The sequence below is a fragment of the Odontesthes bonariensis genome, chromosome 11, assembly GCF_027942865.1.
Source record: "Odontesthes bonariensis isolate fOdoBon6 chromosome 11, fOdoBon6.hap1, whole genome shotgun sequence".
Lineage (NCBI taxonomy): Eukaryota > Metazoa > Chordata > Actinopteri > Atheriniformes > Atherinopsidae > Odontesthes > Odontesthes bonariensis.
Window position 1 is genome coordinate 9941020 of NC_134516.1, and position 142995 is coordinate 10084014.

The following is a 142995-nucleotide window of genomic DNA, read 5'->3' on the forward strand; positions in this document are numbered from 1 at the left end:
TTACCGGTCAATCTACGTTCCTATCCTCACCTATGGTCACGAGCTGTGGGTAGTGACCGAAAGAATGAGATCACGATTACAAGCGGCCGAAATGAGTTTCCTCCGCAGGGTGTCTGGGCTCTCCCTTAGAGATAGGGTGAGAAGCTCGGTCATCCGGGAGGGGCTCGGAGTAGAACCGCTGCTCCTCCGCATCGAGAGGAGTCAGATGAGGTGGCTCGGGCATCTGGTTAGGATGCCTCCTGGACGCCTCCCCGGTGAGGTGTTCCGGGCCCGTCCCACTGGGAGGAGGCCCCAGGGAAGACCCAGGACACGTTGGAGAGACTATGTTTCTCGGCTGGCCTGGGAACGCCTCGGGGTCCCCTCAGAAGAGCTGGAGGAAGTGGCCGGGGACAGGGACGTCTGGGTTTCTTTGCTCAAGCTGCTGCCCCCGGACCAGCGGAAGATGATGGATGGATGGATGGATGGATGGATGGATGGAACTTTTGAATACTTGGTCCAAATTACACAAATGAGGCATTGTTGGAATCCTTGGATCATAACGAGTCCAACGCACACGATGACGTCAATTTGCGTATACTTAGATTTTCCGCCATTTTTAATTTTATCAAAAAGCTTAAAAAAGCATTTCAGGTCACACAGATTTTCCAATCGTCACAAAACTTGTCACATAGACTCTTAACTCATTGGCTGCCAGCCATTTTCAGTTCAGAGACACCCATACTGCCAAGTGTTTTACAGTATTTTGACTGATTTTCCAAGACCCACAGAAAAGTGTGTCTTATGACTATGTGCACACCGAAATTACCAAACGAAAGAGTAGACTCTCTTCTTTCATCAGGAAAAAAAAGTTTGTTTCTACCATTTTCAGTCCTTTAGTAATAGACAGTAGAACATAGGTTGGTTTCACCAAAAACAGCCGTTTGACCAAAAAAACGGAGAAAACACGCTTTTTCTTTTTTGTGCAAAGTGGCACTGCTGCCACCTTTGGCAGTCAGCGTTTTTTTTTTTAAATTGACGTCTATAGACGTCAATGGCACCGAAAGAGTTAAGACCAAGCCGCACAAAAGTTATCGTTTTGAATTTTTAATTAGGCTTCCGATTTTCCATGAAAGCCAATCAAACTCGAGGTTGACGCCATCAAACCGGAAGTGAGGTCATATCTTGGCAACCATTTGATGTTATGACGTCAAACTCATAACACAGACTCAAGACCACTAAGGTAAGAGGCCCAAGAAGTTTGGTGACGTTTGGCCTATAGGTGGCGCTATATGTAGCAAAAATGCATTTTTGCTACATATCTTTGGATCACTTGGTCCAAATGTCACAAATGAGGTACCGTTGGAATCCCTGGATATAGCCGATGTCACCGTTTCTCATGACGTCATCTGCGCCATCTTGGATGTTCAGCCATTTTGAATTTAATAGAAAACCTTCAAAAAGCATTTCAGGCCACCGGGATTGTCAAATCTCCACGAGACTTGGCAAATAGAATCTTCAGACCAAGCCGCACAAAAGTTATCAGGTGGATTTTTTTTATTATACTTCCGTTTAACCGCGGCAGCCAATCAAACTCTATTCCGACGCGCAAATGGGACATTTGGCCGTATCTCTGCGATGCATTGATGTATCGATGCCAAACTTGGTGCATGGACTCACGGCCCCTTCCTGAGCAGCCCAAGCTTTCCCTATTGTGCCATTCTGCTAGGACCCCCACATCGCTGCTTGCAGCTATATTACTGTGTTGATCTTTTCCTTTGTATACACAACAGAAAGATGAATTAGAGTGAAACTGGTGAAAAACTGTGGATGGCCACATCCATCCATCTTTTTCTGCCTATCTGATGCCAGGTTGCAGTGCCAACAGGCTCTTTGAGTTGACATCTTTTTCCTTAAGGATGCTTTTCTGTTCCTCCAGGTGGATCCCAAGGCGTCCCTGTACCAATTTAAATCCAGTCCCTCTGTGCACAAAAATCTGAGAGGAAAGATGCACAGAGAGGCACTTTTTAGACGTGAACACAATCTAAACTAGATCCTTCTATGTACAGAGCAGCGGCTCCACTTTAATTTCCCCCTGGATGTCTTAAGCTGCTTACCCTATTTCTAAAGCTGAAGCCAGCTACCCTTTAAAGGAACTGTCTTTTTGCTGCTTGTATTTCCAATCTCAGCCTTTAGGTCGTCACCTAAATATCATGACCATAGGTATGGGTTGGGACTGCATGTGGTGCGGTGGGTTCCAGGTTCAACTCCCGACTGTGGCCTTTCTGTGTGGAGTTTGCATGTTCTCCCTGTGTATGCGTGGGTTCTCTCCAGGTGCTCCGGCTTCCTCCCACTGTCCAAAAACATGCATGTTAGGTTAACTGGTGTCTCTCAAATTGTCCTTAGGAGTGAGTGTGTGTGTGGTTGTTTGTCTCTATGTGGCCCTGTGATGGACTGGCGACCTGTCCAGGGTGTACCCTGCCTCTTGCCCGCTGGGATAGGCTCCACCCCCCCACCATGACCCGACAGTTGGATTAAGCGGGTATAAAAAATGTTTTGTGTTCAAAAAATTATTCTGCACACAAGTCTAATCTGTCACAATTTTAGATCAATTATCAAGTCATTGATTTTTAGAAAGGACAGTCTTTCATCTACGATACAAAAAGCCTATTTAATTAAACGTGTGGAGGCTTAAAGTCCTCAATGCGGCTGGTCCAGGTTTGAGTCCCAGCATGAGGTAGATCAACGTGCAAAATACAGGGATGCTTAGTGAACATGAAAATATGTCAAAATAAATTTATCTTGATTGTTAGATTTCTATATAAAACTTTATTGTTTATTGATTCTTGTTCAGAAAGACCACAAACATGTCAACTTCAAGGGGTTTCAGATTTCATCGTGGATTTTTGAAGAAAAGTTTAAGCTTTTTCCTGCTGCCTTTTGACATTACTGCTTAAAACAAAATTCTAATTTTTTAATCATGGATGAGAGCCATGCCTCCATTCAAAGAGCTGGTTTTGGAGACGATGAAAAGCAAATTCTGCTCAAATGCCATTTTGGCACTGATGCAAACATTTATCTCTTTAAAAACGGCACAAAAAAAAACCAAAACATTTATTCAAATACGTCAAAGGAGTAGAAAAACAGGATTTGCTTTTGTTCTACCAGATCTAAATGTAGACGTTAAAGCTATAATGTGTAATATTTCACGGACAATGAATGTCTCCATGTTGCTCCGCCATTTTAAAACTACGGGATTTGTAGAAGGACATGTCATCAGCTTCGCATTTTCTGTTTCATTGGAGTGTAACACTCTTATGTACATTCGTATGCTGAATATAAAGAATATAAGAACACTGCACTTTTGTGATGGAGGTAATTAATAACGATTGAGGTAATACTTGTGAATGATAAGACTCAAATTTGTTAATAGACAACGTGAAATATTACACATTATGGCTTTAAGGGAAGAACACTATTCATTTAACCATCCATACAGCTAAGCTGTTTGCTATTCTAATGTTGTTACAGTGGACAGAATTAATTAAGCCAACAAATGTCACATTATTCAAACTCACGACGTTCAGATTCTTTATCAGTGCATTCTGCGCTGTCTCAGTGGACCGGATACATACAGAAATGCAGTTATGTAAGGTGGGTCACAGCTGATAGAGGGTTGAGTGGAATGAAACTGCAGACTCATGGCTAAACAAGCTCTCAAGCATTTCTATTATTATCATCATCGAGGTAGCTGTTAGTCAGCCTGCGATGTTATTACCGCCTGGCAAAAACACTGGGACGAAGGGAGGGAAAATGATCTTAAGCGAAGAAGGTGACGCATGCTGCTGAAGATTTAAATGCCTTCTACCACACATGATCTGACACTCGCCTTGACAGTGCATTCCCTTTTGCGTTCGACTGGCTCGCAGTTGCTGTCGACTCTTGATTCAGAAAACATCAGACATGCTTGCATTGACACAAAGGAGCTGTGACAAGCCTGTTATTCATTTCTCACCCAGACCATCAGCAGGTAACTCTGCTCATTTGCTTTCCTCCAAATACACAGCCGAGACAGTAAATGATGTAATAGGTTGTTGGGTTAGATACGAGTGGTCATCTTCTCTCCCACGGCCACCCAACCACCACACACATCAGTAGCTGACGTCGCAAAAGGAGATCATCTCAGCTAAATTTGCTCCGTACTTTGGAAACCACATTTGTTGACTGCATTTCCTATGTGTGCCTGCCCTTTAAAACACTGTTTTTTTCTCTATCAAAGATTGAAGAGTTCATTTTCTTCCTAGCCTGGTGTTGTAATTATGTGCACATGCACTTCTTCTGCTTTCCTAATGACGCTAAAGTCAAAGCTTTCACTCAACAGTTGTTTATTGGTTGCTTACATCATAATTACATATCACCATTTTCATATATGAATTAGTTCCACAGTACTGTATATCAAAAGTAAAGGATGAAAATAAGATCACCAAGAATCATAGAAACCAGCAAGGAGACCAAACATCTCTACTACAATTAAAACCAAAATCTCTCTCCGTGGATGTCGTTTACTGTCACCATGACAACAATTACAGTACAAAGTCCCATAGATTATTAGGGCTGTAATTGATCACAGAATTGGGAAAAAAAGAAAAGAAAAAGTTACAGAAATAACATTATTCAAATCACACATACTTTAGAAAGTCAACCAGTTGATTCAAGTGACGGGGAATTACAAATTAAAATTGGCCGAGTTTTTAGAAGTGAAAGTTTGAACAAAATTGAATTAATAGAACATTTAAATTCCTCACCTGTCAAAGAATTTCAGGTTTTATTTTACCATTTGAATCCCACAACATTAGGATTGATAACGTCAATGAGTGGCGCTTTAATCCTCCCCCGTAGATACAGATTCTCTATTTATAAAGTCCAATTCTCAATTCTGTGATCAGTCATTACATCTGAGCTGTGCTCAACAAACAGAGGAGTTAGGACAAGAGCTCCCCTTTGCCCTTTATGTTTTCTGCTCATGACACTTCAACCTGTTAAAAGGCTGCTTGGCACACTAACATAAAAACACCAAGGCTGTGTTGAACAGATCTCGTTATTTTGAATCTATGGGCACACTGGCACTTTGATGGCTAATCACATGATCACTTGGGGAACACAAATAAGGCACAAGCATGCACACGCACACACACACACACACAAACACACACACACACACATATTGCTGTTGTCAAATAAAACTTCCTTTTCGACTTAGTTTCCTTTTTCTTTTTTAAATAAGGTTTTGAATTTAATGAGACCAAATAATAGCAAAAAAAAACAAACAAAACCCAACCTACTGGAGTTACAATGTTTTTATCTAATAACCACACACACACAAACCTGAACCGACAGGGGTCCTCCCTGTTTCTTTTTTTTTCTTTTCTTTTAATTAACATATTTAAAGCCAAACGGTTTGACACGTCTATCTATTCGAATGTGCTGGGCCCAGCTCAGTTAGCATTTACACACACAAACGCACACCTACACACAACCATATATACAACAACAGCAAGTCAACAGTCACGGCATCGACATGACTGGAAATTACAACGAGTAAACATCTGAGAACATTTTGTTGTTTTTTGCTTTCAGCTCCAGTCAAACTAAATTTCTCATAGTTTGGTGCTTTTCAGACATTTAAAGTTAAGTACTTTAGCAACAATATTACACAAATATTTATCCATTGCCAACTGAAAATGTGTAGATGCACTGAAAATACAAAACAACAGGAGGGGAAAACAGCTGGTCAAGGTCACAAAGGCCAACTTCCAGCAATGATGATGTACAACACATCATACCTGTTAACAGCTGCAGATCGCAAGTAGTTTGACCTGCTGCACTCTCCATAATTATTTTGATACCAAGTGCATTACTTTGGATGAGCTCATTGGAGACTTGGGAAGTAGAAGGCAAACAGAAACAAAGCTAGATGCTCCACCCCAGAAAATAGTAAATGAAGACTTGATAATACTTGTCCAGGGAAACCCAATGGATAAAAACAAAAACAAATGAAAGGAACAGTTCAACACGTGGACATGTAGTGGGAAGCATCTAGCATCTATAGGTTGCTTTGTTTTACACAGCACTAGTGTTAACAAAAATTGTAACTACATTGAATTTACAAGGGATTTTAAATCGCACTGAGCTCCCCAAAGACATGAAAACCAAAAGGTTAAAGAGTCACAAGCCAGTCTGTTCTGCCTGTGTCAGTTCAGGTCTACATTGTACCCTGCTTGTGATTGATGATAACACTCAATTCCTGTACCAGAATTACAGCAACATGATTTGTAACACCATTAGAAATGCTTAGCACACAGTTCCAGCTGCACAGCATCTGCTGCTCCTTTCTGGCCACAGCTGTGGTGAATGTGATGCACCACCACAGTGGCCAAAGGATGGACAGCCCTGTGCATTGCTATTCTACAATAATAAATGAATTGATAATATTCAAATGACTGATATCAAGCATGTGTAATGCTGCAGGACAACCCACTAAAGCATAGATGTGGTTTTAGAACTCATTTGAGAATTCTGTGTAAAAGTCTCTGTTGTTGGGGGTTATCTCCCACTATAAGACCAGAGGACTAGCATCATAAAGACAGCAAAGACACCAAAAAAAACATGATAGAACTTGGAAAAACTCCATTAGTGGCACAACATGAAACAAAATATAAGGCAACTAATGACACTAACAAATGTTACATCACAATAATATCAAGGTTTCTAACTTGCGCTATGTGTGCTACATGTAGGAAAATTCAAATGAAACGCATTGCTTTCTAAACAAGCGGAATGCTCACAAAAGGTGATACCACAGAGCCAAAGATAGCAGCCGGAGTGAATGACGACAAACCAAAAACCAAAACCCAACATAAAGATAATAACTTCAACTGAAACCATCCCATCATCAGACCTCATCGTGTCTCCTCCCAGAAATCTGCCGCGAGGAAAGGGAATACTTCGAAATTTGTTCAGCTTCAATGATCAGAAATGACCGAGTGTTTAGTCGGCAACATGTAACCGAGGTGGTGAGAGATCTACCGACTCCACTCGTCTCAGAACTAAACAGAACTTCGTCACTTTGCTCTTATGAGGAGTGACCAGCAACATATAAACAGGCCAAATGTACACTGCCCTATAAAGTTCAATATAGCTCCACTTTTTGATGTACACGGATTACTGTGTAGGGAACTGAACCAACACACTGCCTTGCTACTCTCAAGAGGGTCTTGAGGGACAGACAGAATCACACGGGGAATAAAAACCTGTCCAGACTGTTCTCCACCTCTTTCCCAACGGCAGCTGGTATCCTCAAGCGCCCACGCAACCCTCAATTAGATTAAGCGGGTATCGAAAATGGATGGATGGATGGAATGAAGTTCACAATATGAAACCGACGCCTAAACCAGGGCCAGCAATCGTCTCATTCATATGCGCAACCTAGTCTGCTCCTATCCACTGCTTACTTAAATTACAGTATTTCATAGATTGTCCACACAATTTAGTACCACGCTCACAATTTTTAAGCAAACCTGAGTCTCAAACCTCCATTCTATCCATCTACCCCCCCCCACCCCCCTTTAGTTCAACATAATCATCCTTCAGGACGTTTGGTAATGTGTGAGGCAATGTGTTTTTTTTTTTTTTGGCACTATATAGAAAACGGCAAATAACAGTTACAGAAAAAGAAAAAGGTCATCTACGTTTAACTAGTTTCTCGCTGTACTGAGAAAAAAAGATGATAGCCAGCCACCGTGTTCAGGCAGGACCAGAGCCAGCCTTGCATACAGATAAAAACATAAGAAGTAAGGAATGGAAATCATGGAAGTAGAAGAGGAATGAAAGATTAAGAGCTAAATCATGCGACAGAACTACATTTTTATTTTTCCTTGTACTGCTGCCAGCGTTTGGCGTCTAACCCGTCTTCAGTCAGTCCTGAAAGATCATTTTGTTACGGCTCTTTGTGGTAGGTCGGATAATCATTCAGTCTGGCGTTCAACACAAGGTCTGCGGTGCACGATCACAACACACTGAGTGTGCCGATTCACATGTACAGAATACAGATGACGCCATTCTTCCTCCAAGCTATGTTTTGATGTACAACACAATACAATTTATGGAATTTGGCAGCAATATAAATCTAACAAAAATCAGGAAGAAAGTTATCAGTCCTACTTACTTAATAGTGCAGTCATCTAAACTTATTAAACAGCCCCTTCCCTTGGGAAAAAAAACAACAACTGACTTCTCCACTACTTCAAGCAACAGTCGTTGAAATGTTGCCTTCATATTCCAGACCCAGTGTTGAAGGACAGTAAGCCAAATGCTTATCAACTGCTGTATTGTGTACCATCAGTTTTTAAGATGGATAATTCGCTGCAATCGAACACATATTCCATGTCCCTCCACTTCAATTCACGACAAGAATGTGTAAAATGACATGCAATTGGTCCATGGTATCATTTTTTAAACTTTGTGGCGTTTTAATTAAAAAAAAAGCAGACAAATGTGGCTGCTACTGGTACAGAAGTACCTTCCTAATTGGTCGAGAGTTTAAGGTGAACTTAAGTCTAAATGCTGCAGGGGACTGAGGTTTCATTGCCATTGTGTGGACTGGAAGAAAGACCTCTTGGTGAAGTGGTGATGATTAAGTAAAGACCAGATGCTGCTGGTCCAGCAGGGTCCTGGTAAAGTTGTTAATTGGTCCAATGGCACTGAGTGACATGGCATTGTCCCGCCCCCAGAGAAGGTTTGGGCCAAACACCACTGCCAGGTTACTGTTGGTCATCTTATTCACCTCACTGTTGGCTGATACCTTCAAAAACAAAAGGAAGACACACAAAAGATGGTGTTGGAAAAGAGACAGAGTATGAGATAGAAAAGGTCGTTAGTAGGAGGTAGTCTGACATCAGTACCTGCGCCAGGAATGTGATGAGGTATCGCAGTGATGTGTAATTTTCCTCTGGGAGCGACTCCAACAGTGTTTTCATTACTTCCACCTGGGTGTCGCTAGATACAGCTGAGGGACATCGAACACAAACATTACTGGTAAGTAGAGCTCACAACATGCACAGAAAGTCATCAATCAATACACAGAGGCGCACATAAATACATTTTACTGGAAAAATAAGGGAACACAGCAATTCACAGACAAGCAAAAAATAATAATAAATAATAACAATAAATTATTTGGTCTTTAGAAACTTAGAAACTGTGTATTTGAACAAATATGAAAAGCATGTGCGTATCGAGCTGTGGAGTGACTTTGTGGAACAGTCTGGAGACAGAAATAAAACAAAGTGCAAATATAATTCTGTTTAAAAAAAAAAGGTACAAACATTTTTTTTTAAACAAGTACATGAAGAGGAAGTATGTTAACGGAGGACGATAAGGGATAAATATATGAATAGAATAGGGTTAATTGTTATATTGTAATTTAATTAGTATATGGTATATATTTATTTATGGGGATAGTTTATATATATATATATATATATTCATATTTACATTTATATTTACAAGGATATGTGTGTAGTATATATTTATTTTGTGATTATATATTTATTTAGATATTTAGGAAGTGTATATATGGCATATATTTATATAGGTGTATTGTAGTTAGGATATTTGCAAACTGAAGAGTAGTTAAAAAGGGGTGGGAAACTAAAAAAAAGTATTGTACTTTTTCCCATTCCTTTTTCAAACAATGTGTGGTGTTTTGTTATGTATTAGCACTTTATGCGATTTAATTTTTTATTATTATTTTTTCTAAATTTCTCTTTTTCTTCATCATCATCATTTCATCATCATCATATTTGTGAACAAAGTTGCCTACATTTTACACAACTAACAATTATCTTAAAAAAGGAACGAGAAACACACGTTCTATCTAAACTAAAGCATTACGTTGGGTTTACACATCACCAACTGAAAACACTAGCATCAGTGGTATGGAGCAAACTCAGTGTGAAATGAATGGACCCAGTACGAAGAGACACACCAAAATTCATGCGTTTGATTTATTGAGTCACAGACCTGCACACTAGTTCACGCAGATGGCCTGAGGCTTCACGAACCAGGAAATCATAAACACCCACTTCTCTCTTATTGTCCCTTGCAGTCAATGACGGCAGCCCCCCCCATCACAAATCTGCATTTGGCCACATTCACACCCTAGTGCCAACCAGGCAAACACATTTTTAAATGATGTCTTATCAGCTAGAATACACAAAGAGCCTTGACAAGTATCTCTTTTTTCATTCCACAAAAGGACTCTTCTCTGCAGGTTCCATTTTCACGTGTGTTATTGAAACTGTTTAATGTGCTTATTATCGTTGCATGAGTCACTTAAGGTTTTTATTGAGAGCTGAAGCTTAATATTGATACAACTTACAAGATTCTACAAGGTATAATCAAGACGTGAAGAAAAATGGGTACTTTTTTTTAATTTTTTATTTATGGGACCACATTGCCATCTAATGGTAATACTCACAGCGTATTAAAGCCTAAATGAATGATAAATCAATAAGACATCTGAAAGGAAACTTCAAGTTATTCATTCATCTATTTTTATGCTATTAGGTGTGTTTCTTTGTGTTAACACAGAATAAGACAACATGCCTTTTTCTTTACTCAAATAGGACATATAGTGCCTAAATTTACAGGCACTCATCTTTAAAAAAAATAAATCAATCAGTAACGGGTACTACTTTAGTTAATTTTTTTCTACATCTAAAATGTCAAACCTTTTCTTCACAGCCCTATATACATACATAAAAACCCATGTAATTTCATATTGTCTATCATTTGTCTTGATCACATAACAATTCTTGTGATAGTTGTAGTTAACCTCGTTCTTCGTATTACAAGTGGTTGTTTATTTCTGTTTATTTATTTTTTTTTAAGAACGCTGAATGAGAACGTGTTTCAAGACAAGAGAATGGAGGAATAAATGTATTTCAGTTTCCATTTAATATTAGAATTATACTCTGAACCTAATCATTTACACTGTCAGACAGAAGCAATAAAGTTGGGGTCATCCCTGCTGTCTGAAATTGTAGGCTTTGTCTGCCCTGCAGCCACAGAGCTCAGTTTGAGAAAGTGAGAATTGAAGATTAAAAGAATTACGAATTGTAAGGAAGAATAATCAAGATTATGTCTTTTGTCTTGTTCATTTTGGCACCTGTCTTTTGTTACTCATGTTTCACGTGCCTTGCTCTCTGTGCAACTTTAGTCTTTGTTGCTGCACCTTATATTACTTAGTAAACAAATCAGCTCACAAGTTTTCACATTTAATTTTTTACATTTTCTTTTATTACTGTTACCGATCGGTAAAGCCAACTTCAAAGCTCTCAAAATGCTCCTTTGAATACATTTATTTTTGATGGGCTGTCTCCAGACATCAGTGAAAAGCTCCATCCCGCGACGAGAGAGACAGAGAGAGGAAAGCCTACCTGACATACACTGAGAGGTCCACAAAGAGCTGACTTACAGACCAACCACAGCCAATTGACCTTTTTTCGTCGTTGTTGCATATTTTCCTTTTCTAAATCTAAGTGACTATGCCAACAGTCAAAAAGCAATGTTAGCCAATCAAAAACCAGGCTCAAGGAACAGGAAAGGCTTCAGCTGACCTAAAACCAAGGCCTGCCATTGCCTTACTCAAGCACAGGGGAGGCAATGGCCCACCCACAAACTGGCAAAGTGTCCATCCCCCACAAGAACAGGAGAGTCATCAAGTGACTCAGAAGCTGGAGGGAAGAAGGTCAGCTAAGGATCTAACCCATCCACAGTATTGAGTGGCTATGAGGCAAGAAGCTATTTAGTAGAGGCGGTAAAGTGCTATGGTGGCAAGAGCCATAGTTCATTCTTATGGATTCCAGGTGCAGGACCAGGAGATAGATGGCGCGGAAGCGAACTGTTGCCAACCAATTGAGGGACTAGACAACTTAAGAGGAGTTCAGCAACTGGTCAACTGGAGGGGAGATTTATAGTTAACAGGCCAGAGACTAGTCGGCCAGATGTTGGCAGTCCAAGCCTGTGTTCGAAACCGCATACTTCTCCTACTACTCCCACTACTCATACTAACTTTTTGAGTTAGTAAGCGAGTTTGAGTAAGCGAGAAGTTCCCGGATGCATACTAGATTCGCCGAAATGTTGGGTATGCATCATGAGGTTACTACTCATACTGAAACTACCCAAGATGCAATGTAACGTGACGTCGCCGATCGTCATTTCCTGTCAAAACGTCAGTTTCAAGCTAGCTAAAACGAGGGTAGGTTCACTTCCTGTTTTCAAAACAAAAGCACCAATTGTATCGTAATGGCTTTCCCTATGATAAAAGGCAACGGGTATTTTATTTTGTGAAAATAACCGGAAGTGCGTTGCTCACTACTGCTAGCTTTGGTAGCGCCGAATTCGTCGGAACAAAATTGTAAATAGCCGGTATTTTGTCAGATTTTCAACACGTTGGGGATCTAAACGACTACTTTCTCACCTGAAAATGTTTCAAATGTTGCTAAAGTTTACAGAGTTTAGAGCTTAAGAGAAATCAGCTTCAGGCCGGCTGATTTCGGCTCGGGCAGGAGCGAAATGCATTGTGGGTAAACGCTCTGCATACTGTCTGATCGATCAGTATGCAGAATGGAAGTATGCAGTTTGCAAGTATGTAGTATGTAGTATGTAGTATGCGGTTTCGAACACAGCCCAAGATGTTTGGCTTGCCCGCAGTTCTTTATCTTAGGTTTATCTTGGGAATACCAGATGAACTCTGGATGGCCTTCAACTTCTTTCTTTTCTTAGCAGTCTCAAATATAATCTTGCATGGCCAAACACACAAGGCAAGTAGATCAAACACACCAGGCCACATGAGAAAATTATTCTTTCCAAATAAGGTAGAAAGCCTTAAAACTATAAGCAAGACTTAAAACCTTGACATACCATGAGAGGCGTATGGAGGATAAAAAAAAAAATGAAATGCAGATATAATGGCGGATATTTACAACCAGTCAGAGACGGTAGAAAAATAGTCTGCAGTAACTACCACATTGTGGTTGACGACTTATAGTTTAAGGAAGATGTGCATGTACAACACGTCCAGCATTAGTTTCAATAACTAAAAGCTGGATTTTTACAAAAAACTTTACAAAAATCATGAAATACCATATGAGATATTGCTGTTGGACCAAAGAGTCAATCTTTTTTTTTTAAACTTACAGGTGAAGTTGACAATGTCATTGTAGAGCTGGTAGGTCAGCAGAGGCTCAGGTAGTTCCCTAAGGAACGTCTTCAGAATCACAGCAGCCAGGTGGACGTCTTCCATCTCACTGAAATTCATTGTTGCACCTGAATAGCAGACAAATGTAGGAAAGATTTTTTTCTAGTTCCATCATACTGTGTTTGATTTGCCATTTTTCTTCCAGAGAGAACAGAATTATGACAAAAAAAATTGGGCGCATTATGTTTATGCATTTAGCAGACGCTCACTTAACAGTGTTGACTCAAGAGTTCTACCACAGCAATAGTTACACTGTCTTACATATTACTATCATGAGCTCTTTGGTTGGTCATGACTTTAGCAAAGAAAAGGGACCACTGTCCCATATCGAGGTGGGGTGGGCTTGATTACTAATTTGTCAGAATGAGGTGGTGCAGCGAGTTCAACTCCACAAACTGGTCAGACTGAAGCGTTGATCATACCCGAGTTGTACTTCAGTTGGACCTCCTTCACCAGCGTCACGTTGGCAGACCGTCTGAAGATCCCCTCAATCTCCAAACCTGACACAGACAGACAGTAAAAAACGTAAACCGATGGTTCTGTCAGCATGTTTACATACTGTAGAAGCTGTGATGCACATTACCAGATGAGAATGCCCCCCCCCCCCCCCCTTGTGTCATTCTGTGGAGAGCTAAAGTGAGAGTTTCTTTAGTGCTTGATGTTTGTATTACCTTGTTCTGAAAGGAAGCTGATGGTATCTTTCATCACCACAGGCACTGGATCATCATTTGGATTCCTCTGTCTCAATCTGAGACACAAAACAAACACACACACACACACACACAGAGATAAGAACAAAAGGCTTGGGGCAAGGAGTTTCAGCATTTTCTTGCTTTTAACATGTACAGCAAATTCATCTATTAAGAATGGTTAAATAATATTCTACCACAACAAAGTCCAACTGATAGAAAATAAGGAGGTTGGTACTTACACTGTCAGTGAAACCCCAAACACTTGGTTGGGAAGGGGGGGGCTATGAAGCGGAGACACGGGAGGCTGAGCGCTTGGTTTCAAAGATGCTCTCAATTTGTTGTCATACCTAATGCAGACAATGTTAGATCATCAGCTGCTGTGAATTTTAGAAGTAAACGTGTGAATTCTAAACATGAACGAAAGTATCGACCAGTTTTGCCTGCAGGAGAATAAACATGTTTGGTCTACAATCAATTAGAAATGACAAATGTGTTAGAAGAAGAAAAAGAAGAGAAAATCCTTTTAAATGAATGCATTACAAGCAATAAGTCTGGTACCAGAACATGTTAAAATGTGTTCGCGGTGTTCAAGATGACAACAGGAGAATGCATTAGGGAATCAAATGAAAACACCAATTGTGCATCATTTCAAACTATATTTATAGAAAAAAAAAAAAAATAAATCAGAAGTGTGATATCTGCTCTTACTCTCTGACACGCGCAGGAATCAGCAGCTGGTCACACTTGACCACATCCTCCAGTTCGCTCAGATAGCTCACATAATTAATCTTCCTGCCAAACTTAAAACTAAAACAAAGAGAGACAGAGTCAGCTTCAAAGTGTTCTTCTTTGGTCATCTCCTAATTTTTTTTATGTATATGCATTTTGTGATCAACTAATAATGAGAATACTGCCAAACACTGGTATGAAACCAGCAAGAGTTACTTTTTTCTTATTTCTCTAGTATCATTGCAGCACATTTAAAATACGAACTAAGAAAGTAATAAATAACACACAACATATATTGTTATACATAGCCAGTAACAATGGCTTTCACCAGCAGAGGGCAGTGTTATCTTAAATGCTGGCCAAAAGACCTGAGCGCTTTATATTTTCTTATCTTTGTTTTCTTACCAGTGGAACTGATAACTGCCGACTATAAATTTATAAAGCAGTCATTGTTCAAAAGCAGGATTTACCTGGAATGACATGCAAAATGTATCTGACCAGAGTATTACTGTACTGAATAATATATTGTAAAACTGCACTGTATGCTTATGGCCCAGACAACATAAAGAGGTTTTCATATATATAAATACATCAGGTAGCATTCAAATATTTAGCTTAAATCTTCCAAAATCCAACCACGGTTAGGTGTGGTTGGATTTCGTATGTGTTAAAAGAAGAATGGTGGGGAGACATTTTGAATGTGGCTGCAAGGCCTAAAATGCCCGTCAACATGTGTTCGGTGTATGTTTATGAAGGGAATATCTGAACTAGACTCTGATCTTATGATCAGCAGCTTGTGTATTCTGAATGCCAAACACACAAAGTGTCAGAACTGTAGTGCCTGCTTAAAGGGATAGTATCACTACGGGCTATGTAGTGCAGACCGAGCAGTCCCCTGCTTCCGAGCAGTAAACACCGTAACAGGTGCGGCTATCGGCAGGCGGCTGCACGCAGTGATAGGAATGGAGAGAAAATAGCGCCAAGCGATTGTGAGGTCTGACTTTTTCTGGATGAACGATTTTGTGATGCAAATGTATTACTCTTTTGAACGCATATTGTTTTGAGAAGCAAAACGCTTTATTTTTGGGGCCCCAGCCAACTAGCCGGACTACCTTCGTCAACGCTAAAACGAGGCTGGAACTCGGCTCACAGGACGCAGCGGGGGGTAAGTCAAATTTATTAAATGATATTGCTAATATGGGATGTCATACAGCTTCATGTCAAAAGAGGCGAACTATCCCTTTAAGATTAGAAATTTGTTGCTCACATCAATATTTTGCCTTCATTGAGCCAAAACCTATGGAGTTTGGTCTTATTTCATACAAAGTGTAACAGCAGTAGTCTATAATCTATATTCATAAAAGTTATATTCAAACTGGAGATAACAGTTTCCCAAAATTGACTTTTGCTTAATGTGAAAAAGAGGTCTTAAAATGGCTAAATTTTCTCCTGTATTTTTTTGCCAATCCATGATTACGTTAGGTTTTCTGTAAAATGCAATGTGTCATGTTAGTAAAAGACAGCTATATTTGGAACACTTCCTTCTAAAATCACTTTTCATCATTTGCATATAAAAAGAGAACCTGATAATTGGTTTGAAGAGGATCAGTAAAGTCTTAATGAACATGGTTGGATGGACGATGTAGAGGGCCTTTATGTTCTTCTTATACCTGGAAACACAAACAATGGATTTATTGATACATGGGACTATGCAAAAGATAAAAACCTATGGTACAGTTATGTCTTGGATCGTGGATTTAATTTCAACAATACATCCACATCTTTCAGGGAAGTGACAGTTCTGATATTCTTTTGTCCCCCTTCCATCTTCCACTGGCTCCTGGTCGGGCTCAGCTCGAAGAAGAATCAGGAAACCCTGTCCACGTGGGTCCACCACTTGCGGGGAGGAAATTCGAGGTCGGGTGCCTTATGAGTTGGGTGACAGGCCAAAGCAGGGCTATTCCCAGCAATGCAAACTGGCTCTTAGTACGTGGAACGTCACAGCTGGCAGGGAAAGAGTCTGAGCTGGTGTGTGAGGTAGAGCAGTACCAACTAGATATAGTCTGGCTCACCTCCACACACCACATCAGTTCTGAAACCAAACTCCTGGACAGGGACCGGACTCTCTCATACTCTGGAGTTACCCAGGCGGAGAGGCGTTAGGCAGGTGTGGGGATACTCACAAGCTCCTGGCTGAGTGCCTCCATGATGGAGTTCACCCCGGTGAGTGAGAGGGTTGCTTCACTGTGGCTGCAGCATTGGGGATTGCTGAAGCTAAAATGGGTGTTGGAGGAATGTGATGTGGTCATGGAGAAGGATTTTCGGTTGTCCCTAAAGCATGTTCTGGCAAATGATTTGACAACTCAGAAAGGAAAAGCAGGGTCCACACCAGGTTGTGCTTGACCTGGGAGGAGAACTGCTGACCCGAACGGAGGATATTGTTGGGCGGTGGAAGGAGCACTTTGAGGATTTCCTCAATCCGGCTAGCATTCTCCTCCATTGAAGAGGAAGAGTGAGGACTTGGGAGAAGACTCGTCCATCACTATGGCAGAAGTAACTGAGAGGCTAAAGGCTCTGGACGTGGTGAGGCTGTCTTTGCTGACAGGACTCCTCAATGTCGCATGGAGGTCTGGGACAACACCAGTTGAGTGGCAGACCGGGGTGGTGGTTCCCATTATTAAGACGTGACCAGAAAGTGTCTTCCAACTACAGGGGGATCGCACTACTCAGCCTCCCCAGGAAGGTTTACTTCAGGTTGTGGAACAGTGGACAAGAACTTTACCCTTGTAGAGTTACGGAGGGGATCATGGGAGTTTGACCATCCAGTCAGTTTGTGGACTTGGAAAAGGCTTACGAAAAGGAGTGCTGAGAGAGTATGGGCTGCCCCTTGTCACTGATGCCATTTGTGATTTTCATGGACAGGATCTTGAGGCGTAGGCGTGGAGAGGAGGGCGTCTGGTTTAGGAACCTCAGGGTCGCATCTCTGCTTTTTGCAGATGATGTGGTTCTATTGGCTTCTTCGAGCCATGACCTTAAGCACTCACTGGAGTGGTTTGCAGCCGTGTGTGAAACAGCCAGGATGAAAGTCAGCTGTTCCAAATCCGAGCCTATGGTTCTCAACCAGAAAAAGGTGAAATCATTTCTCCGGGTTGGGGATGAGTCCCTACCTTAGGCAGAGGAGTTTAAATATCTGGGGACCTAGTTCACGAGTTATAAAGGGTTGGAGCAAGTGATGGACAGACGGATTGGGGCTTCGTCAGCTCTAACGAGGGCACTGCTCCGGTTTGTTGTGGTAAAGAGGGAGCTGAGCTGGAAGATAAAGCCTTCAATTTGCAGGTCCATCTTTGTTCCTACCCTCACCTATGGTCATGAGATCTGGGTAATGACCAAAAGAATGAGATTGCAGATACAAGCAGCGGAAATAGGTTTCCTTATGAGCGTGGCTGGGCTCAGCCTTACGGATAGGGGGAGGAGCTCAGCCACCCGGAAGGAGCTGGGAGTAGAACTGCTCCTCCACATTGAAAGGAGGTTGCCTCCCTTTGGAGATTTTCCGGGCACATCCAACTGGGAGGGGGACCCGGGGCAGAACCAGAACTCACTGTACTTCCCTTCTGGCCTGGGAACGTGTCGACATCCCCCAGGAGGATCTGGGAAGTGTTGCTGAGGATGTCTGGGTTTCTCTCCTAAACCTGTTGCCTCTGTAACCCGACTTTGAACAAGCAGAAGACGGTGAATGGAAGGATGGAACTTACTTTCTGTCAAATTCCCTGTATGCATCTCGAAGCCAGCTGAGAGATGGTTTATTTTCACTGGTCAGCCCATGATGGAAATAGATCAGAGTATAGTCACTTTCTACATACTGATCCAGCGTTCCTTTAAGATACCTGCAAAATATAAAGGAATTTAGTCATCATTAAAGGTATAATTATGTATTTCCACAGTACTGTGACATGGCCTAGGGTTGCAAAGAAACACGCACTCAAACTTCTGCAATATTACAGAAACTTTCAATGTGGCCTAAAAGAAAGAAAGAGTAAAAAAAGAAAAAAAAAAGAGGAATAAGTACTTCCCCTCAGGACTTCTGAAAAACATTCTCATGATTTGTGTCAATTCATGCTGATGAGCTCTGGTTTAAAAAAAAAGCATGAATGAAGCAACTACCCCTTCTTCAAATCCACTCTCTACAGACAGACATCTAGTAACTTTATAAATACTAAAAAAAGGAAAATTGTCAGATTTGATCCAGTAGATGTGAATAAAGTTGGGAGAAAAAAGTTACAAGACGATGATGATTAAAAGAAACCATCTATTTCTAATGCAAAGATGTGATATCATGAACAGTTTCCCCTTTTAATTTGGTAAAGGTGTTTTACTACTTACATCAACAACTTGTGATGGTCAAGTTCATGGTGTGGGGGCATTCTGCAGGCATTAAACACGATCACCTTCCTGCCAAAGTTATCATCACCTACAGAGAGGAATTCAACATCAAAAATATTAAGACACTTTTGCTTTCAAAGCAGAAACAATACAATTTTTTTCTGAAGATAAAAATAAGTAAAACTGTAACCTGAGGGAACAGAAGAAAAAAAAAGAAACAAGCAGGCGTTTGTTACAGCCGAACTGACCTGCCACTTCAATGATCTGATGCCTTGCAATGTCATAGAAAGGATGGTCCCAGGGCAGGTGGGGGGATCCAGCATCAAAGCATTGGGAAACATCTGTCTCTGAAACGTGCAAGTACATGCACACAACAACCAATACATATATACAAATGATAAACAAACAAACTGCCAATATATAAATAAATATCTTACAAATACATTTTCATTGTCTTTATTCCAAACAGGACCATTTGAATGTTATAAACTGCATTTGGTATGATTAGCAAAGTTTGTACAAAGACTGTGTGACAGGGTGTGCTTCCTTTCTTTTTTTCATAATGTATGTTTATCAAAACAAAAAGTCAGCAGGTTTGTTTTGGCCTCTGTATATGTGTGCTGTGTATCTTATGAAGTTACAGTGCTTGGGCAAGAAAAGCATTTTTTTGGGGGGGGGGGGGGGGGGGGTGTCACCAATCTACATGTAAACATGTGCTACAATAAGTAAAACCCTCTCACCTGACTTGCTGAGTGTGGTGTCATCAGTGGGCCACTGCTGGTCCTCTATGGTGGACAGCTTCAGCTGTCCGAGCTGTGCGGTCGGAGGGTCTTCCCCCAAATCTACCAGCAGCTCAGAAGACATCACTCACACACACACACACACACAGCAGAGTGGTGTTAAACGCACCCTCTCTCACACAAACAGCACAGCGACGTTTAAGACACACACCCACACGTACACACAAAGCTGGAGCCTGCAGGAGACAGAGACACCGCGGGTCAACCAGATTTATGCACGTGGAAAATAGACTACTGGGGCAGAGCTCGTCTAAAAATGCTACAGATTTGAATATTTCTTCATGTTTCTTGTTGTTGTTGCCATTCAGAGACATTTTTTTTTTTAGCCATTTGTAACGCTTTGCTGGGAAACATGTCTCTCCTCTACTCCACTCCTCTTCCCTCCTTTTCTTATGGCTACAGACATACTGGCCCTCATTTATCAAACTTGCGTAAGACGAAAAACGTGCGTAGGTCGTGTGTACGTTCTTTTCTGCGCAAAGGTTGGCATTTATCAAATCCATCGTGAGCGCAGGAAAGATGAAATCGCCACGACAGGTCTGAGGCCGTGTACGCACTTTTCCATTTTGACTTGCGGTGACTGCTATAGCATACATAAACAGCAGCATCACTAGTGCGTGCCTCATGAGTCGCAACAAATCCCTAGGTTAAAATTACAGACTTATCACTTCAAAGAAGGCCCATGTTTTATTTGACTTCAACATAAATATAAACATAAACGCAAATTAAATAAATAAAAAAAATTAAACAAGTACAACTCCGTAATTGGAAGAGTGATGGCTCATTATTCAACCGCCTATTTAAGAGGTGATTCTAGCGGCGCGGTAATGGCGAAACGATGGCAGATCTGGCTTTGTTAGAGGACCTGAACGCGCGCATCAGGCGCGAGAGAGTGTTCCGGGACCGGCAGGATTTCTTTCGGGAAAATGATGAGTGGCTTATGAGCCGTACAGGAGAGGCGCTTTAACACTGCGCATACGCATACGCGTGCCACTGTGGAGAGGTGTATAGGGCTCCTAAAGGGCAGGTGGATCTGTCTCTCGGCTGCGGGGGGAACCCTTCTATATACGCCCGAAAAGGTATGCAATATTATTATTGCATGCGGAGTGCCATTTCCAGATGTACATCCAGAGGACCCCATGCCCAGAGATCCCTTCCACCAGCCTGCACAGCCAAAGAGCGCTCAGGAGGAGAGAGGAACTTATTCAGCGATTCTGACTTTTGGTAAGCATTCTGTTATTCAAGGAAAAAAGACGTAGCTCCAATCAGGCCAGCCACCCTCTCCTCCTAGGCACTCAAATCCAAACCTGGATCGGAGCATCCCCCCCCCCCGGGTTTGTGACATGCTGCGTCGGAGAGCTGTGCGACCTTCTTTGGTGGCCAATTTCATATCGGACCACTTCTTCCTGATCTTATTGGAGAAAAAGTAAAACATCGTTCAATTTTAGATTTAATTTAATCTGGAGTTTATCACATTTTATTGACCATCACAGTAGGGGAAAATACATACCTCGTCCGGTCTGCGATTTACATCGCCAACGCTGTTGACAGCCGTCCCAGCTGTCAACAGCGTTGACAGCGTTTCTTTGCCGCCTTTCGTCTATCCATGTCGCAAATTCTAGAGGTGCGGCCTCTCAACCCCCTTTTGTAGAAGGCGTGGTTAGGATCAGTACGATGGATTTCAGCCGCCGGATTTATCAACAGCCGCTCGATTTTACGATGGGATTGGTGTGGTACGCATGTTTTGTAAATCTCACTTGAGCCTCTGCGTACGACGAGTTCTCCGCTCATATCTACGATGCTTTCTACGACGGCTTGATAAATGAGGGCCACTGTGATCTGCTGTAATGGGCTCTGTGATGAAGACGCACACTCACAGCTAGAACAAGGACAAAAACGTGAACCATGGAAAGCAAGTAGAGATTTGCATGCAAGGACCTTTGATTACCAATTTTGCGATCATAGAATTTTCACTCGCATTCAATGCTAACAATCAAGTGGAAAGCAGCGACTCTGACCAGCATCCACTCTAACACACTCGCAACAGCTGCATTTAGACATAATTTCACTCGGATATCTACTAATATTTTTACAAGAAAACTGGCTTGATAAGTCTCAATTCTGGAACAAATGTGTCACATTTGTGTCCCTCCGGAACATCTCTGGAAAACATCAGGACTGCAGTGAATGCGTGAAAATGACTCAAGTCACGCACTGCAAATCTGATCCGACACACACAAGGTGGACTTGTTCCTTTGACTGTTATTCAGAAGGCATGCTAAACGTTTTGCTTCTTTTTCAAGTTGAACGTTCCTTCTGCTCGCACCACAATGGGGCCATCTTCAAAATCAAAGCCACGTCGCCCTGTGTTGTAATCCGTGAAATTGGCATTCGGTTTTCAGATTTCTCCATCATTTGTAAATAACAATAATTGATGGAAAATAATCGGATAACAAGAACTCTGATATCGTGCCCAAGCTTTTTAATTTACAGGGTCAGCCCATCCAAAACTCTAGTGTACGGTATCGTATTGCTCGGTTAAAGGGAAAAATATGTTCCACGTCAGTTTGACAGAATGAAGCTTCATCCGCGATAACTCTGGGTTTAACTCTGGGTTTAAGGAAAACTGACAGCTGTATGGGGGGTGATTTATATAAATAACACATTAACGCCCATATTGACAGACATTAGGAACTCTCAGAGTGACAGCTTTCACTACTTGTGTGTCAGCTGAAAATGATATGGACAGGACAAATGAATCCCTTTGTTACAGATTGAGTAGGCAAAACAAGACTGAATTAACTTTATTTTGAGTATTTATACCATTAAGAGCAAATGTGACCGTTCTGTGAAATAACTGTCCAATAACATGCCCAATGGTGTGATGGTATTGGCTAGAATTAAAAACGGGACATCATTTGTACAGTTATATTCAAAGATGCAACACCATTGTTTTGCAAGTTTTTCAAGTGTTGTTGATACGCTGTTGTTCATTCAACATTGCGTACAGTAGGTTACTGAACTCAAGCCAATACACTGCCCTCAAAAAAAGAAAAAGTTGGAGGTCAAAGCTGGAAGTCTCCAAACTACATCTGCTGCATTCCAAGTGTTAGTACTTCAATTTTTGCTTTGGATTTTTCCTAAGCAGTTACACTATTGCTTACTGTAAGCCGTTCTTGGTTGTGAAACAGGGTTTCTTGAAAACAGGAGTTTGCTTATTCTGGGGAGGAATTAGAAATGCTTATTTTGGGGGGAAACATTATGATGGAATTCTGTGAGACACTTGACTGCGTCTCTGCGTGCTGATGTCTGCTAGTTTCATTATTACTTTTCTGATAGCTGATATAGTTTGTTTTGCTGTATTTCCAATGCAGAAACCTTTTTAAGGAACTAGGGACTTTTTGGGGGAGACATTCCAGCAACACAAAAAGGGCACTAGAAGTGAGGTGGTTGGACTGAGCCATAAAAACAATCTCAAAGTTAGATCAAAATTAAATTTGTTTTGATCTCGGTGATTTCACATTTTCTGTCGATCCATCGATAGACCAAATGGCTTGTCCCTCAGCACAAACAATTGTGACAACAGCCAATGTGTCTGGCCATCAGTCAGAATACACACCCATTTATTCCTGCTAAACATTATTTTGACTACCAGCAGAGTGGAGGACAGAATGCATGTGGGGAAGTAGCTAGTGCTGTGCGACATTACGATATATGTCGTAGTGCGATATAAAAATGTCTACCGTACAATATAGCCCTCTATTGTTTATATATATATATATATATATATATATATATATTTTTTTTAATTACACGTTGTATGAACAATGAATGAAGGCTTAATATAACTGCAGCATTGCTACTACTTTGGGGTATCATTTTTACGTCACCCGCAGAGACTCATTTACTGCAGTGCTCCGGGAACACAGAGGCTGTTTTCGAAACCGCATACTTCTCCTACTACTCCCACTACTCATACTAACTTTTTGAGTTAGTAAGCGAGAAGTTCCCGAATGCATACTAGATTCGAAATGTTGAGCATGCATCATGAGGTTACTACTCGTACTCAAACTACCCAAGATGCAACATAACTCGACGTCGCCGATCGTCATTTCCTGTCAAAACGGCAGTTTCAAGCTAGCTACAACGAGGGTAGGTTCACTTCCTGTTTTCAAAACAAAAGCACCAATTGTATTGTAATGGCTTTCCCTATGATAAAAGGCAACGGGTATTTTATTTTGTGAAAATAACCGGAAGTGCGTTGCTCACTGTGGCTAGCTTTAGTAGCGCTGAATTCGTCAGAACAAAATTGTAAATAGGCGGTATTTTGGCAGGTTTTCAACACGTTGGGGATCTAAACGACTACTTTCTCACCTGAAAATGTTTCAAATGTTGCTAAAGTTTACAGAGTTTAGAGCTTAAGTGAAATCAGCTTCAGGCCGGCTGATTTCGGCTCGGGCATGAGCGAGATGCAACGAGATTTTACGTAAACGTAAAAGCCGTATGCAAGTATGTAGTATGTAGAATGCGGTTTCGAACACAGCGACAGTATATCATAATTAGGATTGACCAACAAAGAAAATCGTCATATTGCCCTGCCGTAGGAGATAGTAGGCTATTTCCAAGATTACCCTGAACCTTTCAGGTGGAGCTTGGAGAGCTGAACTTGTCCGATTGGGGAAGTATTCTGAGCATTTTATTTCCACCTTTCAGTCTCAGTCAACTCAGGTTTATTACACAGCTCTTAAAATGTTAACTTTGAGTTGTACCACAGGAATAGTTGCAACTGTTTGTATATACAACTTAGCAGATAAAGGCATGAAATGTGAGCCGTGGTGGTACGACAACTTCCAGAAAAAGAGAAGAAAGTGAAATTAAATTGAAAAAAAAAAAAAAAAAACTTTACTAAGGAAAATTATATTGCTGCAGTTTTATTTTTATTTTTTTGTTGTTACAGGAAGGAAGGAAAATAATGCTGATTGCTGGTGTTTTTCCAAAGCAATTATGCTCAAAGACGCAAAAGAAACAAAAACCCATAAAAGTGAGTACGAAGGACAGATTGCCTTGTTTGCAGCCCTGCTTTGAAGGCCTGAGGAGAAGACAGGCAGCAGCCTTAAAGATGTGATTAAGAGCAATAAAACATTTATCTCAGATTGTTTCACATCAGTTATGCTCCAATGCGCAAATAAAAACACCCAGAAAAGTGTGCAACCGGCTTTACTGTAGGCTCAGTGTGGCGGTGTCAAGACTCTGGTGAGAACCAACAGGGTGGAGTGACGCATGCCTGTTCAACCCTAAACCTCAGAGGAAATCCGACAGACCAAAAGCTGAACTGATCTTTTAGCCCCAAGGAAAAAGAAACCTAAGACTTTTAATTAAATAGTATTTCATTTTGAAATTAGCTTATTCTTTTAATTCTTTTTTAAATAACTCGGGCTTCTCACGACCAAGGAACAATATCACTTTACTTTCAGATGATGCTGCCCAAAGTGAACAGGACTGCGCAACACATTGAAAATTTGCTGTTCTCGCAGGATCAACATGTCAAATACATCGAAGACAGCACACAAGCACAAGTAATGAACATCGCATGTATTAATGAACAGATCTAATAATGAGGGCTGCATTCCACTTAGAAGAAAATGTTATTTTGTGCAAGTTTCACAACCAGCTAGCATGTACAGGTTAGCAACGCACGTTTCAAGTGAAAATACTTGTCATTTTTCTGATGCTCACGCCCGAGGACACTTTGACATGTAGAACGGGAAAGTTGGGGATTGAACCAGTGACTCTCCAAATGAAAGACAACAGCTCTACCTCCTCCTGAGCTACAGTTGCCCCAGGACGACAGTTTTTTTTCTCTGCCATTGGCAGCAGAAAAAGGTTTGATGTTTAAATCTTTGTTTCGCTGCGTGGACAATTAACCATCCAAAAGGTTCTTAGTATTTCAGGAAAGTTCCTGCTGTGGAGACATGGCTTAGCTGTGCTTACTGAGAAAAAAAAAAAAAAGTATATCTGGATGACGGTTGATATTCAGCCCTTTTATGGCTTTCTTCTCTTCTGTGACGACTGCGAGTGTGTATCCAAATAGTGCCTCCAGCAGCTCCAACAACACATTGTAACACTCAGTGAACCTGAAACAGCTGCATACTGCAACTGCATCCAATTAATGAATGCCTCCCCCTTCCTTTTCCGACTTATCAACTATGTCGCCATTTAATATCTACGTCCTCTTATCTCCCAACCCCCACATGTTTTCTCTCTCACACACATACGGCTTTTATTCTCTCTCTGCAATGTGACGTTATGCTGGCTGACAGCATGTTGCTTTAAATAAATATTGCTTCTAACCAAGAGACGCAGTCAGCCTATTCCTGCTGACCGAACACGCGCAGAGAAAAGCAACTGGAAGCACTCATCTGGACTGTTCCTCAGCATCTAAGAATCAGTCAGGAGCACGTTGGGGAGGGTTGTTAACGATATATAGACATTAGCAAGTTCCTCTTTTCCTTCTTTGTGTGTTCCTGAAAGCGATCCCACGGTGTGTACACAGCAGGTCAATGTAGGCCACAGCAGAGGAGCACCTGACTCGGAGCGAATTTCTACACATGATTGAGAGTGGTGATGCATAAAAAAAACAAAACAACATTTAAGCTACATTTCATATTAGCACTGACCTTTACAAAATGTGAAATTTGAAAAAGGTCACATATCAGTTAACCACCACAAATCACCATTTCAAATTAACTTTGATACATTGACTCTGGGTCCAAAAAATGAACAACTGGTATCCACATGCGTCCTGATCTGGGTCATAAGATCACAAATGGACAGCTCTCAGTACATGTGTTCATACTTGATGTTAAAATATTTCCCACCTGAGTGATGGTTTGTGATTGGATCTCAGTTATCAGCTCTGTTTGGAAATAAATATGCAGCTTACGTCACACAGCTGTCAGCTGAGCAACAAACGAGGCATTGGCACATCCATCCATCCATCCATCCATATATCATCATTCAGACATTTGACACGTTTTAGATTAGCATTTATTAGTGAATTATTTATTTTAAAAAAATTCAGTAAGCTCAGTCATTGTCTGTGAAAAAAATGCAACATGAGAAGATTACATTAGCATAAAAATCAATGATTTGGGATCATACAGAGTTCAGTGTCAGTGCACTCTGCACAGAAGCATCTCTTGAGGGTTTAATTTACCTACATTAGCAGTGTGGTTGTTAGGCTACTTCACCTGTGGAGGCTCTCTCTGCACCATCACAGTGGGTTGTGAGAAGATAAGCTGCATCATCACACAAAACTCTTAAGTTCTTCTACAGTGTAGGTTTCTCCTAACAACCACATTATTCATATAAAGCTAACAAACATGGAGTAGGGATGTCCAAAGTCGGCCCTGGAGGGTCGCTGTCCTGCAGGTTTTAGATGTTTTCCTGCTTCAACGCACCTGATTCAGATCTTAATGGATCTCTTCAAAAGATTGTTCAGTTCTGCACAAGCCTGCTAATGATGCATTGATCTGAATCAGGTGTGCTTGAAGCAGGGAAACATCTCAAACCTCCTGGACAGCGGCCCCCCGAGGACCGGATGTGGACATGCCTGTGTTAAACAACCTGGCAGGAAAGGGAGCAGCGAGCAGGAGCTTCAGTTGAAAGCTTTCCATCGTCAATTTATCTCAGATGCTGACAAAAAAAACAAAAGCAAACTATATGCTGCAGCTAAATATTGTAGGACAAACTATGGCAGGGAGAGTTTGAACATCCCTGATATTTATTATGGCGATGTACTGCAGTCCTCTCAACAACAGATCAAATGTCAAACTATGTTACAGATATGTTACTAGGTCCAACCTAATCAGGGTTCTCTCTAAAAAAAAAAAAAATATTACAGAAACACACCAGGGGGTGATGCACAACACAGAAATACGCATGTGAAAGAGGCTAAAAACACTGAAACCTTAAATTCCAAAAGCTCACCAGTAGCAAATTAGCTGTTTTCTACACAAATTTGCAATCTATACAAGTGGGTGCACATGCAACATACCGTTGGAAAGCCACAATTCTTGTGATTTAATGCAAAGCACTTAATGAATCAGTGAACCCATCAGGTACAATTATTGCCATCAACAATCCATTCATTTTCTTTACCCACTGAAACTAATTCAGGGTCACAGGTGGGCCTGGGAGCCAATCCCAGCTGCCATTGAGTGAGTGGCCGGGTACACCTGGTCAGGTCCATTACAGAGCAGCACAGAGACAAGCAACTGTGCACACTCACACTCACTCCTAGGGTCAATTCGGAGTCACCAATTAACCTGACATGCATGCTTTTGGACGGTGGGTCGAAGTACCCGGAGAGAACCCTCGTTTACACGGGGAGAACATCCAAACGCCACACGCAAGAGCCCAGGAACCCTCTTGCTGTGAGGTCATAGGGCTAACCACCACATCATCGTGCAGCCCGCCAACATCACTCAAAACACAAATTATACTACTGTAGTAATTCACAGATACAGCCTCCTGGCAATCCACTGATCAATATTTTCCTGACTAATTTTTTTTTTTCATATTGACAAACAATCTAGTTAAGTAGTAGCCTGGCTGACGCGTCCACAATCTCGATGAGATGGCGGTCTGGGAACTAGGTGTGCATTTTCTCGTATTTGAGGCGTGGTTTACGAACGCCTAGAGCCGTTTATTGGGCGCTACGAATGTCTATCAAATGACGTCAGGTATTTCCCATGCTGCTTTGCGCGCGATTCATAGCCAATTGTATCACTTATACCAGATGACGACAGAAATTCGACGAGGAAGAAGAAAAAAATGGAAAATAAAAGTAAACTTGCGCTCTAAGCTACTTAAATTGACAACAAAGTAGGCCTATATGCTATATTCTACATGAATTTTTATGTTGTAGAGTTGTGAATTTATTTTAATAATGGAGAAATTGAGCAGCCTTGCTTTGTTGTCTACAGTAGTAGCTCAACCCTCATCTTACTTTGAAGCTCCCAGCTCCCAGAAGTGACGCCGACGTAGCTTTAGCAGCAGAAAAGCTATCAGGCTTGTGTTGATGATAATAATAAACTCCTGGACTATGTACAAACTTCCAAATGCATCGTTTTGTGAGTACAGACCATATTTGTACTACTGTAGAAGTTTGGTGTCATGGCATGTGATTTTAGTGTGGTAATTTTGGAGATACTGCGAATAGCTTAGCACTTGTACTAAGCTATTCGGGATAACTCAGTAACTCAGCTGATGTTCAGCCAATATCGGAAAAACTGCGGGTGGGCTACTTGGCTGGATGTCACGGTTCAAATGACCCTAGGGTGAATCTACTCCGAAACACTTTCTAAGGCTGCATTGAACGGTAACGTTGTGTCCGCTGTCATGTTGAATTAACACTCTACAAGCTTCGGTGTAGCACATAGACGTCGTCATCGTCTTGCTGCCCCCCCCCGTTCTGTGACTGGTTCCCAAACTCTGGCAAAAATAAGGGCGGTGGTTTCCAGGCTGACTTTGCAGTGAGAATGAAATTGAGCGCAAAGCAGCATGGGAATTCCCAGGCTAGTTAAGTAGAGCATTTAAGCCCAAAAATGTTTCTTCAGTACATTCCCACACATCGATGTTGGATCATTTCAAATTGTCAGGCCGCTAAGCCGAACCTTTCACGTATTAAGTTTACTTAACATGCTGCGATTTCAAAACATAGCCAAAGCGATTAACACCTCACTTGAGGCTACAGAGGCTTCCATGTCATGTCCATGGGCTACAATAGCCATTAAAAATTCATGTTGCAACAAAGTGCATGCCCTTCCTCTGCTGTGTAGTAAAGGGAGCTTATTTGTCTGTTAAAAAGGCGACTCCCAGGATTGGCAGAGCAGAACTAGAGCTTCTGAGCTGTGCTCACAGCTGTTTTGTTGACCGTTTCTGCAGAAATGGACATAAATCATGAGAGGAAGGTTTTCAGCGAACGATACAACCCCTGTCAGTTTTAATGCTGCTTTTCACACAATGTAATTTATCCAGAACCCAGAAGAGTGATAAAACACCATTGTGATATCTTCACTGCTTGTGTGGAGTCACATCAGGTCCTTCAGTGTGGCCCAGGACGGGTTCCATTCTGAATGCTAAACCACTGTGTCCTGGACCACTCTGAATGTGCCTGAGCAATCATATTCACAATCCATCCTGAGTGCGTTCACACCTGTACCTATTGCTGTCAACTTGTGATCGGATCACCAAAGACATGTTATCAGTGGATCTGAGGATAAGACTGCGTACTGGAACCTGGACAGATACGGTTAGATTGAGCAGTGCTGTAGGAGCTATTTGTAAAGTTAGGTTGTTTTTGTTTTTTGGTTCTAGTTGTTAATTTAATTAGCTAATTATGAGTAACTTTATTTGATTAATTTCAGTGCTTTATTTAGATTAGATTTTTTGCTAATATTCTTTGTTAGTTATTTGTTTAGAATATTTTGCTAATTGGGTCACACTGGGCACCTGGAGTACCAGCATGCACCTGGGTGGGCCAATGGTTTTTTTTAACAGGGAAAAGGAGAGAGCAGCAGGAACGGTTTTCTTTGTTCTTTTGTTTGTTTTACTGTTTTGAAATAAATCATCAGAAAACGCAAGAATTCATTTTGGACATTCATCTTCTTTTGCCTGCATTAAACCACATTCCCCATGGTGCATCAGTGGTCTTTTGATTTTGTTTGGTTTAAGCTGAATTTGTTTTTTATGGACAAATGGCCACTACAAGTGCCAATAAACACTACTTAAGAGATCTGTCTCGTTTCAAATATAGTTGAAATAAACAGTTATACTATGCATATTTTGAACCACTCAACTCAATATCGGACATGAAGAAGCAAAGATTGCAATAAACTGTTCAGCCAGCCTCTCAGCATACTGTCGCTCAAGTCAGACTGCCATCCAAGACATTCGCAGTCATCAGTAAAACCAGTCTGATGACTGGTTAGTGTTGTCACATCACCAAAACTGTGACTTTGGTGCAAAATCTATTGTGCGATATGATTTAAACCTGCTTAAGTAATTACTGAAGCTGTATTAGCAGGTTAATTGAAAATTGATTGAAGCTTTAGTTTCATTTGTCTAAGGTTTGACGCAGTAGAACAGTGCTGCAGCTGTTGTTCCACTCAACCATAAAATCTGTCTGCAAGTGTCAATGTTTGAGGACCGTGTCCAATGCAGCCATCCCTGCGAGCATTTGGTGAGCAGTTAATAAAAGGATCCAGCAGTCGCGCCACCCTGAGGGTTGGGAACGGGTTCACATGAAAACTGAAATACAGTTTGAGATCAAGAAGCTGAATATTTAATGTATTTCACGGGACAAAAACGTCAGATAAGACAGAGTCTTATCTGATAAGACAGAGGTTTTTTTTTTTAGGTCTGAAGCTCCTCCCAAGTCAGTCAAAACAGATGAAAATTTCCAGCTGCCTTTTTTCTTCTTCTTTTTTTTTTTAAATATCATGGCCTAGAACACCTAGAATCCCCCCACAAAACAAAGCCATCATCTTCCCTTTTTATTTCTAATGGATACATCGAGTGGACGTAAATTCACAGGCTGCGTTTTCTGATGACATAAGATTTCAAAACACAAGTGTCAGATCCTTCAAAGGATTTTCAACGGATGTCCAGTGATTCTACAAACTGTTACAGATTACGTTTAGAATTAGGCAGGCGACCAAAATACGTAACCGCACGTTAAACTGACAGATTGAAATAAACTTTAGCCAATTGGGTTTTCATTCAGAATGCAGTGCTGACGCTCATCACATAGCTGGTAGTTGAATTAAGAAAAAGCAACAAGTGAACAATCAAATAACTTAGTTCCTCTCCCGTCAATATCAAAGTCAGCGATTTCAGCTGTAGAAAAAGTGGCTAACTTAGCCACAACAGCTGACGGATATGGCAAAGCAACACGCATTAGCAAACTGCTCCGCGAGCTGGCTAATTTAGCGAATCAAAGCATACGGCTACATTTCATATATTACACTCCAACCCTGTCAGAGGATTCAAGGTTAAAGTGAATAGATTTCTTGTATGTACGTTTAGGTTAGCTAAACCATGTCATCGCATTCTACCACATCAACATTATCACCACATATTAGCCCCATGACGGACCGCAGGGATTGCACAACCGGGAGAGCTTCGCGCGATCATTGTTGCTTCGCACTATTTGAATTTGACAAAAAAAACAGCTTCGAAGTCACAATAAAGACAAAGGTTTTGTTTACCGGACTTGCACAGTAGCTCCGAAATCATCCGCTGCGTCTGAGACGTCCGAAGTCGTTGTTTCTCTTGACAGCAACAAACCAGCGTCAACACCTTTTCCGGTTAATTCATTTCAAAGTAAAAGGAGACGATTCTGTTTCCGCTTTACTGTACCTATCGAAATAAATGCAGGCACGATCACAGACTGGATTTGCTCATAATGATCATTGTGCTCCCTGGTGGTATATGTCACACTTTTGTCTTTTCGTGTTTTTCTATTGCTATAACACAAACACACAATTTCTTATGTCAGCAAGTTCGTATCATTAGGATAAAAAAAAAAAAAAAAAACAGTTTTATATCACAAACATGGGCCTAACATCACGAATTAGAACACCCAGTGAATAAAATGTGATTTTCCAGCTTTAATGTTTTTGGAGTAATGTTCTCCAAAAATGATAGTGGACGAATACACCTGAAGTAAGTACTATTTGATAATATATCTACAAGATAGGCATATTGTATCCCCTGCAGGGGAGTTTAATTGCATGTGAAAAATTGGTCTAGTAGCTATTTCGCAAGACCTTGCTCCTACTGTGTCTACGCCTGTAAGGCAATAATAATTCAAATTTAATTCTCTGCGGGGAAGAATCTGTGGACAGAAAAATGTGCAATCCTTTTGTATTACTTCTGTTTGGCGGGGGAAGTCACGTAGAAATACAAACAGATTAAAAATTTCCACCGAGGAGAGATTGAATTTGCTCATGAATGGAATTTTATTCAGCACATGCAACACGCTTTACACATGAAAACCTTGTAGTCGTCATACCTGGAGCTCTAATTATCAGTGCAGGTTATACAACGTTAAAGAGAACTTTCAGTAAGAAGATATACATGTTAAAATTCAAAGATCATGACCAGCTTTTATTCCGCTGAATGGCTCTGTGCCCAACTGACACTATTTTTGAGACTGACACTCACAAACATCTCCATACATATAACGGTGATTTTTTAAACTTTATCTATTCATTTGTATTGTTTGAGTGGGGGGATATGAGTTTGTCCTTGTTTTCTGGTGGACAATTCAGGTAATGGTGACACTTCTTATTCGTGAAGCCCTTGCTTAAATAAGGTGACCAGATTTGAGTTTGTGAAAAAGAGGACAGAGGGGGGGGGGGGGGGGGGGGGGGGGGGGGGGGTAGAGAGATGTAGTGTATCGCATGTGGCACCATGAACATGTGAATACACACAAATGTGTCCACAATCAAGGGTGGTATGGTATGTTCATAAACTTTATCGGCCTTTAAAAACGCTGTGGCCAATAGGACTACTTTACACAGAACTTTTGAACTTTGCTACTGAATCTATATTTGCTACTTGCCACGATATAAAATAACAACTCGTCTTATTTCTTTTTTTGGCCAAACGTTAAATAAAGTGTAATTGTGTGAAAAAAAAACCTCTTGCTGTGGCATTCAGACCACTTTCAGAATGGTGCTTTCGTGCACTCTGATAAGATAACTTTTGGCCAAGTGTTAATTTTGTCAATGTTCAATGTTTGTCCCTTCATAAAGCAATCACAATTTTATATATATATATATCTATATATATATAGATATATATATATATATTCATCATGACGCCGGATTCCCCCAAACATTGTTTTGCAGTTGTCTCCTGTAAAAGCAATACATTTTGAGAATATCCCTTTCTTTTCCAGTGTTTCTTTGATGTATTGTGCAATAGTGCCAGCTGATTTATTTGGAGGGCTTTTCATTTCAAGTAATTTGCTTTGCACACCTCCGTTCTTCCAGTCGAAATATTGAATAAGCAATGGGAATATTATAACAGCCCCACGACTGCTACCACCAGTAGACACGCCACAGAAAGGAATTTCCCAGCAGGACCAAGCTCAAAAAGTGGCAGTGGCAACTAGCGATGGCACTTCTACACATGAAACATTTCAATATTATACACCAGGGGATAAAAGAGGTCACAATAAAATATTCAAGTGTTCACAGATATCAACGGTCTTAATCGCTTTCTGGTTGTTTGAGAATTTAATGGAGGTCATGTACTGCCTGAGCTCACCAAGAAAGGCAAGAAAATATGTTTTTTTTTTCATGAATTTACATTTATGGATATGAAATTTTGCCATTAAAATGATGAGGTTCACAATAAAAGTTATGTTGGCTTTTTCTTTGGTTTTGTTAAAGTCAGGGAGCCCAAACGATACACTCCTCCAAGATAAATCAAACTCATTATCAATATTGTTAGCGATAAAGTTACAGATATCACTCCACAGTCTTTGGACAATAGGGCAGTGCCAAGATAAATGGGTAACAGTTTCAGTATGTATAGAACAGAAAGTACATTTCACATCAATGTCTTTTTTGAATATTTTAACAATACGATCACTGGATGGATATACAATCTATGAATTAACTTAAATGAAACTTCTCTGACTTTATTAGTTAACAGGTATCGGTTGGGTAAGAGCCAGATCTTCTTCCAGTCAGTGTGTTCCAAGTATTTGTTCCAGTATGAGACCACGTATGGAACTGTGGTGTAATCCCTTTTAAACAGGAGTCTGTAATAGCCTCGATGTTCGTATTTCATTTCGGCCTGTGTTTTTTCATTGTTCAAAAACGTCGAGTGAATTTGATGGCGATTGGATGAGAAGTATAAACAATATACCATCCCGACACACTATTGGCGTTTACACCTAACTGATCCTGCTGATATAGTCAACTTCATCAGTGACCAGCTGAGGGGACCAGGCCGTCTCCATGGTTACCGAATGATGCACAAGAGATGCCGTTATCGTTTTCTCGAGATAACGAGATAAATAACTCGTTATCTCGAGAAAACGAAATGCTTGTCACACCAGCGGGATTTGCTTTGAGCATTTTCACAAGCAGAATTGTTACACAAACGCTCCACATTCCATGTTTGATTCATAGGCTACTTTATTCAGTTTTCAATGAAAGGGGGGTAAAAATGGGTACACCTTTGCCAGAAATACATATAAACACATATAAACAGGGGCGGACTGGGGAGAAAAAGTGGCCTCGAAAACCATCGGTAAATGAACTCGTTATCTCGAGAAAAGATCATTGTTTTCTCGAGATAACGACATAATTATCTCGTTATCTAGAGAAAACCATAAAAAAAAAAAAAAGTTTATACGTACCACGTCCGCTCTGGGCTTCCGTAACATATCACTCAAGCTGTTTTACAAATTGTTCAGAAAATGTCTAATTTTGCATTTATCTTTCAAATGAAAAGCACGACAGTTCCTTCCATAATTCGTGTAGTAAGTTGTTTTAATCTATTTTTATTTATTTATTCATTTTAAATTCTTCCAAAAACTCTTTCAGTTATTAACGCTGCACAGACGGAACTGCCATAGGGGCGAATTTGTTTGCGGAAGTGCTCAAGCGACAGAGCGGGATGAGTACAACAGTTCCTGCTGCAGCTCAAATGATTCCGTTTACACGTCGTCTGACTTAAAGAATGTAAATCCACACGTTGTCCGGCGACACGAAAAGAAAACTTAGTTGAAAGTGTCACCAAACAGACCGCCAAACGGTAACATTTTTTCAGACCCAAATTCGGGGGCTCGTGCTCTTCAGAATATCCTTTTTTTTTTTTTTTTTTTTTTTTAAACCCGGGTGATGTTAACAGAGGGACCCACTGAGAGTGCGAGGCGACCGCAGAACCGCCCCAAACCATGGCTCACGGTCATCTTCTCGGTTCTGGGCTCCGCAGTAGCTGTGGCCGCTGTCGGCTCTCTTTGCGCCCTCGTTTACCCGGTACTCAAAGGTAAGCATACATCACCTTACACAACCTCTTTAGAATAATTCCATCCAGATATGAGCAGTCTAACTAATGTAGTTTCCATACAGGACCCAGTTCAGGGTGATCAGAATGCAAAAAAAGCAGTTAAATGACCATATTCTGCATTTTCACAAATCAGAAAAAGGTTTCACAAATCCCAAACAAGGATTTAATTAATCTATAGCCTCTTTAGAATAATTATATCCAGATTTGAGCTGTCTAAGTAATGAAGTTTCCATACAGGACCCAGTTTAGGGTGATCAGAATACCAAAAATGCAGTAAAGTGGCCCTGTTCTGCATTTTCACAATTCAGAAAAAGGTTTCACAAATCCCAAACAAGGTTTTAATGAATCTACAACCTCTTTAGAATAATTCCATCCAGATTTGAGCAGTGTAACTATTGTAGTTTCCATACAGGACCTTGTTTTGGTCGATCAAAAGGCAAAAAATGCAGTGAAATGGCCCTTTATGCCCACCCCTTTAAGCCCGATTTATGCCCTACGGAACCAGACGAAATTCGTCTGTCCGGTCCATTCGTTGCTCCCGGAGCTTCTATTTATGCCTCCGTCCGTATTGCGCACGTCCGTAAGAAATCCTCTAGAGGGCGGTATATATTGAGTCATTGTCGGCCGCGGGTTTGAGAAACATGGCGTCAATTGAGGAAGTTGCAGTTCTCTATCTATTATGGCAGCACACAAAGAAACCGCGTAAAAGTCGGCGCACAAGAAGAAATCTAAATTAAATCTCCTACTCTTCGTTCTTCTTCTTCCTCCATAACTTCCGGAGCCACCACGCTCCTGACTCTCTACTGCCCCCACGAATTCCTCTGGTATTGCTCCGTTTCGCCCGGAGCTCACCGGATTGCTAAGCTCTTGACCTACGGACAAACTGACGGATGAAACGACCCCCGGAACCGGGTGAAAGCGTCCGTTTCCGTATTTACCGTAGGGCATAAATGGGCCTTTAATCTGCCAATCGGAGGCCATCTTCAGCGTCGTTTACCTTACCAAGTACAACGTAATACCTTGAGCGAGGGTTATTTTTGCCTCAAAGTGTTACACGGGAGAAATTTAAAATAACAAAATCTCACCCGATCTGTTTCACGACAACCAAACTGTGGACTGCAGTACAAGTCATTAAGCTTTGGATCAGCTGTGAGTCGTGATTTTTGGTTAATGACTGTTTCAGAACTAAGAGCAGAGAGGGTGACGGGAGAGAATGGCATTGAAGAGAGGATGCTTGGTGAGTATTGATGCCCGTTCCTTTTTATCCCAGATTATTGGTTTATTTTAATTGTCTTGATATTTACATAAACAGATAATTATGGTCCACTTTGTTTGGGGGACCATAATTCAGCTCCTAAATTTGCCCTTTTCAAATATTTGTTTATGTACAATTTCATACATCAGCATACTTGCACATTATCAAGAAAGCATTCGGATCCCCTTGCTTTATGCACATTTTAGGTGATTACATTTTGAAAACGTTTTCCCATCTTATGATCACAAATGGAGTCCCACTATGTGTCAGCTATATTTGCTTGATCTTTTACAGGGAGCCAAATCACAGCTGACATATGGAGAGAGGTGCACCTCTCCAAATGGTAGACTTCCATCTCTCTATCATATATTGATATAACCAGAAGCACATTGGCAAAAAAATCCACCTTCTGCTTTGTGGATGAAAACTGAAATCTTTCTCACCGTCAGGCAGGTGTACATTATGTATCTACTGCACTAACTATTAAAGCAATCTGATGTCCATAAAGGTCAGATATCCATAAAAGAGGCCAAACTGAATGTATCAGGATATGCAGTTATGCGTTTTAGGCTTTAAGGACCTGCCTGGTGTTCCGCGCACACCACTGAATAGACTTGAGAGCATTTGGAAAAAGGTTTTTGTTTGGTGAGATAAATAGTCAACAATTTTTGTATAAGCTCCAAATCCAGGTTAGCTCATCATCAACCATTACAATCCCTCAGCTATAGATAAGTTCCTATTCAACATCCTCACAGAGGTCTGATGATTATAAAAACTCTGATCACATGTCATGACTTTACCTGTTGTAACAATACAGAGAATATAATTAGAGCATCGTAACATTCATATGCATTCACATGTTCCTCAGAATATTTAATAACAAATATATTGATATTGGGGTGGTCGGTGGCGTAGTGGGTACTGCAGGCACTCCATGTACAGAGGCTATAGTCCTCGCTGTAGCTGGCCCCGGTTCGAGTCCCGCATCGGATGGCCCTTTGCTGCATGTCTTTCCCCCTCTCTCTGCCCCCTGCTTCCTGTCTCTCTTGAACTGTCCTGTCAATTAAAGGCATAAAAGCCCCAAAAAATAATTAAAAAAAACCGCACCTGAATATAAACCGCACCAGACTATAAACTGCGGGTGTCCACATTGTAATGAGATATTTACACGGAAAGATGTTACACCTGAGGATTTTTAAACTTTTAATTAAATCTGTACGGTAACATAAACAAATATATACTGCAAATGCTTTTTTTTCCCGAACAGTGCCTGTAACACCGATGGTTTTAACTTAAATACCTATCGGTAACACACAAATACGTGGCGTAAATGTTTTTTTTTTGCCAACACTGCCTGTAACACGGCTGGTTAAAAAAAAAGAAAAAAGACCTACCAGGAAAAGTCATTGATCACCTTCTTCATCTTCCTCCTGCGCACTAAAACCATCAAAGTCATCTTCTTCAGTGTCCGAATTGAACAGCCTCAGAACTAGACCACCGTGAACTATTCGTTAATTTTATTGGTCTAATATTACGGGGCAATATTAGACCACTGTTCATGACCAGTTAGACCAACTGGTCATGAACAGTGTGTGGTGGTGTCAGCGTCATGTTATCCTGATGTTTCTCAGCAGCAGGACAAGAAGACTGGCCATAATTCAGATTCAGAAGACCTCATTCAGGGTGAAACTCCCTGACCTGTGGGTTAAGTTTCTCTCTTCAGCACACAACAAACCTGATTAAAGCAGCCAAGTCAACACACGGCAGACAGGATCTGTCAACGTGGCAGGTATGAACTTGCTAAGTCGAGCAGTAAAAATCCTTTAGAGATTTAACCAAATGATTAAAAGCTGCCTCAAGAGGTTTCCGCACCAAATTGAGGGTGTAAATGATACTGTGGACGTGACGTGTGCATTTTCAAACGTAAAAAGAACTAAAACAAAGAACCTGGCTTTCACATAGTTTTTTTTTTTTTTCATTTAAATAGAGTGAAATTGTAAATTTAATTTGAAATGAAAAGTGCAAAAAGTGAAGGGATCTGAAGACTTTCTGAATAAACTGTGCCTTAATTCCCAACCCCCGACCCTAGGCCTCGTTAAACTGTGGGTGGAAAGTGTTTGAAAAGCTTTGTGTGTGTTCAGGTTTCTGGAGTATCCTGATGCTGTCAGTGCTTGTTGGATGCATCTGCTGTGTCTTCTCATGGACTCTTAACTACCTTGACTCCTACCAGCCTGGCATGGTGTTCCCAACACCCCTGACGCTGCCTTGCTTCAGGTAAAACTCTTATGTTACACTAATGGAACTGTCGGTGGGGTTTGTACTTTAAACATAAGATCACATCAAACGACTGTCTTCCCTGCAGGGATGTTTCTGGCCATGGCTTCCACATGAGTTATGGTGTTGCTGTCCTTAACGGTATCATGGCCATGCTCGCTGTTATGTGGAGCCTTTCCTGACGCACTTATTCTGGGTAGGAATACCCACCTGCACAGCCGCCCCGTCCTTGAATCTGGCCAAACAGAGCAAAGGCACCCAAGAAGCTGTCCGGTAGTAGATTCAACTAAAATTCGTAATGGAACACAGTTGTTGTGGCTACAGTGAAGAAAACACTGAATTGTGATCTGACACTGCTGTACTGCTGCTTTGTTTTGCTGCTCCAGAGGTTTCATTTGAATTATTTCCACTAGGCTGCAGTCTATGACCAATTCTCTTTAGATGAGTCTCCTGTAAAGCCAGAGTGTCGTATGTTTCATTTTCACTATTTTCAACTCGAGCTATGATGTCGATGGTTAGATGGTATAGAAGTAGTTGCAAATTCTATGTGTGATTCCGTATATACTGATGTCTGCAATGTTTGTGGGAAGAACTTTAACAAATCCCTAATTATCTGATTTTATCTATTGTTCTTATTTCTTTCTTTTTTGTTTAAAATTGAAATCATGCCTTTTATTTCTACTGTTTTAATGTCTCTGTAAAACACTTTGAATCGCCTTGTAGTTGAATTGTGCTGTACAAATAAACTTGCCTTGCCTAAACAGCCCAGGGCTGCATATTTCTCCAATGATTGTGTAAAAAAAAAAAGTGATATTTTATGTGAAACCAGCCAAAAATGTGAAAGGTGAGTCAGAGTCGGCAACGCACCATCTCTGTGTCATTCCAGTTATTTTCCACTGTGGGCAGATGGAGGGCAGGTTGGATCTTAAAGTTGCTTTACTCGAGTATCCTTTCTGTGCAGACTGAGAACCAACTTTGAGTCGGTGTAAACAGTCTAAACTTTTGCACGAATGGCAATACCATTGCACACAATAAATAGCGTGAAACACATTTGCACATTCTCAAGTTTCGTCTGCACATCACATTCCATCATAAGTTATTGTGGTCCCTGGTGGATCAAGTGTTTAATGCTGTGGATTGGCAAAAAAAAACAAGAAGGTACTCGGCTCTGGCCCTTTCTGTCTTTATGCTTGTGTGATTTATCTGGGTTCCTTGTTTTTCCCCGAAGTACAGACAGACATTCTAAATAGGGCACATGTATGGGTTTGTATGACTGCCTGTTTCCCTGTGTAAGCCCTGTGGTGGACTGGCAACGTGTCAAGGACAGATTCTGTTGCAACACTTTATCAAAACAACCGTTGGAAGTTCCATGTCAGGCTACAGTTTGTTTCTCCGCATCATTTCTTCTGTATTGAGATCAGTAGCCTCCCCATTGTTTCTGTACTTTAGCCACTTTCAATTTCAGACTGTGGAATTCTGGTGAAAAGAAGCTTTTAAGTTTCTAATCATAAGCTTCCTATGAAAAATGTCTTAAATCTCTTTAAGTAGCTTAAATTGCACGAACAGCTTGCAGCAGTGAAGAAGTACACTGTTTAAATGGATAATTCACATTTTACACTAAAATAAATGCAGTTGTTTTCAAAATTTGCTTTCTCTGGATTTCTTTTTGACCAGTGTCCCTACATCTTTCTTGGCTCCTTTTTATTGGTCAACCCTTCACTTGGAATCACACACTGTATACTTGTTTCATCTTTGACGTACTTTTCATGATAAAAACTGAGGAAACCAAGACAGTTTGAGTCAGAAAACTTGAATAGGGCTTTTTAAATATTTGGGTTTTAACTGAAATTTTAAACTAAACTTTGGTTAACCAATCAAACAAAAAACAACTAAAACCTTTTCTTTTTAATAATAGGTGTAGGAGCGATTTTCAATATGCACTTAAAGTGGCCAGAAGGAGAAGCATTAGGGTCCTGTGTATTTGTCTGACGCTCTGTGTTTGTAAAGATGCACGCCGAGTCCCGAGTACATGTTTATTTTGTGTATATATTTCCAGAATTTCTGCAGTAGCACATGTGCATAAAGACTTGTACGTTAGAACATCGTGCTGCATACGTGCGGTCAACAAAAATCACACCTACCCAGCCTTTCCTCCCCCCTCTCCACCTATAGCTGTGCCCATGTGACCTAAAGCCAGCGTATCACCGTGGCAACACCTATACAATTGACATGAGCAAGAGCTTTTTATTCTGTTATTTAACATACTGCACTGGTAAATTTGCATATATTTCTGGAAAATAGATCTTAACATATGATAAAGCCAGGTGCAAAATTCTTTTTTCATTTTGTTTACACACAAAATGAAAAGAAAATTACTGAGGGATTTCAGGATATCTGCTTTCATTTCCTAGGAAATCAAGATATACTGTCCATAGCCTAAAAAACATCGATTTTTGCCATATTATTTGATTATGTCACATAAATCAGGCCAGGAATGATTTATCAACAAATCCTTCTGTAAATATCTTCAGAATACTGCTAAGTGTATAACTGGAAAGTTTGGTGTTAGTAGGTGCTCCATAGGCTGAGATGAAACACAAAAAACTGATTTTGAGAAGACTAAATAAATAAATAAATAGAAGAATTTAATAAATTTGTATTAGAAACAATTGCTCAAAATTGCTTGGTTGCTGATAGAAAGTAAGTGCCATTATTTGGGTGACATCATTGTGCAGGAGACTCAGAGCTTTCCAACGATACCGGTCATGACAGACTTCAGTAAATAGGCGAAGCTCGGCATGGCGCGTTGAAATGCTAACTTCTTGGTAAATTCGGGCGAAACGTACTGCCGCGAGTAAACAAAATGTAATAAAATAAACATTTTAATTTATGTTTTCTTTATAGCAGGTTGAAAGAACACATATTGAAGGAGTAGACTGGCCCAAAATCTCAAAAATGCTCATGCTTTCCTGTAAAGGAAGAGTAAAGTTTTAACTCACCCACTTCAAACCCACTCTCTGATTACATTCCTTTTCAGGACTGTGGGTGTTTTTACACCTATATGGAATAATTCAGATTCTACTGAAAGTTTAGCTGAACATAGTACATCATAAGATTAGTTTTCCTGTTGCACTTTAATTGAAAATGGATCTATCCTGTCATTGAGCTATGAGGATGTGTTGGTCGGCAGGTTTACACACAGGTCCCACAGGTTTCTTCAACTGTAGACCTTCCCATGTCATTCTGGGAACCCTCGTTTGAGCAAACCAGTTTAGCAAGGCAATGCTGCCCAAGCAATATACAACATTTGTATGTTTGAAAGGATTGCCATTGGTCAACTTCCACTTACATGGTGCCCAGAGAATCCAGTAAGGAGAACAAACAAAACCAATGGATGAAGATACTTTAAAATTATTTATTTCAAGATACATAGTGTGATTAGAAGATAAGATAAATATACTACAAAAAAAAAGACAATATTTGGCAAGTTTTTGTTTTACATTCATTGCATAGGCAGAAATTGGAGACTCTGCGCCATGCAACTTTTTGTTTAAAAACAACCGTGAAAGAAATACTACCTTCTAAGTTCTAAGGATTTAATGTATCAGGATATATTAAAAGACCAGGTTTTACAATAAGATAGATGCAACCTCAACATGTCATTTCTTATTGAACAAAAATAGATGAAAAAACAAAACCAAAATACAGGAGCAGTGTGTGCAAAAAAGAAGTGTGTCGCACCGTGTGTGGTTTCAGTAGCAACCAAGTGCTGCTAATCAAACATACTTCATTGATCATAAAAGCAAAGTGTGACCACCTCTTTAAAAAGTAGTGATGCTCCGATCAGCATTTTTTGGACCGATCACCGATCACCAAAATCATGATCTGCCGATTGCCGATCACTGCCGATCATGGAAGGAATCGGACATTTCCATGCCTTTCATCTAGCACAGAGTGCACCATTTATAGAAATTAAACTGCCAGAGGTAGCTGGGGACATGTAGAACAAGAATCTGGTGGAGTTTGCAGAAAACAATTGTTTTTTTTACTTTCTATTATTATTTTAATCTGCCCATATACATCATCCACTGGGTATGATTTCAGCATCAGATTATTAAACAATGATGCAGTGAAATAACTTGAAAATCTCCAAAGAGGTAGCTGGGGACATGTAGAACAAGAATCTGGTGGAGTCGGCAGAGAACATTTTGATTTGGTTTTAAGGAAGTTTTCAAATCTGACTATGCAGAAATGAGTTTGATTCTGAATATGCTTCAATAATTTTGTTCTATCATTTTGTTTTAATCATTAAAAAGAATGTAGTAAAAAAAAACAACCAAGTAATGACAGGTGTATGTATTCCAACAAATGAAAATCAACTTCGATATAGATTACTGAGTTTACGGGGTGCACTTGAATGCACCATAAATCCGCTCACACGCTTTACCGTATGAAGCGATGTAAACGGGCACTCGATTTTCAAGTGTAGCTAGCGCGAAGCGCAGATGGCGTGACCGCAGTAAGTTTCACATCTTTCTGACACACTTTGAAGAAATTCCAGACAGGAGAGGTCATGTTGTCGAGAAGCACTGTAGAGGTTTTACCTGTTCGGTTCTGTACACACGTCCCGTACCACATTAGAAAGTGGTTGCTAGTAATTTACGTCAAAAAAAAAAAAAAAAAAAAAAAAAAAAAAAGCTTGTAATTACGTCACGTGATCGGCTTTTTGATCGGCATATTTTTCCGATCGCCGATCAGGCTATTTTTGGGCATTATCGGCCGATCATGATCGGCAGCCGATCGATCGGAGCATCACTATTAAAAAGCAGTTTTGGTACTGTGCTTGTCTGGACCATTCAGTTGTGTGTCAACAATGCCAAGGCTGGAAGACATCAGGATTGCTCTTAGAGAAGCAACCGTTGTTCTCCATCTCGAGTTAAAAGGCCGTTTCCAAACTGCTGCGGCGGGACGTTCAGAGAGCCGTGCATAAATGAATGCCGACAAACTTATATGAACTGAATGTTGTAAAGAAGAGTGGGCCAAAATGACTCCACAATGTAAGAGATTGATAATGTCAAACAGAAAAGATTACATTAAAGTCATGTTGCTAAAACCAAAACCTAACCAAACCACAGAAGCAGTGTGTGAAAAACTGGAACACATGTTGTGAGGTCCAGGTAATTTTTTTTATACATCCCGTTGCGATAAACCTTTGAGCTTAAAGAGGGTGGACTTTCTTTTTTAACTTGACAGTATTTGAAGGACATAATTTAGACATAAGCTCTCAAAATTAAATTAAAGACTATACATCTATAAAATAGTGCAAATATTGTCGCTGAAATCTGGGATTTACACATTCAAACAAATGTTAGAGCACAAACCTCTGAAAAAGATCAGCATATTATTGCTCAAATGAATTGTCAGGTTTCCCATCTTCCCGCACCATCACTCAACAGTCATCAAAGAAAGGAATACACTTGAAAAAAATGGTAAAACACTTGAATGGAAAAGGGGAGGAGGTATTATTTCACATTGCAAGAGCCAAATGTTGGAAATACAGTCACTGTCTTTGGGCTATTAAATGGTTACAAAAAAAACCAGCATAGACAAAAAAAAACAAACCTTTGCTTGGCTCCTTATGGTGCCAGCTTCTGGGCAGAGACAAAAACTAAAAGAAAAGCGCTCAAACTCATCGTAAAGGCCGTGTCCAAGTGCCGACCAGGACATACCAACTATGCTTGTGCAAGAGGACATAACTGTCCAGTGCAGAAGTGATGATAATAAATAGACACATGCTCTACATTAGCAATAATAAAATATAAACAAACTGTGTTTATTAACTGATGAACACCTACATCGTCAGTTTTTTTGTGTGTAGGGCAACAATGTGTTTAGAGAGATGTCCGATGCAGAACTGGCGATAATAATGCTCAGCTTGTTGGTTGTGCAAAGAGAAAGGAGGACAGAGATGAATAAACAAGGAGAGATCTCACCAAAGCCTTGTCCATATTACAAGAGTTTAAGCCCAATTGTAATCTTCCAGACAAATGGTGATGATCACAGTCAGACAAACTTATCACAGATTTGAGGCCAATCGGTGGCTTGAACAGCAGCCATCGTTCACATTGTCCAAAATCTCCAAAGTCAATGATCCGCAAGGCTGATCTCTCTCACTGACTGACTCAGTGTAGACAGCTCGTTACACACCGCAAAGACAAAAAGACTGAGACCGACATCCAACCAATGCTCCAGCCGAAAACCAACCGACATCCACCAATGCTCCAGCCGAAAACCAACCGACATCCAACCAATGCTCCAGCCGAAGGCCAACCGACATCCACCAATGCTCCAGCCGAAGGCCAACCGACATCAACCAATGCTCCAGCCGAAAGCCAACCGACATCCAACCAATGCTCCAGCCAAAAGTCAACCGACATCCAACAATGCTCCAGCCGAAAGCCAACCGACATCCAACCAATGCTCCAGCCGAAAGCCAACCGACATCCAACCAATGCTCCAGCCAAAAGTCAACCGACATCCAACAATGCTCCAGCCGAAAGCCAACCGACATCCAACCAATGCTCCAGCCGAAAGCCAACCGACATCCAACCAATGCTCCAGCCAAAAGTCAACCGACATCCAACCAATGCTCCAGCCGAAAGCCAACCAACATCCAACCAATGCTCCAGCCAAAAGTCAACCGACATCCAACAATGCTCCAGCCAAAAGTCAACCGACATCCAACCAATGCTCCAGCCAAAAGTCAACCGACATCCAACCAATGCTCCAGCCGAAAGCCAACCGACATCCAACCAATGCTCCAGCCAAAAGTCAACCGACATCCAACCAATGCTCCAGCCGAAAGCCAACCGACATCCAACCAATGCTCCAGCCAAAAGTCAACCGACATCCAACCAATGCTCCAGCCAAAAGTCAACCGACATCCAACCAATGCTCCAGCCAAAAGTCAACCGACATCCGACAATGCTCCAGCCGAAAGCCAACCGACATCCACCAATGCTCCAGCCGAAAGCCAACCGACATCCACCAATGCTCCAGCCGAAAGCCAACCGACATCCAACAATGCTCCAGCCGAAAGTCAACCGACATCCAACCAATGCTCCAGCCGAAGGCCAACCGACATCCACCAATGCTCCAGCCGAAAGTCAACCGACATCCAACCAATGCTCCAGCCGAAGGCCAACCGACATCCAACCAATGCTCCAGCCGAAAGCCAACCGACATCCACCAATGCTCCAGCCGAAAGCCAACCGACATCCAACAATGCTCCAGCCGAAAGCCAACCGACATCCAACCAATGCTCCAGCCGAAAGCCAACCGACATCCAACCAATGCTCCAGCCGAAAGCCAACCGACATCCACCAATGCTCCAGCCGAAAGCCAACCGACATCCAACAATGCTCCAGCCGAAAGCCAACCGACATCCAACCAATGCTCCAGCCGAAAGCCAACCGACATCCAACCAATGCTCCAGCCGAAAGCCAACCGACATCCACCAATGCTCCAGCCGAAAGCCAACCGACATCCAACAATGCTCCAGCCGAAAGTCAACCGACATCCAACCAATGCTCCAGCCGAAGGCCAACCGACATCCAACCAATGCTCCAGCCGAAAGCCAACCGACATCCACCAATGCTCCAGCCGAAAGCCAACCGACATCCAACAATGCTCCAGCCGAAAGCCAACCGACATCCAACCAATGCTCCAGCCGAAAGCCAACCGACATCCAACCAATGCTCCAGCCGAAAGCCAACCGACATCCACCAATGCTCCAGCCGAAAGCCAACCGACATCCAACAATGCTCCAGCCGAAAGCCAACCGACATCCAACCAATGCTCCAGCCGAAAGCCAACCGACATCCAACCAATGCTCCAGCCGAAAGCCAACCGACATCCACCAATGCTCCAGCCGAAAGCCAACCGACATCCAACAATGCTCCAGCCGAAAGTCAACCGACATCCAACCAATGCTCCAGCCGAAGGCCAACCGACATCCAACCAATGCTCCAGCCGAAAGTCAACCGACATCCAACCAATGCTCCAGCCGAAAGCCAACCGACATCCACCAATGCTCCAGCCGAAAACCAACCGACATCCACCAATGCTCCAGCCAAAAGCCAACCGACATCCAACCAATGCTCCAGCCAAAAGGATCTTCTTTAAAGTCTTGGATACTAATTTGTTTTTACTTTGATCAAAGTAAATTGCTCTTTGAAAAGAATACTCTACTCTAACAATATATTATTATATATGCAGAATGCATTTCCTGTCTCTAGTACATTCACTTTGTGAAACCTAGTTTTCTTCATATAAACCTCAAATCATTAGTGTTATCTGTTAGTTTTGATTGGAAAACATAATTGAAACACTCCCATTCATCATTGTGAAGCACATGTCGGTCACTATGATGCTCTCTCAGTACAGACTTAGCTCTTTCTTGTGTCTGTGAAAACTCTGGCCCTGACCTTTATATTCTGCCTGCACAACAAGAACCCTCTCATGTCCAACCAGCATCTTCGTCTCAAGACAGGGAAAACTATTTTCACACACCAGTTTTTAGATTGTGCTGCTAGAAAAATTAAGTACCATGTTTTCAGTTACTAATCCAACCCCAAACTGTATATAACAGATGGAGACAATCATATCAACAATTATATGTAGAATAACATTTACAAGGCTCTAGTTTGGCCATTTTCTGTTAGCTTAAAGCTTTTGGGTACAGATATTAAAAGCAAGTGGTGACATGGAGAACCACAGAAACTCATCAATAACCGGGAAGCTCCACCCTAACATATACACAGATTTTTCACTCTAAATGGGACCATAATGTAGAAAATAAATGTTGTGCTGCATTGAAGAAAACTTGGAATATTCTGTTTCCAGCCACAGAACTTGCTGCCTGTTGGCCTTCAGATGGAATCCCCATAAGAGGTACAACTGCATCGACTTCATTTGACATCTATAAGCTTTCTCTATATTTAATCATACAGTACGAGTCAAACAAAGTATGGATTAAAAAAAAACAAAACAAAAAAAAACAAATGTAATTCTTCTTAACCATCATTAGTGAGCCATTAGAAGTGTGTGGCTGTACCTTTATCAGACCGTTGGGTATTCTACATTTCAAAGTATGCCTGGGGATTAATCCCAGAGCCAACCCAACACTGGAAGTACACTGAAAAGTTATTATATGGCTGTATGTGTATGTACGCCAAGGCATGGAGTATTCTATGCATTACCATTACAACCACATCAATATTCTACTAGTTAAAAAGTTCCTTCATGAAACAACTGAACGGTGATGTAATTAACTGCTGAAAATAAGTTGTGTTTTTTTTTTAAAGAAACATTCGACACAAACTACAGCTACATACATATGTACATATATTTTGTTCTTTAACAAGTACATCTATAGCGAGTCACTATATCGGAGTTTGACACTCATTCATTTTTCAATGTGCTCTACTAAACGTAGAAATTTTACTGTTGGATTCGTTAGCAAGAAGGAAGCCATCTAATGTAAGAAAAATATATTATGAGGCACTTTGCAAAAAAAAAAAAAAATCCCAAAACAAAGAGATCAGCAGCTTAAACAGATAAAAGCAGCCCACGGATATCAAATACAAAGGTGCTCATAGTGCATCATCAGTTCAAGCTTCAACAGCACAGTGCTCATTAAGGATGTATTGATAAGTCTGACATAGATATTGCTCATCAATACTAAAACTTTTCACTTAACATAAATATTCATCAGAGGTAATGTAACAGTCTATGCAATTATCTGCACATTGGGAGATGTATGACACACACACAAAAAAGACATGTTATGTTTAGTAGGTCAATGTTCACACTAAATCTAATGAATAATGTGGGAAAAGTGGAGTCTGTGACAAACAACTGCAGACATTCAAGTCTTTAGACTTTCAGTTGTTTATTTTCATTCTCCGTTTTAAATAAACTTTCATGGATTTATTTTGCTTTTACTGCACATACTGTAATATTAAGTGCAATAAACGTCCACCACTTTATGCTTCCTCGTCTTCTTTTGAGGAGATTAGGAGTGTGGGGGACTTCCGGACGAGGCTGGAGAGATGAGTGCTTTTTAAAGTTTATAGAAAAAAAAAAAAAAAAAAAAAAAAAGCTGTGTGACATAAACAGTTAAGCCAGAGTTATTCACACTATTACCAAAATTTGATTTGAAAATAAACATTATGGGTGTCTTCAGGCTGGAAATGATATATAAAAAGGAGACATTACGTTTCCGAATTGTTTCCGATACATAAACTGATGGCATGTCCACACCTATTCAGACCAGTCTACCACGTTTCTCAGCGATCATTGGCAACTCATTTATTTGCCATCATAGCAACCAGAGGGCTCTAATAATAAGCTTTTTTCACTTCTGTATTGGGAATTTGATACAATTCACTGTGACTAAGTTTCCAAAGCGTCACATTTCCACGTGATTTCATGGACCTGCAGATTAAGTTCTTGAGGTTAACATTAAAGCTGCAGTCTGCAGGATTTGTTGTTGTCATACGTAAAGTCCTACTTTTTGGCATTTTAAGAGTTTACATGATCTATCAGAACGCTTGAAGTTGAAAACGGTGACCTCCGTAGTCGCAAAATGCAAGAAATGCTTATTTTTTTAACCAAAAAATAAAAAGTTATTCAACTTCCTGTCCCGCCCCTTCAAAACACATGAGAACTCGTGCACGTAGACGTGCACGCCAGATGCGCTAACACGACTCCTCATTCATCAACTCACCTGTCATTTGCGATCATGGAAGACACAGTAAGTAGACAAGCTGTAATGAAGTTCAATAGTCCAGATAAATAAGCGTGGGGACGAGCCTACCTTGTATCGCGCGTGCACAATCGGTGATTGACAGGCAGCAGAGCCCAGCTCGTAAACCTGATTGGTTACCTTTTACCGGTCCGGTCTGCAATTTTGTAAACAAACCTGCTGGCTTTGGAGGGACCTAGCGGGACATATAGGGGACCTAGAGAACTCTTTTTTTTTGTATTGGGGTATTTAATGTACTACTTTCAGAATCCCCGGACAGTTCCAGGCATTATGCTTGAAAAAGAGTTGCAGACTGCAGCTTTAAAACATCAAGGTTCATCTTATCTAACCACGTTACTGATATTAAAAAGCCCTCTTCTTTCTTCAGCTGAGCTTTTGCAGCGGCTGGGTAAAAGCTTGTGTGTGTGTGATTTGGCAGAGCAGAGTTCTCCTTGTGACGTCAGTATTCATGAAGACCAGCCTGATGCAATGCGTTTGGATCATTTCGGACGAGGTACGTCCAGTAAAAACGGAATTATATCACCAACGTTTCCCCACATAATGTCTTACCATATTCAGCTTTTTGTTTATGACATTTCCAGCTTGAAAGACACATGATAGTTTAAAGGAATTTGACTATAAATGAAACCCTGCCATGGTTGTCATTATGGGTTTAGCTACAAATGCTGCATTTAGAAGAGCATTATGGTGCCAAGGATTCCTCCTTTGGCAGCTTTGGCCATTTCTTCATCATATCCTCTCTGGGGGGAGCTAAGAGGTGACGATGCCCTAATAAAAAGGCACCCTGTGTGTTGGGGCTGCCCTCCTGTGAGCATGCTCCAGAGGTTGTTTACCAATCTTGTGGCCAAAATGTATAAATGCAACTTGTTTTGTAAGCATAAAATGGTTGTAGCCTTCATCTTCTACTAGGTTATATTTTGTTTTGACACTATGTAACTGAAGAAATGTGTTTTCCACCTTGTGGATTCTTTGTGCTCACTCACTGCTTTTGCTATATAACATGCTAATCTGTGTCATTTCATACTATGTGCAGGAACTGGCTTCACCGTTTGGAGGACAGTTTGACTCTGCTTGGACGTTAGCAAAAACTTCCTCCTCAGTCTGCCTCTTGGAGGCCAGTCTGCAGATCCCAGCAATGAGAAATATCACGGCAATCACAGCGAAGTAGGCACCGTAGATGAGAAACTGAGGGAGAGAAATGAGAGAACGTCCATCAAATACACAATGAAGCAGAGTTACCAGTACAGCTGCCCCTCGTGTTATGCAACAAAAGGAGTGTGCAGGGCTCAATGTACTTCCTCACCTGAGTGAAAACATCAAGGCCCAGGCCAGCCGAGTCCACAACTACCAAAGTGAGCAGAGATTGCAGCAGCAAAGCCCCAAAAGTGTTCACTCCAAACACGAGCGCATACCGCTGCATGTTGAGACTGGCAGCGATCTGGTATCTGATGGTCAGAAAGCCACAGGAAAACATCAGGAGCAACGTTTAGATTTAGGCACAATCTATTTCCTTGTGCAGTTTGAACAGGCACAGTGCTAAAAAAGCCGAAATAATACAGAGTAACTTAGGGTAGTGGTTAAAAAAGCCGACATACAAATCCATAATAATAATATAAAAAGAGAAAATGAAATGTTCTCATGATCTTCCTACAGCTAACATTACTCTTTTTATTATTGGTGAAAATGACAAAAAAAAAAAAAAAAAAAAAAAAAAAAAAATCATTGTAAACCATCTTCACCAACCTTTTTAAAGACTTGGAGAAAAAAAAAAAAAAAAAAAAAAAATTCTAATTAAATTTCTAGAGTTATTTACAAACAGATCCTGAGCAGTTTCTAGGTTTTCCAGATTCAGTCTCTGGTTTCAAATTCACATTCAATTCCACAGGACTGTTTTAGGTATTCCAGATAAGCTGCATTTTGTCTTAAATTCAGCCTTTAATCGAATATGCAACAATGGACTTTGTACTCACGTGGCCACAGTGATGAGCAGCATGTAAGTAGCTCTAAAGATGACATATGAGCTGTAGCATACCCAGATGTTCCTCAGCAGGTCCATGGCAAACACACACAAAGCCATGAGGAAGGAGAGCAAACACAAAGCCAGCTCTCCCCACCGGGCCCAGGATACAGGCAGACAGCCTGTCAGCAGAGCTGCCAGAGCCCCTGCGGAACAACAGAGCGACTGTCAAATACTGATCCATTTCAAACATTTACACTCTTCCAGTAAAACAGTATTAACAGTTACAATATTTTCAACGCAACTAAGCAAAGTCAATCTGTGAACTTTGTGACGTCGCTCAACGAAAAGTTCATGTCTGAAAGCAAACAGGGGAACTCACCGAGCAGTGTGGACAGCGTCTCTACGTAGCCGTTGAAGATTTCATAGTCACTGGATGGCCGAACATTCTCCCATAAGGCTTGGGCATAGTTGACGATCTGGAAGTAGCCACAAGTAGCCAGAGCCCACCACACCGACCAAGCCAACAGGGGGCGACATCTGTAGCACTGCACAAAGTCATTGAACAGTATCCGCAACACCTCCATAAGACCACTCCCACAACTTTGGGCTTCAGAGTGCCTGGATATCTGAAAAGAGAAATAAGCCAATTAGTGTACTTCTTTGTACAAATGCAAAGAGTCATGTAAAGTACAAAGAGTTGAACACGCACGAAAGACTACAGAGTCACTATTATATGACGTCACAGGATATGTGACATGTTGCTGGGAAAAAGCTGCCAAGTAGTAAGCTGGCTGTAAGGTTAATGAAGCGCCGTTAGCACTAGTGAGAGTTAAAGGGATAGTTTGCCTCTTTTGACATGAAGCTGTATGACATCCCATATTAGCAATATCATTTATGAACATTGACTTACCCCCCGCTGCGTCCTGTGAGCCGAGTTCCAGCCTCGTTTTGGCGTTTGACAATCATGTCAAAAGAGGCGAACCATCCCTTTAACATGACAATTCCTTTTTCAAAAGCTGAATTAACGTCATAATCAAAGCTTGGCCTGGATAAAGCAGCTCGTTTCTCACCATGGGCTCTTTGGTCTCCGCATCCTCTGCCTTCTCTGTCTGGGAAGTGCTGCTGCTGCTTGGTTTGTCCTCTGCAGCCCCAGGACTCTTGTGGAAGAACAAGGTCCTTCTGGGCATGGGGAGAAACCAGGGGGCAGCAAAGGCCACGGCGGCTGACACCAGAGTAATGATGACAAGGTGGATCAGTTCAACTTTGGCCACAGAGTACAAGAGCTGGCCTATCAGCGATCCAGCAGCGGACCCAAACAGAGTGATGCTACGACAGTAGCTGGTCACTCTCTGGTACTGTGCTGCTTCCACCACGCTGTAGATGTAGGAATAATAGGCCACATCCGAAGCCGTGGCAAGCCCAAAGAAAAACTCCAGGAGCTGCATGGCCACCATGCCTTGAGCCTTCCAAAGAATGGCATAAGTAACCACTAAACTGGTGGCCTGCAGCACCAACACTGGCTTATAACGGAGGTAGTCTGTGATCAGAAAGATGGGAAACAAAAGTCCAAGGTAGGAATATGTCCATATGGGATAGATTTCGTTGACAACCTGCAAATAACAGAAAAAAAGATTTACAGTGCTGATTTCAAATTAAAAGCTGAAGAGTTGTATTTTTTCATAAACTTAATCTCAATATTTTTAATGTCCTTTTTCAATTTTCACTAAAAAAAAAAAAAAAAAAAAAAAAAGCCATTAAAAACTATGAAATTCTTTTTTTCTCGAGATAACTGTTTTACTACAACACGCAACCCATAACGCCAGCTGCTGACAGCACTGTGAAGCCAGTTTATTTGGTGGCTAGTTGGTAACCGGAAGAGATGACTTTTCTCTACGATTCAACATTTGAAAAGTTTGCTTCAAATTTATTTCAGGATGGGTTGAAAAAACAACTAATGATATAAGCCATGTTAGAAATGTTGATGGCCAACCTAATTTAATGGATATAACAAAAATGTGATCGTACTATTTACTGAAATCACTTTGAATGAAAGCTGACATTGTTGCTGAGATTGTGTAAAACCTGGTCACTAACCAGCTTCATCTCAGTATCTAAGAAGAACAAAGCTGGACATTGAAAATGAAAAGGTTGTTTTCGTGGTGGTAACACAGCCAGAGGGGAAATCTGATGCATGGCAGCTTTGCTTTGCTTTGTGAAAACTTTTCTGGAGCAAACTTAAAACTTCTTAGGGGGGGCCCGCTTGCAAAAGGTTGAGAACCCCTGATCTAAAGGATTACCTACAAGATTAACCATTTTTTCAATGTGGGAGGTTTTTTTTAGCCTGAGTCAAGTGTTTGAGTCATGCTGTTGAAAACTGGTTGAGGCAGATGGCCATCCTTCCCCGTTCTGTTGGAGGTTTCTTCCTGGTAAAAGGGAGGTTTTTTTTTGGGAGGTTGGACCTAAGTGAAGTTTTGATCAAATCTGTTGGTTTCCTTAGCTAGGGTACTTTTTAAAAATTGGCCCTGTATGTATGAATTGGAAAAATATTAAATTGAATTACTTGGATTTTGATAAGATTACTCTGGGGGTTTATTCTGACAAAATATAGTCCTAAACTATGGAAGCCCGTTTCTGCCACTTAATAAAAAATAAATTTAGAAATACTAAGTGGCGGAAACGGGCTTCCATACATAAGCACCAAAGCTTACAGCACAGAGTGCAGTGCTGGAAACACGGAGTCTTCAAAGCATTAAAAAGAAAGAAACTGCTGTTTGTTCCAGTTTGCCACAGCCACATTAGGGCTACGGCGAGTTACAACGATTTAGTCAGTTTTCAATAGCTGACGTTTTACATCTGTTAACTTTGCTAACTTTTGCAATTTACAGTTTCACAACGTGCGTTTCACGCAGCCTTTAGATGGAACTGGTGGTTGCGACATGAGGAGTTTTTAACGCGAATTAAGGCTAAACGAACCTAAATGACCTGCATTAAGTGTTATCGATACATGCACAAACTGTGCGGAACCACGACTCTGGTGGTGTTTAAAAAAAAAACTGTTTAGAAGCTAGAAAATTAAAAAGTTAAAATATAATGCAATGTATGGTGAGCTAGCCGCACAAGCTAACTCACCTGCGTCTCTGTCAGGTTCTTGTCCGGTCCCATCAGGTAGGCGGTGAGAAAAGGCTCCGACGGCCGGAGGCTGGAGAAGAAGCCATAGACACAAAGCAGAACTGTCGGGTAGAACACTGACATGTTGGACCTGATGTGGTCTCCTCCATAGACATATGAAGAATAGACTCTTTATGACCTCCACATGCAGCATTGACTTCTTCTCTTATTTTGGCGTCTTCGTAACCGCTTCAGAATGGTCAAATTTTATGTCCACTACTGCCACCAGCTGGCCAGAGTAAGTAATCAAATCAACTCAAATTTATCTGTACAGCACATTTCATGTACAAAACAGTTCAAATTGCTTCACATAAAATAAAAGCATTGCAGCGGGGAGTGGAAGAAGCATTAAAAATACATAAAATAATATAAAGAGAAACAAATAAAATGATTAAAAACAAGCAACAGTCCAGATAAACGTGCAGATTTCATGCATAGACACATGAGAAAAGAAATGTTTTTAACCTGGATTTAAAAATGTCTCCATTTGGTGAAAGTTTAATCTCCACTGGCAGTTTGTTCCACTTGTTTGCAGCATAACAGCTAAATGCTGCTTCTCCATGTTTAGTCTGGACTCTGGACTGGACCAGCTGACCTGAGTCCTTGGATCTAAGAGCTCTGCTGGGTTTATATTCTCTGAACATATCACAGTTGGTCCTAAACCGTTCTGGGATTTGTAAACCATCAGGAGGCTTTTAAAATCTGTTCTGTGACTGACTGGAAGCCAGAGTAAAGATTTTAAGGCGGACAAGCTTTGGCGAAATAGTTGATTTTCTCGATCAATTTGAATGCCAATAAAAAAACGGGTGTTGGTTTTGTCAGCCGTCCTCGTCGGCACCAGTGAATAAATACACAATTAGTATTCCGTTTGTAATATTTGGGAAAACTTTATTGATAAATGTACATCAATTTGAAATAGCTAAGTGTTAATGAGCCATTTACGCCAGGGGACTGGATGAACAGGCACAGAATAAACAATTTATGCAACCGGTAGAACATAAGGAAAGGAATTAAATGATTTTGTTTTAGCTTTGAAAGTACTGTTGAAATCTGATACAAAAAAAACCCCATAACACAATATTTTTTACAATTCATATTCATGAAAGATGTATTCACACATTTATCAAGGACACTGAGAAGTATGACAGTAAAACAATATGCTTGAAAATACAGCACATTGGAGCAGAACAGCTAACCTTCACAGAGTTCTTACACACTGTAGGCAGTGGCGTATAACACCTGCAGAAGCAAGAGTGGAAATAATCCGCGAGGCTCTGATACAGTCTGCAGGCTAGAAAAACTGTTCAAAGTTGAAGCAAGAGATAGAAAGCCTACTTGAGGCGCAAAAACTACAAGAACCATTGTTAAATGAACAGGCGTGGCTATCGACACATTCAGATGATTCAGTATTAAGACAATCTGGCATGAAGAGATTATTTAGCCATGAGTCCTGCAAAGTGCAGCTGCAGGAAAGCAAAAATAACAACATTAATAATTAAAAAGCTTCCATCACCGTGGTAGATGGTGGTTAGAAATTGGTGTCAGCAAGAAAAGCTCCATTTCCTCCTGTCCAAATCAGAATCAAATATCTTAAGACGTTTTCTTCGGGATTCCATTTGTGATCACTTTAATCACTACTGGTTGTGAAATGAAGAACAGGTAATACTTGCTTGTTCAGCTGCACTGCCCAACAATTTGACTGTTTTGGTTCACTTTTAAAAATCTTTTGCAGTTGTGCTTGAATGAATAATCTGATAAAGCTACTGTACACTATGCTACCCGCTCAGCAGCAAACAGCAGACACACACACACACACACACAGTGGCTTGTTAATATAGAGCACTTACCGGCTAAAGGGATCAATGTTTTTCCTCAGGAGTTGGAGGAAAAGTAAATCCGAGCTAAAAGGGAAGTGACTACTGGGCTTACATTCAACAGGTGGACGCAGAAAACGAACACTAATAAGATGTTTGCTGGGATTTTTAGGTGTGGACTGGACTTGCCCTCCTGACACTTTGCACGACCAGATTTTTAAAAACTGTTTTTCAGAGCTCGACTTGTACATTTGAAGCAGTGAGGAAGGGTTGAGTTTTAATGACATCAGTGTCTTCTTAACAGGAACTTTGTCAGAGCTTATTACATAATGCTAACAACATCACACCTGTAAATAAACATCAGAATGAACTGTCAAGCTTGTTGGGTACAGCTTTGTCTCACACCGAGGAAAAAATCGGCTCCTTCGCTGCGAGTGTGGAAACAAGATGTTCAGATTGTGGCTAGCGCCGTTTAGCACAAAGGGGAAATACTCAGGGGAGAACTAGTGACACGTTCTGTCAAACGTTATGAGAGAGGAAAATAAAACCAATTCATTCCAAACACAAAAACTCAAACACCTACTTGTGAAAGAAGATGAGCGTTTAATAAAAGTTGGGAGTATTTGTGCCACAGCTCAGCGAGCAACAGTTTGAGTGAAGTATTAACTCTGTCTCTGCACTGGGTGCAGAAGGATGCCACTGATGCAGATCTCCATTTCAGGATGCTCTGGGTTCCAAAAGCGACAAATAAATATATATATATATATATATATATATATATATATATATATATATATATATATATATATTCATGTGTGTGCGTGTGTTTTTGAAAAAAAGACAAACATTTAAAGGAGAAATCTTTTTTCTGACCAACATAAACCTGTTGAATTCAGAGCAGACTGAGATAAACTGACATCTCACATGTACACATGCTGTTTTGGTTGAGCAGATTCACGGAGATCGAGCTACATTGTGAAGTGTCTTGTGTAATCATATTCTATTGTTGGAATGACAGCCTGCACAAATTTGAGGAAAATCAGAAGATACCTGAAAGTCTCAGTTAAGGAAAAAAAAAAACACGTGATCAAGGAGAGACATTATAAAATGATATAAGGGCAGTAGCTGCACCAGAAGTTCTTGCAAGTAGCGGCGTATTATTACATTTAACAAACGAGCACAATGGAAATAGCGCTGGAGCTTGTTTGAAGAGCTGCAAATGTACATTCATCATGTAAACGGAGGTGTACAGGAGATGGAATATGAGTTCGACAGTGTAATACTGGTGACTTTGATTTAGCAAGCTATTAAATATCAGTGCAAAACTTTCAGTTGAAGTTTTAAAATCAATTCGACTAGATTGTTTTTGTCAACAGAAAAGGCCCCGAGGATAACTCTGCTACTGGCAAATAACAGGACAAACAAACAGAGATACACGGTTCTTTTGTCCTATTTTGTGGTGCTAACATTTGAATATCGACTAAAATAATGTAAAAGCAATAAAGGGAATTAGCATGCGAGTCGAGACACCATGTTCCTGATGGTTTTGACCCAACATATTTCAGTGGAGCCCTTCTCTTTCATTTTACTGGATTGAGACCATAGTGTGGTATCATGTTATCGCCATCAAAGGATACATATGCACTCCAAGCTCTCCTCCACCTTCTGCCACAGTCTCAATGATCTTTTTCATCACCTCAGCATGTCTGAAAACAATGTTCCCATCAGTTAAAATACATTGACAGAGTGCTGCATAATCTTTCTGTATGTAAACCATGAGCTAAATTACCTCAGCCTTGTAAAGGTACAACAACAGGCTCAATCAGTCATGTAGCATCATGTAAACGTGGTTAGCTTCTTAGCTAATCACATTTAAATGATGCTACAGGCAGCACAGATTACTGATTACAGAGGTGTCTGAATGTTTTAAAGGGACAGGAAGCAAATGTTCCATATCAATTTTGTGGCAAGACAACAAGTCCAAACATCCTCAGCAGCAAGAAAAACAAGCAGCATTCTACACATACACTGGAAAAATGCCCCTCCAAAAATAAGTAAAAAAAAAACAACAAATACGAGACGTTTTTGCTTGAAATAAGAAAAAAAAAATCTGCCAATGGAACTAGTGAAAATCGGCTTGTCAAGATTTCTTGAAATAAGATGTGATATTTGGGACTTTTGAGATAAAAGTGATCTTGAAATTAGCTTAAAAACCTCTTCAAATGTTTAAAAAAGCTTGTTTCATATGATATGTGACTCAAAACAATTTGTTTTCAAGACTTTTTCGTTTATCAAGATATTCAAGATGTATTGTCTTCAAACAAGTCCCTATATCTGGCTGAAATAGTACTTGTTAGGCAGTTGTGTCTGATATTAAGTGTAATGAGATATTTTGACTAGAAATGACACAAATACACTTGGTAAGACTTTGATTTTTTTCCAGTGTAATGATTGCTTTGTTTTTTGTAGAATGACTGGACCTTTGAAACTAAATAGAAAATTGACAGTCAAGAAGTGACTAGAACCACCATTGCTTGCCAACCTCCTAATTACCTTCGCAAATAATATTGCATTTTTTCATTATGTAACATGCGTCATCTGCCCACTTGTTTTGAGACAACACAGCCCATTGAACTGCAGCTAAACATAGAACCTATCAGCAGGCGTGCACCCAGAATGAAAGGAAAGCTTTCTCTCCATGTGTCCTTCTCACCTGCATGGATGGACAGAGCACATGGCAGGAGGAGGAAGGTTGGGGTGGTTCTCAATGGTGACCGTCTTCTTCACATGGTCCTGGCTGATATCCTCATACATCTGTTCTACAGTCAGTGGTTGCCTGTCCTGGAAAACAGATCAACATTTAGATGAACCGACTATATCTCTGGTGTGGAATCTTGCACCAACCCAAAAGGCAAAAGTTGCTTCCCGCTAGCTTTGAATAAAACACTCCGATCTGTCCTGAAAATGGAACACAACCCGACAACATGGAAATGAAAGCACATATAATTGTGAATGTACTTTCCAAATGCTTCCTGCCTCCTGAATAATAGATAAACACTTTGTGGAATTAACAGCCCGAGCTTATGAAGCTCCATTTTGTCCAAGTACATACTTCATCGTATCCAAAGAGCCACAGTCGAGGAGTCTGGTAGTATTTATCGTAAGTGATGTACAGGTCGTATGTTCTGGTCTGAAGGATGGCATCCTCACTCCCAGGTTCTGCTTTGGCTTTAGTTTCTACCATTTTACTAGTGTCCAAGGTCGCCTAAAACAGAGGAAAAAGTCACGGAAAGTGGACGGGTGCAATGATGACATCTGACCTTGCAGAAAAATACCTCCTGAAACTACGAGCATACCTCATCCGTTTCCAACAGACCACTCTCTTCATATTCTGAAAAGACAGCAGAACGCAAGGTCACATGCTGCGAGTGACATCACAGTGACATCACAAGAACCATTTCATGAGTAACACATGACTACCTTCCATATCTGCCGCTTCTCCACCTTCGTCTTCATCATCATCCTCGTCATCACAACATGCTGCAGATGTGGCATTCATATTGTTGTCCTTCAAGAATTCAAATGAAAGGGAGCCGTTTGTGATTTTGACTACAATGAGACTGAGACTTTAAAAATGATACTAAGGCATTAATTCAAGTCAAGTTTATTTGTGTAGCACATTTCACGTACAAAGCAATTCAAAGTGCTTTACATAGAATAAAAGCAATGCAGCAGGGAGTGGAAGGAGCATTAAAAATACATAAAATAATATAAAGAGAAACAAATAAAATCATTTAAATGAATTTAAAAACAAGCAACAGTCCAGATAAGTTAAAAGATAGCGTGCAGATTTCGTGCATAGACACACGAGAACAGAAATGTTTTTAACCTGGATTTAAAAATGTCTCTATTTGGTGAGAGTTTAATCTCCACTGGCAGTTTGTTCCACTTGTTTGCAGCATAACAGCTAAATGCTGCTTCTCCATGTTTAGTCTGGACTCTGGACTGGACCAGCTGACCTGAGTCCTTGGATCTAAGAGCTCTGCTGGCTTTATATTCTCTGAACATATCACAGATGTATTTTAGCAGGCTTTTAAAATCTATTCCGTGACCGACTGGAAAAAAATTAACAACAATATGACACATTTTTGAATGATCAAACACACTCAAAAAGTATAAACAACGCCTATTCAATACAACGCCTACACAACGGCAAAAATGATGGAATCACCGCTGTCGTAGAATTTGCATTGAGTTTTTCCTTTTGGGAGCGAATAAATGAACAATTTATTTTTCCATTTAAAAAAGAAAAAAAAAAAATAATAATAAAAATGCTGCAATTTTTGACCATTTTTGTTTTGATCAAGTCGATGACTAAAGTACGGCATGACAATGTCATTTCCATTTCCAAAACAAATACCCGCACAAGTCTAAATCTGCAAACTGCACACAAGTCCGCAGTTAAAAGAGAGTGCTTGCACGGCTTAAAGTGCAGCTGCACCTGTCAGGTCCAACAATGCTGAGGGTTAAACAACTGATGGTGATTTGACAGCACAGAGTCAATCAAACCAGTCAGGCTGCCGTCTCACAGCTTAACAATGCACTGACAGTCACAACAAATCTTTATTAACCTTGGACTTGCACTTCAGCTTATATTTCTCTATAGGATCATCATTATGATTGAAGCCATTGTTTTCATTTAGGATTTAAATCTATTAATAGAAATGATTCATTATAACCAGTTTGAAGAAATTCATCTTTTCATTTGGAGCTTTCAGAGTTCATGTTGAATTCATTAGGAAAAAGAAGTATGAAGCATACCTTATTGTTGTCGAGTGAAATTTCTCGTACGGCATCCGTGACTCCTAACACACCTGCTCAGACACATCAAAATCAATCTTCTGAAATCCATTAAAAATTAAAAATCTTTGACATCAAAAGCTATGTGCTATTTCACCATAAAGCTATAAAAACACTTCTTAGTAATTATTTAACATCTTCAACATGATCTGCTAAAAACTGGTATTGTTAGAAAGAGGCCTTGCTATCAGTTAGAGCTAACCAAGACTTGATTTTCAACCGCAGTATGAAACTCAAAACATTTCCGATCACTGCTTTGCTCTCTGCCAGACACAAATAAACAGTAAATGGGCTGTGTGACCTCTCAAAGTGCTTTTATGTTCACACATCTCGTGGGGGTCCGTATCTGCCCAAGGACGCTTCAACAAGTGGCAGATGATAAATCGTGCCATCTCCATTAAATCTGGTAGAATGGCACCTTTCCTGCCGCACTGTGCTGAGGTTTGAGCATATTTCTTCCTTTTCTTTTTAAACATTAGTGAAGAGAGACAATCTGCCAAAATGGTTTCATCTATCCGACATCAGTCTCCTGCTGGCTCTTGCTGGTTGAGCAGGGGGCGAGTTTGAATGCTGGGTGTAACTGAACATTTCACTTTCTTATGACATGTGCTGTGAACGGTGTCACATGACGAACTGGCATCAGTAGAAATGTGATCAAACAAGAATCCTTACCTCTGACCTATATTTTAGCTGACAAAATGATGTGAGCTAAAACATATGATGTCAGCAGCAAACAGTAATCATACACACGATTCCACACGATTCACTTATCAGTCTCCACTTTTTACGTGGAAAATCAGAGCCAAATGCAGCAGGGATCCGGAAGTGCATTTATATTGAGAGACAGTGTCCCACCTGAGTTGTGGTAAGTGTCCACCCATCCACCATCTCCATCATCTTCCTCTATGATGGCTTCAAGCTCATCAGAATACTCCATCTGTTTACAACGCTTGTAACATGGAACTACAAGATCAAAAACAAACAGGAAGGTGGAGTTTTACACAAAGGAGAGGAAGAATGAAATGTATTTATGGCATCCTTGAATTTTTTTTTTACAGCTGGCTGATTTGATATAGTTGCAACACATATCATTAGATATACACATATACACACATTATATTGTAATGGTAAATTCAATGTCTCTTAGAACCGCTTGAGAAACCCCCACAACAGGCTTTCCAATCTGCATTAACCATTTGCCTCGAACCGGGGCCAGCTGCAGTGAGGACTGTAGCCTCTGTACATGGGCTGCCTGCTTAACCCACTACGCCACCGACCACCCCAACTATTTGCCTCGTAATTACATCGAGAGGCCACATCCTGCCAAACTTCCACGACAGTATACATACATACAAAAGTTAGGGACATTCAGCTTTTGGGTGAAATTTCAGAGTGAACCTAAAATGCATTCTAACCTTTACAGGTGAACTTAATGTGACCTTCTGTGAACCTTTGAATGCACATGTTCAACTGTTCAATGTTTCAGTAGTTTTCGCACAAGTTGCTGTTCTCCAACAAGGATGTTTAACGGCAAAATTCACAACAGGTGTTTGATGAATCGACCAATCAATTTCCTGGTTCAATTAGAATCGGTATGTAAACAGTCCTCCTCATCATGCCGTTCACATTTTGGCATCATGAGACCAAGACGACACCTAACAATTGATCAACAGTACCCCGCCGTTGCGAAGCTTCAAACGGGATGTTCTCAGACGGATGTGGCCACTGAGCTCAGAGTGTCACAGAGTGTCATCAGCAGGTTGCAACAGAGATACAGAGAGACTGGAAGAGTCACAGAAAGGCATAGAAGTGGACGTCCTTTGGCCACGTCCCACACTGATGACCACTTCATTGTGAACAGCGCCCTGCGGAACCGGATGATGAATGCCACTCAACTCCAGGCACATTCAAGGGAGGTGAGAGGCACCCAAGTGTCACGTCAGACCATTCGAAACCGTTTACATCAGCGTGGTCTGCGTGTTAGGCGACCTGCAAGGGTACCTGACCACACCACCGGGCACAGGTGCCATCGTGTTGCATGAGTCAGGGAGCATCTACGCTGGAGACGAGGGACCAGTGGGACTCTCTGCTGTTCTCTGATGAAAGTCGATTCACGTTGAGCAGAAATGATGGACACCAACGATGTTGGAGACGTCGAGGAGAGCGCTATGCGTCAGCCACTGTTGTCGACAGATGAGCCTTTGGTGGTGGTGGTGTTACAATGTGGGCAGGTGTGTCTAGTCAGTACAGAACTGCCCTACACTTTGTGAATGGTACATTGACAAGACCATACTACCTGAATGACATCATTATTCCAGTCATTTTGCCCCTGCATGAGCAACACAAGCCTAATTTCATCTTCATGGTCGATAATGGAACGGCTTCTGGAGACTGGGGTAACTCTAATGGAGTGGCCTGCACTTTCTCCAGATCTGAATCCCAAAGAAGACCTATGGGATCAGCTGAGTCGCCTTGTAGAGGCTCATAAGTGGATGCCATGCCTCAGCAGACAATAAGGCAACTTGTGAACAGCATGAGACGTTGTTGTTAAGCTGTAATTGATGCTCAAGGCATATGAAAAGATATTGACATTGACATTTTTTGTTGTATACCCACCACTGTTGTTGGCTTTTGTTGCAATAAATTGTTTGAGATTAGGAAATCACCAGTGCATACTTCTACTTAAATGCCCTACTTTCATGATATAATATCACTGTAGCATAAACTTTTTTTACATTTTCCATAAATTTCACCCAAAAACCAAATATCCCTAACTTTTCGTGAGTTGTGTTTATATATACACATCCATATATACACAGTCACTTTTCCTTTACACTTTTGAATTTACTGTTTGAGAAATACAATCTTTAAAAACCTCACTGAGTAGAGAATTTTAAGATGCGACTAATGTGACAACATGGATGGCCTGAGGTTATAATTCAAGGACGATGTAAAAACTGAAACAACTGTTTTCCTTATTTACTTCTTACCATTGCGTGTCAACAGAAATTGTTTATCCTGAGGCAAATATGGCTTCACCTTGACTTCTTCCCCACTGGCCCTAGAAGACAATATTCATTCATAAATGAGCAACATCCTAATATGCAATATAAGTAACCTGGGAGCAAGTGAGCTATTAACAATACCAGCAAAGTCATTGAAGTTTTCATGCAAAAACATACCTTTGCTAAATATTTTCAACATGATATATGCAAGTTTTCAAAAAAGGAAATGAATGTCTTCTTTGATTTTTGTTCATGTGCCAAATGATACAGATGGTGTGATGCAACTTGGGTTTCTCCAAGAGCGATATTGCGCTATACTGTGAAATTCAACAAGACGAAAGAAGAACATGAGTCTTTTCGGAACAGGTCGATTGCAGCTTCTGTGAGTAGTTATATTAACAGAAGACTTAAGTGAGCACAAACATAATGTTACTGTTTTTGAAAAGAGAACAGGAAGCAAAAGTTGCTTAGAAACATAGCACTGACATTAAAAAAAAAAAAAAAGAAGAACTTACTGTCACATATACATACAGGTGGATATGTGACTATGACATCTCTACTGTTAAAGATTTATTTTTTATCTATGTTATGGACATATGGAAATATTGCAAAAATATGCAGTGAATTCAGACAACAGCATGTAGTGAAATGATAGAAATAACCAACCCATCCATGCCAGTTTCCTTAATTCATTAACGTAATGTTTTATACGCTGGACACTTAAATAGAGACATTTTTTAAATTGTTTGTGATTATTGTAATAGAGCTTTTATATTATTCATATATCATTTTAATTATTTTTTATTGGTAGTAGGATGAGGAAAAAATATATATAAATAAATAAAATAAAAATAAAAAAAAAAAAAATCACTGCACATTGTACTCTGTATAATTGTGTATGTGACAAATAAAACTATCTTGAATCTACTGAAAGTAATATTACAGGGGAAGATGACAACTCCAACAGCAGACCCCATCCTCATGACTCCAAGTCTCCTATAACTCATTTGTCCTTCAATCCATAACTTTACCCATTTACTGTACTGTGAATAGTACAAACAATCATTTTGTCATCAAAAAATGACAAAATGTTAAGCCCTGCTGAGCTTGTTCGGTTTGACAGTCTGTGAACTTCACTGGACCAAACCTTAATCAGACTTCACACACGTGAAAGGATGTCAAATATTTGAAATTCAGCTGCAAGCAGACACTCACCATTTCCATGTGGGACAATGATGAACCAAGTGATCTCCAGCTGCTACGAACTGAAATACAAAAAAGAATGACTTTTACAACAGATGAATTGGAATACTTGCTTAAGTGAAGACAACAAGTCTAAAAATAGATGGAGCATTAAAAAAGGTTCGTTCTCACCTCTTCTGGTGTAATGACCCCAGTCTCTTTGAACTTTGACTCCTGTGATTAATAATAAATCAAAATTGTCCGTCAGGTACATCTGTTCTTTCAGGACTGCATCAACCTACAGCTGGGACTAGAGGTGGGGCTGCTTATTTACCACAACTGAGCTAATACTTTCTCGTAGGATCGCTACTTCATTAACCTTATGTCTAAACAGTGTTTCAGTAAACAAGAACGAATACTGTGACACATGTTACTCTGCGCTAGTAGACAGAACTCTTCATTTCATACTAACATATTTCGTACTAGCTACCACCTAAGCTAGCTCATGTAAGTTTACCTTCAACACTGGAGTGAGAAACTCCGCCACTCCAAGAGCTGTGCCTTTCACTGTGTTTATGACGTTCTGCATATTGGAGAATTATCCCAGAGTAATATGTCAGCTCCTTCTACGCCCTTTACTCACAGAAAATGTAATTATTTTGACATAGCTTCTCAGGCAAAGTGCCAAGCAAGATTTATCACATGATACGTGTTTGAATACTTCCTGCATCACACTCTCGCGAGAACTTCTATGTGATTGTAGCGTATTTGACAACATCGGGAAACAGCAACTCATGTGAGGTAGTGACAAGGGACATAACTGTTATAGAAATATCATGCATATGTCTCTTTTTTATACACCCATAAAAGGTGGTCTGTAGCTGTTGGACGAGAAGCCAACGCAAGCTAGCAGAGCGCGCGCTGTTTTACAGCTAACGAAGTAGCACTATGTGGAGGTCTAGGATACTGACAGCAAAGGTCCTCTGCGGGGTTTTCAGAGCGAGCCACTATGTGAAAACCGTCACGTGTAGATCAAAGGGATCCAGCTGTGGTGTTTCAGGGAACACGTGGATAAGACCCAGCGGGTTCGACACAGGTTTAAAGACTTTCAACAGCCTTACCAAACAGAGAGAGCCTCTCATTCTGACTAGAGAGGGGATAGCTACCTGGTAAGGAGTATGGTTATCTATGAGATTATTGCACACGCCGTGACATTGCGTGACGTCGCTGCGTTGCTGCTTAATAACCTATACAGCACTATGCATGTGTTGTGTCACAGGTACAGTTGTGGACCTACCGTCTACGACCACGCTCACCTGGGCCATGCATGGTAATCATTTTAACACTTACATCTCTGCACACCGAAAATATGTGTCCTGACTAAATAAGTTGATTTTGCTAAACTTTTGTCTTTTCCCAGTTCATATGTCAGGTTCGACATCGTGCAGAGGATTCTGTCAAGGTTGTTTGGTGTCACTGTTATCCACGCCATGGTCATCACTGACGTTGATGACAAAATAATCAAAAGGAGTTGGGAGGTAAAGATCTTTAAAAAAAAAAAAATGTTGCAATCAGTCATCTTATGACTGCTGAAAATCATGTCAATTGAGGGTTTTCTTTCTCCTCCCTGACAGGAAAATGTTTCCCCAGCTGTTATTGCCAGAATGTATGAAGATGAATTCAAGAAGGATATGTTATCATTAAAGGTGCGGTTGGATATTGAATTTAAAACTGCGTCAGTGTAAGTTCCTGAAGTTGAAGCTGTGTAAAGAAAACGAAAACTATATAAGTACATGGGGAAAATAAATAACGTTTTAAAGTGACATTGGCATTAAAGATAATACCAGTGACAGGGTAAATTGTATTCCCAGTTTAGAATAGTGAGAGAATTACTGTCACTGTCAGTAAGTCAAATATTGTCTGAAAAGCTGGGAAAGCAAGAGACGTGACAACTATTCCAGCTGTTGTGTTTATGTTCGTCTCAGGCATGTTTTCATCTTCTCTACTTGTTTTAAAGGTGGTTCCTCCTGCAGTGTATCTAAGAGTCACTGAGAATGTGCATCATATTGTTGCCTTTATTGAAGGGATCATCAAAAATGGACACGCTTATGCCACAAAAGAAGGTGAATAATTAGAAACTTGTGATTGATACTTTGAATAACCGTTGTATTCCTACAGCGCCTGAGTCAACGCATGTGTACTCTTTTGGTTGCAGGTGATGTATATTTTGATGTCCAGTCCATTGGTGACAGTTACGGCAAGTTTGTCGGAGCTATGGCTTCTCAGAGAGAACATGGTAAGGTATTAGTTATGAGGTCTGGTAACTGTTCTACATTGGACAGCCCTTCAGGGATAAACTTAAAGGAGAAGTTGGGTTTTTTTTAAACCTGGACCTTATTTCTGGCATAAAATAAGTTCATCTACTCACCGATAACAGTTGTGAAAGTCAGTGTCCTTCGAACGCTATTTAGATCCCTCGAGATCAGCGTATATCCATATAACGGGAGTGAACGGGGCATAGACAATACAGCCTCTAAATAAGGCATTATCTGTCTTTATTTCACCAATACTTTAAGACGAATGAATGAATGAACGCGTACTATTGCACTGTTAGTTCAGAGCTGCCGTGTTGTTGTTATCTATTGGGGGGCTTATAGGGATGATACTGGGATGATGTCATCGACGTGCGCCGCTGCAGCACAGCTCATTCACTGCTCTGTGACAGTCGGCTATCTTTACAAAGCAAATTCCGTGTAAAGATGCTGCGGTGGCGGCAGCATCTGCCCTGTTCTCTCCCGGTATATTGATATACGCGGATCTCGAGTGATCTAAATATCTTCCGAAGGACGCCGACTTTCGCCAAAGTGTTATCGGTGAGTAGATTAACTTATTTTATGCCAGAAATAAGGTCCAGGATTAAAAAAATAAATAAAAAAAACGAGCTTCCCCTTTAACTTGTGATTATACCTGCCAATAATCAGGAAAACCTTCTTCAACAGGAGTACTTACTGACACTACATTTAACATCTGATGCATTTATTTTCCCAGCTAAAGGAAATTAAAGATGTTCCATGTGAAGAGGCAAACTGTAAAGGAAAACATGGACTAAGTTGTCCCTTTTCAAATGTGAAACATATCTGTTGTTAGTTGAGTTGCCGGAACTTAAGTCTGACGCAGTTAACCAATCATGAAACAGAATGAAATGTCTCCATTTGGCGCTTGTTCTTTAATTTCTCAAAAGTTATATGTTGTCAACTGGACAGCCGCTTAAGTTGTCCAATTTCACACACTTTATGACTATTGGCACCGTTGGTTGGTTTGTTAGACACACTTAAATAACAGACAACGTCTGTATGGTTCTCCAGGCAGCTCAAATAAACGAGATCCAAGGGATTTTGCTCTTTGGAAGCCGTCTAAACCTCAGGAACCACACTGGGATTCTCCATGGGGCAAAGGAAGACCTGGTTGGCATATTGAATGCTCCACTGTTGCAAGGTAGGAATTATCTCATGGTGTCTCCTGTCTTAAGTCTCCAAAGCATGCATGATTTCCACAGTTGTGAGGCCTGTGTGACGTTTGTCATCCTCACCCAGAGATTCTCAGACGATGGTGATATTTTGTCAGGCTGCCCTAGTATATTAAAGGCTGCCTAAATATATTTGACAACACACTCATGCTTTTTAAAAGAATTTTGCACCATCCAAACTAGTGAAATCTACTACTCTAAAACTTTTTGCCATGCTTTTATTCCGCCCCCTGCCTCTGTCTCACACACGGTGCATCAGCCCCTCCGTGCTAAATTCAAACATGACGGATCATGACCTCTTTTCAGAACCTTTCACCATAAGAAAAACGCTGCAATAGTTTGAGCAAACCTTATTTACTTTCTATGCAGGACTGTCTTTTTCTCGTGCTGGTCATCTGTTTCAAGCACTGAGAGGGTGCAAGGCTCAACCATACTCTTACTGTCTGTAAAGGACCTTTTTTACAGTCTATGGGTTCAACAAAAAATAAATAAATGAAAACCACGAAGGCTTTAAGTATAGAGCTGTTGATGAAGTTCATATGTGTAAAGGAAAAAAAAACAAAACAAAAAGATCAAAAGTACAGTTTTATACTCTAGATAGAGTATAAAACTGTACTTTCACATTCTTCTTGTGCTTGTAACTCAGAGGCACACTTGCACTGAATTGAAGTTAGTTTGTTTTACCAATGAAAAAAGAGAAATGCAACTCTTCTCCACACTATGATAGACAATCAGCTTGTTAATGTCGTATTGTCGCATCTATGGCCGTTTTCAGCTCTGTGTTCGGCAGTCAGCTGGATATTCACTCTGGAGGTGTCGACCTGGCCTTTCCTCACCATGAGAATGAGGTCGCCCAGAGTGAAGCCTATCATCAGTGCAGACAGTGGGGAAACTACTTTCTTCATTCAGGTGAACCTAAAAGTCTAATAGATCACATTGAGTTCATTAACCAAAACATTCTGTGAGCTAAGATTTTTTTTTTTGTAACCAATTTAGACTGTGACCATCAATGCATCTCACACACTGCGATAACATTTGGCTAAATGTTTCTTGTGTTTTATTTTACACTGTGTTGATATGTCATGTATAATGTGCAAACTGTGTGGCGGTTCTGAATGTGTATAGTTCTAACATTTTGAAATGATCCGTGTGGCCCTGTGATGGACCGGTGACCTGTACAGGGTGTACTCCACCTCTCACTCAATGACAGCTGGGATAGGCTCCAACCCCCTCGCGGCCATTAATTGGATGAAGCGAGTATAGAAAATGGATGGATGGAGTTAAATTACTTCTAATCTTCACTCCAAATATACAGAGAAAATTTCCCATTTGTACGTTTTTTTTTTTTTTTTTTTTTAATCCTACTGACAGAGCTGCCATCAATGTTTCCCTTTTAGTTTTACTACTTTCATTAATGAAGTTCTACTGCTAGTTTGTATTTGCAACCATAAGAATACTCAGGAGTTAGACATCACTTTTACACATACCTTTAAGATTTTGATGTAGAAGTGCCGCGCAAATACAAAAGAACAGAATCACTGATTTTAAACATCAAACTTTCACCTAAAATGCTTTAGTGTATGAACAGTGTCACAGTATAAGTGCTCGTATTTGAGCCCACAAATGGTTAAGCTAGAGTGCTGGATCCCACTGAAACATTTCCAACAAAAATGTCTTCAGGTCAGAGAATTGGTGGAGATGTAAGTCTCTCAGACATGTAGCCACTACACATTGCAAGCAGTCAGACACTTCGCTGATGGTGTGAGCAAGTTCGAAACACAAAAGAAGGGATGACTTTTCTCCTGAGTATGATGACTGTTAATCACAGTGGTGATGCAGCAGTGGGAGACTAAGGGAATTGTTAGCTATGTATATATTTGTCCAGTTTTCTCTTTTGAGTGTGCTTACTTGACTGGTTGTTGTTATTCATTTATTTCTCCAGGTCATTTACACCTAAAGGGCAGTGTAGAGAAAATGTCCAAATCGCTGAAGAACTATATCACCATCAAGGTAATAAAGTCATGATGGGCTATTTCATGTCAGATCTGCATTTTGTTTTAACTTTACAACCTGAAATGTTTTCATTTTCATTTCATTTCATTGGAATCATGTGTGGGATTATGAATGAAGTTACAGCTGTTTTTACTGACCTGCCAAGGCAGTTGAATTTTGGCAAAAACCTGTTCGATCGCAGTCACAACACACCTCGATCTCCTCCTGATATAGCCATCAGCTTGTCTGAAAGTTTGAAAGCTTGAAGTTCAGCATTCGGCTGCCGTCTTGGTCTTCTTTGGAACAGGAAGTGTTCATATTTGGACAAGAAAGGAGCTAAGAGTGAGACTTTGTTGGATAAAAATGCTTGCTTTTGAGACTAAATGTGTATTTATTTCTTAAATTTAAAAGAAAAATGACCACGGATGACGAGGAATTAATCTAGCTAACATCACTTTAATTGTTTATAAGAGGATATCATTGACTTAGTATTTCACAAGAGAAGTTGCCGTTTTTCAGAGATGGGGACTCGAGTCACTGTGACTTGGACTCAAGTTGACTCGAGTTGCTGTTTTGATGACTTGTGACTTGACAAAAAATTAAAGACTTGAGACTCGACTCGGACTCGGAAGTTAAAGACTCGGCACTTGACTTGACTTGAGACACGATGACTTGAGTGTTAAGCATCTAGCATAACTTGGAACTTTGTTCGTCATTTGAAGATCCATTCTGACCAGTAAGTGCTTGTCAAATTAGCTAATATTATCCTGTTAGCCTAGTCGGTAGTTAGCTAACGTTAGCTTGATATGATACGGGGTGGACAGGTTGGACACATTGGCCAATGATGTTTACTGACAGTTACTTATATCTTGTCTTTTCACTTTATTAAGATCAGATTCTGCAGGTAAAATTGCAATAATAAGGTGACTCGACTTTGACTTTGACTTGACCTGTTACAGGACTTGACTTGACTTGCCCAAGAAAAAATGACTTGGGACTTACTTGAGACTTGAAAGCTAAGACTTGGGACTTACTTGAGACTTGAAAGCTAAGACTTGAGACTTACTTGAGACTTGCACATGTGTGACTTGGTCCCATCTCTGCCGTTTTTTAAATGAGAAACAGGTGTTTTTTGGTTTGCTACTGGCAGCCATTGGAGGAGTGCACTTTAAAGGACATCTTTACTGGCTGCACGTTTCACGCTTGGTGGCTACATCCATCTTTTATATAACCTTCCCAGCTATGTATTAGTGGCCAAAGATCAGTAATTCAGATAAGTCGGCTTTGTATACTGGTGGCTACGTTTGGTTTTAGATGGAGCAGTCCTAAGGTACTAAAGACGTTAGTGTGGACGCCTTAAAGTGAAATACCCAATAGTGTTTCCTGATAGAAAGAAGAGGAAAAGTTATCATTTTAAGGGATATCATGGACGACTCTCCTGAAAACAACAATAGACATCGAATCGTGGGAAGAAAATCTCGCTTCTACCCTCAAAAATATCAATATGGAACAGTCTTAGAGAACGGCAAACAACATTCTACAAAATGTTTACATATCTCCAGAAATGTACAGTAAATATATATCTGGGACCTCTCCTAACTAACGTGTTGAATTTTATTTTATACAATTTGTGCGTGTTGATGGTACTGGACTGTTAATATGTTGAAAATGGAAGAAAAGAAAGAAGAGGAAAAAACATCAGCAAAGGTTTTCATCAGTGGAAAATGAGTTTTTAACCTTGAGCAAGTTTCATTTACCAACTGGCTCTGCTCTGTTGATCTGATTGGATGAAGGCAGCCTGTGAAAGTTGTGTTAGACGGATAGTTTTCCAGTCACATGTCGCATATATTTGTTTTAAAATGCTTTTTTTTTTTTCCATCTTAGGAGATGGTTCATTTAAACAAACAATTCGTTCCATCAGGTTAACTTTTACAGATAGGCAGAAGTTTAGAGTTTCAAAAAGGTTATTTTGAAATTTTGAATTTCTTCATATTATAAATGAAGATACAAGTTTTCCCAAGAAGCCACAGGAAAACTCCAAACGTTTTCCTTTTTGCTCAACAGTATCCTGCAATATGTGGGATTTTTGCCCCATACAGTGTATAAATAAGTAAGATCAACAGATTATTAAGGTAGGAACACCTGGCAAACTTGATGTGAAATGTCCCTCGTGAATGATTTATCACTTACTTTTTTTTTTAAGAATAAATATATGTACCGTCTACTGAGCCTGTTAAACTTTTTTTTAAAAGTTGTCCTTGTCTTCCATCAGGATTTTCTCAAGTCTTACTCTGCCAATGAGTTCCGGATGTTTTGTCTTTTATCCAAATACAGATCCGGTGGGTAAGATATACAGCATAGTGGGACACACACACACACACACACACACACACACACACACACAGAGTAAGGGAACAGCATTAAGACGACCTCTTAAAACTTTAATGCAAAGTTTCTTGTGGCGTCTCCGCAGCTATAGACTACAGTGACAGCAGCATGTTGGAGGCTCGGACCTCTCTGGAAACCATATGCACCTTCATCGATGCTGCTCAGGCTTACGCTAAGGGTCAGCTGCTGTGTTCACCTGTGCAGGAAGATTTTTTGTGGGAGAGGTAACAGTCTTATTTATTTTTCTTGTGTTTCAGTTAATTCTCTGCATGTGTTTTTTTTTACATTTTTTTTTAATTAAATCTATGGTACTTTTTCTTTTTCCTTATCATTAGCCGCATTGGGACAGAGCCGTTCTAAGAACGGTCCTCCTCGAATTTCGTTCTGATAACTGTCCTTCCCCAGCGGAACTTTTTCAGTTTGCATTCGCACATGAGTCAGTTGTGTCTGTGTCGTATGAGGAAACATTTCAGCCGTGACAACGTGACATGGGGCGTAGCTACCGACCACCAAACACCTCCGTCAGATGTGTTCCTATAGAACCCAGGACAGACCCAGCTGAGGAGAAGGAGCTGAAATGGTTATAGGAACTGAGGGCCGTGGTCCCGAGTTCCTGTATGTGCGAATGCGGGAGAAAACGGCCCCGTTCCTGAAAAGGTTCTAGGAACTGCCAAAGGTTCCTACAGTGGGAATGCGGCTAATGTTCAAAAGGGTCTTCTTAGTGCTCTGCACTTTCTGCTTTTTTTTCACATGACACCGTTGTCTCTGTTTGGAAATGCTCTGCATTGTAAAGTAAGTTTAGATGAATATCAGCTACTGTGTGCAGGTCCGTTATAGAACAGGAACTTTGTAATGTCAGCTGTCATCAGCAGAATCGGGCTTTCTACATTCCTTCATCTGTGCTTTCGAGTAGCACTTGCGAATGTCCGATTTGGAGAATAACGGTCTGTTTGCTCTTTGCTTTTTGTGTTTGTGTTTGTATGTTTTTACAGGCTGGCTGAAGCTAAATCCGCTACCATGAAAGCTCTGGCAGATGACTTTGACACACCAAGAGCCATCGGTGCACTGATGAATTTGGTTTATCATGGAAACCGCCAACTCCAGCCTGTTTCTATGGTAACTCACCAGGTCTGACACAGCTGATTGAAATGAGGAATTTGGTAGACCTGAGACATTAAGGAGTCAAATTAAAGAGGCTTACCATATGACAAGCTTTGAAATTAGAGCTTAGTGATTCGCTAATATTTGCCTGTGTGTTTCCGTTCAGTGCGATGGAGCGGTTCGGAGCCCTGCCGTGTTTGGAGCGGTGGTGACCTACGTCAGAGATATCTTAGACGTGTTTGGGATAGATCTGCTTTACACTAAGGTCAGGACTGTGTTTTCATTGAGCGCCAGTTGCCTTTGGAAAGCATGCAGCATTTTTTTTTTTTTGTGAGGTGTCACAAAGCCTGCTTAAGTGTAGACTTTAAATCAAACCGTTGCTTAGAGACAGAGGTGTACAGATTGCCCTTCGGCTGTGTGATTGATGATCTTACAACAATAGAGCTCTGAGGCGCGGCGAAGAAGGATAAATCAAGCTTTTCCTTAAGGGATGCTTTGTATTTCTACATCTGTTGTGCCTTTTCAGCACGTGCAGGAGGCTGATGTCGTGAGTGGTCGTGGAAGCCTGCAGGCCGTCGTGGAGCAGCTGACTAATTTCAGAAGTGACGTTCGAGCGTTCGCACTCACTCGTCAGGATGGTCCAACCACTGGATCCCCAAGCAAACCTGAACTTTACCCAGACAGAGTCCCTCTCCTCACAGCCTGCGACACCCTCAGAAAGCACCTGGCACCTTTGGGTGTGATCATAAAGGTGTGTTGAGTTTGTTCACATGGAAACGAAAAAAAAACGGTATTTTACAGTCTGAATACAGCGAATGTGGCTTCACGCAGGAAGGCCGAACTGACTGATTTTTTTTTTTTTTTTTTTTTTTTTTTTTTTTTTTGTGTGTGTGTTTTCAGGATAGAGGAGCAACTTCCACGTGGGAAATAAAACTCGGCCAGAGAGGAGAGAAAGTCCAGGATAAGGACCCGGAGTCCTCTGAAACGGACTCAACTCAAAGACTTTGAAACAAAAGGATAAAAGTGATCACAATTTCATAACAACAGAAACTAACCTGTCGCATTGTTTCAGTTTAATACACATTGAGTTGTAATAAACTTTAAGTTCATGTTTATTAGTTCTGCGTTTATGTTTCTTGTTTGATAGATGCTGGAACTGATTACGTTTCCCAAACTTCTGTCAGAACCACTCTCGTCAAAACAAGACGAGAAACAGAGATGAATTTCAGAAGCTTATTCTGAATGCATACAATTATGTTTGGCGGTATGGCTCTGTTCGGAGGAAGTTCCCGACTTTTCCATGAGCTCCATGGAAGCCAAGACAGGGAACAGCAGCATCCTTAGGTGGAGTGCCTTCCATTTGCTGTAAAGGCAACAAACCCCCTAGAACAGAGCAAGCAACAGTATGAAGTTGTTTGGCAATGAGAAGTCGGTGGAGCAGGGGAGGTGGTGGGTGCAAGCAGAGAGCAAAAAAAAAAAAGCAGTGACAGCAAATCAAGTTTAAATGAAGCGCCCCAAATGCCAGCATCCAATTGCGAGCAGCAGCTGATTACCCATTGAGCGCAGCTGGCCATAAGGGTTGGGTCGGCGTCAGCCAATAGGCAAAGGGCGCGTTGACTACGTGGTCTGCCAGAACTAACGCGGTGCTCCATTTCTTCCTTTCTCTACAAATCTGCTAACTTCATTATTTTTTTTACTAATACTGGCACTCAACAGCTCCTGTAGATCCACACTGCTAACACAAATTCAAGGTGACTAATCAAATTAATTTTTTTGAAAATAGCTCAGTCACATATCGCACAACAGACAGGTCGCCTGCTTGCTGAACAGCAACTGATATAGTAGCCATTTTAAGAACTGAAGAAAACTTCTTTTAAAAAAAATAAAATAAATTATAGCATTTGCCCACGGGCTCCAAACCCAGAACCGATTCGCATAAATAACCTAAAAAAAAATCTATCATCTACCGTTGCATCAAATTGTATTACAGGGCTAAGAGATGGATTGGGCTGATTTTTACTGAGTCTGAACTTCACTGAGGAAGCTGACATTTCTGTTTTTCATAGACTCCATGAGAGAACTACCTTAACTCAGGTCGCATTCAAGACAAAAAGTTGTGAAACACAAATGCAAAGCTTTTATTCAAGACCTCCCTCCCTCCAAAAATGCAGTTTATTTTACATGTTGATGGTTATACAGTACCAGTCAAAACCTGCCCCTTTAAAATGGTACTGTATAAACTTCAAATTGGATGAAAAAGTCTTCCGCTCTTCAGGTGACGTTAGCTATGTCTCCTCCCCAGCTGAATAGGAAACTTCACACAGAGCTGAGCTCAGTTTATTCTCTGGCAGGCTGTAGTCGGGTGTTCTGCGACAGTCCATCAAGCAGTGCTGCGGCTCTCAGGCGTCAGGTTGATCAGAGAGTTGCTGGCCTGAGCCAGCTCTGTGATGGAGACTCTGCCTCTCTGTTTGATGAACTGAGCCACCGAGTCCAGCTCTTCTGGGGTGATGGAGATAAACTTGCCTCTGTCGTCAATCACACCTGCAGCCAAACACAGAAGTTAGATTGAACACTGTTACTCCATAAAATGTATATCTTCACTATCAGAGTAGAAATTAGGTTAGAATTACAAGTTCAGTTTTACACTTGGTACCAACATCAAACCAGTGACAATCTTAGAATAAGAACACAACTGAAAATGTCTATTTTGTACCAACAAAACGGTGGAACCCCGACAAGTATAGTGGGCTTTTAATTTTCTCACAACATCCCACATCCTTGACGTCTTCGTCTTGTGAGGGGTCAACAGAAGTGGCAATGAATTGGATAGGTGGTTGGGGTTGGTGCATAACTACATGTGAAGGTAGACCTGAGACACAGGACCGTGGATGTTTGCACTGTGGATCTGTTTCTGGTTTCAAAGTGGCTGCACATCTGATAGGTGTCAGTGTGTGCTGGAGCACCATCAAAGTGTGTTCTCAACTACTTGTATCACCACAAGTCAAATAGGGAACGTGAGCTGGGTTTAGACCGCCGTGAGACAGGTTAGTTTTACCCTACTGATGATGTGTTGTTGCAATAGTTATATTGTTGCTTTGATTTCACATTATGCCACCTGTTGACTGTAACCATCTGGTCATTAAATTTGTAATCCACTTTTTTTTTTTCCCCACAGATATGCTTTACAGTCTTCACAGCACCACTCAGCTCAGGTCTCGTATAACAGCCTCTCTTTGAGTCTTTGGGATTTTTTTAAGACTTTTTTTTTTTTTTTTAAATCTAATTTTGCAACAACTTCTTCACTTGTAATTGTTCTTCACTCCCCCCTTTTCATATATCTGTATACTTCTTTTCACCTCTTTTTTTATTTAACCAGAGTGGCTTATAAAGGTATCCACCCCCTTGACATTTGTCCTATTTTGTTGCCTTACAACCTGGAATTTAAATGGATATTGGGGTTGTGGGGGGAGGGTTATAACTTTACTCAACACGCCAACAGCGTGAATGCAAAATATTATATAAAATATTTCTTATTCTGTCAAGCAAACAAAAAAATAACACAAAAACAGAAAACTTGAGCATGCATAAGTATTCACATCCCCAAAACCCAATACTTTGTGGAGCCACCTTCTGCAGTAATTACAGTTTCAAGTATCTTAGGGCAGGGAAGTCCACGTCCGGTCCTCGAGGGACGCTGTCCCGCAGGTTTTAGATGTTTATACTCATGTTGTCTTTCTCTCACTGCCTCCACAATGCTAAAGCTTCTGTACAGCGGCTCTGTTCCAGCTGGCTTTGAAAGCTTGTGTTTCAACCCGACGGACTGCAGCGCATTTCGAAACATCGCAGGAGCTGCTAGGCACTCCTGAGAAACAGCTCCGCCAACCATTTATTTTTTTATTAGAGCTCATGTTCCATCTTTGCTCCGAGTGCTTTCATCCATACAAGCCCACTAACCTGTGAGGGTGCCTTCAGCTAACAGGTCCTGCAGTCTGGCAATAGCATCCTGAGTCCTCATCCCAAAATGAGATCCCAAGTCCTCGAGAAGAACCACCTTACAAGTCTGCAAACAGGAGGTTCTTTTAATTCGATGTTCAGACATTAACATATTTTCACTTTCTCTGTCCGCACAGGTTGGAGTGGGTAAAGTTGGTCAGCCTTACCTCAATGTACTGTATGAAATCTTGCAGCAGGTTCCGTGACTGAGAGCAAAGAACACAAATGTTATACATTATAAATATTAGATTATCCCATTATTAATCAATAATGTTCAAGAATGCAGACAATAGGAAGCCAAAAAGGTGCTGATAGTGATCTTGCCTGGTCCTCTGAGAGCTGCTCCTCCTCTCCCTGGTCCTCTATGACAAAAGAGGCTTTGAGTTTTAAGTACTCTTCTTCTTCTCGTCGTTCTTGCACCTCTTTAGCTCGCCGCTCCTCCTCCTCCTGATTAAACAGCAGCACAGAGTCTCAGGATCTCCTTTTCTCTTTGGAGAAAAAAAAAGAAAATGCAGCGGAGTGCGTGTGACACCTGTTTCTTTTCCAGCAGTCGTTCTTTCTCGTCCTCCTGCCGTCTCTCCTGTTCTCGAAGGTCCTGCATCCTCTTCCTCTCCTCTCTCTCCTCCAACTCTGCCTGTAGACAATATAGGACACATTAAACAGTGTCTATTTGCAACGTTTTCCGTTAAAGTGACAAGTGACAGACAATGACTGTGTTATCCTAAAATGTAAGAGATTCAGTAAGACCTTGATTCATTTTTTTTCTTTGTTTTTTCAGCATAGCTGCTGTGCAGTATAACGTGTTCACCTCTCTCTGGGCTTTCCTAGCCTGTTTCTCCTCCAATTTCTTCTGCTTCTTGGCTCCAACTTTTGCAGTTGGCTGGAAGTTCTGCTGCTCCATCTCCCCCTCCTCCTCCTCCTCCTCCTCAACAAGCTCCTCCTCTGAAATCCACAGGATATTTGTAACATTATCTGGTCACATATTGCACATATTCACAAGATTCCTCTGTTGCATCTTTAAGTCGGTGAGAGTCAGGTGGCTGGATAGTGTAAATGTTTTATGTTGTGTGATTGTAGCAACTTTCTCAATTCATGCAGATGGAAATTCAAAACTAAAAAGGACGTCACAAGTTGTATGAGATCCTCAGATGTCGTATGTTAAAACAACCCGATGGCGTTTTTCTTGCACCAGTTAAATTCAATCAAACATACAGCTGAACTGTTCAACCTAGAAATTAATTCATATTGAACTCTTGTTGGGGTTTTTTTGTGAGTTGCAAAAGGGAAAACATCTGCATGTTTGCTATAAATGTTCCTTTTGTAAAAATAGAAAAAAAGCACCTCCATGTCGCCCTTCAAATACATTTAAAGAATTTAAAAATATCCCACGATGATTCAAATTCATTTAGAATCTGGTTATTACTAGTGAAAGAAACTGGGAATGAAGCCCCATCTAAACTTTGTCCCTCATAAATTGTGCATGTGGATCACATCTTTCATGGGTGAAAACACCTCTCTCCAGTGGATAAATCTATGTCTGAAAAACAACACTTATAGAAAAAGACGACCTAACCAGATGATCATGACAGAAAATCTGAATGCTCAGCAAATTTTTCAGTAATGAAGACATCTAAGCCCTCAGTATCAACAGCAAATTAACAAAATGTATAGGTGCTGCTGTTCACCATGATCTTCTCTTTGTGGTCGTCTGTTAGCCATCACAGCAGCAAGGTTCCTCCTCCTGCGTGGCATTCCAGCTCCCCGCTCTTCTGCGGCCCGCAGAGGGGGCCCCGCAGCCCGGGCAACATCCCTCAGTTGCTCCTGGTCAGCTAGGCAAACAAAATATCATACAACTGCTGAGAAACTGCATATTAAATATGTTCAAATTAAAATTATTTGAAAATAAACGGTAAACAGAAAACATTCATATCATCAGTAACACCCTTAGTAAATATTACACAATTGGGTTGTGAAAGTGGTGCACCTTTGTCCTTTTTATGTCCAGCCATGGCTATAAAACAGAACATCTGTTCTGTTACATAATACTGCCAACAATCGAATTCTAAATGGAATTTAATCACAAAAATATTTTGCGTTGAAATGGCCCACAGCAGCATCCGTAGTTTCGGACAAATTGACAGCTGAGAGCTGACGTAGTCTGACATCGAGTATTTAATAAAGTTTAGCTGGGAAGCAAAAACTATCACAATATACAATACATATATCTCAATAACAGACTAAACATTAACCAAAAGAACATCTTGTTGAAAATGTTAATGTACAACAGGAGAAATATGACGTGAAAGGTCCAGTTTGACCAACATGCTAACAGTTAACATTAGCTCACTAATGTCCGCTTTTGTGCTTCTCACCATCCTGTGTTTTCCGCTGCACCTTCACCGCGAACAAAATCAGGATAATGAGAACAGCCGCAGCTATCACATACAACACGATATCCATAGTTTCCTCCACGTGTAGTTAAATTAATCTCCCGTTGTCTCTATCGCTTTTCTGTTCATTACTACTACAGAGCAAGCTACGACTTCTTTTTCTTTTATTTGAACGGTGCTTCGCAACCAGCGCATTTGGCACAATACCGCCACCTTCTGACCTGGAGTGCCTAGCATATCTAGCCCAATGAACCGAAATAACTTCTAATTCTCAACCCACCGGACGAGTTTTACAAGAGATTTTAATAATCATTTCCTACACGCCAGACGTCCTTAATTGTTCATTCTGAGGTTTCTTCTCTCCGTTCGTCCTCAGTTAGACAAATGACACTGACATGAGTATTTGGAAGTTATGCCAATATTCTAAGTGTACTACAAGAGTTTAAGTGTGTGTGTGTGTGTGTGTGTGTGTGTGTGTGTGTGTGTGTGTGTGTGTGTGTGTGTGTGTGTGTGTGTGTGTGCGTGTGAGTGTGTTAGGGAATGGTGCTAACACCACACCACCGTGCAGCCCTTCCAAACCGTGGACAATGGCAAATAGCATCCCCTGTCTTTAATCAACTTGTGTTTTTCAATGATGTTTTGACTTTTTAACAAATGTCAGGCTACAATTGTTTCGGTGTCCCATTCTCTTTATCGGTCTTTAAAGCTTCTCCCGAGATTATTATCTTAACATCTGATTTGCTTAATTAAATGTGTAAATCCACACCGTCTCTGTGTAGTTTTGAAGTATTTTTCTATTCTATTCTAATCCCTGCTTTGATACTTTCTAATTTCCCCACAAACCTAAGTGAAATGGTTCACACACACACAGACAATTTAGAGACACCAATTAACCTAACATGCATGTATTTGGACAGTGGGAGGAAGCCAGAGTACACAGAGAGAACCCACGCACACACAGGGAGAACATGCAAACTCCACACAGAAAGGCCCCAGCTTTTCTGTGCACCATTGGTTCAACTCTAGAGCTATAGAACCAGTAGCATGTCATAGCTAGACACAAAATGCATAAACCCCATGTTCTTCAGCATTTTCTCCACATTACCTCTCCTTAAGTTCATTTCTGATGAGGCTTCAGCCAACAGTAGATGGATCAGCTTGAAGATCCAGATGCATCTCTCAGGTCAGGTCTTTGCTGGATTTCTTCCTCTTTCTTAAAGACATAACTTTCAGATACTGTTAATCTGTAGATAGTTTTTTAGGCCTGACACTTTTTGCCCTCCACTTGTCAAGTTTCCTCAAATGTTTTAAGGACACACTGCACACCATGCTGAGATATACCAAATGTTCAACTCGTAGCCTTTTAGGAAACACCTTGTCTATTCTATGTCTGTCAAACTGTGTTATATTTGGCATTTTTCATAGATGCAACTAAAGAAATGGGAACAAATTATGTGTCTTTGTGACATGTTTCATTTCATGACAGGAGAGAGCTCACAGCTGGTTATCTACACATGGTATAGGAGCAGTTTTACCTGTCTCCCTGTGGTCGTGAGAGCACCCTGGATGCCTAGATTATTATTTATCAACCTAGCAAGTAGCTCTGCCACAAGCTTGAATAACAGCGAGGAGAGGGGACACACCTACCTAACAAATCTGCACATTTAGAGAAAGATGGGAAGGTTACTGAAATCATTTCCAACTTGATGTGGATTTTGTGCTGAAGAGAAGTGGAAAAAACTTACAGCTCCTGGTATTCGGAGGCAGTCTCCCATCCCAGTACTAACCAGGGACAACTCTGCTTAGCTTCTGAGATCAGACAAGATCAGATGTGTTCGGGCCCCCCCCCCCCAAGTCCCTGTTGAAAAAAACTGATCAAAAAGAAGGACGCCCCCTGGTGTTCACTGGCCTGAACTTTTATTTACAGAAATGTCATGCATGCATGAGGGCTGGATGATTGAAATCCACTTGGCTGCTGAATGTTGTTTGCATTATTTGCATAGTTTGAGTTTATGTAGACTGATGAGATTATGTTGTTACTATGTTAATGTTATGTTTTTATGTTTTCCCATGCAAATTAGGTGTTACATCATTAATTATGTGCTAATTTGCACACATTTCAGATGTAGAAATCTGAAAATGTGATAAAGTTAGGTTTAAGATTGTTGCTATAAAAAATATTGTTTGAAAGGAACAAGCCAGGGAGGTTTCATGTAGATATTTGATACTTAGATTTTCTGTCCTATTTACCTGTAATACCTTGCCTATGTTATTAGGCCTATCGGCCTATGTTATTGTGGTAATTAGGAAGGCTAAAACCCATTTATGAGCAGATTTGAGTTCAGCAACCTTGGATACCCCTTCAAATGTTGTTTAGCCCATTTTCTGAAATCCTGCTATTGGGGAAAAGTGAAAACTTGCAGTAACATCTTCTTTCAGCAACAGAGATATGCAAACACCAGCCAATAAGTGTACAAACAATGAATTTTATTAATGGCAGTAACAGGTTGCATAGAGTCAGATAAAGCACCAGGGGCCTCATGTACAAAGACTTGCGTGGATTTCCTACTGGAACATGGCGTACGCTCAAACCCAAATGACCTCCAAGGTCGGATGTACGAATCTGTGCGCACGCATCAATCCAAGCACATTTCGTTTGTACATCCCAATCAACGTGGAATTGAGCGCACATGTCGGAGCACCCGACTCCTCCCTGTCCACGCCCCTACTTAAATACTCAAATCATATTTAAATGAGCCCTGCACCTGCGATTCCCCTCTGTGTACGGTCAGAAAATAAAGAAAAAAGACGGGAAAAAAGAAGAACATCACGGAAAGCGAGATGTCGGTGCTACTTTCTGAAGTGGAGGCCCGACAAAATGTGTTCTTTGGCACGCTGTCCTCCGGCATAAGCAGCAAACGCAAGAGGAGTGGGTGGGAGAGCCTGAGGCTGTCAATGCTGGGGGGTCTGAGAAGCCTCACAAGCAGAGGTGAAGAAGAAGTGGTCCTGGACTAAGAGCATCATGTCGTCCTTGTTGTAGGCCAGCACTGCACCTGCCAAGGCACTCATGGACGCCCCATACTTGGAATGGCTCTGTTTGATCACAGCAGGATCCCAGCGGTGCTGCCGGTGGCACACAGCACCCTTCTGCACCCAGTGTCTGAACAGAGTCTCCAGGAAGGATGAACGGCTGTCACTGAAATGATATCAAGATTTTATACAGCATGTGTTCCTTGTAAAAAGATGTGATTTAATGTTAACTGTTTCATCTATCAGTTGAATTGTTGATTTCATTATCAGTTATTTGAAATCATTCTTAAACTTACCGACAACAGTTGTTGTCTGCATATATGACCTTTGGTGCAGGAGCGTTTTTTTTTTTAAATCTTTTTTTGGGCTTTTTATGCCTTTAATGATAGGACAGTTGGAAAGAGACAGGAAGCAGGGGGCAGAGAGAGGGGGGAGACATGCAGCAAAGGGCCGCTCGATGCGGGACTCGTCCCCGTTCGTTCAGAACACTGGTGACATGCTGCATGGTGCCCTGGCCATCACCATATATCTTCTTGAGGACCTAAAAAGCAGAACATTCACATTACAGTGTTTCTTAACAATTTGTCCAGTCTTTCCTACATCATGTGTGAGAATTACAAAGTATTCTCACTCAACACTCAGAATCCAGATCAAAGTGATATCTTATACAAACCTTTTTTGTACCATGAATGCAGAGGATTTCTCCAGTCACATTTTCCCTCCAGATTTCTTGGCAGCAGCCTCTGCAGTCCAGGGTCTACTGCTCTGCTGGGGGCCTCTGTCACAGTCTTAGCTGCATCTGAATACAGCAGCTTGGCCTCTCCCTGCCTATACAAAGGAATGTGTGGATACAGGTGCTGCTTCAGGCGGGAGTTCAACTGATGGCTGAAGGTGAAGCTTCTACCACACACATCACATTCATTCTCCTTTGGTGCATGAAGCTTCTTGTGCCTATAGTCAGGTTAGATCTCTCAGTGAAAGTCCTGTTGCACACATTGCACTTGTGGCCCTTCTTCTCCATGTTTGACCTTTACAACATAAACAAATATCAATTCATTCAGTTTTCCATTTGTTTATTTTATTTTATTCATCTATTATTTTGTATATCTTTCGATTTTTTTTCTCCCATCTATTGTTTTTCACTTGTAAACCTTTGTTATTCAGGTCACAAATTAACGAAGCATTGTATAAACCAAGGATAGATGTATTGTTGATACATTGTTTGCTTCACAATAAAAATATTTGAAACACCCCTTTGGGCCATTTTGAGTACTGTGTGATGCCTTTTGGGCTCACCAATGCCCCTGCAGTCTTCCAGGCGTTAATAAATGACGTACTACGAGATTTCTTGAACGGATTTGTCTTTGTGTATCTGGATGATATCCTGATCTTTTCCTGATTCCTAGAGGAGCACCAGGAGCATGTGTGGGCCATTCTCCAGTGTCTTCTGGAAAACAAACTCTATGCTAAGGCCGCTAAGTGCGAATTTCATGCCAAGAAGGTCAGTTTTCTGGGGTTTATTATTGAGGAGGGACAGATCAGGACCGCCCCAGAGAAAGTGGAAGCAGTGACTAAGTGGCCCATTCCTGGCAACCGTAAGGAGCTGCAAAGATTTATTAGCTTTGCCAACTTCTATAGAAGGTTCATTAGGAACTTTAGCACTGTGATTGCTCCTCTCACCCGCCTAACCTCTTCTGCAGTGCCATTCCAGTGGTCCCCGGGGGCTGATGCTGCTTTTCTTCGTCTCAAGAGACTCTTCACCACAACAACCGGTCCTTGTTCACCCTGATTCATCCCTGCCATTCGTTGTGGAGGTGGATGCTTCGGAGGCAGGAGTGGGAGCCGTCCTCTCTCAGCGCTGCGGTGCTGGGAACACGCTCCACCCCTGCGCATTCTTCTCTAAACAGCTGTCACCGGCAGAACGGAACTATGATGTTGGTGACAGGGAGTTGCTGGCGGTGAAGATGGCCTTGGAGGAGTGGCGACATCGGCTGGACGGTGCTGAACAGCCATTTGTGCTATGGACTGACCACAAGAATCTAGCATATATCCAGTCAGCCAAGAGATTAAATCCCCGACAAGCGAGGTGGGCCCTTTTCTTCAGCAGATTCAACTTTACCCTTACCTATCGCCCTGGTTCACGCAACGTAAAACCTGATACAGGGTCTCGCCAGTTCAGCCAGGAGGAGGTCCCTGTCAAATCTAATACTATTCTCCCTTCCTCCTGCATTGTGTCACGCCATGGGACTCATGTTTTAAGTTTTATGTTTTAGGCGTTCAGTTCATGTCCAGTACTGTAACACCATTCAAAGGATATCTGTTGGAACAGGGAAACACGAGTTAATGGCCACAATAATGTCACATATATATAAAGAGAGTAAAGTGAGGAAAGGTGTGTCAGATGAGGCCCCCCAGCAGTCTAGGCCTATAGCAGCTTAACTATGGGATGTTTCAGGATCACCTGAGCCATCCCTAACTATAAGCTTTATAAAAAAGGAAAGTTTTAAGCCTAATCTTAAAAGTGGAAAGGGTGTCTGCTTCCCGGACATTTACTGGCAGCTTATTCCACAAGAGAGGGGCCTGATAACTGAAGGCTCTGCCTCCCATTCTACTTTTAGAAACTCTGGGAACCTCAAGTAAACCTGCAGTTTGGGAATGAAGTGCTCTGTTAGGAAAATATCTAACAATGAGATCTTTAAGATATGATGGAGCTTTGTCATTTAGAGCTTTATATGTGAGGAGAAGAATCTTAAATTCTATTCTGAATTTAACAGGGAGCCAATGAAGAGAAGCTAAAACTGGAGAAATATGATCTCTCCTGTTAGTTCTCATCAGAACTCTGGCTGCAGCATTTTGGATCAGCTGAAGGCTTTTCAGAGAATATGTGGGACAGCCCAATAATAAAGAATTACAGTAGTCCAATCTTGAAGTAACAAATGCATGAATTAGTTTTTCTGCATCACTCTGAGACAAGATGTTCCTGATTTTAACAATATTACGAAGATGAAAGAAGGCAGTCCTAGAAACCTGTTTTATATGCGAGTCAAATGATAAATTCTGGTCAAAAATAACTCCAAGGTTCCTCACTGTAGAACTAGAAGCCAAGGAAATACCATCTAGAGTAACTATATAGCTAGACAATTTCTCCCTGAAGCGCTCAGGTCCAAAGATAACGACTTCAGTTTTGTCTGAATTTAGCAGCAGACAGTTCTGAGTCATCCAGGTCTTTATGTCTTTAAGACATGCTTGTAGTCTGACCAACCTATTGGGTTCATCTGGTTTTATAGATAAGTACAGCTGAGTATCATCAGCATAGCAATGGAAATTTATGCCATGCTGTCTAATAATGTTACCTAATGGAAGCATGTATGAAGTGAAAAGAATCGGTCCAAGCACAGAACCCTGGGGAACTCCATGACTTACTCTGGTGTGTGAGGAAGATTCTTCATTTACAAGAACAAACTGAAATCTATCAGATAAATATGACTTAAACCAGCCTAATGGGGTTCCTTTAATCCCAATAACATGTTCAAGTCTCTGTGGCAGAATGCTGTGATCGACCGTATCAAATGCAGCACTGAGATCCAACAGGACAAGCACAGACACAAGTCCGCTATCAGAGGCTAAGAGGAGATCATTGGTAACTTTCAGCAGTGCAGTTTCTGTGCTATGATGCACTCTGAATCCTGACTGAAACTCTTCAAACAGATTATTTCTGTGTAAATGATCACAAAGCTGAGCTGCAACTATTTTTTCAAGAACTTTAGACATAAAAGGGAGATTGGATATAGGTCTATAATGAGCCAACACTTCTGAATCAAGAGTAGGTTTTTTAAGTAAAGGTTTAATTACAGCAACCTTAAAAGTCTGAGGTACATATCCTGTCAACAAAGACAGATTGATCAAATCCAAAATGGAAGTGCCAATTAATAGGAAAACCTCCTTGAACAGTCTGGTTGGGATTGGGTCTAAAACACAAGTTGATGGTTTAGAAGAGACTACTACTGTCGTTAGTTCAGAGAGATCAACTGGACAGAAGCCGTCTAAATACAAATCAGGTTCTAAAGATACTTCTAAAGCTGCTGTACTTGATGATACATCACTGATAATAGTGGGAAGGACTCCATCAATCTTCTCTCTGATAGAAACAATTTTATTAATAAAGAAGCTCATGAAATCATCACTGCTGAGAGTTAAAGGAATACCTGGCTCAACAGAGCTCGGACTCTTTCTCAGCCTGGCTACAGTGCTGAAAAGAAACTTGGGATTGTTCGTATTCTCTTCAATAAAGGATGAATAATAAGCAGTTGTAGCTTTCTTATACGTTATTAAACTATCTTTCCAGACTAATTGAGACTCTTCTAAATTAGAGGAACGCCACTGTCTCTCCAGCTTTCTTGCAGTCTGCTTTAAAGCACGCAGCTGTGAATTATACCAAGGAGCCAGCCTCTTCTGACTGATTACCTTCCTTTTCAGAGGGGCAACATTGTCCAGTGCTGTACGCATTGAAACTATAGTGCTGTCAACAAGAGAGTCAAGTGCTGCTGGAGTAAAATTTAGGTGGTCGTCCTCTGTCATATCTGCACATGGCAGTGAAGAAAAGGATGATGGAATTAATTCTTTAAATCTGGTTACAGCATCCTCTGATAGACACCTTCTATATGTAAATTTCTTCTCAGAAACTGTATAGTCAAGTAATGTAAACTCAAAGGTTATCAGAAAATGGTCAGATAAGACAGGGTTATGAGGGAACACTGTTAACTGTTCACTCTCAATGCCATAAGTCAGCACAAGATCAAGGGTGTGATTAAGGCAGTGAGTCGGTCCGTGAACACTCTGAGAAAATCCAATAGAGTCTAATATAGAATTAAAGTTCATATTCAGGCTGTCATTTTCAATATCTACATGAATTTTAAAGTCACCCACTACAATGACTTTATCTGTACTCAGCACTAACTGGGATAAAAACTCTGAGAATTCAGACAGAAACTCAGAATAAGGGCCAGGTGGACGATACACAACAACAAACACAAGAGGTTTCTGTGATTTCCACTTTGCGTGGGAAAAACTGAGAATCAGATATTCAAAAGAGCTCAAACTAATCTTGGGTCTGGGACTGATTAGTAACCCTGATCTGAAGATAGCTGCCACTCCTCCTCCTCTGCCTGTGGTTCGAGGAACGTGAACATTTAAACAGTCAGAGGGAGTTGCTTCATTAATGCTAACATGATCCTCCTGCTGCAGCCAGGTTTCTGTAAGACAAAATATATCAATATGATGATCACAAATCAACTCATTCACTAACAGAGACTTCGAAAGGAGAGATCTGATATTCAAACCACATTTAATAGTTTGATGTTTTTGTTCAGTTAAAGTTTTTGTTTTAATAATTTCTTTTTGCACAAGAGGATTTGCTCCTTTTGTGTTAATTGATTGGGTGGGTAGCAGCAGGTGGGAAGCTGCAGAGAAGTGTGTAAGACTACAACTCTGCATCCTGGTCTGAGCCCTGGGTTGTCATGTTTTAGGGTGGCAAATAAATTCATCCATATTTCTAGAAATGAGAGCAGCTCCTTCCAAAGTGGGATGGATGCCGTCTCTCCTCATCAGACCATGTTTTCTCCAGAAAGATTGCCAGTTATCTATGTAGCCTACGTTGTTTGCTGGACACCATCTAGACAACCAGCGATTGTAGGACGACATGCGGCTAAACATGTCATCACTGAACAGATTTCAGTTTGTCCCTGAGACAGCCAGAGCCCAAGTGCTTCAATGGATACATAATAGTAAATTCTCCTGCCATCCTGGAATCAATAGAACATTATCCCTTCTGAAACGCAACTTCTGGTGGCCCACTATGGATCAGGACGCGCACTTCTATGTTTTGGCTTGTTCTGTCTGTGCTAGAGGGAAGTCCTCGAGTTCGCCACCTTCTGGTCTCCGCTGCCCATCCCAGGTCGGCCGTGCTCCCACATAGCTCTGGACTTTGTGACTGGACTTCCAGATTCTCAAGGTAATTCTTCCATCCTTACTGTGGTAGATCGTTTTTCAAAAGCAGCACATTTCATTGCCATAAATGCCAAAGAATCAACTGATCTACTTACCAACCATGTCATTCGTTTACATGGCATCCCAGTGGACATTGTGTCTGACAGGGGACCTCAGTTTGTATCGCAGGTATGGCGAACCTTTTGTTAGGGTATCGGAGCCACAGCAAGCCTTTCTTCGGGTTTCTATCCCAATCAAACGGCCAGACAGAGAGGGCTAACCAGGACCTGGAAACAGCCTTCCGTTGCATGGTGACGGCCAACCCAGCTTCCTGGAGCACATACCTTCCGTGGATTGAATATGCCCACAACTCCCTGGTCTCGTATGCTAAAGGTATGTCTCCATTTGAAGCCTCACTGGGTTACCAGCCCCCTCTGTTCCCCTGTCATGAGAAGCAGCTGGCAGTGCTATCCATCCAGCAGCATCTAATACGCTGTCAGAGGGTATGGGAAAAGGCCCGCTCATCTCTTCTTCGTTCCTCTGCCCGGACCAAGCAGGCGGCTGACCGCCATCAGACTCTCACTTCGTACCAAGCAGGTCAGTCAGTTTGGTTATCTTCTAAAGATATACCGCTGAAGACAGATTCTCGCAAGCTGTCGACTCGTTATCTTAGTCCCGTTAAGATTTTGAAGATTATCAGTCCCACTGCTGTCCGTCTGGAACTGCCCAGGCCTCTCAGGATCCATCCAACATTCCATGTATCTCAGTTAAAGCCTGTTCGTCACAGTGTTCTTTTCCCTCCGGCCGAACCCCCGCAGTTCGGCGCCTGCTGGATGTGCGGCGGAGGGGAAGAGGCCTCCAGTCAGCGCCGGCGCCACGGGGGGGCACTCGCGGGCATTGCCCCCCCATCCACGCCGGTGTGCCCCCCCTGGGTTCACTTTGACGTTTGACCGGAGATTGCCTCAAACACTGCAAACCTTAAACGATTTTTAAATGTATTTATCTAGTCTACATTTGCTAGCAGCCCGTTAATGGCCATGTGGCTCGTAATGTATTGTATACATTTTTTTTTGGGGGGGGGGGGGGGGGGGGGGGTGCACAGACCTTGCCTCTTCAGGACAAGTTCAGAAGCAGGTGCGTGTTATGGTTGCGCCCCCTGCCCCCATCCCTCAAGTGGATCTGTCCATACCGCCATTACAGGATCTCCGCGGATCATTAAAAAGTATTAAAAAGTCTTAAATAAAAAATACGTTTTTTAAGGTCTTAAAATGTCTTAAATTTCGCCGATTTTCGAAGAGTGGCATTAAATTTCATCTGGGCGGAATGAAAGAAAGATATGTCTGGAGAGAGCTTTTGTGTGTGCGCCAGTACTTCCGGTGAAAACTTCCGGCGATTTGACAGCTAGGGCGTCAGGCCAGTGGCCGTAAACAAAGGTTAAAGCCGAGAGGAAAGATGATAATATAACGTAGCTAAAAAGACTAGCTTTCTTCAGTAGCCTAATGCTTACCGATTTAGCAAGCCTAGCAGCCTCGTTGCTAATGCTAGCCGCCGTAACGTTACCAACCATACCCGACGTCAAGGAGTTGGCTGAGCAGGTAATGGAGGGGCTGGCAGAGTTAACTTCATAATGGGTGAGTGCAGGTTTCATTCACTTGTTTTCATTCTTTCACAGGATTGATTCACTTCATTGGTTTATCCGATTGCTGGCCGCCGAGCCATTATGTGTCTGGGTTTGTGTAGGTTACTGATCATGGTTGTTAGCAGCCGATAGTCAGGTTGTGTGTTGGGTGTGTATTTTTTCTATGGGTACATGCCATTGACTGAGCGGTCTGTGCTCGTTTTTTATTTTTATTTAATTAGATTGGAGATACTAATTAATACTGAGGGGGGGGGGAGCTGGTCCCGGGGAAAATTGCCAGGGCCGATTTTTTTTCCCAGTCCGACCCTGAACTACATGTTCAAATGCGTTCTGATGTCGGCTCAGCGCCAGTCTGAATTCACTGTGGCCGTGCGTGGGCGTTGTTGTTGCGCTCCTGTTTGCTCGTTGTGTGTATTAGTATTAATGGCGACTAGAAAGGGGCAAACGTGATCTGGGCTTTGCGTTCAATCTATGCACCGATGATTATACAGAGTGGATGAAACTGTGCAGGCTATTCGAGATGTCTCCGAATGCCTACTCTAAAGGAAGCGTGATGTGTTTGCCAGGGCTGCCTAAACGAGTTGCCAACCGTCCCTTGAAATAATGAAATCGTCACATATTTAGTAACAAAAGGACAGTTCCTTATTGGGCTGAAACGGGGCCCACAATTCGGTTAAAATGCAGGAAATTGCATCTAAGAAATACCAAATTTTCTGGGGGACGACCCCCAGACCCCCCACTAGGGGGCCCCCCCTACTCATTTAAATGCCCATCCAATAGCTTGTCTCTGCCGCCGGGTCTGCCTCCAGTGTTTGGTCGATTGGAAAGGTTATGGCCCGGAGGAGCAGGCTTGGGTGCCACGGTACTTGGTCCTGGATGCTTTCATGGTGAGGGAGTTCCATGCAGCTCATTCTTCCAAGCCTGGGGGTCGCCTGGAGGCGACCCGTTAGTGGGGGGGTCTGGAACTGGAACCAATTACCTACACACCTGCAATCAATGGAGCCTCGTCTACACCTACTCTCTTCACCCATAAAGACCTGGTTCAGTCCTCCACTTGTCGCCAGATCGTCTGCTTACCTTCAGTGGTATTGTGCCTTGACTCTGGTTTTTTCTACTGTATTGTCTTCGCATGTTGCTGATCTTTATTTCCCTGTCTTCAGCTCCTGGTCCCAGCTACTCACCTGCTCCGCCATGTTCTCCCTGGAATCCCTCTTCTAAACCACCAAGCCGCCAGCCTCCCTCACAACAGATCTGTCTCTGGATTCCACGTCTACTGGTTACTGATCCATCTCCATTGTCCTGCGCCTCTGTTCCCACCTGTTACCTGTGTCTTGGCAATAAACCGGTTTTTCACCACCACCTCTGAGCCTTTTGGTTTGTGTCTGAACTAGTGTGTTCAGTAATACAGACTGCCGTGACATGTTCTGTCTCCGCATTCTGATATGTGATGTGTGGAGGGTCCAGACTGCGAGGATTATGGCTGTTATGACTTTTCCCAGGAAAAGCTGGGACCCTGTTTATTATACGGTTTTAAAATGTCTGTACTTTTAGGTGACAGGAGAAATGCGGCCCAGTCAAAACACAGAGAGTTGCACTCTAAAAGATCTTTAAATAAAGTAAACATACCTTGTGTGCCACAGACTGCTCCCAAACAGGAGGGGGCAAATAATACCCCAAAAAACTTAAGTTGGCTTTATTAAATGTTAGGTCTTTAGCTGGGAAAACATTTTTAATTAATGATTTTATCACTGAGCACACCCTGGATCTGATGTTTTCAACAAAGACCAAGGGCCTCATGTACAAAGACTTGTGTGGATTTCCTACTGAAACATGGCGTACGCTCAAACCCAAATGCCCTCCAACGTACAAAAATGAATCTACGCATCAATCCAAGCACATTTCCTTTGTATATCCCAATCAACGTGGAATTGTATGGAAGCCCAGAACGGACGTGGTACGTATAAACCTTTTTTTAATGGTTTTCTCGAGATAACGAGATAATTATGTCGTTATCTCGAGAAAACAATGATCATTTTCTCGAGATAACGAATTAATTTACCAATGGTTTTCGAGATCACGAGATGACTATCTTTTCTTGAATACTCATGATCAGTTTCTCAGTGTTCTTAAAGCCTTTCCAAGAACGACCTCAAGCTGAAAATGTCAGATTTTGGAGAACCCGACATAGATCAACGCATCAGATTTTACTTCTGTTGAGGTCTAACACAGGCTGAAATTGCAATTTGTTTGTCTTGTAGAGATAACTTTCATATCAGCCCGCTTTATTTAAGGAGACGGCTGGCTCGACTGCAGCTCAATAGGTGTTTACACCTAAGTGATCCTGCTGATATAGTCAACTTCATCAGTGACCAGCTGAGGGGACCAGGCCGTCTCCATGGTAACCGAATGATGCACGAGAGGTGCCGTTATCGTTTTCTCGAGATAAATAACTCATTATCTCGAGAAAAGGATAAAGGGGGGGTAAAAATAGGTACACATTTGCCAGAAATACATGTAAACACATATAAACGGGGCGGACTGTGGAAAAAAAGTGGCCTCGAAAACCATCGGTAAATTATCTCGTTATCTCGAGAAAACGATCATTGTTTTCATCATTGAAAACCATAAAAAAAAGTTTACACGTAACACGTACGCTCTGGACTTCCGTATAATTGAGCACACATGTCGGAGCACCCGACTCCTCCCTGTCCACGCCCCTACTTAAATATACAAATCATGTTTAAATGAGCCCTGCACCTGCGATTCCCCTCTCTGTACGATCAGAAAATAAAGAAAAAAGAATAAGTAAGATGGGAAAAAAGAAGAACTTCACGGAAAGCGAGATGTCGGTGCTACTTTCTGAAGTGGAGGCCCGAATGAATATACACATTGGCACGCTGTCCTCCGGCATAAGCAGCAAACGTAAGAGGAGTGGGTGGGAGAGCATGTGCAAAGCTGTTAATGCTGTGGGGTCTGAGAAGCCTCACAAGCAGAGGTGAAGAAGAAGTGGTTCGACATTAAGGTGGATGTGAAGCGGAGACTGGCTGCCCACCGCTGCAGTGTGGCCAAAACAGGCGGGTGGTGACCGACTCTGTTTGAACAGAGAGTCGGGGCAACTATGGGTGACACTGCTCTGTCAGGGTGGTGGGAGCACATGTGTGTGACTCTGATTACACCCAAGGTAAATACCGACGTTTTTGTGTAACTCACAACAACGAGTTTGTGGCGAGCGTGAGGTGGGGAGGGGATGATGTCCCAATAATTGATATTTTACTTAAAGAAAAAGGAAACCAAAAACTGACAACGCCACCCCAGGATGTAACCCAGGGAAAGAAATGGAAATCTATGAATAAAGTAATTTACTAAATCTAAACAAAGGACAACACAAGTTCGTTACACTGAGCAGGCAAGAGATGCGTTTCCAAAGAGCATACAAAGGTTTATTTTGAATCACCATTAAAAACAGTTAAAATCTACTAGCTAAAAAAGGTTACCTTATCTGCAAAGAATACTGTATCTTCCAGGGCTGGGGCCTTCGTGCTCATGGTGAGTGAGGGGAGGAGTGAAGGTACCAACTTAACATGGGAGCACCGCAATCCACATTTAACCATTCATGTATAAAGTACTAACGATTCAGACTTGAGTAGAGGTACAAGTACTCTATCAAAAAAGTGACTTGAGTAGAAGTAGAAGTGCTTTTTAAGCACCGTACTTAAATGGAAGTACTAAAGTATTAAACATGTTTTGTACTTAAGTATTGCAAGTAGTTTATTTTTTAAATTACTACTCAAGTACTGAAAGTAAAAGTATTGTGTAGTGTAGTTATTAAAGAAATCAGTCGAAAGTTTGAAAATCAAATTGTTTATATTATTCCAAATGTTTGGCTGTAACAGCAGTACAGCGGAAAGTACAAGAGCACCTAAATACATTGAGCTTAACTCTTGTGAACAAAAGAATATGTATTGGCAAGTATGTCCCTTCCCCCTTTAAAGCATCTCCCATCACATCACTTCACACATTACACATTTTCTTTTCATCCTTGTCATTTTCTTTCAACTTGTTAAAAAAATCTCAAGGCCAGTAGGCCTCATACAAATACAAATGTCATGTAAAAACAAAAAGTGATTCGAACACCTGAAAACACTGGGCTTAACTCTTTGTGAACAAACAGATCAAGCATGTTCCCTCTCCATTTAAAGCATCCCTCCCCTCTCTTTCCTGCTTGTGCTTTTTCTCTACAACTTTTCCCCTTCTTAAACTGTGTGCATGCTTGTGTGTCTCTCTGTGTTTGTTTTTATATGCATATTTGCGTGTTTGTATGCGTGTGGGTGTGTTTGTGCATGAATGGGTGTACGTTTTTATGTGTGTGTGTGTGCGTTTATAATAACGAGTAACGATGCAGCATATAAAAAATGTATCAGAGTAAAAGTACTAAACTCATTGAAAATATGTACTGAAGTAAAAGTGGAAGTAGGAAAAAAAATAATACTCCAGTAGAGTACAGATACAGCACTTTAGTACTTAAGTAGAGTAGTGAAGTAGTTCTACTTCGTTACTATACATCACTGCATTTAACACACACAGCTCCACCGGTTGCCCTAATTTGGGCACTGGTATGAGACAAGAAGTTTTCCACAGCACCGGGACTTTTTCCATCTGAATGCTCATATTGAAGAGCCTCTGAAGAGGGACTGCTAGTTGGCCAGCACAGTCCCTCAGAAGCCTTGGACAGACTCCAGCTGGGCCTGAAGCCCTCCCTGGCTTAAGTCTCCTGAGCTCAGCTCCAACCTCCTCTATAGTTAGACACAGAGGTTGTAGCGGAGGAATGGTGACAGGAGTGAGGTTGCTATCAATCATAGAGATGGGGGTGGGGGTGCAGCTAGACAGAAGAAGCCTGTTGGTGATAGTTGCTGCAGAGGTGGAGGTGCAGTCAGGTGGAGGAGGAGGCTTGGCGATGCGGGTTGCCGTTGAGGTGTAAGTACAGCAGGGCAGTGGAAGCAGTATAGAGGAAGCAGCTGTAGTGGTGGAAAAAGCCACACTATCAAACTTGTTGTAATATTGATTGAAAGTATTGGCTCTGTCCACATCACCTTCCACAGACTGAGAGTTCTTCAGTCATGCCCTCTGGTGACCACTTCCTGAAAGATCTGGTAGTAAAAGGAAGTCTTTGTACACACGGTCTGTATGTGGGTTGTAGATAGACCATGCTGTGATCAGATCTACCCAGTGGTGGAAGAGACACTGTCCTGTAAGCCTCCTTCATGTTAGCATAGAACAGATCTAATGTCCTTTCTCCACGTGTTGGACAGTCCACATACTGTACAAAGCCAGTCAGGCAGGAGGATAGAGAGACCTGGTTGAAATCCCCTGTGATTGCAATGAATGCCTCAGGATGCTGGGTCTGTATCCTAGCAATGGCGTCATGAATGACGTCACACGCCGTTACAGGTGCCGCCCTCGGTGGAATGTAAACAACGATGACGACTGTGTATGGGAACTCTCAGGGCGCATAGAATGAACGGAAACCAACTGACAGCAGTTCGATGTCTGGACAACAAACCCTTTCCTTAACTGTCACATTGCGGGGATTTACCCATCTCTGATTAAAGAACAGTATAACACCCCCGCCTTTCCACTTACCGCCGCTCGTACTCAGGTCACGATACGCTCGTACGGCTGTGAAGCCGGGTATGTCCACACATGAGTCTGGTGTGCTGTCATTCAGCCAGGACTCAGACAGACAAATCAAACTGCTCTCCTTATACAGCCGTTGGTTCCGCACAAGCGCCTCTAACTCATCACACTTATTTGGCAGTGAGTTAGCGTTTCCCATGATCACCGAGGGAAGGAAAAGGTTTGTACCTTCACCTCCTGTTGTGCCTCTTTGCCTTTAGTTTCGCTCCAGCTCTGCATCCACGGTACAGCTTTTTAAGCACGGTCGGAATTGGATGTTTAATTCCGCGTACAATCCTTGACAGTGCCAACAGTTCTTCTCTTGTGTACACTGCTCTGGTAGTAGTGCACATTGTCAAAAAAATTAAATAAAACAAAAAAGAAGATCAATAAAAATAACTAAAAATGTTTAGATAAAAACAAAAAAATTAATATATTAGGGCTGGGCAACTAATAAAATTTTGAATCTAATTAATCACATGATTTCCCTGATTAATCACAATTAATCGCATTTGTACGCAAAATCAAAAAATTAATTCAAAAGTAGTGTATAGCTTTTAGCATTTAGTTTTATTTTAAATGTGCTGCCATATAAAAAGTGCCATAACACTTGTTGTGCAAAAACACTTTTAACATCAGCATTTTTATGTAGTTTTTATGTAGAAGCCTCGCTCCACTGTCTGTTTCCTTGAATGACTTGCTGGTATCAATTGTGTGTTTTGCCTTTAAGTGATATTTTAGACTGGAACTACTACAGTGAGAAGACAATTCAACTTGGCTGTAAATGCAGGAGTATTTTTCAAATTTATTTTGAAATACGTGCTTTTATGTTGAAACAAGTAAAACAGGAAGTAGCGTTAGTTAGCTCCGTGAGCGTCACACACAGACCGAGGAGCACCTGTAACAATGATGTTACCTGCTAGATTATTTTTATTTTATTACTCCATGCTTCGTGGTGTTTGCTGTAACTGTGTGAATGTGATGCATTCAACAGACTTTTACAATAATAAAACCTGCGTTAATGCGCAATAAAAAAATGTATCGGCGTTAAATAATTAACAAGTTAATGCGATAATAACGAGTTAACTCGCCCAGCCCTAAAAATGACATATAATAAACGACGAGAAAAATTGAGAGCTACACAGACTTGCTGCCGATAAGGCCGGCGCATAGCAACCGGTTAAAATACGAGCATATTTGCTCACTCTCCGTCGACTCCAATTGATTCTGGTGCTAGCCTAGAGTGAGGAGACCCACCCAATATGGCAGCGACGCTGTTACAGTCCAGCAATGCCATGAGGCGTCTAAGTATATTATGTCTATGTTCCCAGGCGTGCTCCCCTCCAAGTCCCTATCACGACCAATGGTTGAGTGCTGTTGAGCGCTTAACCCACCAATCATTGAGCAGGGATCTTCCTCAACGGGTCAATCAGCATCATGCCGGCTGCCAACTGTAACTGTCAGACGGTCGTCATGTCAGCCGTCATATCGCTCACGTAAGTCTTCTTTTTTCTTCTTCTTCTTTTTGTGGTTTTATGGCGGTTGGCAAACCAGCTTAGTTGGTGCATTACCGCCACCTCTGGACTGGAGTGTGAAACAGGAATAGCTACCCTCCCTCAAAACAAAATAGTATTAATGGAAAAAAATAAAAAATAAAAAAAAATAGAGAGAGCGAAAAAAGAAAAAGAAAAAGAGAGATCAATTGATTTGTCTGTTAAATTTTGTTAATTAACCCTGTATTTTTTAGGAACCTGCAAAGGTGGTTAAAGCCCACATGACCTGTGCTCAGCTGCAGTCAGTTCTGCAAGTTAAAGGACACCTTTTCTTCCTGTAGCTGGCTGATGAGTAGTTGCCTGTCTGTCTGGTATTTTGGACACTGAATCAAAACATGTTCTACAGTCTCCTGGCTGTTGCTGCACTCACAGGTCCCATCAACATGCTTCTTCATCTTGTTAAGTGTGCTGTTGAGTTTTGTGTGACCGAACCTCATTCTGGAGAACCCATCCTCCACCTTCTTCTCTCTTTTTGTGTTCCTAGCCCTCCCCACTTCATTCTGAATGGCATGGTACTGCCGTCCTGTGTCTCCATTGTTCCATAGGCGTTGCCATTTCTCCCGTACCCTGGCCTTGGCAACACTTTTTATCTCGGCCTTGCTGTACTGTATTTCGAGCTCAACGCTCTCCTTCTTTACAGCCTCCTTTGCCAGTTTGTCCGCCCACTCATTGCCTCTGACACCTATGTGGGCTGGTACCCATAGGAAGACTATTTCTATTCCAGCCTTTTTCAGCTTATTTGCTCTCTGCATTATGTCATATATGAGGTCTTGCCTCGATTCAGACTGAGCATTCCCTATGCTTATGAGTGCTGAGCTACAGTCAGATGCAACCACCACCTTCTGTGGCTTATTGACCTCAATCCATTGTATTGCCAACCTTATCGCAACTAGCTCAGCTGTGTACACTGCCAGGTCATTACTTACTCGTTTTGCCATTACAGCCTGAGCCCTTGGAATGGCATAGGCTACACCAACCTTTTCATCAATTTTAGAGGCGTCTGTATAGATAGCCACTGATTCTGTGTACTTTTCCCTCATGTACCACATCACTGTGCCGCTGTCCACTTCATTGTTTCGTCTCTCCTCAAGCAACCATAGATCCACTCTGAGTTCCTCATATAGCCAAGGAGGGACTGCTGGGTACACAACTGTGGGGGACATACTAACATTACTCAGCTCCATCTCATTCACCTTTCGGTCAATGGTCCACCCAAAGCTCTTCGCCTCCTTCTCTCTTTCTTGAGTGTGTATCAGCACTGCTTGTGTCATATGGCCGTCACTATGCCCCCTCAAGTTTGCCCAATATACTATGGCGAGTTGCTCTCTCCGTAGGTGGAGGGGCATCTCCCCCATCTCAACTTGTAGCGCCGCTACCGGGGTTGTCTTCACCGCCCCACAACATATTCTGAGGGCTTTGTTGTGGACTACATCTAATCGCTTAAGCGATGTCATAGCGGCTGACCCATACGCCATACACCCATAGTCAAACACTGACCTTATCAGTTCTTTGAATATGGTTATTAGTGCTGACCTGCATGCACCCCAGTCCACTCCACATAAGCATCTCATAACATTCAGCACCCTCTTACATTTGTCCAATATCTTATTAATGTGCACACTCCATGTAAGTTGACGGTCAAACCACACACCCAGGTATTTGAAGGAGTCAACCCTTTCCACCTCCTTCCCAGCCAGCCTCAGCTTAAATGCATCACTTGTCCTCTTCCTAGTAAATAAAATGGATTTGGTTTTGTCCTCCGATATCCTAAATCCCCACTGGATGGCCCAGTCTTGCACTATATTTAGTGCCTGTTGCATTTTCTGGGTTATAAATGCAATATTCCTCCCTCTTTTCCAGATTGCCCCGTCATCTGCAAACAGTGCAACCCCCGTTAGGTGTCGTACATCCTTGAACATGCCATCAACCATGATTGAGAACAGCAAGGGACTAACAATGCTCCCCTGCGGTGTGCCATTTTCCACTCGGTAACACTCACTCATACATCCATTCATACGTACCATTATTGTTCTGTCTGACAGGAATGCCTTAACCCATTGGAGCATTTGCCCCTTGACACCCAGCTGGTTCAATTGGATCAGCAATCCCTCTCTCCACAACATGTCATACGCTTTTTCTATATCAAGAAAAACTGCTGCTACTGCCTCCTTATTTATCTGTGCCCTCCTAAGTTCGTCTTCCAGACACAAGACTGGGTCCATTGTCCCTCTTCCTTTTCTGAACCCACATTGATAGTTTTCTAGCCTTCCCTTGGCCTCAACCCAGTAGCTCAATCTATCGTTGATCATTTTCTCCATGGTTTTACCCATGTGTGATGTCAACGCTATAGGCCTATAGCTTGCAGGCTGCTTAGGATCTTTCCCAGGCTTTTTAATAGGGATGATAACCGCCTTCTTCCACTCAGTTGGAATCACCCCTGACTCCTATACTTTATTGAATAACTTTAAAATTGTGCCTTGCCCTGTCTCCGATAGGTTTTTGAGCATGCTGTAGCATATTTGGTCCTTCCCTGATGCTGTTTTTCCTAACTTCCTTAGGGCACCCTTGAGCTCAGACCTTGTGAAAGCCCTGTTCAACACTTCCTCCTCTTCTCCTGGTCGTGTGTCAAGGCGAAATTTACTGAGAGTTTCTTCTCTTCTTCTTTTCTCTTCTTGCCTTAGGTTGTCTGTGCTATGCACCTTCACCAGTGTTTGTGCTATAACCTCTGCCTTCTCCTTACTATCGGTGATGATCCTCTCACCATCGGTCAGCACTGGGTACTCATATGACTTTCCATTTCCTTTCATCTTTTTGATCATCCCCCATACTCACTCTACTGGGGTAGTTCTACCTATGGAGCTACAAAATTTCCTCCAGTATTCTCGCTTTGCCCTTTTCACTGTTTTCCTTACCACTGCTTGCTGCTGCTTGTATTCAATGAGGTTTTTAAAGTTATGTGTCCTCTTGAGGAGTCTAAATGCTCTGTTTCTGTCCTTAATGGCTTGTCTACTCTCCTCATTCCACCATGGTACACTTTTCGTGAGAGTCTTAGGTTTTGACTTTGGTATTGCACCCCCAGCTGCACAAATAATGCTCCAGCTGACCTCTGTATTAAAATTCTCCACATCTAGGCTGTCATCAATTCTCTGTAATAGCTCTTCACTTGTCTGTCTGAACTTATCCCAGTCAGCCTTTTCTAAAATCCATTTCTCATCTCTTACCTCTTGTTCTTTTCCTATTCCTATGCCCACCTGGGTTGTGATTGGGTAATGGTCACTTCCCACAGTCTCATCTCTCCTTGCTTCCCACTCACACCTGTCTGCTATATCCTTCGTTACAAAAGTGAGATCAATGGCTGACTCTATCCCTCTTACTATATCCACCCTTGTGCCTAAACCATCATTCATACAGACCAATTCCCTTTTCTCAACAAACTCTTCTAACACCCTTCCATTCCCATCCTCTCTCTCTCCCCATTGTACTGTGGGCATTAAAATCACCACACCACACAGCCTTTCCCCTAATCTCCTCCCACATCTCTTCAAACTGTCCAATCTGCATTGCTCTGCATGGGTTATAGAAGTTGATGATAAAGATACTACCCTCTCTCAACCATATCTCCACTATCACATATTCCAACTCTTCCCCTCTTTTAACTTCTCTGTATTGAATCCCCTTCTGTATGAAGGTGACAACCCCACCCCCTTTGCCTACTTCCTTGTCCATTCTTACAGCATTGTATCCCTTAATGACAAAGTCTAGCCTTGGTATAAGCCATGTTTCTTAAACACAATTTATATTGGGCTTATTATCCAGGTTCTCAACATAGCTCTTAAATTCCTGCCCGTTTGCAAGTAGGCTCCTGGCATTCCACTGCAATATTATTAAAACCATTATGTAGGCATACTCCATTCTTGAGATTGAGATTGCTGAATTTCTTGTACCCCATCCCTCACTGCCTCCCAATGCAGCCCTGCTGCCCCCAAATATTTCTCAGCCGCGTTAACAATTATCTTAATTTTTCTGGTTCGTTGATCGGTCTGTGCTGAGCAGTTGATCACCTCCGCCATGAACATTACAAAGTCACTTTTACTCACGATTAGAGTATCCTCCTTAATTTTCTCACACTTTTTACACTCAACGTCTATCGCATTTCTTCCAATTCGGGTTACCTGCTCTTGTGACCCTGTCCTCGCACCCCTTGAAGACAGTACTTTCCTTGCTGCCTGCGCATACGACATGCCTTCTGTCACTCTTACACGCTGTACCTCTTGCATTCTCTTGCTTACTGCACAACCTCGATATGCTGAGCTGTGTTCGCCTCTGCAATTGCTGCACTTAAGTTTAGCGTCTTTCTCGCACTTGCCATACTCGTGTTCCCCACTGCATTTGCTGCACCTCAGTTTCCCTTTACAAACCGCTGCGATGTGTCCATATTTCTGGCACTTAAAACATCTGAGCGGTGGTGGGATATACACCCTTACACCAAAGCTCATATACCCAATTAATACCTTCTCCGGTAGCTTTGCTTCATCAAATGTCAGCAAGATTGAGAGACTGTCCGTCAACACACCATCTCTTTTGGTCTTCAGCCGCTTCGCCTCTTTAACCTTAACATTGCGTATGCCTTCAACCACATCAGTTAACGCTTCAGTCAGCGGTACCCCTGATATGACGCCTCTCATAAGTTTTTTGTCAAACGCCATTGTACACTTAATCTTTTTACCATTTAGCTTGCTGACTGTAATTGCTTTCTTCTGCTGCTCCTCATCCTTACACTCAACAATCAAACCACCACTCGCAGTCTTTTTAGCACTTCTTACCTCTCCAAAGTCCTTATGCAATGCCTTAGTGAGCTGAGTTGGGTTCCAGTCCTCAAATGTAGCTCCTTCCTGCTCCAACCTAACAAACACTTTAAATTCCTGCTTCCGTTCGATTACACTAACCAGGCTAGCGGTCTCCATATCATCACCAGAACTCACTTCCTCACTTTCCGACTTGTTGTCTTTTCTCCGTTTATTCCTATTACTGCTCTTCGCACCTATCCATTTTCCAGCATTTCCTAAACTCCCGCTCTGCCTGTCAACAAACTCCCTTCCTGGTCCGTCACTTCCACCTCCCCGTTCCTGTCCAGTCACAGCCCAGTCGTTGCCAACCACCTCCACGACACTTCCTCCACTCCTCTCAGCCATCCTTCCCTTGTCCTGCCCCCTCATGTAAGTCTAATCCATGGATGTATTATATTAACTGGATAACGAACTGCAAAATGGCCGTCGTTGATTTCAATGGAGTTGCTCGCCTGGCGCATACTTTTTTTTTCTTTTTTTTTAAATTAAATCATGCGCAAAATACATGGCTTACATCTTATTATATACATTTTAAAGGAGCAGGTGCATATGAAGAATGCAGAACAGAAAACATTAAAATAAAATCTTCATAAAATAAATAAAGATAAAATAATGTTTGCTAGGGCTTTTGTCGCAAATCGTAATTTTCAAACAAACTAAAAAGTTTCATGGAGTTTTTACTTTTTTATAATATTATGGGCTTTGGTAAAGGAAAGAAAATCTTTATGAGATACAAATCTGGGTTTTACATTCATATATTTACATTTATGGATGAAATATTTGCAATAATAATATGTTATTGACCAGAAAGTCCCATTCACTATTAACCATAATAAAAGTCTTTCAGGGAGAAGGGTTCGAGATGGATGCCCGTGTGCAGCCAGTCATGTACATCAATCCAGAATGTTGCGCAAAACATACAATGAAAAAACAAGTTATCAGAAGTTTCATCCTCTCCACAAAACACACATCCATCCGATTCAAAACCAAACCTCCGTCTTCATAGCTCTCCGGATGGATATACACCATTTAAGATTTTAAAGTGAATTTCTTTTACTTTGGGATTAATGGGGAATTTTAGATATTTAGAATGCAACGAATATATGTCTTCTTTGGAGAAAATTTGTTTAATTACGAGTTACGAAATGACAATAAAGGGTGCGTGATGTCATCAAACATATTTCTAATTGTTTTATTAGGAAACTTAATAGCCTTAAAATGACAATTTCCAACTAGAATTAGTGGAAAATTAGGAGTGATGTGAGTGGAGTTGGAAACAATCCCTTGAATTAAATGTAAAGTAGGTTTAGGGGTGGCTTTCATTATGGATGCAAAGAAGTTTCGATTGATGATCAGATTATATTTGAGGCAAAAATTTTCATATGTCATCACACACCCTTCATCATCAACCAAATGAATTAGAGACCAAATACCTTTATCCATCCAGTCCATGATATACAGCCACTTGTTTCTCCTTGAGATGTATCTATTGTTCCACATGGGCATGTTGTGTGGGGGGAAGTTATGATTGTACAGGAGTTTCCAATGTAAAAGGACTTGCTGGTGAAAGGGGGATAATTTAATGGGAAGTTTCAGAATATTAAAATCACATTTTAACAAAAGCTCAAAATCGTTCTCAAGGAAAAAGTCAGACCTCACAATCGCTTGGCGCTATTTTCTCTCCCTTTGTATCACTGCGTGCTGCCGCCAGCGGCGCCTGTTTCACAGTGTTTAACAGTGAAACAGGCGCCGCTGGCGGCAGGTGGCCGTCTGCACGGTCTCCACCGTGAAACAAGCGCAGAGTTGAATAACTTTGATTATATATCTTATTGTTTAGTGTTAGGGTGATTAAAGCACCATGGATATACTAAGTTATGATTGCCACACAAATTAGATAATACAGGGTTGTTGTTGTAGCTTTTTATGCCTTTAATGGATAGGACAGTTGGAGAGAGACAGGAAGCAGGGGGCAGAGAGAGGGGGAAGACATGCAGCAAAGGGCCGTCCGGTGCGGGACTCGAACCGGGGCCAGCTGCAGTGAGGACTGTAGCCTCTGTACATGGGGCGGCTGCTTAACCCACTACGCCACCGACCGCCCCAGATAATACAGGGTTATGGGAGCTGTGATGACTCTTGAAAAGGTATCTGTCCAGATATTCATCATAAACCAAGTTGTAATCTCCTTCCACAATTACATTTGAAAATGGATTGGTAAGCTTAAGATTTTCAATATGATCAGAAAGCTCTATGAGTAATAGTTTGTTCAGAGCTGGGTTGTTGAAGACGTAGATATAATATAATACTGATCATCAATATTCAAAACACAGATTAGCCAGTGACCATTGTTACTGAGTTTAGAGGCCACCAATTTACCAGGAGAGTTACAGAAAAGAATGGCCAGCCCCGCTGACTTTGTGAATCCATGGTCAAAATTAATTTCGTCCCCCCATTGGTTAATCCAGAATTTTTCATCTTCTGGTTTTGAGTGTGTTTCCTGTAACAAAATAAAGTTGGCTTTCTCGCCCTTACAAAAACAAAAATATAGATTTTCTCTGAGTGATATCTCTTAAGCCCCTAGGATTTAATGACATACAAGAAAAGTTAACATTCATTTAGAACCACAACTAGCAACTGCTAGTGAACAGTAAGAAGTGTAACTATCCATCCATTTTCTATACCCGCTGAATCCATTTTTGCATAGGTTTTAACTGTTAGTATACCTCAAGTGTTCTTATTAAGTGATTCTGTGACCATCGATGTATCCAGCACCTCCTCTGAAATAGGCTCGTTTTCCATTCGCCTGCGCTTGTTGTATCTTCGGCCATAGTGCCATTCGAGTCTCTCTGTCAGCCTTGCAGAGGTCTTTGCTGAAGCCAATCCCAAGGTCTTTGCAAATGGAAGAATCCTTGGTCATCTTCCACAGCGCATCCCGGTGTATTCTCTGTGTGAATTGGACAATTACCTGCCTGGTCTTGTATTCTTCACGTCTTCCTAGCCGATGCGCTGGGACCCATGGGGGGTGAGATTTTGATCAACAGGTTAGTTACCACATCTTGTGTATTTTCTCCTTTATCCCTCGGATTCTGAGGTTCAAACGACGCTTGTACCGTTCAATCTCCAGGACTCTTTACAATAATTCAGCGTTGTCTTTTTTAATTGCCGACATCTCCCGCTCCGCGGACTGAAGCTTAGTTTTGCAGTCTTTGATCTACGCCGCATTAAACTCAATCGCTTCAGCCATGCTAGCTAGCATAACTGAGTTTTGTTGTATTTGGGGGCCAAGACTATCCACTTTATAGGTGAGCTGTTTTATCGCTTACAGCACGACCTTCGTACCTTCGTCAGTAGTCTGGTCTTTCATTTTGGCAGACGGTTGGCGTTTAACTGGAGAAAATGGGTCTTTTCTTTTGAGGCTCTCAGTCGAACCGTCCATCTTAGCCGCGTAATTATGATGAAAGGTAGCCGTATTCCCGCGGGCTGGAACAGTTGGTTTCATTGCTCAACTCTTTAACAGCATTGCACGTCGAACCAGCATAAGGTTTAAAGGGTCGGGCAAAGTTGATTGGAATGGCGAAGTTGTTGGAAAATTGGGAAAAGCAGACAGCGCTCAGAAGAGATGATGCACCCGGTCCACCAACTTGCCGGAAGTCTTCGCCTGGCGCATACGGCGAAAGAGTTTCTGACTTCCCGGTTTACTTCCGCGTTGTGCGGCCCGTAGAGCATGCGCAGTAGAGTCACCCCTTGTGACGCTTTGGGGCCTCCCATCATGTCCCGGGGCGATGAGGACGTGCACGTACGTACAAATCACAGTGCACGTACACAGCTGTGACATCACGCTGGGCAAAGAGACTTTTCTGGGGCTTTTCTGGCCGTTAGAAAACTTTTTGACAGATAAAAAGTCCATGACTTAAAAATATAGAATACAGAGATAGTAAACAACAGCGGTTACAGCTGGAGGCGTGAACAGTTTTACAGGCATCTCTTTTACTATTGCAGTCTATGGGAAAAATGCTTTTTGGGCCACAGGGGATTTTTTTTGTTGTTGCAATACCACGAGTGGCCACTGGGGGAAAAAAATCGGCGTGCAGGCTGAGAGGCGGCGCCGGGCGTTGGTCAATACTCGCAGAAAAATCTGAACCACTTCCAGAAGCAGTCACGTGGTACTAGCGAGGCTTCGGACTTGATCATTTTCGGCTCCTCCCCTAAATTAAGCAAGCCATCTCCTTCATTACTGGACATACGCGTGGAAACCTCAGCAGATCTCGGAACATCATTACAGGAAGCTGCATCGCATGCAGGTAAGTCCTGAAAAGAATACATTTAGCGGTCAAACATTTGCAGAAATATCTTCAAAGGGCTCCTTGTTATTGGTTTGATTCCTGCACCTGGACACGGGCAGTTAGAACATGCACCAGAAGAGTAAAAAAGTTAAAATAACCTGGCTGCTATTCACAGTTAGCATGTCGTGCTAATGCTAATGCTCTGCAATATATTTCAATAAGCCGGCCAGATGGACAAATAAAATGGAGCTTTATCCTTTTAGCTGTGTGTGAAACATACTTCTGGACCCTTTCTTTCCTCTTTTCTAAACTTTTAGGACAGTATTTGACCATCTTGTCTTCTTGTTTTCTAAACTTCATTCTGTAGTTTTGCTGAGATATTTTGCGACTTTAAAAAGTTTGATGATGAATGTAAAATTTAGAATTGTTCTTTCCAGATTTATCTGGGTATCATTTGGCTTTTTTGATAAAAACTGTGGAGTGAAAACATGTGATTTGATGTGTTTAATGTACACACTATGCCATATTCCATGATTAGATCCTAATTAGATTATAAATACTTTAATTACCTTAAGAATTGATGTTGTTTGAAGAGGAGTCATAGCATTATTCTAAAGACTTGTCTGTGATCCAGGGAAGTATCACACGAGCAGTAGAAATACACATTTATCCTCAGTATCAGTGTCTGATTTCTCAGATCAGTCAGACAGCTCCTGCTGACGTGCTGTTCGCCACACAGAACAAGATGATTCCCACATCACATCTCGCAGTTTCAAGCCTCAGTCCAGACTGAAGCTCCCTGAGAACTGAACTGTTCAAAAATGGGCTTCAGAATGTATATGTGACAAATTTGAGATTACTTTGTGTTACTTTCCTGGATCCCTGACAGCTTCTGGAAATGAGAACAAATTTAGAAACAGAAAATCTGAACCTCAGTCTTTGGGATGATATTGGGACCCTTTCCTCAAACAATATCATTGTCTTTATGTAGTAAAATTATTTAAATTGATCATGTTACACTGACTCAGATGAGATTTATGGGATATTACACACAGTGGGTGTCTTTCTACAGAGTATATTCTTACATTTTTTTCCTGAATTTGATCAAAAAGCTCCAAATATTTTGAGCTGTGACCTCATTGGGTCTTTAAAGAAGCATTTTAAAGTTCACAGGGATTTAAATTAAAAAAAAAAAACACAGTAATGAGTTTAATGAACTATGACTAGATGGTTAGAAACTCTCCAGAAAGGTTATCAAGAGAAGAAGAAAAGTGGGTGTGGTTTAACATGCGGCACGCCACAGCTGGATATTATTGTATGTACTGACAGTTGCAGACTGTCCATCAGTCGGAGGACCAGGACCAGAATGGAGCAGCAGGACCAGGATCCGAACCAGGATCCGAACCAGGATCCGAGCGCCTCCACCATGAACAGTGCAGGCTCATCCGCCGGTTCCACCGGGCTACAGGTCAGTGTGGAGGACGCTAAAGACACGAGGACTAGTGTTGAGGCTCCGTGTATCCTCCGCTCGTTCTGCTTTTCCATCATATGTGGAAAAAGTGTCAAAGTTTTTTGTTTTTCTTCGTTAAAAACACAAAGTGTTTCCTGGTTTCATCTCCTCTCTCTGAGCTGCAGATCCAGATGTGCTTAGACTCAACATGTGCTGCAGGCTGAATGATCTGCTGGAAGAAAATCAGCGGGCAGATTGTTGTGGTGGGACGTTTTCTGGCTCTCAGTCTTCAGATTTGAAAAGTTCAGGAGCTAATCTTCATTGTTTGTGTTTAAAGTCTCTGGGTTCCATGAATTGAACCTGGTGGTAATACTTCTGGGTCTTTAATGGTTAGATGACAGGTTTGTAGAGCTCTCTACTTCAGTGTAAAGAGTTGTCTTAGAGAGAAAAGGTTGAGTTCAAACAGACTGTTTCCCTGATGGCTGTTGAGCTGAATGACTGCAGACCTCTGGGTTGGAAGCTGGAACAAAGGGTTAGTGTAAAGAATGTCATGTATTACCACCACTGTTGGTTTTATTCATTTAAACCTGTAGGTGCAAAAGTTGACTAGCAGATATTCCTGGCTTACACGTGTCCAAAAACACATCAGAGCACAGTGCTGATAGCTGAGGGCACTTATAAACGCACACTCAGTGTTCATGTTTGATCTGAGATAATGAGACCTGTGTGGCTCTGTCTGCCCAGGTCCAGTTAGATTATGTTGGTTAGCGTAGAGAAATCTTTTGTGTGATCTTCAAAAGGATCTAAGTCTTCTTCCTCTCTGTCATTGCAGAAACGTACAGCCCAAGAGGGATCCAAGTGGCACTGCTGTGAGCACTGTGGGAAAGTTTTCAAAAGATCCTCACATCTGAAGGATCATCAGAGGCTTCATACTGGAGAGAAACCTTACAGCTGTGGTCAGTGTGGGGCAGCTTTCACTCAATTGTCTAGTCTAAGGGCGCACCAACGTATTCACACGGGAGACAAACCTTACAGCTGTGGTCAGTGTGGAGCAGCTTTCACTCAATCATCTAATCTAAAGATACACCTACGTATTCACACAGGAGAGAAACCTTACAGCTGTGATCAGTGTGGGGCAGCTTTCACTACATTAGCTAATCTAAAGGCGCACCAACGTATTCACACAGGAGAGAAACCTTACAGCTGTGATCAGTGTGGGGCAGCTTTCGCTCAATTATCGAGTCTAAAGATACACCTACGTACTCACACTGCAGATAAATGATTGCTTTAAACCAACAACGTATAAGAACACATTCACCTGGGAGCAGCAACAGGACCTTCCTTTGTTCAGATTAAAAATCTTCTTTGTGGATAACCACCTTCTCTTGTCAGGACTTTAGTTCTGAATGTTCTGTGGGGAGCACATGATTGAAGAAGGATTGAAAGCACTTTATAATTTGTTGGGATAGTTTGTTTTAACTATGGACAGATCTCCCACCATTCAAGACAAACATGGCATCCGATGTGAGTTGATGGACAGAACAATATGCAATCTGTTTGACAGTAGAAACATGTTTTTTAACATATATGTTCAGTATGTGTGCATTTTATTAAAGGTCAGATGTCAACATTTCTCATGCTTGTCATGTTCTTGCTACATAGTTATTTTTGAAGAAAATGTGTGTTTGGTACGAGGGAAAATTGACCTTTATCATCTTCCCCAAAGACCCAGAAATCTTTAACGCAATCTGAAAAAGGTTTGGAGTGGTTCCCTGTGCTTTCCAGACAGCTGAATGATGCTCACAACTGAAGCTGAAAGTTAAGGCTGTTCCAACACTAAAAGGGCACGAGGCTCAACTCCAAGCTGTGAAACTGTTTAAATGTCTGTTGTGGTGGTGTCGAGAACATTCTCTCAAAATGAGGCTCAGAGTCGCTGGAGACAATTAACACAAAACATTTATTCTTGCAGCAAGGAGACATGTTTGCACAACATGTCAGGAAGGTGACACAGAGTTCAAAAAATGATTTATGTTTCCTAATACGAGATCACTAGCCACACGGTTATGAGACATTCAGTAAAACAAGGCTTAGACAGAAGCTGAAATAAGATAGATAGGAGGCCTTCTCCAGCACACAGTGACCTTCGACCCTGCAACATCTTTTCACACATGGTACTTGCTTTTTCTCATAGTATAACTTCATGATATTTTTCTAACATTTCCCTCCTCTTTATACTAGAGGAAAAGAGGGTTTAAATTCACAGTAGATTCATATATACACATGCATTTGTTGTTTTTCAAACTTTGCATAACCTTGTATATCTTCTGAATCTACATCATTCTTTAACACTTCAGGGAGATTTCCATGAAACAAATTATTGAGAATTTACTCGGGTTCATGCAAGGCACTGCTTTGCACTTCATGATCAGGATGGATCCACAATTTATTATTCACAGAAAAACATCCAGAATCAGAACATTTAGTTTCTGGGTTACCAGGTAGATCATTACTGAGAGTTTTCAGAACAGCAACAACATCTGATCTCTGACAAATCAAAGTAAGTTTAACCACATAATTATTTTCACATGTACAAAGTGATGAGATCTGAAAAGAATCTGTGATAAAGGAAGGTCTGCTGATCTCTCTGTTTGGCTCCATGAAGTGGAAGAGAAACGACAACATACAAACACATCAACACAAGCATTCAGCTAACATTTAGAGCTCAGAGAAGTTTAGATTTTCATGTGGAGAAATCTTTCTGTGAATAAAACTCAGCATCAGCAGTGATATCCTCCATGGCTGCACAGACACAGGAAAAAGCAGCAAATAAACAGCAGAACAGCAGCGCAGAGACATCACAGCAATGAACTGTCAGCAACAAGCTGACTAAATCCCTTTTTTTCACTTCACACAGCTCAGCTGTGGCTCCAGTCCATCCAATCCTAACTCCAGCACAGAGCGGCTGAGTGAATGTGGTCTGGACTCTTTGGAGGAGAGTCATGGTTTCAGGTACACTCCCACTCTGGAGGACCGAGGACCTGAGATGGAGGCTTTCACCTTGTTGGACCAAAATTCATAACTGTCTTGGTAACATTTTAAAGGGATAATCCGAAGTAAAATGCACTTTAGATCAATTTACGGGATGTTGGGAGTACATATGTTGACATCAAAATCATGTCATTTGAATTTAATCAAGCCAGTGCCTTTCCGGAAATGTGTCTGCTGCAGCTGCCGCTACAGACCGTGGTGAAGTTGGTTTGATATTGGATATTCGACAGATATTCACAATAAGGAAATAAGGTGTCTTTTTTTTCAAACCAATATCAAACCAACTTCACCACGGTCTGTAGCGGCAGCTGCAGCAGCAACATTTCCGGAAAGGTACTGGCTTGATTAAATTCATTCTGGACTCTATATCCGACCACATGAAGACCTCGGGACACTTCGGTTTGGCTTTAGGGACCCTCTACTCACTACCACGTAAGTGTTATGTTGTTTGGAGCCGTAGAAGAACTATAAAAATAGCGTTTTGTAGCGGTGACATGATATGCCCCTCTGACTTCCAGGCTAACGACTTTTGGCTAAAAACGGTCAAATTGAAATTCTCAAAACACATCCGAATGACATGATTTTGATGTCAACTCAACGTATGTACTCCCAACATCCCGTAAATTGATCTAAAGTGCATTTTACTCCGGATTATCCCTTTAATGCCCAAGATTTGTCATTAAATCCAAATCCACATGCATTCCCTGCTCTGCTGATGTTCTTGTATGCGGCTGCTACATCAGCTCCTCCCCCTCTCCTCTCCACCTCCCAGTAACAACGTCCAGTCAGACTCTCTCTGCTCAGGACCTGACACCATTCTGTCAGTCTGTCTGGATGAGCAGAATAAGACTGAGGCTGTTTCATTACTGTCACTTTTGTGTTCCCCTCTGACAGTAACAGACATGTGTTTGCTGTGTTTGGGTCCAGTGTGATGTCACATGAATATTTGAAGAAGTCAGCTCTGCTCTTTGGCTCCGGTTCTGGTTCTGGCAGTAAAACATCCACTTCAGCGACTCTCAGTGAGATGTTGGTCCATTCCTCTCTCAGGATGTCCTGTAGTTTATCTCTGAGCTCTGACACAGCTGCTGTCACATCCTCAAAGTGCCTCAGAGGACGGTTGTTGATGCTGGATGAGTGTGTAGACCCCCTGAGTGCTGACACTGAGGGGTAGCTGTGCAGAAACTGGCTGTGATCCTCTGTGTGTGAGAGCTGCTGCAGCTCAGCATCTTTCCTCTTCAGCTCAGTGATCTCCTGCTCCAGCTTCTCCTGAAGCTCTTTGACTCGACTCCCTTCACTTTGCTGCTGGGATCTGATCTGCTGCTTCCCATCAGAGCTTCTTTTGTGGAGGAGACGGATCAGCTCAGTGAAGATGTTCTCACTGTGCTCCACTGTTTCATCAGCAGACTGACGGATGGCCTCCACCTGCTGCTGAAGCAGCTTCACATCTTTCTCTCTGTCCTGGATTCTCTGCTGGATCTGTTGCCGACTCCCCTCCAGAAACACCGTCTGTGCTGTGATACAAAACAAATTCCACCTCCTTTTGTTGCAGCTGATCTTCACTTAAGAGCTCCTCTGCTTTTCTCTGATCTGATTTATCACCATACATCTGCCCGTACTCTGAGATCAGCAGGTCAGAGGCTGTTGGTTGTTCCTCACACACACTTCCACACTTCCGTTCCTTTCAGGCAGTGGCCCCCAAACTCTGGAATGCCTTGCCGCTTTCACTAAAGTGCTCTGAATCTGTGGACTCTTTTAAGAAGCAGCTGAAAACTTTTTTATTTAAGCAAACTTTTAGTTAGACAGTAGTGAACTTACCTATGTTCTTATATATAAATGTATATTTTTTTTATCTTTGTATGGTCTCTTTTCGTCTTTTAGGACTTTATAATTATTCATTTGTTTTATTGTTGGCGTTTACTTATAATTGTTTTATGTATTTGATTGTAAAGCACTTTGTGATCTTTATCTGTGAAAGGTGCTATATAAATAGGCAAGGCAATTTTATTTGTAGAGCACAATTCGTACACAAGGCAATTCAAAGTGCTTTACAGCTACATAAAATCACAAGAAGGCAATAAAATCATTTAAAAAAAACAAAAACATAAAAAATAATCATTGATTAATTAATTTAAAAGCAAAGAGTGCAGATAAAATACTTTCAGGTGTCATATGCACAGCTAAATAGAACTGTTTTCAGCCTGGATTTAAACATTGTCAGAGTCTCACATCTTCTGGAAGACTGTTCCAGATTTTAGGAGCATCAAACTGAAACGCAGCCTCACCTTGTTTAGTCCTGATTCTGGGCCCCAGCAGGAGACCCCTCCCTGAGATTTCTCAGAGCCCGAGTTGGTTCATATGGCTCTAACATGTCAGAAATGTACTTTGGAGCTAGACCATGAAGAGACTTGTACACAAGCAGAGCTGCTTTAAAGTCTATTCTCTGAGCGACAGGAAGCCAGTGCAGAGACCTGAGCACTGGACTAATATGGTCGTATTTCCTGGTTCTAGTCAGGACTCGAGCAGCAGCGTTCTGGATGTACTGCAGCTGTCTTAAAGCCCGTTTATAGCCCAGTGAGCAGGCCGTTACAGCAGTCTAACCTGCTAGAGACAAACGCATGGATCAGTCTTTCTAAGTCTGGTTTAGACACTATTCCTTTGATTCTGGCAATGTTTTTTAGATGGTAAAAAGCTGCTGATGTTACTGATTTAATGTGGCTGTTAAAATCGCATGTACAGATTGAACAATACGGGTCCCAGGATTGACCCCTGGGGAACCCCACAGGTCATAGCCATTTGGTCTGCGACACAGTTACCAATTTCAACAAATTTCAATAAATAAAGTTTACTTACTTACTTACTATCACACAATGGTTTCACACATCCTCCCACCTTCAGATCAGTTTGGGGAGGGAACAAGGAAGCTTCCTTCACTGAAAGGGACAGTGCTGGTTTCACCCCAATCCAGGCAGGATTGTTCAAGTTGTTGAATTCTTATTTGTTCTCTGTTGAAGGGAATGATAAATTCATCAACCTTCCACTGAAAGTTCAACATGAAGAAAATCTGTTTTCTCTGCATCTATCAGATCAACATTGTTAGATACTTTTATCAGGCAGCTGGACAGGAAATGTAAATGTTGCTATGTTTCATAGTATTTTCATGCTTTTCATTTATATTCATAGAATCCGCCCTGCTCTGCAGCAGCTTGAAACTCATGAATCATGATCTGCTGCTGAAATGCTCACCTAAATGTTCTGACTGATGCGTTCAGGTGCATGACATGAAACATGAACTCTCATTCGGCTGTTGGACTTCAGAAGAGGTAAAAACCTGCAGAGTTGAGCTGCCTGAAAACTGAAGCTGATTCCTAAGCTGCAAACTTTCTGTCCTCCTGGCTGGAACAGAGTCCAGAGAAAAGTCAAATATTAGCTCTTAATTCACATGTAGATATTACCCATTAAAGGTTCCTTAAGACTGCATCAGACATCTGTGGAGCTCTGTGCTGACTGGCATCTTCAGGTTGAGCTTGATAGAAACCCTCTTTGTCTCTTTGTCTCTGTGTATGAAAGAAGCTGCATCTTAAAGGGATAGTTCGCCTCTTTTGACATGAAGCTGTATGACATCCCATATTAGCAATATCATTTATGAACATTGACTTACCCCCCGCTGCGTCCTGTGAGCCGAGTTCCAGCCGAGTTTTGGCGTTGATGAAGGTAGTCCGGCTAGTTGGCTGGGGTCCCGAAAATAAAGCGGTTTGCGTCTCAAAACAATTTGCGTTCAAAAGAGTAATACATTTGCATCACAAAAAAGTTCTCCAGAAAAAGTCAGACCTCACAATCGCTAGGCGCTATTTCTCTCTACCTTCGTATCACTACGGGCTGTGTAAACTGTGCAGACCGAAGAGCAGACCGAGCAGGAAACACCGTAACAGGTGCGGCTATCGGCAGGTGGCTGAACGCATTGATATGAAGGGAGGCAAAAATAGCGCCAAGCGATTGTGAGGTCTGACTTTTTCTGGAGGGACGATTTTGTGATGCAAATGTATTACTCTGTTGAATGCATATTGTTTTGAGAAGCAAAACGCTTTATTTTTTTATTTTCGGGACCCCAGCCAACTAGCCGGACTGCCTTCGTCAACGCCAAAACTCAGCTGGAACTCGGCTCACAGGACGCAGCGGGGGGTAAGTCAATGTTCATAAATGATATTGCTAATATGGGATGTCATACAGCTTCATGTCAAAAGAGGCAAACTATCCCTTTAAGATAGCCTGATAAACCAGCCTAAATGGATTGGATGTCTAATTTAGTCTGGCTCCGATCAATGGATACAACGGAACATTGTTGATGAGCACAACCCGTTGTCTTTCAAACCGTGTCTGTGCCTATAGGCCAACGCTCTGACCAATCAGCGCAACTGACTGTGACGTAGTAAGCGCGACAGAAAGCTTTGGTGGGAGGGGACTCTTCTAAAACTGATGCCAAGGCTGAATCAAACGAGCGCTGTTCCATTGCCGCCGCCATCTTTCTTGTTGTGCTTTCGCTGTCTATGTTCGCTTCCACTGCCCAACGTCGCACTGCTCTGTCGTCACTCCCTCAAAACCCCGCACCAGAACCCTCTGGCCCGCCCGCGTTGATTCAAAACACATCTCTGCGTTGTGATTGGTTTAGTTGCCATCTGCCAGATTCAGGGCAGTATTTTCAAAATGAAAAGTGGTTCGAGGCCAGACCCAACCGCAGGCAAAACATTTTGCTGTCCAGCAGTTGGCGCTGGTTTTCCAGGCTACCTTTAAGATGGAGTTCCTGTGGTGTTTTGACCGCTCTGGTCCACACTGAAAACACAAACAACATAAAACAGCAGAATGACTTCTTTTCCAGCCTTTTTCACCTGGCAGGAAACAACAAAACACGTCACAGCAAACATCTGTTCAGAAGTGAGAAAACCCAGCTGAGCAGATCAGTGTGATCAGGGATTTCTGTGTGGCTCAGATAACATTTCTGAGGTGCTGCTAAAGTCTTTATTTTATGATCATGCTGTGATGCAGTGTGATGGCCACACCTGCAGCCACACAGTCGGTAACCCCACACACCAACACTTTTTCATTTTGAGTTTACATATACGCGTTTTTGGTAGCACAACTATAAAGGTTGTTTATTTTCATTTGATGATATTAAAATGCATTAGTTCTATTTGTAGCACGCACATTTAGTTAGCTTTCGTATGTTTAGTTTTGTCAAATATTTAATTTGTTGTTCTTTCTTTTGTTGGTGCTGTGGGGGAGTAGCTTGGACTGGGCTGAAACAAAGCACTCTGGCTGGCACACTCCAATCCCAGATTGATTGGGTGATACCATCTAGAGGGGGGAAGACTATGGAGTCTTCATTTAAATTTTTGCATTTATTCTTTTTGCTTTTGTGATTTGCTTATTTTGTTAACTTTGTTTAGTTATTAAGCATTTAGGTTGATTCTTAAGCTAACTGTGTTTAGTTACTTTTGTTAGTTAAATTGGTGTTGATGTTTCCCTTCCCTCTTCCTTAGTGTCACTATGGTCTAATCAGCCAATATTTAAGTCCCCTTTGTTTGTTGTGTGCGAGGTCAGTTTTGTTTGTTTTTGAACTGTTAGCTTAAGGTTATGTTAAAACCTTGATTTTTGGCTTTGAGTTTAGTTTCCTCATTTGACCTCTTTTAAGGGCCCTGTAACTATTGTTTAAAGTTTGTTATTTTTTGGGAATAAACCCATTTTCCTTCAGAATTATTTCTGTGTCGTCATGTTTGACCGGCTCGGTCCCTCACAAGCAGCTAATTCTATATACATCCTAGTCAGTGAGGGTATTTCAATGTCACTGCTTAAATATTTTTGGTTTCTTCTTGCATATTCATTTGCGATGCTTCTATTTTTCCATGCACTCCCAGAGGAGTGTGTTAAAATCCCACTTCTGACACAATGTTTGGCCACCGGAACAGTCATCAGTAAGAACAGCAACAGTTTCCGTAGTGTAGCGGTTATCACGTTCGCCTCACAGGTGAAAGGTCCTCAGTTCAAAACTTGGCAGAAACATTACTTGCTCCACCTTTATTCATTTCATCCTTGTGTGAAGATGTATGCCTGCACGTTACTCATAGCAACATCAACATATTCATAATTATGGATAGGAGGGGAGCCTCATCTGCAATTCTTGACATGTAGTCAGTTTTTGCAGGTTTTCAAGAGATTCTCCGATGCTGAGGTGTCATACAATGCGATATATACCATGCGAAGTCCTGTTTTTTTTTTTTATTATCTATGTGCCTGCATAGTTTAACATCTGCTGCTGATGTTATCAGAATCATTTTTTGTTCATTTACACCAAACGACCACAGAGAGCCGTCTTTAGAGAACTGGCTCTGTTCGTATCGATCCAACTTCGAGACAAGTTGTTGGGAAAACATCCAGATTTGACTTCTTTTTAAAAAAAAAAAAAATCTATTTATTTACTTTTAAATAAGTAAATAATAATAATAAGTAATAATCCAACATTGTTGTATCATTCTATAGATGATGTTGAAATGAGAAATAATAGGTAATTGGCCATTTAGTTTTTTGATGGCGTCTTTTTAAAAAAAATTTTATTTGGGTCTTCACAGATGATGATTGCTATTATTTTCATGCAAGAGTTTATTTAATATTTAAGTTTTGTATTTTTCAGGTAGCCTAATTTAGAGTTTAGAATTAGAGTATCAGTGTTGCAGCAAATAAATTAATCTAAATGAATTCCATTGTATTCAGAGTGCTCGGTGCTTACCAGTCAACTGTCATGTTTTTCTTTTTTCACAAATATTGGGAACGATAGTCAAAAATACCATAAAGATGCATAGTTTAATGTAAAATAGCGTCACAAATTTTCACCAGCCTCCTGGACGGCTGTTTGGGAGCCTAGGAAAAGTTATTTGCATGGGGCCCAAAATCCCTAGCCTAGGATTTCTTCAAAGTGTTCAATGTGTGTCCACTGGTATCAGTCACCAAGATAAGACAGGTTGCAGAGGCGAGAAACACCTTTTTAGTCTCAGTAACGCAGATATATTTAGCTGTCAGAGAAGTGTGTTAGATTCTGCTCTGTTTTTTTCAGTTTATCAACCCTATATTGCTTTAGTACAGGCATGAATACTTGAGGGCTATTTTTATTTATTATCCTTTTTTAAAAAAGGCAAACAACAAACTTCCTTTATTTACTACAATACAGTATCTGTAATTTGTGAGTAAACACAGTTTATCTGCATATTTAAAGTGAGTTCAATTGTATAGATAGATAGAAATTCAAAGTATTCAACAGCTACAAAGATGCCCGACGGCAGGTTAGTATCAAAAGCAAACAAAAGAAAAAACCTCAATTAGTAAGAACATACAGTAGGATAAAAGTTTTTATATATATATATTTTTATATAAAAAAAAAAAAAATGTGCTCATGTGCAAACAGCTCAGGGACAGCAGCCTGCTGCTGAGCATGCTCCTCTGTCTCCTCAGAGTTTGGTGTAGTGGATGTTGTGTGGTGTCCAGGATGGACAGAGTCTTCTCTGCCGCTGACACCAGAGTCCAGCTCTGTGCCCACCACAGATCCATCCCTCCTCACCAGTCTGCTACTGCGCCCCCAGGTTGGACCTGCACCGCTCCCATAAATGAGCATTTACGCAGCAAAGAACCATGACAACATTCTCCACTAGATGGCATCTGATCCACAAGTTTCTGATCAAAGTTTCTCAACTGCTGCACGCATAAAACGTTTCGATTAAAAAAAAAATGACCAATAAAAGCGAGACGCATATTCAGAGTAAGACGAACCTCTTTAATTCAGTGCATTTTATTAAAAGGTTTCTCATTCAGTCCATCACAGTTACAAAAGTGTCAGTGTTGTGAGAGATGTGCCACTTCAACATTCATTTAAAAACCGGTGAAATATAACGAAAGCCTGCTACGTGATGATGTGGACAACTGAAATCTGCATGAAAACAGCCGTGTTTTTTCCTCTCTAAATCCAGAAGAACAAACGTGAAAGAAGTGTAAACATCGGTGAACGGCACAAAAACACGAGTGAGTTTTTCCACAAAGTGCAAAAAAGGGTTCCCTCATCGCTCCGACAGGTTAGAAGCGTTGGTCTGCACGACGTTTGGTGACATCACGGTGACAACACATTCAGATATTCAAATTTTGGTGATATTATGTTAAAATTAAATATTGCACCAATCAATATATAGAGATGCTTGTAAAGTTAGTTTTGTACATAAATACATATTTATTATCCTGTAAAAATTAGACCAAATGTGCCCAAACTAACAGGGACAGGTTCAACTTTAGCAGCATTTAGCGGCACTTTTTGCCACAGCGAACAAACCTGATAAGTCAGAACTGTTTATTTAAAATAAATATAGAAATAGTATCAAACGCTCGCTTGATTAAAAACTGGCAGGTTAGCATTACGGGGAAACCGGCAGCCAGTGGTTTATTGCACAAGAGCTACAGGGAACAGCTCCTTCTTGGCACGGACCAAACTGAAGCCGTTGTGCGCTCCGATCCGGAAAAATAAATAAATAAATAAATAAATAAATAACCCGCCTTCTCCGAAAGAAATTCTGCATAGAAATTGAAAGGAGTGGAAAAAGATCTATGCAGGATCTCAGATTTAAGGTCAACTCAGTCCCTTTTTTTGGTCAAAACCTTTTCAGCATCTCCAAGGAGAAAAAGTTATGCCGAGGCGCCGCGAGTCACCCCAGCCAGCGGGGTTCCACCAGCACATCTGCACTACATCTGTCCGTCAGTAGCAGCCGTCTCTCCAGGTGCTGTCACGAAGGGCACTGAGGGTGGACAAGCTCTTTGGAGGAGTCAGTAAACTGAGAGAAGGACAAGGAAAATAATTACGACACCGACTGCAGACGTCGCCGAGGCCGCAGAATGTATTAACACAGATGTATGCAAAGACCTTCAGAATAATAAATATAGCTGCAATCAGCGATGGGGGGGCCAAGCAGCATGGCACAGTAGGCAAGGCTACGGCTGCTCAGGAAGGCGTCATGAGTCCATGCACCAAGTTTGATTGGCTGCCACGGTTAAACGGAAGTGAAATGAAAAAAATCCACAAGATAACTTTTGTGCGGCTTGGTCTGAAGATTCTATGTGCCAAATCCCGTGGAGATTGGACAATAGGCGTGGCCTGAAATGCTTTTTGAAGGTTTTCAATTAAATTCAAAATGGCGGATAATCCAATATGGTGCAGATGACGTCATGAATTGCATTGACCTTGTCTGCATCCAGGGATTCCAATGATACCTCATTTGTGAAATTTGGACCAAGGGGTCCAAAGATATGAGCAAAAATGCATTTTTGCTACATATAGCGCCACCTATGGGCCGAACGTCACCAAACTTCGTTTGCCTCTTACCGCAGTGGTAATGAGTCTGTGTTAGAAGTTTGACGTCATAACATCAAATGGTTGCCAAGATATGGCCTCACTTCCGGTTTGGCGGTTGGTTTGATTGGTTTTTATGGAAAAAACAGAAGCCTAATCAAAAATTCCACACAAAAGTAAAAAAAAAAAAAAGTCAAAAGTTATTAGACTGAATACACTTTGAACTTTGACGTGTTGGTGGCGCTAGAGAGTAAGCTCTTGGGGCATGAAAATTCTTGAGGTTGGCTTTGGCACTTGGCTGATTACATGTGCCAAATTTCACAACTTTTTACTATAGCGTTCATGGGGCTGCCATAGACTTCAATAGCAGCGGAAACGGATCAATAATAAGAAAAGCTACTAACACAATGAGTGCCTTCGCAGCTTTGCTGCTAGGCCCCCAAATATAATACACAGAGGAACTGATGAATACAATGTTGACCTGAATCTGAATGTTCCAAGTTACAACTCAGCCACCAAATTTCCAACATTCGACTAAATATGTTGGAATGCCGAGTAGAATTTTTACAAGTCTTGACTTCTTTCCATACCTTCGTGCTGGTTGGGCCATCTTGCTTCTGGGGGTGGTGCAGGTGGTAGCCACGAAGGAGGCGGGGCGAGGCAGGCTGCTGCGGGGCGCGGTCAGGGTGGAGGTGGACCCTCCCCCGGCGGGTTTACTGAGCAGGGGGATCCCGCTGTTGCTGCAGCTCAGAGACTGGAGGCTGGTGGAGGTCGAGCCTTTGATGGTTGGGCTGACGTAGGCGGTGGCCTTCAGTGGTTGCCGTGACAACGAGGAGAAGTTCCCGACGCTTTGTACCCTGTTTTGCAGTTTGACTGGGGAGGGGACTGAAGAAGAGGGGCGGGGTCAGACTTAAAATGGAGAACAAATCTTAAAATATCAGAGTCATTCTGAGTCGGTGGAAGTTGGGTCTTACTGGAGGACTGCAGGCGAGCCAGTCCGCTGGACGAATCAAAACTCTGGCTGTTACGAAGCAAAGAGGGGGAAGCACTGGGATTGGTGGGGATGGGCACACTGGGAGCTCTGACAAGGTTAGGCATGCTCCTCCGCAACTTATCTAACAGACAAACAGCCAAAAGTGAAAGTTTAACGAGCTGCACAGGACAGATTTTAAAATCTCTAAAAAGACTCACAGCTGCCCTCAAACTAAAAAGGGTCGAGGGACAAAGTGTTGGTTCCTTTAACCTTCAGCTCACAAGATGGCACATAAAGCTGACCGTGACCTCCTTTCACTGTCCAACTTTAACAACCCCAACTCTAATCCAATCCAACTCTCTCTGAACGGAAACACGCAGCAGTCGGAGAGCTTTAAGAGCAGTTGTACAAGAGGCTTAGACGGTTTTTATTAAGCACCGCCAGATCAGTGAGGGTCAGCGTGTGACGACGCACACACACGCAGGGTGCTGCGCCAATGTCTTGAGCCACCTCTCATGTCTTTATATACTGCCATATACACCTCAAAATCAGAGCTGGTGAGGCAGAATTGACTAAAGTTGGTGTAAAACAGTGCTGACTTACTCTTGTGTTGCCAAGTTTTCCCCAAAGCAACGCACACACAATACAGGGAAAACAAACAGACACAAAGACGGCTCAGATTAGTTCTGAATACAGCAGATTCTCTCAAGACGAACCATGTCTGACAGAGTTCAACATTTTTTTTTTTTAAATCATTATTTCCTGGCTAAAATATCAGTCTCTGCTGCTGCTAAATTCTCAGTGCTCACCAGCGAGTTGACAGCTTTGTCTGCGGTTAAAGGGATAGTTCGCCTCTTTTGACATGAAGCTGTATGACATCCCATATTAGCAATATCATTTCTGAACATCTTCTTACGCTGCGTCCTGTGAGCAGAGTTCCAGCCGAGTTTTGGTGTTGATGAAGGTAGTCCGGCTAGTTGGCTGGGGCTTAAAAAATAAAGCGTTTGGCTTCTCAAAACAATATGCGTTCAAAAGAGTAATACATTTGCATCACAAAATCGTTCAACAAAAAAAACTCACAATTGCTTGGCGCCATTTCTCTCTACCTTCGTATCACTACGGCTATGTAAACTGTGCAGACCGAAGTGCAGACCGAGCAGGAAACACAGTAACAGGTGCGGCTATCGCTAGGTGGCTGAACGCAGTGATACGAAGGGAGAGAAAATAGCGCCAAGCGATTGTGAGGTCTGACTTTTTCTGGATGAACGATTTTGAGATGCAAACGTATTACTCTTTTGAACGCATATTGTTTTGAGAAGTAAAACGCTTAATTTTCGGGACCCCAGCCAACTAGCCGGACTACCTTCGTCAACACCAAAACGAGGCTGGAACTCTGCTCACAGGACGCAGCAGGAGGTAAGAAAATGTTCATAAATTATATTGCTAATATGGGATGTCATACAGCTTCATGTCAAAAGAGGCGAACTATACCTTTAACCTACAATTATCCCATAAGCAGAAAAAGCTGCCTGAAACGACAACAGGGGGGTTTTCTCACCTGATCCTGGTCTGAAGCCCTGCTGCTGCTCGGCTCCGCAGTGGCTGCCCAGTCCCAGTGCCAAACCCAAACCCAGTCCCAGCAGCTGGGCCGGAGGCTGAGCCTGAAAGGCGAGCCCGGCGTAAGGATACGGGGGCGTGGATGGGGTGGAAGGAGGGGTGCACAGGGAGCTGGTGCTTCTTCGCCAGTCTCGGATGCTGGAGAACGTGTGGGAGTGCGGCAGGCACGTGAGGCGCGGCTGCGGCGGGGGCAGGAGGCCGTAGTCTTCGCCGTCCTCCTCGTCTTCCTCCTCCAGGTCGAGGCCGGCGCTGAGATGGCTGAGTTGGAAGCTGAAGCTCTGGCTGCGGCGGTTGGCCAGGATGGACGACGTGCTGGCGTAGTCCTGCCTTAGACCTGGGGGAGCGAGATATGAGGACCAGCAGGCAAGATACACACACACACACACACACACACACATCACCTCCTGGGGTTAATGAAGCTGAAGTAGCGATGGGCTCTGAGATCTGGTGCAATATGTTAAATTATTAGAGGAGGAACAATAGAGACAGATGGACAGCAGAAGAAGTGAGTTGGCACACAAAGAAAACAGCCAAATGAAATACAAAAATACAGCAACAGTGTCATCCAAAGTCATTTCCGCTACACGGCCTTATAAACGTCACAGTAGAGGTTTGGGAAACAACGCCGTTGAATTCAAATCGGCCGAACCAAAATGTCTGAAACTTACTCTCCTCCTGCAGCCGGGCCATCACCTGGACGTCTGTGAGGTCCTGCAGTTTGTATCCGAAGTTGATGGAGTCGTCCTCCACCTCTGAGCCGCCGAGGTCGCTGTCCACAGAGGACTGAGGGCTGAGGACGGCACGTCGGAGGCTGTGGCCTTCAGACAAAAAAATACAATAATAATAATAATCACACCAGTCAAATAAAGACGTGGATTCATGTCGGGATATGTGTTCAATTAGTAATTCAGGTGATAATAATATCCATTGGAGATATGTGGAGACCCTGCAGTGGGCCGTAAACAGCAGCTAGGTGGTGTAACAACTGTAGGGTCTTAATATGAACCTGAACCAGAGGGAGACGTCTTCCTAGATTCTGTCATTCTTTTTTAATATCTGTCAACTTGATCCCATCTTGTGCCAGAAACGGCTCGTGTGATCAGCTTTAGGAGCAACATTCAATACCTCAGAACCGATTTGCATGTGGCATCTCCCTCTTCTGTCAACAGCTATCCAAAGATTGATGATGTGACAGCGGACAGAAGCTCCTGAGGTTTACAGGGATCTGCAGCCTGCTCAGAGCAAAGCTGATTACAGAGCGTCGCAGGACAGATGGACAGTGATCCAAAAGCAACAGTGGGAAAGCAATCGAGGAGGTAAAGAAGGGGAACATTCTACATCCACTGTTTCCAAACTTCATGCTATTCTATTTATTGGGGATGTGAACGAAAAAAAAAATAAATAAATTTCAATAACAAGAGTTTAATGTTTGCAACATCGTTTCAGCACCATGTTGCATCGTCATGGACACCCCCCACCAGGGAGCCGTGTTGCTCAGGACGTGAGCTGCCACGCTTCTCCTCCAGCGGGCGCCTCTCTCGTTGCCTGGAACCAGACTTTTTCCATCACTAATAATGCACATGAATGTAATTCAGCTGCAGCCTCAGAAATATCATTTCAGAGAACGTTTCATAGAACGCTGCATTACAAAGGCTCGGTGGGACTCATTCATTTCTGCACTCCTACACCTAACATGAGAGAACGACCCAGCTCCCTGCGCGTTAACATTCCGGCTACGATAAGTTTGTGTGAGGTTAATCAGACACGGACATCAGACACAAAGGCGGCAGCGAGTCTTACTTCGAACGGTTGGGTGAGGGAAGAACGTGGGAGTCCTCTCTGCTACAGGGGAGAACTCCTTCCCTACGGGGCTCAGAGCACGATGGAGGACCGGGTGGAGCGGGGAGGAGAGGGGTGGAGCTGCAGGGAGGGTTGGCAAAAAAGATGATAAGGCAACATGATATCACGTGCAGACTTTTTGGGCGAACATTCAAAGACTGCGAAACTACAAAAGGAGTCGTGGGTAGTTGAAAACGGGCACTCGTTTTGGCTACCGTGTCTTTCTGACGGCCGGGGAGTGGAGCAGGGTTTGGCGGAAGGGGAGGCGCTGATGGGAGACACTCCGGCCACTCGAGTCGGAGGGCCGGGGGAGGAGGAGGGAGAGGGGCTGGACAGGGAGCTGCGCCACCTGGAGACTGAGGAAGAAAGCGGAGGAGAGAGATGAAGGTACACAAGCAGAGGCGTTCAATAACAAAGAGAATGTTTCACTTGGAAATGTACTGAAGATTTTTTTTGTGTTGGATACACACACAAAAAAAAAAAAAAAAAAAGGAGACATTTCCTTCCGCTGCATCGCCTCATCCATCATCAAATCTATTGTCTCAACACACACACTCGCAGTTGTTGCTGAGTAAGGACAGAGTAAAACCACTCACAAGGTGAGGACCAATATTTCTTGTTCACTTAGAAACAAACAAAGCCTGTGTTCGAAACCGCATACTTCTACTACTCCCACTACTCATACTAACGTTTTGAGTTAGTATGCAAGTTTGAGTAAGCGAGAAGTTCCCGGATGCATACTAGATTGGCCAAAATGTTGGGTATGCATCATGAGGTTACTACTCATACTGAAACTACCCAAGATGCAACGTAACATCACCGATCGTCATTTCCTGTCAAAACGGCAGTTTCAAGCTAGCTACAACGAGGGTAGGTTCACTTCCTGTTTTCAAAACAAAAGCACCAATTGTATCGTAATGGCTTTCCCTATGATAAAAGGCAACGGGTGTTTTATTTTGTGAAAATAACCAGAAGTGCGTTGCTCACTACGGCTAGCTTTAGTAGCGCCAAATTCGTCGGAAACAAAATGGTAAATAGCCGGTATTTTGTCAGATTTAACACGTTGGGGGATCTAAACGACTACTTTCTCGCCTGAAAATGTTTCAAATGTTGCTAAAGTTTACAGAGTTTAGAGCTTAAGCGAAATCAGCTTCAGGCCGGGTGATTTCGGCTCGGGTAGGAGCGAAATGCATTGTGGGTAAACGCTCTGCATACTGTCTGATCGATCAGTATGCCGTATGCAAGTATGTAGTATGCGGTTTCGAACACAGCCCATGTGTCATTCCAGACACTAGGTGGCATAGTGATCCAATACACTGCTTCAGATTTTGAGAAGCACAAAAGATTCAGAAAAAGATTTTAATCTGTGTTAAACTTTAGCGGTGAAAAATTGACACTTAATTGACATTCTGAGGTCCTACTGAGAAAATTAGAGGATAGCATCTATATAACCTAAGGAGGTCATCTAGAGGGAAACAAAGTGAGGACCGGCCAAAATGTCCTCACTCTGTTGGTTAAAAACTTGGTCCTCGCTCAACAATAAGTGCAAGAACACACACATACCCCCCCCACTCTGAGTAGAGGGCAGTTCTGTGCAGCCGTTACCTCACCAGCAGTGTCTGTCACTTACTGCTCTGTTCAACAGCTCAGAGCTGAAGACAAAGCGGGATTCAACAAAACACAGCTGCTCATACAGTGCAGCTGTACCTGGTGCCGACTGTCTCACACACACACACACACACACACACACACACACTTCTATTCATAGAAATATCAAAGAAACTCGACTGGTTCGAGGCTTTTGTTCACGCAGAGATGCAGAGGCTGCTACCTGTCAATGTGAATATAAGCCACTTAGCCACACAAAAGGGGGGCTGCATTCCCCTTTCGTGTAAACCGTTGCTATGGCAACAGCGGCTCCATTTCACTGTACTCATGCTGGAGCGGAGAGAGAGCGATTGCAGGCCAGGCTGGTGGGAGGATTTCTCTGCAGCTTTAAGACGTGAGCGGACAGCAGCAGAGCAGCGTTACAGCGCCTCGTCTGATGCAACCAGACTCTCGGCTGCTGCAACTTCACAGGATGGAGCCGAGTGCGCAGGGCGCCGCTGTGGCCCCCGAACCCTGACCAAGACATTGTAGACTGTCCTTCTGAAGGAGCGGCGCCCAAGCACAGAGGTGCGCAGGGTCTGAGTTTGGAAGAACCTCCGACGAGGTTGCATCAGACTCCAAAAGCGGCCTGGGATGATCTCGGTCCGAAAATATCTCCTTCAGTGAGCCGTTCAGATTTGTACGACACACTCGGCTCAGAGCAGAATTATCCAGTCTGCCCATCTTTACCTCCACCTTGCCACGGAGTTCAAGTCGTGCTGCATTACGCTGTGAAACACCAAAAGCAGCTACATTGTTCACTTTTCACACAAAAGAAGCCGATAAGACTCTACCAGTACTTTGTTTTTTGAAAATCTGACTCGTTGGCCTTTTATTTCATTTCTTTTGGCAACCAAAAAGTAGGAAATGTATCAGCTCCCATTCGTTAGTCACACTTACAAGCAAAAAAAAATGTCTTTTTCAAATTCAAAGTTCAATTTTTTGTTCACAAGGCCAGTACAGTATGAGCACAGATAAGATGGTGCCTAAAAGAATGAGCAGTGAGGTCTAGTGAGGGAAATGAGTATTTAAGAATAAGCGGGTCTTCTTTTTTGTGCTGATCAGGTGTCACCGATGTGTGAAAATGGCAACAGATGGAGGCAGTTTTGCCCTACAGTAGAGGAGTGGAGGCTCAAATTCGGCAGCATTTTCAGACGTGTGACGAGCAACATTCGTCTGTCATCAGACTCCTGTCGCTCTTAATGTTCACAGCACAGCATGCGAGGTATGATTCCCCTTTTTTGTTTCTCTTTTAAAAAAAGAAAAAAAAAGCCAGAACTCACATTCGTCTGACAAGAAATGTCGGCCATTAACTTTTTTTGCTCATCAGTACTGAAGAAGGACCACAGTACCGTGTCAAAACTTCATTTGGATTTTGCTGACAGCCTGAAGTTTGTTCAAAAATCTTCAGGTATAAAGCTGACGACATGCCCAGCTCACTGCCTTTTACAATCAGTGTAGAAGCTTTCCTGAACTCTCTGACTGGGAAATTCAAAGTGTGAGGAGTCGGAGCCGCACCACAAACACGCCCAGCACAGCAGAGTCCAGCGACGTGTCTTCGCTTCGATCTTCGGCGCGTTGAGCTGCTCCGTTCACCTGAGGCCGCCGCATTTACGCATTCCAGGCTCGTGGATTGGATGAAGACTTCTATGAACATCTGTCCTGATGATACACACCTGCTTTGAAGATTTTTTTTTTTTTTTTTAAAGTCCTAAAATCTATTTTTAAATAGTCAATTCTGACTCATGACGCAACCACTATCGATTCACAGCACGCCCACTGATGTTACCATGGCGACTGGCATGTTTCCTGTTCTACTTGGATCCGTTTCCTTGTCGTTCCTCGTTGCTCTCCCCAAGTAAGAGATGGAAGAAGTGAGAGATGTGCTCATCATGGCGACTCTCGTCTGATCTGCTTAGTGCTGAACTGATCTGAACTCAAATGTAAGGACAGACTCAGTGAAGTCAAATGAAAGTGAAATGCATCGACTTCCTTTGCTGTGAGGCCCCTTCGTTGCCATTCGGAGCTGCCCATTACATTTAAAAAAAAAAAAATAATAAATCACCGAATTAGTTCACTCAAGTCCTCCTGTGTGTAATCCAAGTGTCACAGGATCTTAGTATATATACACCTGTTGGAAATAGAACGGAGCCTGCAAATACACCACTAAGCGAGCAGCACAATGAAGACAAATAAGCTCTCCGAAAAAGGTTAGAGATTGCAGTGTTGCTTCAGAATTACTGGAAATGCCAGCTATTCAGTTACATGTCAAATACAGTAACAAAAAAAACAAACAAAAGGCCGGAGAGTTTATTAAATCTGAAGTGACGGACACTTTTCAAAACACAACTCCGGGGGGACCAAAAGACCATTAAACGTTACCTCTCTCCACAAGCAGAAACCCACCAACGGCATGCCTGCAATGAAGCATGGTGGTGGCATAATCATGCTGTTGGGATGTTATGCTTCATCTTTCCTACACATGCAGCCAAAGCAACCGTCGTGTTTTGATGCGGCCGTTCAAAGACATTTCTGGTCTCACTGGTTCTCACCGTGGGAACCAGCAGATCCATGACGGCGAACTGGAGCCGAGGCCGTTTCTGCTGTTTCCTGGGAGGGGGGGGTTGTTCTGTGTGCTCAAGATGCTGCTCTCAAAGAGTTGGATTTCCTTTTGGGGTGAAGTGCGCTCCGTCCGGTAGATAGAAGGTGTCATCGTAGTTATCTCAGGAGGGGATGTTCAGTCACCTCACCACCACCCAACAGCCTTCCTCACGCTCGTGATGAGGAGCTTCCTGTCTTTGACTTTCTTCGGCATTCCGTATCTCCACACTTGCCGCTCGCTGATGCAGGAAAAAAAACCAAAACAAAACAAAAAAAAAATTAATTTGTAGAAACTCTTCATGATGCTGCATTGAGTCTCTCTGCATCACAGATGCCAGCTCCTTGGCACACGAGTCCCGGATCGTTGCTTCCAGCACGGATAACTAAAATGTCCGGGTGACTGTGTTGAGAGCTCGGAGTAAAGGCGTGGAAGGACGCCACTCCTTTATCAAACCATTGAACTTTGGGATTAAGGCCCAAGTTCTCTCCAAACTTCTGAAGCGCCCGATGTAACTTGACCCGATGATCCAGATCGCTGGTCTTTGTCAGTGTGCTGTCAGAGGAGCTGGTGTCACTGATCTGGAGGCCTGTTCTTCCTTCTTCTGAGGTTCGAGCTGTATCAGTGTGGAGGGGACATCCTGAGAAGAGCTTTGCTTTATCATCTTCCATCGATGTCAGGGATAATTCTGCTGCCTGCTGAAACTTACGTTGGAGGTGAGCAGTACCAAACAAACAAACGAACGCATGCATTAGCCCAGCCGCAGGTTTAAAAGTAACAGCATGAGAGCAGAAACGAGAACACTGCGGGTGACTTTCAACACCTGCAGACACACGAACGGACCGATGGCACTGATCTTCAGGTCTGCGATGCACAAAATGTGTAAAAGGAGTTCTATTGAAGAAAAACAGGCACAGCTTTCATTCATCGGTACCAAACTTGCACAAACCTGATAGTGCCTCACCGTACAGAGTTTACCTCACAGCGGAACCCTCGTGCCAAACATCTCCCAAAATATCCTCACATCTTGATGAGCTTCTAATAAAAACACACCAACGCCTGCTGAAGGCACTGCCTTCGCTTTAAAACCTCGTTTTTAAATCACTGATCATCAGTTGTAGCTACTGAGAGGAACTTTTGATCAAAGCAGGGCTAATCCCCGAAAACCTCCATCCAAACAGCTGCTCAGCATCTGGCTGCCTGAATTTAGAATTTAAAGTTATGCAAGGCTCAACCGGAAAAAAATATATCATTTTAAGTTTGGGACAAGCAAACTGCTGAAGTAGATACGAGTAGTTTGGAGAAGCTTTTATGCCCGGTAAATTCCTCACACACACACACACACGTGGGCTCGTACTTTGTTCCAGTCGGACGGACAGAGACCTCCTGGCGGCCTCCAACTCAGATTTGGGGTTGTCCAGAACCTGCCGGCACCACTGCAGAGGTGTGAGGGACTCATTTGTGGCCTCTCTGGCCTTCGATGTGACGTATAACCTGGAAATGGACAGAAGGTGGACAGGCCGAGTCAGATTTGATGATGACATGACGAAAACAAGAGCGTTCAGCGATCATGCTGACGTTCAACAGGCACGTCGTTCTGGCATGTTGAATAACTTTTGTCATTCAACAAAAGCTTCATCTGTGATGGTAGCATATGTGTAACTTCACTAATGATTGACCATATTAACGTTTTTTTTTTTTTTTAGTAAAGCGAAAATATGCTGGCATCCCAGCAATCTCCCTTTTAAAATTGGATTATTTCAGCAACACGAACCACACTGTGTTGGAATCACAGCAGCATGGCCGAGGTGCTAAACAGACCTGCCTGCTTCCCCAGGGGTCAATCCTGGGACCCCTATTGTTCAATCTGTACATGCTTCCGTTAGGCCAGCTAATACACAGCTATAATGTGTCCTACCACCACTGTGCAGATGACACTCAGATCTACGTGTCACTGACAGCAGAAGAACACGGGCCTGTAGATACATTATGTCACTGCATGGAACAGATCAGTGTGTGGATGCAAAACAATTTCCTCCAGCTAAACTCAGACAAAACTGAAATCATTGTCTGTGGCCCACAGAAACAAAGAGAAAGTGTTATCAGTCACCTTGAGACTCCCTCTCTAAAACCTAACTATCAAGTTAGAAATCTCGGGGTAATATTGGACTCAGACCTGAACTTTAACAGCCACATTAAATCTTTAACATCAGCAGCTTTTTACCATCTAAAAAACATTGCCAGAATCAAAGGAATAGTGTCTAAACCAGACTTAGAGAGACTGATCCATGCGTTTGTCTCCAGCAGGTTAGACTGCTGTAACGGCCTGCTCACTGGGCTCTCTAAACGGGCTGTAAGACAGCTGCAGTACATCCAGAACGCTGCTGCTCGAGTCCTGACTGGAACCAGGAAATACGACCATATTAGTCCAGTGCTCAGGTCTCTGCACTGGCTCCCCCCGCCCCCCATCAGAAATCATTCGACACCATTGCTTCCTACACACTTGGAGTGTTGTTTGAAGCCGGCGTGACGCAGCAGTGTGGTAAATACGCCGTTGTTCCAGCTTTTTATAGAAGCAGATTTAGTTTTCTGGGATCCAAAAGGGGCTTTTGTTTGGTTTTGAACGGCAGCGTGAGACCAACGCTGAAGTAGAATGCCGTTAACTTGATCTCATTCAAGGCAATCTACGGCCCCTCAGAAGACTTCGGATTCATCAGTTTTTCCTTCAATCTTCACATAAATTGCCTTCTACCACATATGGCCCTTGGTTTGAGACATTTTTCTTGTGGAGACACAACTTTCAAAGTGTGACCACAAAAAGAAACCAACTGCTGAGCTAACACCACCTCTCGCTCTTTAAACCCTTCTTCCTCCCCGCCTCCACAGCTAACACTGTTACATAATGTAGACATTACTTTCTTAAGTCACCAAAACTAAAACCTTGTGCAGACCTATGCGTGATGAATAAGATACTCAGGCCTCTAATAGCTGCTTTAAAAATTTAAAAAAAAACCTGATGAGAGAACTGAATTCTTCTTCTCACTGAAATTATCCCCCTGGCAGATTAGAATCCACATTCATTTCCTGCTACCAGCTCGTCTCCTCAGCCATGGTCTGAGGAGTTAATGAGCGTTTTAGGTATGAGGAGGAGGAGGAACCGCTCTCTTCTGTTGGAGGGAATCAGATTATTCTGAAAGCCCCGACTCTGCAGGCGGCACAGAAGGGAAGAGGCTGAATTATAGATTAAAACCTACGCTGGCATCAGGTGAGAGTCTGACCTGAACGGGGACAGAGCGCGCACACACACCCCTCAGTTTCTATTCCTGGACATGTAAAGAGCACCTGCAATATGAATCCAGCAAATAAAAGATGAATCGAAATGTGCTGCAGTGCAGAATCAACCAAAGATGCTACTGTGTTCCACGTATGCATCCTAATATTAGACACCTATCAGTGTACAGCGGTGCAACCTAAACCTAACTGTAGGCTGAATGCATTAAGGGTAATTAGAGCTAAAATAAGCCCGTTTAAAAGACAGCAACAACTACTGTACTGTGCAAAAGTGTCAAGCCATCCCTCATTTCTTTATATTTTTACATCTGAAGCAGCCAGACTTTCTCGTCATCTTTTAAAGTGGTCCGGAGCAGCAGTTTATTAGGCTTCTTTGACCGTGGGATGCCTGCTCTCCCATTCATTTATTTGGATGCATCTACAAAAAGAGGATAAAAAAAACAGTTTGGACAGACAAAGTAGTAATTCTTTGCAGCAACGAGGCGATTAGCTGAAAACTATTAGGCAGGCCTATAAAACTATCTGCAGCATGAAGAACAGTGTAGCCAGGAGAACTATTCCCGAAGACTGCTGATAGAAATGGCAGAAAGCTCGTCTGAGAGGGTTCAGAGTGTGCTGGAGAATAGAGGCGCTCACACTAAATAACCACTTTCACACTCATTTCAACTGCTTTCTGCATGTTTGCGCACTTGTTCCTGGTTCTCCTGACAATATAGAAAGAGATGACGGGTCAAGAAATGCTGAGTGTAGTAGCAGCGAACATGACGAGCGTTTAAAAGTGTGGCTGGCAATAAGCAACTTGTCTTAATCTGCAAAATGTCACTTAGAATGACCTCGAATACTTTTTTTTTTTTTTTTTTCCCCCCCTCAGTGAAAGTAGACAATAGAAATAAAAAAAACAAGGACAAAGCCAGCGTCAGCGGTTTGACTGCCTTTGTGGCTCAGGTGTTTGAAGCATGGCACTAATGTGAAAGCATTTTCCTCACAGGGAGAGAAGGGCAGCTTGATGCAGCTGGTAATCAGTGGCCTCTTCTGTCAGATGCCTAATTAACTTGCAGGTGGCTTTGTCTGAGCATGGCTGGGGCCTGGAGCTGCTGAGAGCGCAACTTACTTATAAGTATTAGGAATAAAAAGCTAAAAATTAAAAAAAAAAGGCGTCTGCATGAAAGATTTACTATTTGAACGTACCACACAAAGCAACAAATGGTCAAAAATTGGAACAAACGCTCGACAGTTACCATGTTTCCTCAGAATCGTCTGAGCAGCTCAAGGAATCCAAATCCAAAAGCTCCAGATCATCCAGAACCGATGGTTCGGATACATCTTCTTCCTCCTCCTCCATCGCTCCATCTCCGGCGCTGTGAGGGTGGAAATAGTCGAAAGGCTCCCCCGGAGGAGAGAATGAACCCAAGGACGACTGACACAGCAAGGTGGGCAGCGGGCTGGGGAGGCGGTACCCACCGGCGCTGCCGAGGACGCACGCCGAGGATGGAGGCAACAGAAGCGGGCCGCCGGAGCAGCCGCCGGCCCGGGTCCGCAGCTGCTCGTTCTGCCGCTCCAGTTTCCGAACCAGCTCCTGCAGCTTCTTCACCTCCAATTCGGCGTTCAGACTGTTGCTGTTGCAGTCCACCTCCATCATTATCGCGGGGTTCAGCACGGCTGCCTCCATTGGATCAGAACAATACCAATCTTCAATACTTCGGACGCCTCCACACCTCCAATTAAGAAGGTTTATGGAGGACAGGTACGGCCAAGCTGCTGTAATTGCGGTGATCCAGTTCACCGGTCGCTCTACAACTGATTTCTGTATCCGGCAGCGGTACTACTAGGCTAATCTGTCTAGTACGCCTGTCTGGATGGCCACCCAATGGGAGACTTTGAGACTCCACCCCTCCACACCCACGCGTCTTAGCCTCTATGCACGGAGGAGCTGATGACAGGTAGCGGGTGCACCTGTCAGTCCGAATTGTCGGCCAACATCAGAAACTAGACCTGTAGAGGACTGCAAGACAGAGCCAACACCCTTTGAACAGTTCAAACTTTCGACTCAGTACGTAGACATCGTGTTGCTTCGTTTCATGCAAAGACGTGGCTTTAAACATGACTTACGGTCCAGATAAGTCATCTGATGACCTAAATATCGAGTGCTGAGATTGTGCGTTACAATTGTTCGAAGCACCTGCTCCACATTTTGTGCATTTGGTGACATCTGGTGGCGGAAACCTGTCATGGCACCGAGTGGCGAAACCAGTATCAGCAGGTTTGAAAAAACGTCTCATCACATGTAAGTTGATTAACTGACATAGTTGATGAATTATATCATTTATTAATCATTTATCTTTTAAGAAAAAGCACCATGAACAGCAAATTCAGCTTTGTACGGTCGATAGGGAAAAAAATTCAAAATAAAAACCTCCCTTTGTTTTCGCTTTAAAGAAACTACAAAGAAGTGATTTTTTTTTTTTTAATAAACAGTCAATTAAGTTCTAATTACGAATGAAGACTTACCGAGCTTACCGAACTTCTAGTCGTCCCCTTGTCTTCTCTTGCGGTAAAGACTCCATGTATCTTCGCTTTAGCGGCAGAGTTTACTCGAATCTCCGAATAAGCCATCAACCGTCAATGCGGCATTATGGGTAATGTAGGCCCTTGGTGATTTTAAAACGAATTCATAAACAGAGAAAATATACTCTAAAGCTCTGATTGTACCTGAATATTCGTCCCATTTTTTTTTTAAAGTCTGTATTTACTAAACACTCTCAGGCATCGTTAAACTTGATTAAAACTCAAAGTATGTTATTTTTAACACTGAAAAAGGAATAATTATCAGTGAAATCATCTCTCGTATGTCTGTAGTTTCAGCATGCTAACCATAGATGCAGTTGCAAGCTTCAAAATTGTATCTGTTGGCATGTTGCAGAAACAAAATTAAATCGCACTCCTGGAAAGCAGGAATGCCACAACAAAAAGGAAAATAGGTTACAATTGCAAGAAAAATATTACAATGGACCCGTATTGTTTTTTTTTTTGTATGAAAACATTTACTATATTAATTTACATACTGATAAACAATGTAATTGCACAATTTGTGATAACACAGCTCCATCTGGTGGCTCAAAGAGCTCACTGCAGTTTGTGTGGCCAAGAGAAAATACACACTAAAGATGCTCCTCGGCTTCCTGGGGAGAGCTGCTTTACGTTTTGCGCACAGGTGACGACCACTGCCCTCCTCAGCGTTTCTTCCAGGTGAACTTTCGCCGTGCTCCCTCCTGGCCCGGCTTCTGTCTCTCCACAACTCGCGGGTCAGGTGTCAAGAGGCCAGCTGCAGAGAAAACAAGCGTGCCGGATCTGTGAATATTGCGAGTTGAATGATTTTTTTTTTTTAATTGATTTTTTTTAAGCTCTAACGTTAAAAAAAAAAAAAAAAAAGCACCTGCATTTTGTCCTTATGTTTAAGCAAAGATATTCCTAAACCTGCATTTTAACAGCACATGTGTCTCAAAGCGTCAATAAACTGCAGATCTAAAAGATTTTACCTTCAACACTAAAGGTAAGAAATGCACAAAAGGGTCATTAAAAAGTTTGGGAGACGACTAAAAGATAACCCTACTTCGAAAAGCATAAAGTTAAAAAACATTTTCAATATTGATGAAACAGAATGCACTTTAAAAAATTTTTTTTTAATTTTTTAAAATCAATTAAATGACTTTTAAATAAGTACTGTAGCTTGTAAACACTTTTTGAAGCAGCAGTCGTCACCTCCTTATGGATCTTGTTTAGGTCAGGAGACATCGAGGGTCATGTCCAAACTATCAGCTTGCACCTCCTAAGATCGTCCATAATGGATTTGTGTGTTTAGGATCAATATCCTGTCTGGAAGCCATCCTCTTTTCACCTTTAGCTTCTTAAATTTTTTTATTACAGACAGTTTGCTTCCAGAATCTGCTGCTATCTAATCGAATCCATCCTTCCCTCTACCCAGGAAAATGTTACCTGAGCCACCGGCTGAAACAAAGCCCAAAGCATGATCGACCCACCCCCGTGCTAAACAGTCTTGTTCTTTTCATGAGATTTCATGGGCACCGAAAGGAAAAGTGGAAATATATTAAATGAGACAGAAAATGAAATATTAAGTCTTCTGTTTGTATTAGAGCGGTGATTCTCATATCTACATTCATCACAGTTTGCAGTTATGGCTTGGGAACCGTCTTCTTCTTTTCTTAAAGTATGAGCAAAGGACACGAAAGGAAACAGTGAAGCTCCTTTCCGAAGCATTTGCAATGAGAATTCAACCTGGCTGCCACTATGAGGCGGGTCATTTCACTCAGTCAGGAATCTTCCCGAAGCTAAACAAAAAAAAACCAAAAAAGGCCTTTTCTGACGGTAAAGGGAATGAGCTCATGGAATTGATGTGTAAGATCCAGAAATGTCACAGACTGAACGAAATCCACGATGCAACTTTTGTTTGAACTGCTGTGAAACTTCTGAGGTTGGAGTCCGTTTCAGACGGCGAATCGCTTTGCTCTCGTCGTGGCCCTCTTTCAGCTCGGCTCCTGTCCCCCGGGAGTCATTCAGACTGAGAGCTCTCGGACCGCTTTTCCTCCTTCGAACAGTCAGATGAGCCGGACGAGCTCATCTTCTTAAAACGGAAAGGGGCGCTGGAGGAGATTGAGGTGAAATAAAAACTAGAAGGAGCTGTTCCTGCGAAACAGCAGTGAGAATGCTTCTGACCTGATTGGGGATAGCTGACCATGCTAAAAAAGCTGAAAATAGTTCAATTTTAGCAGTAAAAACTTTTGTTATGGTATTGGTTGAAGGGATTTTGTGATAATTGTGTACTACCAAACTTAACATTGGAGTTAGTCAGAGAATTTGAGAGGTTGATCTCAGTTCAAGGTTCATAGCTGAAATTTTGTAAATTTGAGCTCTTTAGTAGTTACATTGGCTGAAAGAGGAAATATTTTTAATTTACATTTTAAGGTATAATTTGTTTCTCTAAGTTAAACTGTATGAAAGTTAGAGGAATTTGTTTGAAAAAACTGAAAAATTTGAAACTACTCAGCACTCACTGCTGAATGTCTCATTCATAAAAATCAAGAAGGAGCAAAGTGTTCAAGTTTTTGAAACTGTCATTTTTCGAAATTGGCTGAAGATTTGAAAAAGCTGAAACAATTGGTAATAGCTGAACGTCTTGTGACCCATTTAAAGTTTGAGTGGTGTCTCTAGCTGAAAGCATGAAGAAATAGTTAGGTTGGAAAGAGGGAGATGATTTGGAAGAGCTGAAAGCAGTTTCCATTCATTTGAATGACGGGAAAATTTGAATATTTTTTTGAATATTTGAATAAAGTTGAATATCTTGAAAAGTTAAAAACACCAGAAATGATAGCAGGAATGTGCTGAAAGAGCTGAACGTTTTGATACCAAAATTGTAGAAATAGCTGAAAGTATGCAGGAGTAGTTAGGTGCTGAAAACTGGCGGAATAATGATAATAAAGGGAAACAGGAACTTAATAGTTCTCACAACTACTCACCCTGTCTCATCGACTCCCCCTCTCTCTCGGACAGGAAGCTGAGAAGCGCGCGGGCGATGGCGAGCCGCAGCGCCCCCGCCTGGCTCGCCCTGCCGCCGCCGCTCACGGTGCACTCGAGGTCGAAGCGGCCCAGCATGCCCGTGAACTGAAGCGGGAACATCAGCTGCTCTCTGCGAAGGAGGGAGGGGTGAAAAAATTTTTTAAAAAATGACCAAGAGATAGCAAAACGGGTGAAAGGCTGGAGTGTGGTTGAATAGGCCGAGCAGGAGCGTGTGCTATTTGACAGATAGCGGTATCAACGGCGGGGGCAGAGCTAATTTAATGTCTGGCTGGGCGACTTTTCAGACGAGCACAGAGGATCCCCGGCACAGTCAAAAGCTTTCTTTTTACAATCTCGCCCTCGCATATTAACAGAGCAACTTCTGACTCAGCAGGACTGAAGAGCGTGTCTGTGTTCTGGATGGCGTCTCAGCCTGAATGACCCGTGGCTGCTGACAAAGTCAATTGTCACCTCTCTGCTCCAATTACAGCCCCGTCCTCACACGGCGTGACAACACCAGCTCTGGACACTCGCACACACGCAATCACTCAACTGTGTAATTAACTTACTGCAAGGAGATAAATAAAAAATAAAAAATTTAAAAACGAGGCGATGCTGTGAGGGGTGGAAAAGCTGGTTTCTGGTGGGGAGACACACACACATCACGTCTTGCATTTTAAGGAAATGTGTGGATGGATGATGCAGCAGAGGAGCCCTGAGGTGGAAAGGTTCATCACAGCTCTCCTTACCTGTCTTGCAGGACGGGGAAGTAATGGAGGTAGTCTTGGCCGTTGATGCCGATGCGTCCCGAGCCGCAGTCTCGGAGAACGACCGACGAGGTAGACGTCTTCCTCCGACCTGAAAGTGAACATGAGCGGGTCTCATTTTCATGTTCTGCCAAAGGTTTTCTGTTAAAAGTTGTACGTTACGTTGAGACCAATGTTCCCTTTTAGCCCTCGTGGGTGTTGTTTAGTGACATCAATACTCTCGGGATGTACGTATAAACAGGGGAATGGATGATAACTGATAGAAATGAATGGCCAGCACACACAAAAAAAAACATTTAAATCGAATAAAATGTTTAAAAAAAACATAAAAACTATGTGTGGGTGATGTTTTCCGACCGTCTGAGGTGCTGAAGGCCACGCCTTTGTCATCCTTCTGCAACGGCGGCACGACCTGATGGCTGGACTGAGCCTCCAGCTGTCGACGATAATGCAGGACGAACTGTTCCTCTGAGCTGCTCTCGGGCATGGACAGCAGGCGCTCCATCAGCTGGATGAAACGATTGTACTGACAAGAAAACAAGGGTCAAACTCCAGTTCAACTCCCAGACGAAAGACTTCCGATTCGTCGCCGATGTTGAGACGGATAAAAAAGGGAGAGGAAGCAAGACGGCGTGCCCCTTACATCGTGAGCGGAGATGGTCTCCACCAACAACGCCTCCAGCTCCTCCTTTGTGAGCCACCTGCTTGTTCCAAGAGGGCTGCAGGAGACAGAAGAGACGCGTCATGCTCACGAGTCCCAGAAACGACTCGACCTGAAGAATTGATTCGAGACTCTTCCTCTACTTACATCTTCTTGGCATCTTTGGAGAAGAGTCCTTTGGCTTTCAGACGATCTTGGTGCTTATCCACATTCAGCATTTTGCCATACAGTTCCTAAAATAAACCACAAACAATCAGAGTATGTAATCAAATCAAATAAAATAAAATGTATTCGTATAGCACATTTCATGTACAAAACAATTCAAAGTGCTTTACATAAAATAAAAGCATTGCAGCAGGGAGTGGAAGAAGCATTAAAAATACATAAAAGAATATAAAGAGAAACAAATAAAATCATTTAAATTAATTTAAAAACAAGCACAGTCCAGATAAGTTAAAAGATAGCGTGCAGATTTCATGCATAGACACATGAGAACAGAAATGTCTTTAACCTGGATTTAAAAATGTCTCCATTTGGTGAAAGTTTAATCTCCACTGGCAGTTTGTTCCACTTGTTTGCAGCATAACAGCTAAATGCTGCTTCTCCATGTTTAGTCTGGACTCTGGACTGGACCAGCTGACCTGAGTCCTTGGATCTCAGAGCTCTGCTGGGTTTACATTCTCTGAACATATCACAGATGTATTTTGGGCCTAAACCGTTTTGGGATTTGTAAACCATCAGCAGGCTTTTAAAATCTATTCTGTGACTGACTGGTACAGCTAAACCTGCAGCTTTAACTGAAAGTAGACTTTCATACACAAATGTAACAGACTTTCAAGCTAAGTTGTAAAACTTGACATCTTGCTAACTGATTTAAGGATGGTTTGCACACTTGTAACACATTCTTTCGTGTAATGTGTCTGTTATGGTCTGAACTGACCACAGCACCTGTGCTGTATATTATGTGTATATATGTGGCCTGAAGAGAAAAAGCACCATTGTGTGGTTAAAATGATGACGGTTTGCTGCATGTCTTCCCCCTCTCTCTGCCCCCTGCTTCCTGTCTCTCAAACTGTCCTATCATTAAAGGCATAAAAAGCCCAAAAACGTATTAAAAAAATAAATAAATAAATGATGACGGTTTGACAGAAAGAGAGATCAGGGCATGCTGGTCACGTCCCAGAGGCACCGCCCCCTCCCCATCACTGGCTCAGCCACCCTGCGCCTGGGTGAGAGCTCATTTCCACGTCAATTATTAACCAGATGTTGTTGTTTTTTTTCCTTTCCAATTCCTTCCTGATAAAGTGGGCCTAATCCGCTGCCACTCTGACCAGCGACACAAGGGGCGCAAAAAAGGACTGGGATGCAGAGAGAAAAAAAAAAAACCACGACAATCAAAAGGCGTAACGGCGAATCAAAAGGG

At 42.0% G+C, this 142995-nt stretch overlaps 8 protein-coding genes across 13 annotated transcripts in view; 2 read left to right on the top strand and 6 right to left on the bottom strand.

Moving 5' to 3' along the window:
* Positions 1 to 4344: 4344 nt before the first annotated feature.
* On the bottom strand, positions 4345 to 32276 carry arhgap1 (Rho GTPase activating protein 1). Its single transcript, XM_075477457.1, has 13 exons — positions 32171 to 32276; positions 19839 to 20074; positions 19347 to 19445; positions 19099 to 19186; positions 18471 to 18602; positions 16302 to 16388; positions 14698 to 14796; positions 14229 to 14336; positions 13969 to 14045; positions 13720 to 13797; positions 13237 to 13365; positions 8937 to 9040; positions 4345 to 8836 (listed from the first exon to the last, which is right to left on the bottom strand). The coding sequence occupies exons 2-13, from the start codon at positions 19960 to 19962 to the stop codon at positions 8669 to 8671; spliced, it is 1293 nt and encodes a 430-aa protein (XP_075333572.1). The 5' UTR covers positions 19963 to 20074; positions 32171 to 32276; the 3' UTR covers positions 4345 to 8668.
* Positions 32277 to 35484: 3208 nt separating this feature from the next.
* On the top strand, positions 35485 to 40285 carry arl6ip6 (ADP-ribosylation factor-like 6 interacting protein 6). 3 transcript variants are annotated; one of them, XM_075477460.1, is made up of 5 exons: positions 35485 to 35972; positions 37177 to 37230; positions 37543 to 37591; positions 38880 to 39037; positions 39390 to 39475. In XM_075477460.1, the coding sequence occupies exons 1-4, from the start codon at positions 35825 to 35827 to the stop codon at positions 38989 to 38991; spliced, it is 363 nt and encodes a 120-aa protein (XP_075333575.1). In that variant the 5' UTR covers positions 35485 to 35824; the 3' UTR covers positions 38992 to 39037; positions 39390 to 39475. The 3 variants fall into 3 exon arrangements, with proteins under 3 accessions (XP_075333575.1, XP_075333576.1, XP_075333574.1); XM_075477461.1 differs by having other exon boundaries at positions 38883 to 39037; XM_075477459.1 differs by lacking the exons at positions 37543 to 37591; positions 38880 to 39037 and adding an exon at positions 39611 to 40285 and having other exon boundaries at positions 35546 to 35972; positions 39390 to 39522.
* A 9172-nt stretch (positions 40286 to 49457) lies between these two features.
* slc19a2 (solute carrier family 19 member 2) lies at positions 49458 to 55647 on the bottom strand. The gene is made up of 6 exons (XM_075477462.1): positions 55440 to 55647; positions 53381 to 53920; positions 52690 to 52936; positions 52321 to 52513; positions 51654 to 51795; positions 49458 to 51535 (listed from the first exon to the last, which is right to left on the bottom strand). The coding sequence occupies exons 1-6, from the start codon at positions 55560 to 55562 to the stop codon at positions 51374 to 51376; spliced, it is 1407 nt and encodes a 468-aa protein (XP_075333577.1). The 5' UTR covers positions 55563 to 55647; the 3' UTR covers positions 49458 to 51373.
* A 2228-nt stretch (positions 55648 to 57875) lies between these two features.
* atg3 (autophagy related 3) lies at positions 57876 to 67076 on the bottom strand. The gene is made up of 12 exons (XM_075477468.1): positions 66857 to 67076; positions 66532 to 66573; positions 66373 to 66422; positions 65143 to 65213; positions 63008 to 63115; positions 62114 to 62166; positions 60773 to 60860; positions 60649 to 60683; positions 60405 to 60557; positions 60006 to 60133; positions 58930 to 58998; positions 57876 to 58342 (listed from the first exon to the last, which is right to left on the bottom strand). The coding sequence occupies exons 1-12, from the start codon at positions 66926 to 66928 to the stop codon at positions 58261 to 58263; spliced, it is 951 nt and encodes a 316-aa protein (XP_075333583.1). The 5' UTR covers positions 66929 to 67076; the 3' UTR covers positions 57876 to 58260.
* cars2 (cysteinyl-tRNA synthetase 2, mitochondrial) lies at positions 67063 to 76464 on the top strand. Of its 4 annotated transcripts, none has more exons than XM_075477463.1 (15): positions 67063 to 67508; positions 67619 to 67669; positions 67760 to 67877; positions 67974 to 68045; positions 68357 to 68462; positions 68555 to 68635; positions 69705 to 69834; positions 70641 to 70774; positions 71808 to 71875; positions 74130 to 74196; positions 74331 to 74469; positions 75238 to 75373; positions 75513 to 75611; positions 75873 to 76097; positions 76247 to 76464. In XM_075477463.1, the coding sequence occupies exons 1-15, from the start codon at positions 67288 to 67290 to the stop codon at positions 76352 to 76354; spliced, it is 1755 nt and encodes a 584-aa protein (XP_075333578.1). In that variant the 5' UTR covers positions 67063 to 67287; the 3' UTR covers positions 76355 to 76464. The 4 variants fall into 4 exon arrangements, with proteins under 4 accessions (XP_075333578.1, XP_075333579.1, XP_075333581.1 ...); XM_075477464.1 differs by having other exon boundaries at positions 75882 to 76097; XM_075477466.1 differs by having other exon boundaries at positions 75238 to 75361; positions 75882 to 76097.
* Positions 76465 to 77458: 994 nt separating this feature from the next.
* Positions 77459 to 81914, bottom strand: ddrgk1 (DDRGK domain containing 1). The gene is made up of 8 exons (XM_075477469.1): positions 81712 to 81914; positions 81025 to 81168; positions 80148 to 80281; positions 79872 to 79973; positions 79664 to 79786; positions 79507 to 79545; positions 79301 to 79406; positions 77459 to 77887 (listed from the first exon to the last, which is right to left on the bottom strand). Exons 1-8 carry the CDS (start codon positions 81797 to 81799, stop codon positions 77727 to 77729), a joined length of 897 nt encoding a protein of 298 aa, XP_075333584.1. The 5' UTR covers positions 81800 to 81914; the 3' UTR covers positions 77459 to 77726.
* Positions 81915 to 121791: 39877 nt separating this feature from the next.
* Positions 121792 to 136515, bottom strand: LOC142391606 (SLAIN motif-containing protein 1-like). The gene is made up of 9 exons (XM_075477470.1): positions 135812 to 136515; positions 132640 to 132776; positions 127252 to 127392; positions 126998 to 127117; positions 125866 to 126015; positions 125139 to 125531; positions 123582 to 123722; positions 123198 to 123492; positions 121792 to 122092 (listed from the first exon to the last, which is right to left on the bottom strand). Exons 1-9 carry the CDS (start codon positions 136240 to 136242, stop codon positions 122017 to 122019), a joined length of 1884 nt encoding a protein of 627 aa, XP_075333585.1. The 5' UTR covers positions 136243 to 136515; the 3' UTR covers positions 121792 to 122016.
* An 869-nt stretch (positions 136516 to 137384) lies between these two features.
* mrps9 (mitochondrial ribosomal protein S9) overlaps positions 137385 to 142995 on the bottom strand; it is a 14976-nt gene continuing 9365 nt past the window's right edge. Inside the window, exons 6-11 of the mRNA XM_075477471.1 lie at positions 141720 to 141805; positions 141555 to 141630; positions 141269 to 141437; positions 140894 to 141002; positions 140105 to 140274; positions 137385 to 137895 (exon numbers count right to left, since the gene is read on the bottom strand). Of these exons, the coding sequence (XP_075333586.1) occupies positions 137804 to 137895; positions 140105 to 140274; positions 140894 to 141002; positions 141269 to 141437; positions 141555 to 141630; positions 141720 to 141805 (702 nt within the window). The 3' untranslated portion in view covers positions 137385 to 137803. The remainder of the gene's footprint in view (positions 137896 to 140104; positions 140275 to 140893; positions 141003 to 141268; positions 141438 to 141554; positions 141631 to 141719; positions 141806 to 142995) is intronic.

Bases quoted from the DNA above. Each gene is read 5' to 3' on its own strand.
- arhgap1 (XM_075477457.1), bottom strand. From the start codon at position 19,962: ATGTCTTCTGAGCTGCTGGTAGATTTGGGGGAAGACCCTCCGACCGCA. The intron at 18,603-19,098 runs GTAAGTAGTAAA...TATATTTTGCAG, and splicing joins GACCATCACAAGTTGTTGAT to GTATCTTAAAGGAACGCTGG. The intron at 14,797-16,301 runs GTTCTCTTTTTA...TCTTTGTTTTAG, and splicing joins CTCTTCAAACCAATTATCAG to TTTTAAGTTTGGCAGGAAGA.
- arl6ip6 (XM_075477459.1), top strand. From the start codon at position 35,825: ATGTTAACAGAGGGACCCACTGAGAGTGCGAGGCGACCGCAGAACCGC. The intron at 35,973-37,176 runs GTAAGCATACAT...TGACTGTTTCAG, and splicing joins CGTTTACCCGGTACTCAAAG to AACTAAGAGCAGAGAGGGTG. The intron at 37,231-39,389 runs GTGAGTATTGAT...GTGTGTGTTCAG, and splicing joins CATTGAAGAGAGGATGCTTG to GTTTCTGGAGTATCCTGATG.
- slc19a2 (XM_075477462.1), bottom strand. From the start codon at position 55,562: ATGTCAGTGTTCTACCCGACAGTTCTGCTTTGTGTCTATGGCTTCTTC. The intron at 53,921-55,439 runs GTGAGTTAGCTT...TGTTATTTGCAG, and splicing joins AGAACCTGACAGAGACGCAG to GTTGTCAACGAAATCTATCC. The intron at 52,937-53,380 runs GTGAGAAACGAG...TTCTCTTTTCAG, and splicing joins CGGAGACCAAAGAGCCCATG to ATATCCAGGCACTCTGAAGC.
- atg3 (XM_075477468.1), bottom strand. From the start codon at position 66,928: ATGCAGAACGTCATAAACACAGTGAAAGGCACAGCTCTTGGAGTGGCG. The intron at 60,558-60,648 runs GTATGCTCGTAG...CCTCTGTTTTAG, and splicing joins GTCTGTTGGAAACGGATGAG to GCGACCTTGGACACTAGTAA. The intron at 60,134-60,404 runs GTATGTACTTGG...TCTGTTTTCCAG, and splicing joins GGCTCTTTGGATACGATGAA to GACAGGCAACCACTGACTGT.
- cars2 (XM_075477463.1), top strand. From the start codon at position 67,288: ATGTGGAGGTCTAGGATACTGACAGCAAAGGTCCTCTGCGGGGTTTTC. The intron at 68,046-68,356 runs GTGCGGTTGGAT...CTTGTTTTAAAG, and splicing joins AGGATATGTTATCATTAAAG to GTGGTTCCTCCTGCAGTGTA. The intron at 68,463-68,554 runs GTGAATAATTAG...TTTTGGTTGCAG, and splicing joins CGCTTATGCCACAAAAGAAG to GTGATGTATATTTTGATGTC.
- ddrgk1 (XM_075477469.1), bottom strand. From the start codon at position 81,799: ATGGATATCGTGTTGTATGTGATAGCTGCGGCTGTTCTCATTATCCTG. The intron at 80,282-81,024 runs GTGAACAGCAGC...TGTGGATTTCAG, and splicing joins ACCACAAAGAGAAGATCATG to AGGAGGAGCTTGTTGAGGAG. The intron at 79,974-80,147 runs GTGAACACGTTA...TATTGTCTACAG, and splicing joins CTAGGAAAGCCCAGAGAGAG to GCAGAGTTGGAGGAGAGAGA.
- LOC142391606 (XM_075477470.1), bottom strand. From the start codon at position 136,242: ATGGAGGCAGCCGTGCTGAACCCCGCGATAATGATGGAGGTGGACTGC. The intron at 127,393-132,639 runs GTACGAGCCCAC...TTTCTTCCTCAG, and splicing joins GTCCGTCCGACTGGAACAAA to TCTCCAGGTGGCGCAGCTCC. The intron at 123,723-125,138 runs GTGAGAAAACCC...TTTGTCTGTTAG, and splicing joins GGGCTTCAGACCAGGATCAG to ATAAGTTGCGGAGGAGCATG.